Source organism: Maylandia zebra, linkage group LG4, assembly GCF_041146795.1.
Source record: "Maylandia zebra isolate NMK-2024a linkage group LG4, Mzebra_GT3a, whole genome shotgun sequence".
Lineage (NCBI taxonomy): Eukaryota > Metazoa > Chordata > Actinopteri > Cichliformes > Cichlidae > Maylandia > Maylandia zebra.
This window is the reverse complement of record NC_135170.1, coordinates 19,289,903-19,395,032: the sequence shown is the minus strand read 5'-3', so window position 1 is coordinate 19,395,032 and position 105,130 is coordinate 19,289,903. Positions and strand designations below refer to the sequence as shown.

At 41.9% G+C, this 105,130-nt stretch overlaps 4 protein-coding genes and 1 long non-coding RNA gene across 7 annotated transcripts in view; 2 read left to right on the top strand and 3 right to left on the bottom strand.

The window, feature by feature from the left end:
- fbxw9 (F-box and WD repeat domain containing 9) overlaps positions 1-3,159 on the top strand; it is a 4,153-nt gene extending 994 nt beyond the window's left edge. Inside the window, exons 3-7 of the mRNA XM_004558458.4 lie at positions 192-1,170; positions 1,303-1,451; positions 1,544-1,747; positions 1,840-1,905; positions 2,312-3,159. Of these exons, the coding sequence (XP_004558515.3) occupies positions 192-1,170; positions 1,303-1,451; positions 1,544-1,747; positions 1,840-1,905; positions 2,312-2,386 (1,473 nt within the window). The 3' untranslated portion in view covers positions 2,387-3,159. The remainder of the gene's footprint in view (positions 1-191; positions 1,171-1,302; positions 1,452-1,543; positions 1,748-1,839; positions 1,906-2,311) is intronic.
- Positions 3,160-3,257: 98 nt separating this feature from the next.
- On the bottom strand, positions 3,258-6,122 carry LOC101473727 (guanine nucleotide-binding protein G(I)/G(S)/G(O) subunit gamma-7). Of its 2 annotated transcripts, XM_076883107.1 has the most exons (4): positions 6,021-6,122; positions 4,295-4,416; positions 4,106-4,204; positions 3,258-3,401 (listed from the first exon to the last, which is right to left on the bottom strand). In XM_076883107.1, exons 2-4 carry the CDS (start codon positions 4,325-4,327, stop codon positions 3,276-3,278), a joined length of 258 nt encoding a protein of 85 aa, XP_076739222.1. In that variant the 5' UTR covers positions 4,328-4,416; positions 6,021-6,122; the 3' UTR covers positions 3,258-3,275. The 2 variants fall into 2 exon arrangements, with proteins under 2 accessions (XP_076739222.1, XP_076739221.1); XM_076883106.1 differs by lacking the exon at positions 6,021-6,122 and having other exon boundaries at positions 4,295-5,034.
- On the top strand, positions 5,012-14,480 carry dhps (deoxyhypusine synthase). Its single transcript, XM_004558455.4, has 10 exons — positions 5,012-5,198; positions 7,522-7,721; positions 8,316-8,465; positions 8,551-8,672; positions 10,991-11,087; positions 11,216-11,302; positions 11,395-11,500; positions 11,581-11,684; positions 12,045-12,170; positions 13,893-14,480. Exons 2-10 carry the CDS (start codon positions 7,527-7,529, stop codon positions 13,986-13,988), a joined length of 1,083 nt encoding a protein of 360 aa, XP_004558512.1. The 5' UTR covers positions 5,012-5,198; positions 7,522-7,526; the 3' UTR covers positions 13,989-14,480.
- Positions 14,481-20,520: 6,040 nt separating this feature from the next.
- On the bottom strand, positions 20,521-27,342 carry LOC111501048 (uncharacterized). The gene is made up of 2 exons (XR_002721356.3): positions 27,131-27,342; positions 20,521-27,003 (listed from the first exon to the last, which is right to left on the bottom strand). It is a non-coding gene; the product is annotated as an uncharacterized LOC111501048 (long non-coding RNA).
- Positions 27,343-39,177: 11,835 nt separating this feature from the next.
- On the bottom strand, positions 39,178-79,503 carry LOC101474506 (Na(+)/H(+) exchange regulatory cofactor NHE-RF2). 2 transcript variants are annotated; one of them, XM_004558459.5, is made up of 6 exons: positions 78,739-79,503; positions 77,414-77,710; positions 50,514-50,735; positions 44,402-44,555; positions 43,132-43,256; positions 39,178-43,031 (listed from the first exon to the last, which is right to left on the bottom strand). In XM_004558459.5, the coding sequence occupies exons 1-6, from the start codon at positions 78,943-78,945 to the stop codon at positions 42,867-42,869; spliced, it is 1,170 nt and encodes a 389-aa protein (XP_004558516.2). In that variant the 5' UTR covers positions 78,946-79,503; the 3' UTR covers positions 39,178-42,866. The 2 variants fall into 2 exon arrangements, with proteins under 2 accessions (XP_004558516.2, XP_004558517.2); XM_004558460.4 differs by having other exon boundaries at positions 43,138-43,256; positions 78,739-79,501.
- Between the last annotated feature and the right edge of the window lie 25,627 nt (positions 79,504-105,130).

Genomic DNA, 105,130 nt, shown 5'->3' with positions numbered 1-105,130 from the left:
GAAGCAGCCCTGAAATATGACAGAAACTGCTCAGGTCAACAAAGAGAAACAAAAATTACCCATAGCAGGCGTCCAAAAGGGGGGGAAAGGGTTAAAGATGAATCAGGAAAATACAGATGTTTGGCACATGGCCACATTTGTCTCATGCAGATGTTTAAATGTCCTTCAATGCCTTCCCCTTCATGTTTCAGGTCTGCCATGCGCTGAGTAACGTGGGGCAGGACAGAACCTCCTGGCAGCTCCGAGCACAGAGGTTGGTGGGATTGAGAGCTGCTTTTCCAGTGGGGCCAAGAGAGGACTTTGACTGGCCTGGTGCCTGCCTGCAGATGGAACAGCTCATAACCTGCTGGTCAGGTGAAGTTGAGCATGTAGCCAGACAAAACCAGGAGGATGAGGAGAGAAGGGAGCAAGCGATGCCTCAGGATGGGGAGCCTGGTGTGGGAGGCCAGGATGATGGTGGAGAGGGTCAGGTCGGAGTGGCAGTGGCAGTGCAGGAGGTTGCTTATGGTGCGGATGAGGCAATGGAGGTGGCAGTGGAAGGTGAAGAGGGTGAAATGCAGCACGTCTTAGGTGGGGACCAAGTAGCGAGATTGAGAGAAGAGCTTGAAGACAGACTAGAGGGTGATGCTGCAGCACTAATGGAAGAAGAAATGGACCACAGAAGGGTTTTTATTGCCAACGAGGGCCGAGACGCAGTTCTTAATCACCAAGAAGACTTGCCAGACCACAGGAATCTGGGTAATGGGCAACATGTAGAGGCAAGAAGTCCAAGCCCACCACCAGCGCTGGAATGCATTACCCTGCCTACAGGCCACATTGCCCATGTAAACTCGGTCCTCCTTCTTGGGGGAGAGGGGAAGGTCTGTGCCACAGCTTCCAGAGACTGGAACGTAAAGCTCTGGGATCTGGAGCTGGGATCACTGCTGCAAACGATGGGACGGCAGGGTGATTTTAGCAGCCATCGAGGCTGGGTCTGGTGCCTGGCATCTCAAGGACCTCTGCTGGCCTCAGGGGGCTTTGACAGCACTGTGAGGCTGTGGGACCTGCAGGCAGGAGGTGCAGATAGGGCCCTCATCAGGACCGGGGCTGCTGTTCTCTGCTTGTCCTGTCAGCCCGACATGTTGCTGGCTGGTACATTTGACAAGCGGGTCAGCATGTATGACACCAGAGGTGAGAGGGATTTATATGAAGCTTGTTTTGCTGTGTAGAAAGTGCACATGAGAGTCAAGAGTTTAGTAAATACAAAGCAGTTATATAGACAAATGACTTGCTGAGGTGGGTTCTGTCTGTTTTTGTCCACAGCTGCTGCACCACTGGTGAAAAGCATCCGTATGCACAGTAACGCCGTAATGTGCCTCTGTGCAGATGACAAATACATCATCTCAGGGAGCAAAGACTGCACTGTGGCTGTCTATGACCGCAGAGCGGGCAAAGGCTTGAAGAGACTTCGGGTAGATTTCTTGAAGAGCTTGTGTTTTTGTAAACATACTCATATCCATCTTTACACCAAGCCACTAACTCCACCCACCCCACCACTTTACAGCTGAGCTCCTACCTGCTGTCCATGAGCTACAGTGGCTGTGAGGTATGGGCAGGAGACAACGGCGGCATGCTCCACTCCTTTTCCATGCAGGCGGGGACCTTAAAGCCTGTCTCTCAGTTTGATGTGGGGCACACAGCTCTGATCACCGGCATCCACAGATCCCCCGGTAGCCTCTACACCTGTTCATCTGATTGCACCGTCAAGGTGAGAGAATTCTTCGTTACCTTAAGCTGCTGGAACTTTGCTACTGAATGTCTTGAAAGTCTTGAATTGTAATTTTTCCGCCTGCGCTACAGGTTCATATACCATGCGCGCCTCCGAGGACGTTAAGCACCCTGCACTATCAAACTGGAGTCCATGGGGTGAGTGCTGTGCAGTCAGTCAACACTTTGTTTATATAGCAACTTTTTTATACAACTTCGTAGCTCAGAATGGTTTACAGAACAACAACATGTGCAAAAAAAAAAAAAATCAACCCAGCAAACACACACCGTATAAAACTTGTCAGGAAGCCAATGCAGAGACTTTAAAACTGGTTTTATATTTGCTCTCTTTCTGGTTTTGGTTAGGATCTGTCAGTTTTGCAGTAGCTGAAGGGGTTGCTATAGTTTCCTTTAGGGAGGTCATACTCGCAAAAGTACTGACAGTTCTCTCTTTCTGGGCATCAGTGATGATATTTTAACTTTATTAATGTGGGCTTCTTTTCATCGTTCATGTGTCTTCTCTCTCCCTCTTGTTTCTCTCACTGCACTGTGTGAAAACTTTCAGCTGAGCGTGGAGGCCGGAGTCCTCGCTATAGCGTCCGGTGACGTCAGGGTGCAAGTGTGGAGGCCTCGAAAATGAAGTGGAAGCAACTACATGGTAACAATGAAAACAGGAACCCTGGTCTTTGTTGTGTTGTTCTGTGTCTCTATACAAATCAACAAAGGTAAATAAAGAAGCTGCCGTTGCCTGGAAGGCTGGCTACATCAACAGTCATGTAAGTGCTGAGTAAACAGACAAACACAGAAGGGAAGAAATGACGACAGATGATGACCAATCAGGTTATTTTTAATTTTTAAGTGAACTATTTTGAAATGACTGCTTTCAGTTGTTTAATTTAGTTGTAAATATGTGGTGGAGGATATTTCAGGTATTTTAGTCTTGTCACAAACCCTCACATTATATTTTTGTTTTTTTATTTCTATCTTGTTTGATCCACTGAAAAGATTTTTCTATGGAAGGAAAAGCAAATGTTTATTTTCATTGTTTACCCCAAAAATGTTCATTTTGTGCCAAAACTCACTGAATCACTCTTAAGGACACTTTAAGTGTTCAAACAGCACTGAAACCACAGACATGTAAATGTTTGTAATTATAATACCTTTATTGAATCTCATATGTAAACTGGCATTATACAAGAATAATTACTTAAACATTTCATGTACAGTAAACTAATTATTGCTCTGTGACAAACTGATTGTATTTCTATAGCTATTTAATTGAATACAGTCAGGAAAGTGTTATTATTTGTGTCCATATGCTGTGTGTGTTTTTACTATTGACCAAAAATCCATTTACAAACATGCTGAGAGACTGTTTCCACAGAAGACAGCATTAAAAGTTCTAAAAATCAAGTGCGTGGATTCTTTCATGATTTTCCAGATGAGGACATGTAGTATCTTTTACACAGTACATGTTCGTGGTTGCGTTCTCGGACAGAGGTTTTCCTCACAGCGCCGTCTGGGAGCTGTCAAAGAATCAAACAGGTCTTCTTATCTTTGAAGGGATTGGATGAAGCAGCTATGCCGGTAAGCAGAGGGTCACTGCGCCTGTGCTCCTGACAGTACTGGACTAAATCTGCTGCTGTCAGAGAGATCTGCAGGGGCAGAGAGTTGACTGGATTTTAGACACAAGTATGAAAAACTGTTGGACAGTGAGCATGGGAAGTTTTTATAAAAAATACATATATATTCAGTACTTTGGCAATTTAGCAATTAAAGTATAAAATGATAGTCCTGTGTGATACTAAAAATTAATATTGATCCAATACCAGCTAAATACAGATACTGATACCTTTAACTTATGTCAGCAGCTTATGTCGGGAGGCCAGTGTGTCATAAATTCAACCAGATGAATCATACATTTTCAAATTCTGAACACATCTTAATGACCACTGAAATGACCATTTCAGATTTCTATGTATTTCGTAACTGTTTTTGGGAGACCTGGGATGTAAATGTGTATGTGTCTAAAGCACTCTGGATCTGCTTCTGTTGTTTAAATGTGCCGCAGGCTTTAAATAAAACTGATGTGACAATAAACACAAAAAGATTAAGACATCATTCATAGGGCATGTTTAAATTATAGGTTTTTTACACCCCCCCACACACACACACACAAAATTTAATACAATTTAGTGATCTACATACTGAACGTAGAGGATGGAAACAAATATCGACCATATCATGCTTAGTCTCAATCCAATACCGATACCAGCATTGGTATCAATACAATTAATTTTTATATCAATCTGCCCACCTCTATAAAGCAAATTAACAGATGATTTAGATTCTTACCCACCTTGAATCTCTCCATGCTTGCCTCTACCCGAAGTTGATCCACCAGTTTTTGTGCCTGAATAACACTGCTGCTGCTGCTGCACATCTTTCCTGACATTGTCTTGAGAGCAAAAACACAGAAAAACAACAAAAACATACTCCTATGACACCAAAGTTAGCAGCAGAAAAATGAGTTACACCAGTCACTTACCTGATCTAAACAGCTCAGGTTATACAGGAGCATCTGCTCAGAGATGCTCCTGGCTTTCCCTTTTGACCTGTATCCTCCTCTGTTTGTTGTTTTTTAATTCCCTGTTGGGGCCAGTTCAAAGACTGTGATAGAAAAGGTCAGACAACACAGTGGTGGAAATGTCACAAACATCACATCTCTTCACAGGCACTGCTGGAGGCTGTGCTTTAGAGATGTGGTCTGCCCTTAAAACAAGATTATGCGTCTGTACTTTGACATTAGATTTTATGTTATATTATATTTAGGATTTTCTCTAATCCACACAGTGTCAACAGTATACATACAGGCCCAATATGTACATACACTCATTTAAATCTTTTAATAAGTAGCGCTGAGGGTTCTATAATGTCTTATGACTTGAAATAGTCAAGGCCTGTTAATTTCTCATTAGTGATCATGATTGACTGCAACTGGTGGGTGTAGCATACAAAGGATTTGCGATTAGCTCTCACTGGACTGATCGACACTCAAAACAATGGGAAAGTTCACGGAATTCTGTAGAGATCTAAGAAGGGGTGGAAAAAAATCTAAAATTTTACTATTTGTCTATCTGCGGAAGATGTGAAAGAAAAACACCGTGAACACCACAAAGGTAGAGTAGCTAAAAAAAAGGGCAACCTGGCAGTAATGCAACAGTTTTGGATGCAAGCTGCCGTTAAACTTGACTGAAGAAGAAGAAGAAGAAGAAAAGGGCAACCTGGATCACATTTGTCCCTTTTCACTTTCCGTAGAAGTAGCTCGTTTCTCACAGGCGATCCATGCGACGTTTAGGGGAATACAAATCTTCAATATTTGTTTTTTTGCGCGTAGTGACAGCCGTTTATTGCTCAGCCTTCTTCATCACCTGACGCCTCTTCAAGAACAGGTATGTCTTCATTTCTCTTTTAGATGTTAAGTCGCGATTCAAGCTAGTTTGACTCAGAGTTAGCTTCTAGCTAACGTCTATCACATGGATTTTGTATGTTTTCATTGATGTTGTAGCACCTGCTAAACGCCATATGCTCTTTTAATAAAGGCTAGTCCCTGTACAAAGACATTTATTCCAAAAATAAGTGGAATTTTACATCTAAACCATAGGGTTTTTAAAGTTTCGATATTTTGTGCCTGTGAAATCGATGTTATTTTTTGTTTAAAGCTGATCAAAACCCATGTGATGGCCAGAAGTCGCATTTACATTTAAAATATTCATCTGCTTACTCTCACATTAGCATGTGTTGTAACGAAAAGTCACCAGATATGTAATCCTCAAACAAAGTATTAGAATATCCTGATAAATCAATGCCCAGTCACCTCTCACGACAGTGTTGGTACTCATAAAATCAGATAGTTGATTTTATAAGCTTGCAATATGTTTATGTGAAGTCTTAACAAGTAAAGTTACAGCATAGTTGAGTAAACTGTGCCGTATGTCTCTGTGCAGCAGATCTATAGCAATGTAACTGCAGTACAGTGCTGTGGTAATAAATATACATAGTTGTTTTTTTTGTTGCACGCCTCAAAAACGTATTAAAGTAATTTTCCTCCACTTCAACTACGGTATGAAATTAAAGAGATTTTGAGCCACCAGAGACGAGAATATACAACAGACCCGCTATCTGCTCATTTCCAGCTCCATGTTTTTACTTATGGGCTTTACTAGAGTATCTTTATGTAAATAACAGTTAAAATAATAATTTTTATCTTGTACCTGGCCTGCAATGCTTCCCTAAAAACCTGCTTTCTCCTGATTGGCTGCCCTCGGAAACAGAAGGTTTCAATAGCAGATGGGAGGAGCTGTTGTTCACAGAGCCAGAGCTGACCAAATTAATTAATCTTGGGAAGTGCACTGCAGTGGTGAGTTCTCAGAACCTGCTCTTTGAGCAAAAACAATGACAACATCACAGAACGTAAGTTTGGATAACATCATAGAAAGCTCACGGCTCTCCAACGGGAGATTGAGAGACCAGTGTTGGACTGTTAGAACAGCTTTGAAATTCATATGAGTTGTTCGCACTAAAGTAAAAAACACCATCAATTCATGCGGAGACCCTCTTGGCGCCAGCTGCGGTCTCAAGGCTGGAGCTGAACAAAACACCCTGATAACGACTGTGTTTAGACTGTCCCCCCCCCCATCCCATGCAAGGCCACCTGGGTTGGCTGGAAGACTGTTTACTTAGCCTGGCAGGGCGAAGGACACTGTCTCAGCTGAACTCTGGACGCGCGCGCGCACACACACACACACTGATATGTACACACTGATCCCCCCTCCCTTTCCAAACGCCTTCGATGCTTGTGCCCTACCGGGGAAGATGGCAGCCGACTGGACCAGCACAGACATGCTGCAGGACCGGATGCACTGTCTACACCGGCTCTCTCTTACCCTTTAACCGCCCCTGTTGCTTGTCTTGTGTTTCTATGGTGTATTGATAGTCATGTGCTTTTTGTGCTGAGGTGTTTTTTCTGTTATCAAACTGTTCTCCCACTAGGAGCTCAGTCTGAGTGGAGTTTTTTTTTTTTTCTCCTCCTCTTACCTCATGTTATGTATTTCTCATTGTTTTTTTCCTATCAGCCTACCTTTCTGACATGTCTCCCCAATGTGATGTTTGCGTAAAGTTGGTCAGAAGGTTCCTTTGTAAGTGCGCATGCGCCACTAGCGTGCTGCCTGCTGTAACCCTAATTTCCTTCGGGATTAATAAAGTATTCTGATTAAGACATCCTCCCTCACTGGCATCATTCAGAGGCCCAAAAAGAAATAGCAGAAACAAAGCAGTCTATAGTCTCCACTTCTGGTTCACACGGATTACTTTTACATATGTTGACCTTACTATGAGGTTTTTAGCACTGTAATGAATGATGAATAGAAAATCAGGAAAACTTCAGGAGGTGCACTTTAAAGGAATCTGCAGGATGGACATCCACCTTAGAAACATGCTGCTAGCCTTTCCAGGAATTCAGTTACTCAAATTTTTACTAGGAATCCACTAACTTTAGTTTCTTTACATGCAAACACTCCAGTAACCAAATGTTTCAGGAAAATGTTCTTCCCAACATTTGCACATTCAAATGAATCTCATCCTGAATAAGCTGGATCTGCAAGTGTGTGTTATATTTATTTATTTTTTTTTACCTAAAATATGCTGAAAACCTCCAAGAAGGCCCACCTCTGTGGAAATCTCAAAGAGCCTCTGTTTGGTGATTGTCTTTTGCAGAAAAGATGGCAGACCAGGCCCCCTCAGTTGCCATGGAGGCTGTCCTGAAGCCTAGCTGCGATCTCCCCGAGGACATGCCGAAAATCAGAGGTTACGACTTCAACCAGGGAGTCGATCTCCATGCGGTGCTGAAGTCCTACCTCACCACGGGCTTCCAGGCCAGCAGCTTAGCCCTGGCTATCCAGGAGATCAACACCATGGTGAGAGGACAGCCTTTGGGGGGGTTATTAACTTTCAGTAAACGACTACAAGGTGTCTGGACCCACACGTTCTCCTGTCTTATAGTAGTTTTGGTTTTGCTTGCCCAGGTTATGCTATGTGCATCTTTTGGCATTTCTTCTTCCACTGTAGTACAAGAGGAGTCCTATTGATGGGAATCATAGGGATCATATTGATATGAATATGTCACTATTTTAAAAAAACAAAACAAAGAACCCTAAAAGCTTTTAACTTCCTGGAGTCTTGGTCCACTGATACTGAGAGACTTTTACTCGCCCTCCTCATTCAAAAAACTTATCAGTCACTCCAGACTGGGCACATGTGTCACACCCACAATCCAACCTGACTTTTCTCCTGCGTTCTGTTTACCTCAAAACTTGGAGATGGAGTGTAAAATTACAAATTTGTTGACTTTGATGAAGTTGACATTGAGCCAGCGGTGGTTTTGGAGCCAGCTGCTCGACGCTGTTGTGTTTGGCCTCACTTGTAAGGTGTGGTTGTTGCCACAGTGATCCACGTTGTATGTTTGCAATATCTGTTTATCTGTTGTTCAGCAATGATTTTGACCACCACAGATCGAGAAGCGTCTTGAACCAGTGGAGGAAGGGGAAGGAAATGAGTCGGAAACCCCAAAGTCAGGCTGCACCATCTTCCTGGGGTACACCTCCAACCTCATCAGCTCCGGAGTCAGAGAAAGCATCCGCTATTTGGCGCAGCACAAAATGGTACAAAATGACACGTCTTATGTAACGATCCACATAAGCTCTAAATCAGTCACCCGGTTTCTCAGAATCTGTTCCTCTGCGTCAGGTGGATGTTATTGTAACCACAGCAGGAGGCGTGGAGGAGGATTTGATCAAGTGCCTGGCTCACACCTACCTGGGAGACTTCAGCCTCCCTGGCAAGGAGCTCCGCCTGAGAGGCATCAACAGGTTTGTTAGCGCTGCTGTGGTTTATCTGTAAGCTAACATGTAAAATAAAAATATTAATAGTAAAATATAAAACTGTTTGTCGTGGCCACCCTTCAGCTTCTGTTTTAGCTCATCCCCCTGGCTTTCTTCTGTTTGACTTCCCCTTTTGAAACTTTTTTTAAACAGTGTAGATGAACAGCATATAAGGCAAAGCAATAATAGGTCCACTTTAAAGAAAACATGCTTATTCGCCTTAGAATCAATGCCACTGCACAGAGAGGAAGCAGTGCCAGTAAACCAAATGGATTGGACTGGTGTTTATATAACGCATTATATAAGCCCACCTTTCCACAAGCCTCATTCATACATACATACATACATACATACATACATACATACAGTGGGGCAAAAAAGTATTTAGTCAGCCACCGATTGTGCAAGTTCCCCCACTTAAAATGATGACAGAGGTCAGTAATTTGCACCAGAGGTACACTTCAACTGTGAGAGACAGAATGTGGAAAAAAAAAATCCATGAATTCACATGGTAGGATTTGTAAAGAATTTATCCGTAAATCAGGGTGGAAAATAAGTATTTGGTCACCTCAAACATGGAAAATCTCTGGCTCCCACAGACCTGTAACGTCTTCTGTAAGAAGCTTTTCTGTCTGTCCCCACTCGTTACCTGTATGAATGGCACCTGTTTGAACTCATCATCTGTATAAAAGACACCTGTCCACAGCCTCAAACAGTCAGACTCCAAACTCCGCCATGGCCAAGACCAAAGAGCTTTCGAAGGACACCAGGAACAGGATTGTAGACCTGCACCAGACTGGGAAGAGTGAATCTACAATAGGCAAGCAGCTTGGTGTGAAAAAATCAACTGTGGGAGCAATCATCAGAAAATGGAAGACATACAAGACCACTGATAATCTCCCTCGATCTGGGGCTCCACGCAAGATCTCATCCCGTGGGGTCACAATGATCATGAGAACGGTGAGCAAAGATCCCAGAACCACACGGGGGGACCTGGTGAATGACCTGCAGAGAGCTGGGACCAAAGTAACAAAGGTCACCATCAGTAACACACTACAACGGCAGGGAATCAAATCCCGCAGTGCCAGACGTGTTCCGCTGCTGAAGCCAGTGCATGTCCAGGCCTGTCTGAAGTTTGCCAGAGAGCACATGGATGATACAGCAGAGGATTGGGAGAATGTCATGTGGTCAGATGAAACCAAAGTAGAACTTTTTGGTATAAACTCAACTCGTCGTGTTTGGAGGAAGAAGAATACTGAGTTGCATCCCAAGAACACCATACCTACTGTGAAGCATGGGGGTGGAAACATCATGCTATGGGGCTGTTTTTCTGCCAAGGGGACAGGACGACTGATCCGTGTTAAGGACAGAATGAATGGGGCCATGTATCGTGAGATTTTGAGCCAAAACCTCCTTCCATCAGTGAGAACTTTGAAGATGAAACGAGGCTGGGTCTTCCAACATGACAATGATCCAAAACACACCGCCCGGGCAACAAAGGAGTGGCTCCGTAAGAAGCATTTGAAAGTCCTGGAGTGGCCTAGCCAGTCCCCAGACCTCAACCCCATAGAAAATCTGTGGCGGGAGTTGAAAGTCCGTGTTGCTCGGCGACAGCCCCAAAACATCACTGCTCTCGAGAAGATCTGCATGGAGGAATGGGCCAAAATACCAGCTACTGTGTGTGCAAACCTGGTAAGGACCTATAGTAAACGTTTGACCTCTGTTATTGCCAACAAAGGTTATGTTACAAAGTATTGAGTTGTATTTTTGTTATTGACCAAATACTTATTTTCCACCCTGATTTACGAATAAATTCTTTACAAATCCTACCATGTGGATTCATGGATTTTTTTTTTCACATTCTGTCTCTCACAGTTGAAGTGTACCTCTGGTGCAAATTACTGACCTCTGTCATCATTTTAGGTGGGGGAACTTGCACAATCGGTGGCTGACTAAATACTTTTTTGCCCCACTGTACGTACGTACATACATACATACATACATACAGTCCTTTTATCGATGCCTAAGCACTAATATCTACCAATCACACACTCACACTCTGATCACCCCAATGGATGCACTGAAGGCAACTCGGGGTACAGTTTCTTACCCAAGGACACAGTGTTTGACCTCATAGTCGTGGACAAGTTTCTTATTCTCTATGCTTTCATCACAAATGGCACATGTTGTGTTGGTGCAAGGATTTGACAGGCAGGTGCTGATCTGTGACCTTGGTTCACATAGACAAACCTGCTGATGTATTGATTTTGTCCTTGTCCGTCTCCCTCTGTCTTCACTGGCTGTAGAATTGGTAATCTGGTGGTGCCCAACGATAACTACTGTAAATTTGAAGACTGGCTGATGCCCATCCTGGACCAGATGTTGCTGGAGCAGAACACAGAGGTGAGTCACTCCCTGCACCCCAAAGCCTACTGCAACAATAGTTGTTAGTCTTATGCACTTTTAGGTTTAATATGTAATATACAACTTTATAAAGAATTAGGAATAATAAGAAGTTTCTGCGATTCCAGGGCACCCGCTGGACTCCCTCCAAAATGATCCACCGACTTGGAAAGGAGATAAATAATACAGAGTCTGTCTACTACTGGGCATACAAGGTGGTTATGCACCTCGTATTCTCACTTGCTTTGCTTACTTTGAACTGTCTGTGCTGTTTGGTGGCTAAATGTGCTGTTGTGTTGCGTTTCAGAATAACATCCCGGTGTTCAGCCCCGCTCTGACAGACGGCTCTCTGGGCGACATGATCTACTTCCACTCGTATAAGAACCCCGGCTTGATTCTGGACATCGTAGAAGGTTTGTAGCGGCGCCGATGTTGCTGGCTAAAACGCAGGTTTTTAGTCGTTTCTTGTTGCTAATGCGCGCTTTATTTTCAGATATTCGCAGGTTGAACAGCCAGGCAGTTTTCGCCAAGAGGACTGGGATGATCATCCTGGGAGGGGGGCTGGTCAAACATCATATATCCAATGCAAATCTTATGGTAACTAAATTCTTTTATCTTTGGCTTGAACTTTTTTTTTTTTTTTTTTTTTTCTTTTCTTTAGCTTGAACTTTTCTCACTTCTGAAAAAGTTTGATAAATTAGGTTATACCTAAGAGGTTCTACTTGAGTACAAATCTGAGGAACGTGGGCTGTCTGAGTATTTCCACTGTAGCTGCTTTAACAGTTACAGCCTGCAGTTACTTCAGATTCACTGTGATTTTCTACCTGTAAGTTGCTGTGACAATTTCATAAGAAATTGTTCTTATTTCGAGAAATATTAACAAGTTTAAACGAGTAAAGCAAACTTCCTCACAAACCTAATCAGAATCCTGTTTTGACACTCTCTCTTTCCTGCCAGAGAAATGGAGCGGACTACGTGGTGTATGTGAACACGGGGCAGGAGTTTGATGGCTCCGACTCTGGGGCCAGACCGGACGAGGCTGTATCTTGGGGCAAGATCAGAACAGATGCCAAACCTGTTAAGGTGATGATAAATGTCAACTTTACCTCCTGTTTTTACGTCAGATGGTCTTTATTCACATCAGATTTTGAGATGTCTTTGGGGGATTTTTTTTGGTGGGGTTTTTTTTTTTTTTTTTTTTTTAAGCACACAAGTCTAAGGGTGTCAGTTTCAGAGGTGTTTTAAGAACTGAAAACGCCTTTGAAGACTTTTAAGAGTGCGGTACATAACACCCATACGCTTGCTGTACTGGACACATCAGCTCCATGCACTTATGGGATCATTCAGGCATCACGGAGATGTTGGTTGGTTGGGTTAGGGCAGACCTTCCCAAAGTGTGGGGCCCATGGCAGGGGGGGCGCGGTATGAAAGGGGGGGAACAAAGCGGGCGCCTACAGAAACGCAAAGCAGGAGATGAAGCATCGCTGAATATGTTTCCAAACCAACTTCATTCTAAGCCAAAGACTAGAAAATATGGTGAAGCATACGTTTTTCTTGTAAAACAAAGGGGGGCCTAGCAAAAAAAGTTTGGGAACCACTGGGTTAGAGTTGGTTGGTTAGCAGGGTTGAGATCGTATAACTGCGGGCCAGACTGATCCAAACATTTCTGTTTTCATGACTACTGAGTAATGTCTGAGAAGCTAAGCTAGTATATTAAATTACTGGGTTTTTACCTGTAGCTGTCAAAGGTTGATGGGGTATTATCAGGGGGTTTGTGAACACGGGATTTTCAAATTCATACTGTAAGTGCAGTAAGTTTGGATCTCAGTGACCTGAACCTCAAGGTCAGAGCTCGTCTTTTCTGAAAATCACCTTGAACTTTTACATTTACACCATAGGTGCTATTAAGAGGCTGGGGGGAGGTACTGGGAGCCACCAGCATTTTAATTTTTAATTCTTTTTTTTTTGTCATGCTTAATATAGAGTCACGGACACTTTATTAGATAAGCCTTGGTTCTGCTGGTTTGGACCCCTTTTACCTTCAAAACTGTGTTAATTCTCCAAGGTGCTGGAAACTATCCTCACAGATTTTGATCCATATTGACAGGATAGCATCACACATTTCTGCAGATTTGTCGGCTTTCTGACGAGACTTTGCTGTTTCACCACATCCCAAAGCTGTTCCGCTGGTTTGAGATCTGGTGACTGTGGTCTGGTGATTTGAGTACAGTGAACTCATTGTCCTGTTCCGAAAACCAGTTTGAGATCACTCTCTTGTATGTAAATCCCAGTAGTTCAGCAGTGTATGAATAGATGTGCAAATTGAAGTGGCCAGTGAGTTTTTAATAACAAAGAATTTCTCTGTTTGATCTGAGCGACTTGCGTTTTTATTGCTTTCATTGTTCCATGTTTGGAGAGTTCCTTCTTTTCCAGTGAAATGTGTTTTAGGGGCATTCAAAGTGTTTAGATATATTTTCATACTGGACCAGAAATGGCAGCGAGGTAACAAAGCAGAGCAACAGATTCTTCGCACACAACGAAGGAACGAGAACAAGTCAAACAGAACGGGGGGAAATGGTGTCAATGGTGGTGCAACTAGGAGATGTGTTCCTCATTTTGGCCTCAAGGTGGCAGCGTCTGTACAGTGTTTGTACTCAGAGTGCATCCAAGGCACTGAAAAGCATAACTAGGAAAACTGTCTGGTTTCACTTTAGTGAAAAACAATAATACAGCATCATTGTTTAAAAAATATGATTTTTTTATCATAATAGAAAAGTGATCAGCGGCTCTGTTCTTGGTTCTCAGGTGTACGCCGATGCCTCTCTGGTCTTCCCTCTGATTGTGGCCGAGACCTTCGCTCAACACGTCGACAAGCTGGCCGCCGGCAAGAAAACGGATTAATTGGCTGCTCTGTTTAAAAACGACTGTCTTTGCTCCTCTGGTTTACGCCTTTTGTTTGTCAAATTGAACACTTCAGCCTGATCCTGGGTCAGCTTCAAGACCGTGTACTGTCATACATACAGTGCTGTAACTGAACGACTTATTGAATGGGAAACGGTGGTGATGCTTTTCTGTTTTAATGCTTTCCAGTATTTACTTGTTTGAACAAGTACAGCATTTCTATTTCTTACTGTTCAGAAAGCTGAAATGTCATAGATATCATGCTAATGCATGCACCAAAGAGACGATTGTCTATAATGTAACTGGTTTTAGCGTGTGTGTGTGTGTGTGTGTGTGTGTGTGGTTTTAATTTATTTCATTTTAGTTGTGGCGTCACACATACACCGGTCGATAATTCTTATTTTCTATTATATTAAGCAAACCTTTACTTTCTCGTCATGGTTACAGGATGAAAGATGTCCCTGTATGTCTTAATAAACCATGGAATCATCAGTTCTGTCTCTGTTTTAAAATAGGTTTATTGCACTTTTACAGAGACTTTGTGCAGTAGTCCTGTGAGAAAAGGCTGCGGAGGACCTGTCATATGACACTAAATTTCACATGACTCGATCCTTGTTGCATAAAAAGTTTGCAGAAAGAGTTTGAAGTGGCTCAGGAGCATTTCATCCAGGAACACAGAGGTGGCTATTAAGCATTGATTAGAGGTCACTTTATTAGGTACTCAAGCAATAAATGAATAAAGAAGCTCTGATTGTTAAACTTTCACATTTACATCTCTGTAAAGGCACAGATCTGAATTACTTTCCTCGTGTTTACAAGATTGACTTGAAACAATTCAAACTTACATTTGCATACCTCTGAATAGAAGATATTCTGATATCCGAAACCTCTGTGACCTCGGGGCTAAAACGCATAATTAAAACCTCCATTAAAGTGAGGGAAGCGAACATTAACGGTGTCATTAAAGCTGTCTTTATGGCAGCAATACTCCATTTATAGCCTGCGGGGCCAAATCGGGCATGCCATAGTGTGCCAGCTGGCCCGCAGACTATTTTCTAATTTACTTAATATTAATAATTTAAAAGGTTTTTAGCTCTGTTTGATGCACAGACTCTAAAATGTAACTATTCACACCTGAAGAACAGCTGTTTGAATGCAGTAAAATATGCAGTTATAGGCCTGGTGTCAGTGGCCTTTTATGACCTTATAGACCTTTAAATGCTTAACAATTTATTTTCCTGATAAATATGATTGGCCCCTGGCCTGCTGTAATATTCCTTAATAGTTGTGGTGGGTTGTGTGAGACTAGAGCAGTGCTTTTAATCAAATAAACCTTCAACTTTATGACCCTCCCCCCTTTTTTTGTAGTTATGAGATTCAAAAATCCTTCATCAAACTGTTTCCAAACTGAGCAAATAAAACAAATTCTGCGCTCTGTTGCTTCGGGCAGAATTTAAGGTTTCAAGGAGAGGAAAAAAAACAAAAAACAAAGAAAATTGAAATCTGGCTCGACTTGCTCAGCGAGCGGCCAATGGTTGAATAAAGTCTGTTGAGCGAGTCTAATGGCTTTGATGCGGCTTGCGAGATCCTACCTTCAAATCCCTCAAGCGGCACGTGCACGTGGGGTTGTTTTCTCACGCGCATGCAGATGCAGCACAGTTTTCTTCCACCCGTTGGAGGTGGGACTCCCTGGCCCCTTTTCTTTGTGCCGTCAGCCGAATAAGCCGCGTAATCAAGTATCAAGGATAAAGACGTTTCCCTTCGAAATACATCAGTTTACTACTGTGGGAATGGATATTTCCTGCAGCTAATCAGTGCTCTCACATCCTCTGCACAGAGCTGCTTTTACACCAGGATGTGTGTAACATGTTCGCTGAAGCTATTTTAAAATTATTTATTTATATTATGGAGTTGTTAAAGTGTCAGTACTTTTAATGTGTTTGTGACCTTTTAATTTTTGGAGCTGAAGAAGTGGACTTGGACACGGGGTAAGGTCAGCTTTCCCAAAAACCTCAGCTCCATATGCTCTCAGAAACACACGCACACACATTAACTGGGTGTTCCTGTTCTGGTACAAGCTGCTTTTCCATTCAGGCCTTCTATCTTTTCCTATTGGTGGTGGCACTGTGTGTGTAAGTGTGTGTTTACCCAGGGCTTGACAGTTACAATTTCTTTCTTTTTTTTCTTTAAAGGCAGCGGTGTATGGATTTTTATCCCTATAGAAACCCGTGTTTGCTCTGCGCTTAGCTGAAAGATTACAGAGTCTGAGTGGGCTGAAAAAAGAAAAAACTGAGTAGAGACCCTGTCTGTGTGTATCTGTGTGTGTGGATGAGCTGTAGTCACGCTATGATAATATTGTGTGGCGTCTGCACAGAGCAGACAGTGTTTTCCTCCCCCTTTCTCCTCCTGCTCTGAGGAACAATCAGCATACTGTGTGATGTGCAGGGCCGCAGCAGTCATAATGGCAATTATGTCTTCTTCCAGCCAGATTGGCAGCTTTTTTATGGTGAGAACCAAAGAGCCAGACTGGGAGGGAGAGAGAGAGAGGGAGAGGGAGCACTGACCTGCTGCACAGCTGCAGGGTGGGGTGGATCAGTGAGGAGTGAAAGGGGAAAAGAAAAGTAATATGCAGCCATTTACATATTTACATTGGTTTCTGAGTAAAGTCGTGTCCAAGTGTATGCAAGAGCCAATTCCCATTGCTTTGTTTCTTTATTTTCACCGTTTTGGGTCTCTTTAAACTGTGTCCTCCCCCCCTTTTTTTTTTTCAAGTGTCCGGTCACCATATTTCCAGATAAGAGAAGGGAAGTACTGATAAAAATGTCTGTCTGAGTCACCTTCAGTTAGCTCAACTAGCTGCTTTGCAGACTTTTTCCACATTAATTTGCCCCGAGCTTTGCTTCTCAGACCGAATCCAACCTGCAAAAGGTCCAAAAACCATCCCCTCTTTGGAATATAACACTTTTCCCTCGCTGTCTTTTAACCTCCGCCAAGGATGTATGCTTGCAGGATTACTCAAAGAGTTATGGAGTTTGGGCTCGGCCCAGATTAGAAGTAATTACCTTTTGATGTCTATCCGGATCTGTATGCAGGAATTTTTGAAAGGAGAGAGGAAGATTATCATCGTGTCTTCACAAGTAGATGTAAAATACAAAGATATCCTTCTGGATTCAGGGAGTTGAATAACGCATGACGCAGAGTGTGTTTTCACCTTGTTAATGTTTTTTTTTTTTTCTTACGTGTGACTGAATGGGAAAAATATGATATACACAAGACACTTTATACATGGAAAAACATATCATTGGATCATTTATTTAAAAAACAAAACAAAATATAAATAATTCACTTTACCACTTTACCAAATTAAATGGACTAAAATCTGATTTCACTACCAATTAATAATTAAACTAGCCTACTGAAAGTTTAAGCTAGCAGTAAGGTAGCTTTAGCAGAGCAAATAATATATGTATATATTAATATAATGTTTATGTATAACAGGCCTATAGTTCGGTTAACTTTCTAGAAAGATTCCCTCAGTTACTTTAAATCCCCGAACAGAAAAAACTCCTTTAAAAAAAAGCATGAAACCAAACCTGTGGCCTACATACGAGGGAGTATTCTGCACGTTGTTGCAAAGCCGCGGCGTCCTCGCTCCACCCATGTTTACCTGTTTGTTGTTGCCACGGGAACACCATCTCGGCAGCCTATTGGTCCACCCGGAGAGGTATCGGCAGGTGAAGGAGTGCAGCTGCGTGGGCGTGCTGAGGGAGCGAGAAAGGGGCGGCTGATAGCGACGGAAAGATAAACATTGCGATAGGGAGGGCAATAAATGTATGGAAAGGGGGGTGGAGCTGTGATAAATGGACGGACAGAGGTGAAGGTGGAAGTGGTGGAGACGGAGGGGGGGGGCACTGCACACACCTCGCTTGCTTTCTCAGAAACAGGAAGTCGTCAGTTGAACCGCCGTCTCCTCCAGTGACGCAGCTGGCTGAGTTTGATGACGGCCATGTGTCTGCGTTGCTCTGGCAACCGCTTGGACAAGGACAAACATCCGGATGTCATGTGTCTGTTGCTGCACCGTCATCGTTCTTCATCAGATTTGTTGTAGCAAGAAAAACCGCATTATCAACCCAGGTATCAGGACGGGCTTTGGTTTGAGCTTTCTAGTAGTCAGTTCCTTTACATCCAAATACTAATAGTGCACTATACTGCATATATATATATATATATATATATATATATATATATATATATATATATATATATATATATTTATATATATGGGAGTCGTGCACTGTTCCATTTAGTAGTTTCTAAGCTCTTATTTACTGCACTCAAACATAAGGCCTGGGGGCCAGAAATGGCCCAGCAAAGACTCCATTGTGGCCCAAATGACCATTTTGGAAAATGTAAGGGAGGACATGAATTTTGGTCCTTTTGGTCCTTTAACTGTATTTTCTTTTCTTTTCTTTCTTTCTTTCTTTTTTTTTTTACAGCTCCTCAACTGATAAATACCTAACCTTGGGTTATTCATGTTACACAAACATAATTAAAGCTAAACAGCTAAACAATTAAATGATAGAAAAGTTCCAGTTTTCCAGTTATTTGTTTGTTTGTTTTTAGAATGGGTTCGTGGTAAACAAAAAATACATAAATAAAAATGTGTACTTTATAATCACAGGATAGTCTGAGCAATGCCATTTTCAGTAACTCTACACATTTATTTCTTACAGAAAGATCCACGCTCACAGGTTTCTTTTGTTTTCAACAGCAGCATCTTTCTATTATGTACAAAAACCGAGACGTGTTATTGAAATTGCAGATCTTTTCCTCATCTCACAGTTGTGTAGTTTAGTTTCTTTACACTGACAGAAAATAGGAGTTTGACTGATCCGACACGCTTAAGATCAAAGTAGTGAGTTTGTCATGCCTGCTCTAAATGATTACAAATTGTGTTTAATAGTATTGATGTTCTCTAAAGCTGCCGCCGTGAAACATCTTTCATGTCTGCGTGGAAAAATAACCCATAGTAACGCCGTGTTTTGAAAAGTGCCATATAAATAAAGTTAATATTAATAGCTGGTTAACATTTTCATGCACATTTGTTAAGTGTCTCTTTTGTTATTTAAAAAAAAGTATAATTTGTAAAGAAATTTGATAGGAGAGCAATAATAAATTTAACAATGTGGAAGAGTAATTAAAGGGGTACAAATTGAGAGAAACTGATATAGAAGTGAACTGATTTCTATTTAATAAAAATACTCTAGCAATACTTTAGTACTTTATTAAAAGCACCCTTTTGCTCATTTATAGTAAGACCACTTTTTATACCTTGTTTAAGGCAAAGCTCAGGAAAGGTTGAAAGCTAGCTCAAGTTAAAAATGTACAAAAAAAACTTAACCCTGCAATACAGTCATGTTTGTCACACTTCCTGCTGTATTTTTGTGTAGGCTTTCGGTGGGTGTTTTTACAAGTATTTTTATAAAATGTCTATGGGCTGAGGATGTGGTCAAAACGGTGTGAAAGAGCAACAACAAATAAATGCCTAACAGCACCGAAATAAACCTGGACTCTGCATGGAGAAGATGCATGAGGGTTTTTATATCTCTTACAGGCTCTTGTTAAAATTACCGAGGTGTAACTGCATTTAGCTAAATGAATGAATTCTGACATGTCCATGAATGAGGTAAGGGTGATGATTAAACAGTTAAAAAAAAGAGAGATGTGAAACCTTTACACTCATAGCTCTCACTGTACTTTTTTCACTTTCAGGTCGCTGTGGAAACAAAAAGTACATCCTAACTAAAGCACAAATGAAAAAATGGAAAACAGTGTAAGACTTTCCTTTGTCCTCTTCTCATAACCATTGTTTATATATATATATATATATATATTTTTTTATGGTTTTTGTGTAGAAATGTCCATTTCCCCCCCCTTCTCCACATTAGTGCTTGTTTTCTTTATAATGTGGACACGGATTGATGAATTATGAGTGTAGTTTTGAGTTAGAATAGTGATGAATTTTGCACTTTTTCTTTATTTTGAAAGTTGAAACTGCTGCCTGTCAATTTCTTGATTTTGCCCCCCCACACACACAGACACACACAGACACACACACCTCTGTTGTCACAAATCTTTCAGTTGTGTGGTAAGCGTGACAGACTGTGCGAAATCCGTAGGAAGTAAAAGCTTATTGTTGCGTAATGGCACAGAAAGCTCTTTGGATTTAAGCAATATGAATTTCTGTACACAATAGAAACATAGCCTACAAATTAAGTTCACCGCCACACAAAAAAACCAGAGCCGAGTGATTTCATTCGCTCTCTGGTTTCACAGGCGAACGTAAGCAGGCGCGGTGTAACTTTTACCTGCTGATTGGTGGCCATTTGCCGCATATCTGATTTCCTGCTTGCGACCTCAGCGTAGATAAGAAAGACAAAGAAAGTGATGGAGAGCAAGTGAGAGACGCAAAGGTTAAAGAGGTTTATTTGATAGGTGAAGGAATGAGTCACAGAACACAAATGCACAGGTCTTCTTTTTTTTCCAAAACAAGTTTTATTTTTCCAAAAAAGATTCAAATATACTTAAACAGACTTAATTAATTGATATATTTTTTCATTTTCATAGATCACGGTACAAAAAACAAAGAAAGAAACCCTAAAAATACAGTTTAAAAAATTTCTAACATTTATAATACATTATAAGCTTTTATGGTTATATGCTTTTAAAGGTCTGTGTATGTCATGAAAAAGAGCTGCATAACTAAAGAAAACACGCTGGTGTTAATGTTGTTATTAAACTGACATTAAAGTGTGTGTGTGTGTTTGTGTGTGTGTGAGAGAGAAAGAGTGTGGAAATGAGAACAGTCCCCTGTTCCTGCTGAACTGAGCCAGCCGACGTCACACACTGATTATCAGCACAGCAGGCACAGGAGACCGACCCAGCGGGGGGGTGAGGAGGAGGGGACAGAGGTGGTCACACACACATAAACACAGACACACAACAACGAGCCAAACAGACACTGATGCTCATGCAGAAATCAACAGGTAGAAGTGAAACTAAACACACACACACACACACACACACACACACACACACACACACACACACACACACACACACACACACACACACACACACACACCAGAGAGAGCCTGGCAGCCAGCAATACACCCGACGACACAAGATGACATATTGCCCGCCCAACAGGAACGGGAGCAGCCTTCGACACTAATGAGACGCCTGACATTTATCAGGCTCTGACACACTGAGACCGAACAATTTCGGCTAATTCACCAGATTAGCTGTTTTTGCCAGGCACTCGCTCATCACATCACATCAGCCACATCACAGTGCCGACTCGTAACACTACTGAGTCATCCATGGAGTACTCCCGCACGCGCGTGCACACACACAGCCTCCGACACATGTTGTCAATTTAGCAACGATCAGGAAAGCTCGTAAAAATAAAGTCAAAGGATCAATCTGGCTGTTGAGGAGTAGGACGTATTTGCCTCGTTACCGGCAACGTGATGCTTTCTAGTAGCGGGCAGTGGATCGATTCAAATATTGATAGTATCGATACCAATACTGGTGTTGGTATCAGATGGATACTAGCACAATTGGACCGATACTCTTCTATCCTTATGTTCAGTACGTAGCACATTTAAAGGACAGAAGCTGATCCAGAGTGCTTTAGAGACAGCCACATGAAACGCTGATTTGTTGTACTGAGTAATTATTGTGGTAATTCATCTCATAAGTCATGACACACTCCCCTACATAAGCTGCATTTATCAGTTAAAAGTAGCAGCATTGATAATTCTGGCTCTGTATTTTGGTATCGGATCGATACCAAAATTTGCAGTATGGCACAGCATTTGCTGTCATTTAGGTGAAATTGGCTTTTTTGACACTTCCTTTGATGGGTGCCGGGTTTGTGTGGCAGACTTCCTGAAAAGCTTCCTTTAAGGAAAAATAGACTCACTGAGTTTGCTGCTCAAGTTTCTATAAACCGCTTGAGAAAGCAGGGCAGCGATGAGATAACAGAAAAAAATGGGCGATGGTGTGACAGATAAAGATCTTTTTTGCTTTGTTGTTGTTGGGTTCAAGTGCCAAAGAAGGTCACAGGTTCTTAAGTAAATCATCGAACAGGCGGCTAGATCCACATTTTATATAAAAAAGCAGATTTTTGTTGGGAGGATATAGTCACGGGACGAGATCATGCTCATGTGAAGCCTGGTGTTGATGTGGAGAGTGGTGTTTTTGATGCAGTGCGGCCCCTCCCTGACCTTTACTCCTCTCCCTTGTCCCCTGCAGGCTGCAGCCCTGTGGCGGCAGAACTTAACCACTGTGAACATGGCAGACACTCACTGTTCACATGTGGGTTAAGTCCTGCTGCCGCACAGCCAGGCTTCGACGGGCATCTGTTTGTGACACAGAAAGGAGACGTTTCTATGTGTGTATGCAAATGAGTGACTGTGTATGAGTTGGCAAATTGGCGCGCGTGCGACGAAGAGGCTGCTTTCTTCGTGTCAGCCATTGGAAATCCCTGGCAATGTGATTCAGTCCTCTAGTTTAAAAAAAATCACTCTGCCAGGAATTCCCCTGGCCAACAGATAGAGCTGGACGGTCTGTGGTGGAAAGAAGACTTCAAAGCATGCGCAGTAATAAATACCACAATAAGACTCGAGCATCACTGTCACCTTTTTAAGCAGCAGCTCCCTTCTTCTTTAACCCCCCCAATACACATAGAGAGCAGTCTGGCTCTGTCACATGTTTGTCATTCGCAGGTCAGTCACTGCATTTTCTCAACCCTGTGTGCACTGTACGTGGTCCTTGTCAACTCCCAGACTTCCCGTGGCCTCTTATAAAAATAGCTTTTCAATGACAGAATGGAGAATTAGGTTAGAAGGAAGTGGCCACTCGAATGGCACTGCCTTTAACAGACGCTTACCCTGCACCCTTTATCTGTGCCCCTTGTGAACAGGGGAAAACCAAAGACAAAACAAAATGAGAAAAAGAGCACTGGAGCATGTTTCCTCTGCTGCTAAGTTACAGCAAAATCTCTTAAGAAATTGTTAGGGATTTTCATGTTGCATAGAGAACCTTTGCTTTTATACATTGTGAAAACATAAAGTCTGATCCTGCGTATTCCTTAAAAGAAAAAAAAAGGAGAAGAAGAGAAGCACACACAGCCATCCCGCCCCGGAGCACAACATAATGCTGTGAATTTCTTTTGGTTGAATTTCACTTGTCTGGACAGGATAAACTTTATTTAATGAACACCATTCCAGTCTCCAGATCCCGGCTGATCCGCTCATTTTGCCGCCCTCCTTTGAGTTGCTCTTATTTTCAGCAGCTTGAATATTTTGCTGTGTACAAGGTATGAGTCAGTGGGAACTCCAGACTCTAAATAAGCTTTAGCTGGCTGTCTGTTGTCTCTTTGGGGCAGTGGCCGGGAAATGTTATCACTAAAGCGGGCACCTCTGTTTCACAAATCTAGTGTTTAGACAGAGCTTCCATAAATAGAACGCAAACTTTTTCCAGCCCAGTTGTGAGCATCGTTTTGAGCTAAAAGCAGCATCTCATGTGGAAGCTTTCCAGTTTTCACCAGGCCAAAGTGAGGTTCAGTGTTTGGGTGCTACTGGGAAGAAAACAGAATAGCATTGTCTGTTCTCGCTAACTTTCAAAATCAACTTTTTTGACTCTACAGTAAACTAAAGTGTACATTTACATTGCCTTCGGGACAGTTTTTTTAATCGCTCGGTTAACAGAAAACCAAAATGTCAACATAAAAATGTACCCAGTGCGGCCCGTTTTAGATCCCAGTTGTACGTCTTCTTAATTTCCTTTCTGTTTTACGAGTTGCGCTTTTTAAAGCCTAGGCCGGTCTCCACACGGTCACAACAAGATGCTGTCAAGAAAGAAGGTAAATTAAGGTCTTGGCATCCATCAAAGACACGACAACTGCTCCCTTTACCTCCTACCCGCCTTTAACCTTAAACCCTTTATACCGCCATCTCTTTTCATCCTGGTGTGTTATTTTCTCTGCCTTTTCATCGTTTCCATCGGTTTCTCGCTCCCCCCCCCACTCAAACCCGCAGCCCGTTAATGTCCATGAGCTCATTCCTTCCCCTGTAATGACGGCATTCTGGTTGACGCACGCTGTCCAACACCTCACCTCAAACACTCTCTGCGAGGATCTCACATTCGCCTTGTTTTTTTGTTTTTTTGGGGGGGAGGATACAGGCGGCCCTCCTGCTACTGGCTTCTCATACTGGATGTTTATTATCATTAGAAATAACAAGTATGTGGCATATAGGCTGCATCTTACTGGTAGCTCGCAACCGTGGCAACTTGTTGCACCTCGACGGAGGCGTAGGGTTGGAAAATGAGCATCACCGAGTGACGCCTGCCAGCAGATGTATTCTAGTGAAATTAAAGTGTTTTTAGAGAGCATGTCTTCGTGGATTATGGCCTCATGTGTGGGTTCTTTGATGGTTTCGTGGTGTGTATGTGTGTTTATTGTTCATGCACATGACGTATGGCGGCCCAAGTGCAGACGTGGCCACTGGCTGTTTTCTCAGATCGTCGGCTCGAGTTCAGAATTGACATTGCCGTTTACACAAGGGCACACAGTTAAGTGGAAAAGCCTCTGCTGGGACAGCTGGATCTCAAACCCTTGTTGTTTCAACACATATCTTCTCTCTGCCCGTGTCCTTGTGTGCGCATTGCACAGAAATGCACACACGCTCCGCAGGCCAAGCGCAATCTACCAAACTCTCCACACACACACGCAATATGTTCACTATCACAGAGCAAACACAGTGATGTCAGTGGCAAACGTGTGGTTCGCGTAAGCTGGTTTTCACTCTTTCTCATAAACTGTGAATAGTAAAAATACCAAGCTGACATCATTCGCACCTCCAGGCTGTGGACCGCTTAACAGAACAAACAGTGAGCAGTACGATTCCCAGGCTCGTGCATGTCATTAAGAATTGTTTCTCAAAGCCGAGCACAAGTCATTTATGTTTCCACTGATTTTCACAGGGGCCAGATGAAGCTGTTTCCAGCCACAGCTTCATCTTTCTCTGTAAATGCTATAAGTTCAAGACATGAAGTCACAATTGTTACAGTAACATGTTAATTCCCTTCTTACGGTGTAAATTTGCCACGTCTGCTTTCCATAATTGCTATCTTCTCTGTTGCGCCTATTAAACTCACTCCTGGGAAGAAAAGGTGGAAAAGCCTAAAAACGGTTAAATGATGAGGAGCGAGCAGCTGACACATCAAAAGAAAAAAAATTATCCAGATTCAAGGCTGCATTTTTAATCCGCCAGAAAATCAACCACAGGATCAACCAAACTGCAGTCGAAACGGCAAAGCCCGCCAACTAAAACACAACGCAGCACCACACCTTAACTTGCTTTCTACCAGACAGGGTCTGTCTGGGTATGTGTGCGCATGTGATTGTATTTGTTTCATGTTACGTGCGAGGGTGTAATCATTGCTGAGGCTGTGACATTTAGTGACATTCAAACAAGAGCCCAGGCCTCTACTATGGGCCTTCTATGTTGCAGTTTTCCCAAATTAAAGGCGACCGTTCATTGGCTGGCCTGGAATCAATGGAACGCGGCACATGTGGGACATTAGTCTGAGAAGTAAAAAAGAAGTATTTCCAACTCCTTTTTTTTTTAAAGGGAAAAGCTCAAAGTCTCTTTGGGCTGTAAAGCTAGCCTCAGCAGTGAAGAGCCCAGCCCAAGCCCGTGGTCCACTCCCTGTAGCCCAGTGCGTGTAATCCTATCCTCAGCCTGATTCATTGCCAAACACCCTTACCACCACCACCAGCCCTGTACTTAGAGTACAGCTGCCCTGCTGCCACTGAACCACACATGCACAAGTGGATGCTGAAGCTGCACACACACACACACACACTTTTATTCCACTACGCCACGGTTTCCTGAGCCTGGGCCCATTCCTACAGATTGCTGCCGGGCACACCCACCCACTCAAACCACCCCACCAAAGCCAAGGCTTGAGGGTTAGATCCCCACATTCTTCTGCTCCTCCCATCCTTTCTCACCATCCATCCATCACCCCATTTTTCCACCTTCTCAAAGCAGAAGGCAAAATAACAACACATTTGACCCGTGCCTTCTCTTTCCCATGTCATTTGGCATGGAGGTTATCTGAAGTCACAGCCAGACGCATACGGAGCAAAGTGATAGACGCCACTGTCGGGGCTAAATTAATACCACTTTATCTTATCCTTCTTCTTTAGGTCAACCTCACTTTTACCTCCTTCAGTTCCATTTTTGCCTTCCGCTACTCAGTTTGGTCTATACCAACACCCCCGACACACACACACACACACACACACACACCAGACAGGACGGCAAACAGGAAGACAGAGAGCCAGCCCTGAAATGCAGCTCAAAGTGGGTTAGCTACAGTAGCCACTGGATTCCCTTCCTTTCATGGAGGTTTGGGAGCTCGCAGACTTACGGGGCCCCTGAACAATGAGAGGAATGTTTGAGCGGCTCCGGCCTTGCTTCAACACTGCCATTACGCCTCTCAGGCTTTTTATGACCTCACTTAGCGCTCCGTGCTGCCAGCAACACCCCAAGGAGAGGCACACAGACTGACAGACATGACGACAGGCAGATGACACACATGGGCAGACAGATGACAAACATACTGTATAAGCAGAAAGCTGTATGGAAACAGGTGGAGGCGAAACAATTATGCCTGAAATCACTCAAACGGGGGGGTGGTACATAACCTTTAAATTAACAAGCGAGTTAGGCAGCGAGGAATGAAACCATCCCATTCAATGGCACTGTATTCATCTGACCTTTGTAATGGAGCCGGTCCACAGTGGCAGACCTCATAACGGGGCAATATTCCAGTGCCAACAACACAGTACATTTGAACAGCAGGCAGACTTTTACTCCGACTCTGTGTGAACGTCCCGTCCTGATCAACAGGTTGCAGGAACTGCTGAATTGCCCCTCTGTGGAAGACCAGAGGTTTAAAAAAAAAAAAAAAAGTCAGAGGAAGGTACACAGTGTTCATGGATCATAAAGTCATAAAAGTAATAATCATGTCCTGAGAAGAGGCAAACCCACTGCTGTACCTACCTGAGACAACAGTTTTTACTCCTTTTCCTCTCCCTCTTGTTCTTCACGCTCTTCAATGTCACACTCTAAAAGTTGACCTTCACAGTCCCCATCCCATCTCCCGTCTCTCTCGCAATGTCTCCGCGTCTCCCACTCTTTGTCCTTTTTTCCTTGTCAGTCCGTTCCTGCTTTGGCCGTGCAGACAGGAGTGTGTGTGAACGCGAGTGTGTCTGGGAGCCAGACGGGGTGAGAGTAAGCAAGTAGGCGGGCTCAGCCTAGCAGAGGGGATTCCTTTATGACGATGTCAGAGGAGAGGAACACTCCCCTTCTCTCTCCCTACCTCTCCTCCCCTGTGCATGGCCGAAGCTGCTGGTAGAACACAGGAAAGGGGGCAGGGAGATAATTGGCTGCACAGCTGCTAATAAATGAGCAAGGGCTGTTTGTGTCAGTAGCAGACAGGAAGAAGCTAAATGTACACTGAGACGAGTTTGCTACTTTTGCCCATTTATGTCAATTTAGGAGAAAAGAGTGCATGTCTATACTCATCCCCATATAAGCAGATATTAACCATATTAACCGAAAAAAAGAAATTAAATATAAAGAAATAAAAGAAAGTTAAACGTGACATTAATGAGGTTAGACACACTTGTTAAAAAGTCTTTAAACTGAGTGTTTAAAAGTCAGATCAAAGCCGTGCATGTTGTGGATTTCAGATCAGAGACGTCAAAGCTGAAAAAGTGTCTGTTGAGGTCATAAAACTATTAACCCTGAGGCACTAAACAGATTTTATGGAGGATCACAGCAATCTTAGCAAATGGCAAAACATGGCTGATATTTTTCCCTCCCCTACACGCTCCATTTGGTACATAAAGATCAAACTGAGAGAGATCTTTGGATCAATTACGCCACGTCAGATAATCAATAAAGCATTGAAAAACGACTTAAATCACTCATGCTGGCTTACAATCTGTTTAAAATCATTGTCTTTGTAACTTTCGGGTCTTTGGAAGCGTTTGATTTTCATCTCCACCTGTCAAGCGTAGGACCCCCACCCCACCCAACCAACCCTCCAGGCAACACTGGGGCAGTAACATGAGCTTCTGAGAGGGGCTATTAGAAGCTTTACAACTTCCCCTGAAGCCTTTGGGTGTGTGTGCGTGAGAGTAGCAAAGTCCTGTACAGAGAGCCACGCCCCTGTGCGAGATCAGACGTCACACATTCCACACACACATACGCGTCTCTAGGCAACGCATACACTCAAGCTTAGCGAAATGACTGTGCCAGTAAGACACGTGACCGCCTGCGACACATCGTTTATCTTCGGATGGGATAATGTTTTGTTTGCGGACCTCAGTTTCTATGTTGTCTTCGTAAGGGGATTTACAGCTTTGCACAAGAGCCAAAAGGTTTTAATGAGGGCCTTAACTTTTGATTGATAGCTATCAAAGATTACATACGGGTATGTGTAAACTTGTGTTGATGATGATGATGGAGCTCTATCTTTTTCTTGTCCTTTCCTACTCTTCTTATAAAATGATGACCTGCTTGCGTCAAGCAAGCAAAAAAACCCAAAAAAACGACCTCTCTGAGGTGGTGAACTGAGAGATGAATATTGTTAACGTGCTCTTTTAAGCGATGAGTTTCATCTTTATTTTGTGGTCTAAACCACTATGCGTGCCGTGCACACTCCTCTTTTGCTTTGCTTCACAGGCACGGCAATGAGCGCTGCCACACGCAAACCAAATACTGTAATGACTGAGATAACACAGAATTGAAACAGAGATGTGCCACTCTTAAGTTCCGGCTGGTAGCACTTCTTTCAGTCTGTCTAAAATATGAACAGAACAGAGGAAAGATATGAAACCGATGCTCTCTCAAAGCTTTTGCACACATTAATGAGAACACTCTGGTGCGTAACGTTCTCGAGCTTTTCCTGCTGACGGTGAGGATTGTGGTATTTGGAAAACGATGCGTCTTCTCCACTCCAAGGCCATACTCTGTACTTTATGGTTCTGGGAAATGGAATCCAACATTTGTACATGTTTGCATATGTCTATATTTCAACATATATCAGTCCATTTTCGAAAGATAACTGTGGCCGAGGTGGTGTGAATTCCCATTTCTGTTTTTTGTACAGTTGGAGATTACATGTCGCAAAAAAAAACAACCTAACTTCACTGTGGCCTGCAGAAATCCTGTGAGGGTTGTGGGCACTTCTGTGGAGTCATGGTTGAGCTGTGTCATTTTTAGTTATAGTAGTCCCTGAATAGTAGTTCATTGAAAAATATTCTCCACACTTTGGTTTGCTTTGGTGTCCCAGCTCAGGGGACTCAACATGGGACATGTAACATGTAACATGGGACTCAAAACATGTATTTCTGTGTGTGTTCTTGGACGGCTTGTGTGTTTTTCATATTTTTTGGCGCATTCAGTAAGCCTCTATAAAAATCACTTTTTTTTTTATTGTGGATGAACAGTGTGTACTTGTGTTGATGGGTCACAGCGGACGTTCAGCTGAGCGATCATCTTCACCGGTGAGTCAGACGACAGTAAGCGACTCTAATCTGGGCCGCGGGGTCTGGGAAAAAGAAAAAAAATCAACATCCATTTGGTTGTCATGGTGAGTTAGATCCAATTATGCAACAGGCAGCGGAAAATGGTTTTGGAGAGAGACAGATATTCAGGAGACTTGGGAGAAAAAGCCGCTTGCCGTGCCAGCTGATCTGAGAGGTATCAGCGTTACCCTTATTTAACCAGACACATTGGCTAAGGGCACATTCCTGTGAACGGCAGCAGGTTCTGCAGAAAGAGATACGCATTCACAGATTTGTTTAAGTTTTAAAACTATTCTTCTGTTCTTGGAAACTGGGCCCTGCAAATGCTTTCCCCAAGGGCATCACGACCTTGACTTTATTGCCTTTGCATGTCAAGAGCCAGCCCAAGGATTTGAAACAATCCATCCTCCCTTCACTACATGAAATAATACTTTTGTTGAGTCCTTTTTAAATCTGCCTAAACAATGCTGTCATCAAGTATAAGGCAAACGACTTTCTGCCCTCTGAACAGAGATTATAAGAAGATCATATTGATATACTTTACCATAGTGATTAGCCTCTTCCAGATATTGCTTGTTGCAACAAACATTGCAATCTGATGACTGATTTTAATGATTAGCGTACCCAAGCCTAAATGTCATTCAGCCTGCCTTATTGGTGCCAAAGCCCCCCAGGCCTTTTAAATCAGTTGCTCTACCCTTGTTTTTGTTACTGCAGAACAAATAACACTGCAACGTTGCATTAAGATTTTCAAGAAAATTTTACTCCAATAAAAATGAGCGCATCTGTAAAACCTAATTGCCTCAAGTGTTTTCTGTTACGTGATTAGTAATCATAGCTTTGTCCTTTCTCCTGTATGTCCTTCAATCCTCAGTCTACCTCTTCTTCTTCTCTAACTCTGCCCAGCTTGAAGAAAAGTTGTGGCGATAAAGCTGACTGGTAATGCGAGCTAGCTGCTGGCACAGTTTTCCACAGCAGCTTTCTTTAAAACAGTGCCAACATTGCTAGTAGTAGGGCTTGCTAGAAGAGCAATGACGGCAAGCTCTCTCTCTCTCTCATGGAGCTCAGATTTTAGCCTGCTAACATGCTCTCAAACGCCATAAACACAAATATTAGACGTGCCAAACATCTGCAAATTATCACTTGAGAGCATGGTAGTGTGCTACCATTAGCAATTAAGTTAACAAGCAGAAGAAGGAGAAGGAGAAGCGGGTACTGTGAAGTAAGACTAAACCTACTCATTGAAAAAAAAGGTTTCTTTACCTTCCAAAGCTGTACCAAATCACTTGTCTTGATGCTTACATTTGCTATGTTGCTATATTCCCATTGCAAATACGGCTAGCATGAACCCCGCGGTGTATGAATAACTTTCACAAAGCTGAGTGTGGAAAACTGGTGTCTGTAGGTACACCCACCTGTACCTTTCACTACAATAATGAGTAGATGTGCCTCCCACTTTACAGTTAAAGCAATTATTACCTTTACTGTGTGCATGTGTCAGCACAACAACAACACAGCTGGCTGTTGATTGGCTACTTCTGGCTTATGCAGGTAATAAAAATGATAGTTGTTTTGCAGCTCCATGCTGGATTTTTACATCTGCGGTACTGCATGTAAGTGCACAAACATCTGTATCTGAGTTAAACAAGGAGTATGTGATTTTTGGAGTCGAAGAGGAGTACACAGCGGAGCGCTTTCCCCTTGCAGAGGTTAAGGGAGCATGCACTTCAAAGACTGTTTTTAACATTTTTCCTTTCACGTCAATAAAACAGTCTGGTACACTGTGAAATGCGTATAAATAGATATATTGCTTGGATCTGCAGCAGTATTGGCGTAGTTGCTAGAGAACCAGCAACCTGTCAGCTGATAGGTGGCCTCCTTAATCAACCTGTCAACTCTTTTTTTTGCTCTCATCATCATCATCATCATCTCCACCCTGAATTAGCGCCATCATGCATTTTCCTCCCATTCCTGGCCTCTTTTTTTTTTTCCCCCATCCAACCCTGACCCAGTCCTGGGACATTTGAGGTCATAGCTTTTCTACACCTCATCCATGCTGGACCAATTCGCTGGAAACTGGTCCAGTACTCGGTCATAAAGTCCATGAACACACCAGCACATCTAAGCTGAGCTCAAAACAGTCAGTTAAGAGGCTCCGAATGTATCCACTTGACTTTGACTGGTCTGTCCTGATTTTCTCTTTCCTATGCTCTCTCTTTCTCTGTCTCTCTCTCTCCCTACTACCTCTCTGGTATTTATGTATTGGTAGTTGCCCTGGAGACAGGACACACAAACACTGTGGCGGTAGACAGGAAGTGCTGTGGAACCACAATGGCGTCACTGCGGCTCTGCGCTCGCTCTCCTCTCCTCCCCTCCTCTCTCTCCCTCTGTCTGCCTCAGCCAGCATGCATGCTATTATCCTTAGCAGAGCTATACACAGAGACCACACTTCTCTTTCTCTCCCGTCTCTCTCATTTCTCTCATTATTATTAGCATTGCTTTTTCAGCTGTCTCCCGCTCTCCCTTCAACTTTATACCACATTAGCTACCTCAGTATTTGGAAAATTGCTGTCTGATTTGCGGTGTCTGGTATGCCTTGGTGTTAGTTGATGTGCTGAAAAGCTGTTGGGCTGTTTTAAATATCTCGACCTGCCCGACTACAGGCAGGCAGGTCGAGAAACTTACTCCCGTGCTTTAAAAAACTGGGTCAAGAATGCGTGTGTTTACTGTGTGTTTTGGAGCTTGTGAGAGGACTCCAGGACGTGCGGGTTCAAGAGTGAAAAACATAAGTGAACGCCTGAAAGCGACTTACAGAGGCGGTGGCCTGCTTGCGTACTGTAAAGTGTTTCGTATACGGTGAAGAGGCAGATATGAGAAGGGCAGTGGCACAGAGAGTACAAAGGGAATGTGTGTGGTCTTATTGCAGACTCTTACATCAGGCAGGCCTTAGTGTACAGTGCACATCCCTCCTGTTCTCCCTCTGTCTTTTTACACACCCTGCCTCTAAATATACTCCTCTGGAAAAACCCCTTGAGAAGATACCGCCCTCTTCCACTCAGTGTGCTAAAAATACGCTGCCAAGACCACCTTTACAACCCCCTGCCTTCTGTGCTTGCCTTTCTTTTGGCCCTCTCCCTCCCCCCCTCCTTCGACTGCTGCTGTCCCTCTTGCTCATTGTCGTCTCTTTACTCAACACCAGTTCATTAACTTACCTAACTTTCTTGTGTGCTGTGATTTCTTTTTGCCCCTTTCTCCTGTTCTTTCTACTTCCCCATACTTTTCTGTGTGGCCCCCTTTCTGATAGACATCCATCCATCCATGCACCCAGCCAACCCCTCTGGGTTCAGCTTCTGGTGTCAAAACTCAGTCGACAGTTGAATTCTCAGGACACATAAACAGAGAAGAAGAAACAGAGGTGAATTTTATTGAAGTGAGCTCATAGCATGGGAGTGAGCGACAGAGCAAAACAAGTTGAAGGGAGAAGGAAAGATTAAATGCAGATATGGTTGAATGACCTATTTGTCGGTGGGGCCATGAAGATGGAAAACAATATTAGTGCTGGCCACAGCCACAATCATAGCTTTGGTTTCATTTATGATTAAAACACCATAAAGCATAGAAAGAGGAAGAAATTAATAAAAATCCCAAACAAACTGAAACTGCTGTATTAGACGTGTCCTAAAACGATTCAATTCAGCTTAATTTATATTGCACCAAATCCCAACAGATCACCTGAAGGCGTTTTAAAGGCCCTACAATAATACAGAGAAAAACCCAAACTTAAAAAAACCCACCCTATGAGCAAGCACTTGGGAACAGTGGGAGGGAGATAAGGCATAAGACATGCTGTGGAAGAGAGCCAGAGATTAATAATAACTAATGATTAAATGCAGAGTGGTCCATAAACAGACAGAGTTAAAAGAGGTGAGTAGTGAAGAAACACTGAATCATGGGAAGCCCCCAGCAGCCAGGACTATTGCACCGTAACTAAGGGAGGATTCAGTGTCACACGATCCAGCTGTAACTATATGCTTATTCAAAAAGGAAAGTTTTAAGCCCAATCTTAAAAGCAGAGAGGGTTTCTGGCTCCAAACTAGGCGCTGGTTCCACAGAACAAGGCCCTGAAAACTGAAGGCTCTTCCTCCCATACTACTTTAAAATACTAAGGAACCACAAATAAGTCAGCAGAGTGAGAATGAAATGCTATAATCGGGTTATAACATCCTATGAGTCATTTTATATGATTTCATGATTTCTTGTTTGATTAAGTCAGCTCGATCGTGTCAATATTAGCTGACAAAAACATAGACTGATAACCTGTGAAACCAAGAGGTGACCTTTGAGCAGCCTCAGAAGAGAAACCAGGGCCCCAAAAACTCACAGGGGAATTTCTGCGACTCTTACTTTGAGTGTGACTACCAGAACTTTAATCAACCGTTAACAGGACAAGCCGCCACAGAGACTTGATTGAGAAAATCAAGACAGAAATAACGAAAGCCCACTGTGGCTGCAAAAAGGAGGAAGCCGAAACTGCTTCAAGGCAGGAATAATTATAGAGAATAAAGTAAACCTGTGAACCTTCCTCATGGATGTGCTGTTCCTTCTCTGTATGAGGAACTGATGAAATGTGGCGTACTGTATGTGTAACGCATAATTTTTCAGCGCAGGAGAGAGGAAGCCTGTCTGTAGCAACGGGGTTGTTTCTGTTCCTCTGCTCAACCGTTGACATCATCTGGAGTGACACACACGGGCCGACTGGCTTCCTCCGTCTCATTAATCACTTGTGCGTTAACAGGCGTGCACATTCTCCTGCGCCCTTTCACAGCTCCACAACACATTTTACCCTCCCTCGTTAGCTCCCAGATACCCTGCCCACTCAGCAGTGACCTCTGACCCCCACCCTTTCTACAAGTACAGCACTTACATTTTACGTTCTCCACCTGCTGCTCACCTGCAATAGAAGCACAGGAAATTAATTTTAAACATACGTGAGAATATAGTTTAGGCTTTGCTGTTTTTTGACCTTCTTGTACTCACACTATATTTCCCAAAATATTCCCCCACATTAAAATCATTGAAGTCAGGTGTTCCAGTCACTTCCGTGGCTGTCTGAGTGCATTGTGCAAAGTGTAAAGCTTCGTTGAGGGAGGATTATGGTGTGGAGATATTTTTCAGGAGTTGGGCTCAGCCCCTTAGTTCCAGTGAAAAGAACCTCTAATGCTCCAGCATACCAAGACATTTTGGACAATTTCATGCTCACAACTTTGTGGGAACAGTTTGGGGATGGCCCCTTCTTCTTCCAACATGACTGCGCACCAATACACAAAGCTTTGTGTATTGGTGTGAGTCTGGTGTAGAAGAACTTGACTGGCCTGCACGGAGTCCTGACCTCAACCCAAAAGAACACCATTGGGTTGAAGTAGAGCCGAGTCGATGAGCCAGCATCAGTGTCTGAACTCACAAATATGCTTCTGAAAGAATGGTGAAAAATTCCCATAAACACACTCCTTAAATTGTTGAAAGCTTTCCCAGAAGAGTTGAAGCTGTTATAGCTCCAGAGGGCTGAAATCATATTAAGCCCTATGAATTAAGAATGGGATGTCACTCAAGCTCATATGCGTGTGAAGGCAGATGAGTGAATACTTTTGACAATATTGTGTACATTGTGAAAAAATGAACAAACCCATGGCAGTTGGAGGACAGTTGAAATATCTAGTGCCTTATCTCTGCTGTTATAAAGCTGACATGACAGGTTATCAACACGAGCTCTGATAGAGTGCTTCGAGCTGAACTTCAGTCAAAGACTAGAGCAGAGAGAAAGAAGGGAAAAGTTGCATTTTTTTCCCTCCCTTCACCCGGTTTGTTTTAAAGAGTTTAAATGATCACACATGTTCCTTTTAAATACTACTAAATGCAGTCATTCATTCACTATTTACACAAAAGCTCCAGTAGTATATCACACCATTAAAAGTCGGGGAACTGAACTGAGAGGACAAAAAAAGCCCGTGAGTGGAAGATGGTAGTCAGCTTTGTGAAGCAACTAGGTCTTCCAGTGTGTGAACGTTTATGACAGCTTATAAACACGCGCACACATCAGTGCAGAAAGAAGAAAAAAAAAAGAGATCTGTGTGCGTTTGTGTGCGGTCTACTTTCTGTTACTCAGCAGGGGTCAATAGTAGTCAAAACACACATTTTATACGGGGGTGAGCCACGCTCTGCTACTGCCTACACAAACACCTTCTTTGTGTAAATAATTTTTAGTCACGTTTACCACCCAAAGGACCATACGGCTATAAAAAATCGCAACAGGCCGTGGGAACGTCGACTGGTCGCAGAGGACAGAAGATGATGAAACACGGGTTTAATCACTCATTTTCATTACACGACGAGATCTGAAGTCAAAAGCTTTGCTAAACGTGTCGCTTTTTTCAGTTTGTTAGGAAAAAATAATAAAAGTGTACATTGACCTGCAGATTATGCAAAGTTTGTTGTGCATAACCAGGTGGCCTTCCTCGGTGTGTAGCCGTGAGACAATAAATGGGTGGTTTAGCAAGTTAAGCCAAGGTGTGCACAAACTGGGTGTGTCTGTATGTGTGTTTCCGCTGCCTCCACCCATGTGAAGGGTGCTCTGGGGAGAGGTTATGTGCCTGCAGCTCATGCCCTTTGGCTTTTAGTTATTTATTTTTTTGCTTCTCTCCACTTTTGTGCACTCTTCTATCCTCGTTCTCCTCGTATTTTCTTCATTTACCTGGACCCGCTTGTAGCTTTTTATCATTTTTTTTATTTTCTTTCTCTTGATTATTTCTGGATTTGAGCAATTTATTCGTCTCGTTCCCCTCTCTTTTTTCTTTTCTTTTCTTTTTTTTTGCCTTCTCAGTCTCCTCTCTGTGCATGTAGCTGTCCTTATTTGGCTTCTCTCTGAGTGAGTGGGAGCGTATGAATGTGACTGTGTGTGTGTGTGTGTTTCCTCCTGACTGTGACTCACTGCTTGTCTGACTCACGAGCGCTAACAAAAACACAGTTGCCATGGGAACGCACCCTCCACCCCTCCCTTCCATCTCTCTCTCTCTCTGTGCACCTCCCTGTCAGTCTCTGGTTTCTCTCTCTCCTTGCAGGCATCCCGGGCAGCCCTGGCACTGTGAAATGGTTGGCATAGTTGGGTGGGATGATGGTGGCACTAAGGTGCATGCAAACAGGATCAAAGGACACACACACACACACACACACACACACACACACACACACACACACACACACACACACACACACACACACACTGAACAGAATATAAACTAAGGCTGGAAAAGAACAGGCTGCAAATAGGTGAAAATAACTGTTTACACTGAGGTATTACAGTGCAGGAGAACAGAAAACTAGGGTGCAAGACAGGCAATCATCTATCATCAGTAGTAGGTAAAAATGCTTGCATCGGCTAAACAGAAAGTGCCCACCTGTGGCTCTATTCTCTGCTTCTGTTCTCCTGCTTCTTTTTCCTTTCTTTTTTTTTACTGTTCTGAAATTGCAGAGTGCTTTGAACGGCGCCTGTCCTTTGATGTGCTGGCGTCACTGCTCGGCCTTGCCATAACCTCCAGGGAGTTTGATAATGTGCCCACGTGTAGCACTGCCTTTTCACAAAGATCAGGTAGGGCACTGGATGTACTAGCAGACTGAAGCAAGTAAGGTTTGGCCTACTTCCTGGATTCCTAAATCCTGGTTGTGCCCCCTAGTGGACTACCCTTTATTTATTTTTTCTTTTTCATTATAAAGGGAATTTACATACACCCACAATAATATACAGTGACTGGACGCTTTATTACTGTTCAACTGCTTGTTAATGTAAATATCTAATTATATGGCAGCAACTCAATGCATTTATATGTGTATACATAGTCAGGAGGAACTGCTGAGGTTAAAATTGAGCTTCAGAATTAAGAAGATAGGTGATTTAAGTAACTTTGAATATTGGTGCCAGACAGGCTTTCTAAGTAGATCAGAAACTGCCGATCTACTGGGATTCCCCAACACAAGCATCTCTAGGGTTTAAATGGTCTAAATAAAAAAGAGAAAATATCCAGTTCCCTGGATGAAAATGCCTTGCTTATGTCATTGTTCATATCAAGCTGATAGGAAAGCAACAGTAACTCAAATAGCCACTCATCACAACTGATGTACGCAGAAGAGCATCTTTGAACACACAACAGATGGGCTAAAGCAGCAGAAGATCAAACTAGGGGCTGTTTTTGTTGGCCAAGAACAGGAAAGTCTGGAAAGTCTGTAAAAATGTTGGATGGTCAGATGAGCCTCAAATTCTGCTTTGATTATAGAATTTGGCATAAACAGCATCAAAGCATGAATCCATCCTGCCTTGTAAAGTGGTTCAGTCTGCTGCTGGTGATATAATTGTGTGGGGGATATTTTCTTACTAAACTTTGAGTCTCTCAGTACCAATCGATCATCTTTTAAATGCCATGCTGCCATGTCCATCCCTTTAGGACCACAGTTTACATCTTCTGGTGGCTCCTTCCTGTGAGCTAATGCTCCGTGTTATAAAGCTCAAGTCTCTAATTGGTTTCATGAACACGATAATGAGTTCACTGCACTCAAATGGTCTCCACAGTCACCAGATCTCAATTGAGCATCGCTGGGATGTGGTGGAATGGTCGGATCTACATTAGTAGATTAGTAGCTGGGAAATCTGCTGCTACTTTGTGACGCTACCATGTTATTATGAACCAAAATCTCTGAGAAATGTTTCCAGCATCTTGTTGAATCTATGCTAAGAAGAATTAAGAGACTTCTGAAGGCAAAAGGGGATCCAACTCCGTACTACCAAGGTGTACCTAATGCAGTGGCTGTGACTGTTTATGTTGAAGTTTGAGTGTTGCATGTATTACCAAACTTTTTACATATAAAGCCAAGATTAGAGAAAAGCCAAATGTGATTTATATTAGTTTTGTTATTTCATATACAATTAATATTCTCGTGTCCCTCCAGATTTATTTTGGGGGTCCAGACCTCCAGGTTCTGAACTGTTGCAATACCCTAAAAAAGGCTATTTCTCACTAATACAAAAAGTAGCTTATCATGAACCTGTGCTTTGCTTACGTGGCGAAATAGTCATAGAAGAAGACTTTGTGGGGAATGAGTGAAGAAAGAGCGAAAAAAATTACAGCCAAAGGTCGTTCTCTTCAAGGCAGACGATAGCGGTGCACACAAAAGCCTCAAATTCGCCATGCACGCTCACATGTGCACGCAAGCGCACTTTTGACCTCGGTTTCACCTTTGTCAGCCCAAAGAGCTCAAAGCAGCTGGGTGGAGGAGAATTCTGACAACACGCTGAAACTGAAACTGTATGCCCACATAATCCTGGGCCACAGAGGGTCGAGTGGGTTCAGGGGGAAAGAGAGGAATGAGGAGCAAATGAGAGATACTGTGACTATAAAAAAAAACACCAATAGAGAGAAGAAATGTTTCAGTGATACAACGTAGGTCAAAACAAAGCTCAAATCCATCTTAGAGAGAGTGATGGAAACACCATTGTCACACTTTATTGAAAAAAAAATGCAACCTGCCACATATACCGTATTCTTTTACTGTACAAACATGAGCCGCAATAACAAGAGACTGCTTTGCTGATTGTCAGAACATACAGAGCGAGCCCTACAGCGCACACAGACAGACACTGAAGATGAATCACGACACTGTGTGGAAAGACTGTGGTCGTGAATGAGAACAGAAATCCACTTGCTGTCATATATTATATCAATATTGGTTGGATTATGGCATGTATAACTCCTCTCCACACACATTGTGCACCCAACGTGTGTGAGCATGTGTATGACAGCTGTCCCTGTATGTGTAATAATCCTCGGTAAGCTCCATGGCTCCCACAGTCTCTTCCACTAGATCCTCCAGAGCATCTCTGACCTCAATGTGTGCTTCTCTGACACTCCCTACAACCTACAATACACCACACAAACTGCTCAAGCTGTAGGTGAGAGATACCATGACTCCAACTACTGTCTTCTTGCAGTGGTCAAGCAGGGCTGTCACTTACAGAATACATACATACAGATATTTAGCTTCATATGCAATCTCTACGAGTGTACTTGCATGGATCCTCTTATATTGAAAAGCTGAACATTAAATAGTTCAATGTTATGGTAAATACGCATACTTTTAGTTTTTGTATTGTGAGAGGATAGATGCCATTCTGTTGTTTGTAAGTAAAATAGAAAGCTATAGGGAGTAGCTGGCTAACTTAGCTTAGCACAAATACATTAACAGCTAGCCTAGTGATGTGCAGTTAAAGAGATAAAAACAAAAGCGTTTTGGCTCTCATCTTTTGTCCAGTTTGTCTCAAAAGCTCATTAAAAAGAAAACATATCATTAAAATAGACCACACAAGTTAATTAGTGGGCTTTCTAGGTGAATTTGTTCCTTCCGGACACAGTTGCTTTATATCTGGCCGGAAGCAGGAAAATGTACAGAGTTGCGCAACAGACTTGAGCCACCCTTCATTTTTTCACATTTTGTTTTCATAGACCCAATTTTCTTGTAATTTTTCTCTCTTCTTTTGAAATTGGCTGCTTTTTCAATCATTTTCAGTCCAGTCTTTGTACCTTCTTTTTTTTGTTAAGCACTTAAAACTGACCTATGACTCATTCAAGCTTAAAAAAGGCATCTAACTCAAGGGATAAACCAATCTTGTATGTAGACATGACAGACAACTTAGCAAAGAACCAGTTTAAAATGATATCTTTAGACACTTTGTTACTTTCAACCTATCGAGAAAAAAAAGAAACGAAGAAAGAAATGACAAGAAAGCTATCCAGTCGTTAAGTGATGACGTGACGAATCCTACTTCCGGGCCTAAAGTAGTCTGCGTTTAATATGGCTTTTGTGTTGTTAACATGTTTAATGTTTTGTATTTTCTTCTATTTAATCTCAAAAAGCTCCTAAAACAGTCAGTGATCACTGTTGGGATCCCTCGGCTTTTATTACCGCTAATTATTTATCCAAGCTCAGTTTTTAAAACCTTACGATGTAACTACAGCCCAGCCCATGCAGCAGTATATGAATGACTAACTTTGTATTGTGGATAGATTATCTCACTCGTTCTCCTGGCTGAAGTTTGGTCCGTTTACAGCATCCTGCCATGTGATTACATTTGTTCCTGACCACCGAGAACACTCACGTTAACTTTTATCGAGTGGACAAACGTTAGTGTGTGCTCACATAGCTGTGTCGCTAGCGGTCACGTAGCACATCATTATATACCAGCTAGCCCAACTTCAGTAACCCTACAAACGTCACTGCTGTTTAGTTTTCTGTCTTCATTTATGTTGGAAGTGATAACAGAGCCGTACGTTTGAATTTGTTTCCAAAGTCCCGCAGTCAGGACATGTTATATTGTATTTAGATGGAAGCTAGCAAGCTAACTTCCTGCTAATTTCTACTCCGTTAAATTTCATAAATTCCGTTTTCATGGATGCTTGGATGATAAACTCAATGTTACACCTGGTAGAGCAGAACGCTGATCATTTTATTACAGATGAAAGACTTTAGACAGTTTTTCAACTCTCAGTGATGCCATAGTGATCATTTGACTTTGGGACCTGCAGCGAAGTTTGAGCCCAGTGACGTCAGACTTAAAGACCGGATTAAAAGAATTCAGGCTATGTTGAAAAATAAAGGTGGTCATACAAAATACTGACTTACAATCTCATCAGAATTTTTGCCTTACATACTGTATTTACAAGTATATTTGCATGTTTTGTTAAATCACTGCATACATTTCCTATTTTCCTAGCAAAATGTAGAAAAAAATGAAAGGTGGCTCAGGGGTTTCTCCCAGCACTGTCACAAAATATTGACCTTCCTTGAGCACAAATCAACTTGATAAACTTCACGTTTACAAGACAATACTATAGTTAATACTGACTGATTATTAGCACGTGGCCAGCAATTACATTTCCCTTCCAAAGCTACTTATAAAATGATGCTGAGCTTCATACCTTCATATTTAACAACTTACCTTTGAATCAAAGTCCAACAAAACATAACTAGCTCATAAAGTGTAGGCCACTTCACATTAAATCTGAATAATGCTGTCTAATACAAATACATCTTCAAATTATCTAAAGTTTATTTTCTCCACTTCATCTGAATTATTTAATGTTTCTGGGACATTTTAAGATGATGAATGAAGTCTGGATAAACATCTATTCCGTTTAGTGTCAAAAGGGGGTATCTATTCATGGTGTAAGTTCGCCCCCTGCTGTACACATCGAGCCTTCAATAACAACAACAAAACTCATCCCTCACACTATTTCCCCTGAGAAACTCCCTCACTTTTCATGCCTATTATTTCCTTCAATAACACAATTAATAATAGTGGTGCCTCCCTTTGTTATGCATGTGTGCACTGGAGCACTTTGTAAATAGAGGTTAGTGGTGATACACTTATTACGACTAATGGTTAAATAACAAGTAGGGGATTCGTAAATCAAAGTAATCGACTCAAAGTAAAGGTACGAATACACGTAGGATACACTATGCTCAACTATCATTTTCTTTATCAGTGGTTACAATCAAACATGGGATCAATGGGCTGAAGGTGGAGGGTCTCAACTCTTTCACAGTGATCTTCTGTCAAACTTTGGGCTTCTTATGACTTTTGTGGGACAAAATCCCCACATTATCCACAATCATTCATGTCACAGTGTCCTCAAAAATCTCTCAAACGCAGTCCACGATAATGGGATACTGTTTAATCATAGTCGCTTATACTTTTTAAATATAAAAATAGCTGTCAAAAAGAGTCTCTAGGAGTAGGGAGAATGGGATAATCAAGTAAAGACAAAGGCAAATTTGTGAATATTTGACTGCACTTTCCCCAAGGACAGCAGTACATGTAAGGACAAAGTTCCCTTCTGAGCATATTTTTTGCAGTCACAAAGTCATATAGCACTTCCTTTATGCTGGACTTGAACGAAAAGGAACTATTAAGTCACTTAAGAAGTAAAATCCTTCGAACAGTTCTGTCACATTAAATCCCAGGATGAAAATATCTTCTGTTTGAAGGGTTATCTTGGTTCTTTGTCTAAGAAGAAGAGAATCTGTATATCAAGAGGATAAGTCTCCCATTCAGGGATCTGCATAAATCTCTGTCCTTTGTCGTGTCCTTAGAGCAGAATGTCTCAGAAATTGCTGAAGAGCTCATGCTTCTTCGTCCAGTCCATCTGCGGGGCCTTCCTCTTTTCTTTACCACGGACCTTCCTCTTTTCTTCTGCCGCCGTAGCACTGAGACTCAGGCCCATCTCGGCAAAGGGGTCAGACAGCTGGCCACCTTCATCATCTGCCAGCTAGAAATGATGAGACAGACAGATGCAAACAAAGGATTAGGGTAGAGGCTTTTATGTGGAGGTACAAAGCCCAAACATGTCACTGTGCACGAATGCTCACATCCACCTGCGTGCTGTTGCCCTGGCTGCTGAGGTCAGAATGCGTGGACCGGATGGACTGAGTGGTAGAGCTGCCATTGATCTGAGGACTGGGGGAGCCATTGGATATGGATGGACCGTCATAGTCTGCGAAAACATTCACATATGAAGGAAGTGTTTTCCAAGCCCACGGCTTATTTGACATAGTGCTTGTCTTTACTTTTGTCATTATTTGATAATAATTGTTCAAAAAAAATAACTTTACATAGGAAGATACCCCAAATTATTTGTTTGTGTATGCTAGACTTTTTAGTCAGTGCTAAGCAGATGACCTGAACAAATTAAAGCCAAATTAGTCTGGCTGTAAAAAGCAACGCTCCACTGCCACCACTCTTTTAAAGGTGTATAATGATCTTTTTATGGCGTCTTATGGATTTTACTTCAGTGCAGTTTTTAATACCATTAACTGTAACATTTTACTTTATAGGCTTAAGGTTTTAGCTGGTATCGCTGGCTCTGCGTTAGATTGGGTTTCCTCTTACTTATCTGATAGGTCTTTCTCTGTTAGGGTTGGCAAGTGCACCTCTAACATTGCCTCCCTAAACTGTGGGACTCCACAAGGTTTAGTCATGGGGTAATTAGTATTTTTCTTTCTAAATCCTAAATACTTTAGCTGGCATCCTTCAATCTTTTATTGATTTTTCTTATCAAATGTTTTTACATCGATGACATTCAGCTTTATATCCCTTTAAAACCTCACCAGCTGGACAGGTGAGGTTCCCCTAGTCCACTGTTTAACACAGATTAGTCATTAGCTCTCTACCAATTACTTTGTTTTAAATATCACCAAGACCAAGACCAAGATCATAAAATATGCCAGGCTCAACAATTCTTCCCTGGGCTTTAACTTGGATGAAAAATCTTTATCTTTATTGCCTTTTTCATTTAAAGAACATTTCTAAATTGCAACATATGGTCTCCTCAGGTGAACGGGAGAAAAATATTCATCCATCTGTGCCATTGTGTTTAGATTACTGTAATGCCATGTTTACATTCTTGGACAAATCATCTCTTTCACCTCTCCAAGCGATATAAAATACTGTGGCCATCCTGTTAAAAGGTTCTAGTAAGCTCACATTACTCCCATTTTATCCTCTTTACATTGGCTCCCAAGAGATTTTAAAATTCTTATATTTACAAACAGAGCACTAAATGGCCAGGCTCCAGATTATTTATGTCATCTACCTACAAATTGCACTGCTGCTTGATAGCCTGATGTAGCACAATCCCACCTTTTACATGGCTGACTGTGGGGATCAATCCCCTCCTCTTGAAGTGCTCGTCTGTTTCTGGATCCACCACCAACAGCCAGGTTTCATCTCCCCCTTTCTTGATGAAGGCCACCACCTCTGCATGCCGCATGCCCTCGATGTTAACGCCATTAACCTGGAAAACACACACACACACACAAAAGAAAGGTTGCTTTTGTTTAAAAGAATCATGCTTTTACATGTTATTCTTTTTAACTTTTCCATCCAGGCTTATGACAGCTTTAAACTGAATTTCTTAATAGTTAGCTATACAGTGAATAGTACTCTCTATTTTGGACTGAACACCTGCTAACCTTCTGACCCTTGAGTAAGTTACTATTCATGCTATTATGAAGACCTGTTTTGTAAACAGCTAATGCTCAGTCACAGTCCCAGCTACACGAGTAACTGTAACTATAACCAGCAACATGAAGTTATCTACACTCCCATGAAGTGTCTTTTGGGCAATCTGGGCAAATGGGATGGGAACATGGACAGCCCTCATTACAGTGTTGAGGTCCTTATTCAACTTTGTCATCACTGTCCCATAAAAAAAAATACACACAGACATGGCATGTATAGTTTGATGATTCAAGACTCCCTCAAAACATGATTTTCCTTGATTTGACCCAGGGTCATTTTGGGTCACTTTAGGAATAGTCATAAAATTTTAGCCTAAAGGAATGACATTTAGGGTATTTTGACTTCTGCTGAAATGTCAGTTTTTAAGGGACAGTACAGTATAGAAGTCTGTGCTACCTCATTCAAACAGCAGGGGGAGCCATGCAGCCACAAACTAATTGCACAGAGTTTATTTTTCAGGGGGCCTGAAAAATGCAACAATTCTACTACCTCTTGAATTTCTGCAACAGCGATTAAGCAAAGCTTTTTTCTTTACATCTGTACGTACGTGTGGCCATGGATGCAGCGTGACGTAACAGCGTGGAAAGCACACATCCACATCTACTCTTGTGTGACGTCGCCCTTGCTTTCTACACTTCACTTGCATAACACAACAGTCTGTTGTTGCCTCATCTTATCTAGATGCTGTGTTTTGAAAACTTTGAGTAGACCGTGGCTTCTCAAAAGGCAGCAGTCGCGGCATGCCGAGTTAGTGTCGGTACACAATCAATTATTGATGGCTCTCCTTGGCTCTGGCTATAGTGCAAGTTTCAGGTGTCAGTGTACTGAAGGGAAATTTGTGTAAAATTTCACTGCTTATGATAGAGGAGGATGGAAAATTTGAGCTTTAAAAAATAAAACTGTAGACAAAAAGGTACAATATGACAGACCAGGAAACAGAAAATGAAGGGAAGGGCAAAGAGAGTAGATGGAAATGAAATGTAGAGAGAGCAGGATCAACAGATGGAAAAATGTGAACCTCTCTACATCAAAAAATCACAAATGCAGGACTTATGTCAGCCAGAGGGACAGACAGACAGTTTGAATCCGAGAGAACAAACATCTTTGTATTTGGCCAAACAACAGGTGTTGTGTCATGTTTCACAGACTTCATTAAAAGTCCATCCCACACAAGACAATACACTCTGTTCTTTGCCCACTGAGCTCATTAATACAGGCTGTAGAAACGTGCAGAAGCTTATTTCTCATGGGACAAACCCTTGTGGGACCTCTTGATACTCTGACTGTGCGTTTCTGAGGTCCTGCCACCTGCAGTTCACGTTTTTCATGCTATTTGCACATGTGGGTCTAACCTTGGACTGATCGAAACAAACAATTTTAAATGCATCCACACATCTGAGAATATGACGCATGTGATACTGTGAGTGACTTTTAACACTTCTGTCCACGCAGAGTCCCAGGAGGGGATGCCGGACAAACAAACAAAGCATGAAATGTGATTTAGATGAATGTTTGCAAGTATTTTGCCTCAGATTAAGTCATGCTTGTAACAGATGTTAATGTAATTTACATAGAACAACAATTTTTAAAGTTTACCAGCTAAACAATCATTTCAATTGTTCCGTTCAACTCAGTTTTGTTTATATAGCTGCAAACCATAGAAAAACACTTGCCTCAAGGTGTTTTACATCTACAATATTAGAACGAAAAGAAAACCTCCACAATCAGACGACCTCCTTTGAAGAAGCACTTGGTGACAGTGGAAAGAAAAAACTCCCTTTGAACAGGAAGAAACCTCCAGCAGTTCCAGACTCAGAGAGGGAGGATAAGGGGAAAGAGAAGAAACATACGAAGAGTGAAGTCTAAGCCTTAGTGGAACATAACTGAAACTAAGTTTGATCTAAAAGGAAGTTTTTAAGCCTTACTGGTCTGCCTTCTGAAACCAAACTGGGAGCTGCTTCTACAGGAAAGGGCCTGAAAGCTGAAGGATCTGACTAGGAGCAAAGTGCAAAGTGCTCTGTTAGGATAGTAGTGTAAGCGTTCCTTACAGCAACTTGAATCACATTTAAAATACCTTTACTTTTATTTTCAACATAGAAAACTCCAATGCCTTCATCAGGGAATTTAACAGGTTCCATGGACACAAGTTTGTAGTGATGTTACACCAATAGAAATCTTCTACCAGGAATTAGAGTGTAAGATTCCACCAGTGATCTTCACATCAAACTTGCACATGGTGTGGGAGTCAAGAAGGCACACAAAGCTGCATTTCCATTTTAAATGAGTAACTATAGGCAAACTAGGAGGTCCATGAGGCTGCACCGATCTATATGCAGCAAAAAACTGAGTGAGGCAGTTGGCACAGAGACTGATGAGGCGTTCACTGGTGTCAGGGCTTCTGCCAGACATGGGCAGAAAGCTGAGCTCTCATCATAGTCTTAACACGCGTCCTGTGTAATGGGGCGTAGTGAGAGAAAAAGACGCCGGGAGATGGAGAAAGAGAGATCTGTCATGGTTGTTCACCTCTCTAACAAGCTGCTGACAGATAACACAAGCGCATCTTGATGCATGGTCAGAGACGGCTGTAATTATCAGGGTGCTCTCCCACACTAACTCACACAGCAGCCAACTAACTTCACAAAGACTCAGATTTGCTGATCCACAAACAACTCATACACTGAATTTGACAGGAAATTAAAAATAACTTTTTCTCTGCTCTAAATAAGCACACAATACTGGGCGTGTTATTTCTATGCCAATTAACCCTGCTCTTTACTCTGCATATGCATACGTATTCATAATTTCACTCAAGCGCTTTAAATTAGTAAGGTTGAGTACCATTCAACTTCATCTGTATATGAATGTTCATGTCTGTGAGTGTCCCTCGGTTTCTGTCTCCCTGGAGAAGGGAGGTGGAGGACAGTCAGTGCCTTCGTTGACCTGCTACAGGATGTTCCCACACTCTCTCTCCAGCCATCTAATTTTCCAGTGAAGCATCAGCGCACTTTATTTTCTAATGATAAGCACGTTGCCAGCACAAACTCGCCTCTTGCTAACTTTGGTGAACAGCAACTCTGCTCTGCTCGTTTAGGTTTGCATAAAGACTGGAGAAAAAGGGCAAAACTCACTTTAAGCATTCCGGAATATCCATGCATTTCCTTAAACTCCAACTAAGGTTGTGGAAGGGCTCGATTGAGAGAGACATGGGTTGTCAGTCTGTGGTAAGGTTAACGCAGAATAGCAGACCCCCCCATTCACGCTGACGCCTACACCCAATTTAGAATCACTAATGAACCCAACATGGATGTCTTTGGGTTGTGGGAGGAAGTCAGAGCATTTGGAGGAAACCCACGCAGGCACTGGAAGAACATACAAACTCCATAAACAAAGGTCCCAGCTGACCAAGAACTTTCTTACTATGAGGCGACAGTGCTAAAAAACTGCACCACCGAATCTGCTCTAATGGCATATTGTGATTTTTATGCTTAGGATTGCCAGTACATTCAAATTAAATATGTGTCATAACTGCTAACTGGCTGATGGGGCTCTCTTCATCTAACTCTTCTACCCATCGTAATACACCACCTTATTTACTTAGGAGGAAGTATATCTGCGAGCTATCAACTGAAACCAGGAGCTACAAAAGCATCAGTATGTTTCGCTAGATTTTAGCTTCGTTTAACTTTTCTATCAGAGCCTGTTGGAGTCCTGTTTGATGTAATGTGCTGCACTCTAGTCTCAACCCTGATATAGAGCCGGAGAGGTCAAAGGTCATGAGAATCGAGGGTGAATGCTGTGTGAGTGTGTACACTCCGATGAAGAACGACTTATAATGATGATGATGTTTCAGTAGCGTGGATTTTGGTTAATCTAGGGGAAAGTTCACCAAACATCCGTGAACTTTCTAACCAGTTTCCTCACTCCGGTGGAAATCTGAAATAATTATGTTGTTTTTCTTTTTTGCACATGCATCTTCATTTTCTGCTGCATTCTTTCTTTGCTATCCACCTCACTCAGTCTCTTTCTACATGTTATTGAGGGAGCACGTATACGCTCCGTATTGTTTCGTGTCTCAGCTCAAAGTGATTTATAGCAGATCCTCCTCTCCCCTGAGACCACCCTGCTCTGCCTCACCAGTTTGACACAGTAAAGCTCGAGTTCAGGCTGCAGGTCCTGTTATCCTTAGAAACACAAACGTGTAACGCCCGCCGTTTTAATTACAGCCAGGGTCACATCTGTATTTGATCACATGTGTGAGGCTGCTCTCAAATCCTGAAGCCTTTGTTTAAAAATAACAACTAATGAAAAATCTCCATTTTATACCATTTAAAATGGTTTATTGCTGAATTTTGAATGTTTCCAATAAGGTGGCGAATGTCTTGTGTACAAATACTCTAAATCAAATGGATTTTTTCAAATGCAACGAAGAAAGTCATGCGAAGTGTTTTGGTATGATTTTCTTACGAAAGAGGCCTTTTGGGGTTCTTATAATCTTCCGTGACGGGAATGCAGTATGCATCACCAGTAATCAACTCATCAGTGCGCGTCTACGTGCTTTAAAATATCCTCACTTGTTTTTCTGGTCTGCTGTGCCCACGCCAAAAAACCTCTCACACAATAATTACTTAATATGTTGTTCTGGAAATTTTGCACCTTAGATTGCTTAAGGACACTTCTTTGACCTGCTAAACTTTACTAACTTCACTCATTCAGCATGCAAGTCTATCAATGTCCTAAAAGTATCTGTTTGGGGACTGTGCACAACCTTCAACTTAGGCTATATCCAGTTAACCAATTTCAAAATCTCACATGGTCAGGGATGTTGTCATCATACTGTTCATGTCTGAATAACTTAATTTTACATCACAAACACATACACCTGTAAAAACTGGACTTTCCTACCTTTAAAGAGGAAAAATTTACTGGACAATGTGATTTTTCTGGATTGCACTGAATTGTATATAATATTCAGTGCCGTGTGTAGTGCGTTCCCAAGTCACAAATTACTGTAATCACATTACACTTTTCAGTAACACGTTGTTGTAGTAAATTAAGTAATTACATTACAATAATACTTATGTGTTTTTCTTGTGTTACTTGGTTCTTCAGTCATCTGCATGTTGGGCTTGGAGGAGGTAAATGGTGGAGAGGTCTACAGCTTTTGAGGAATGAAGATTAACTTTATTTTTATTGCACGAAAGGACAAGATGTTGAAATGCAAAGTGAGTCCAGGACAGACAAACTGGATGATGCTACTAACACAGATAGAACCCAGAGTGATGTTAAAGCTGAACGTATGGCAACTCCAAACCAGCAAACCAGGCCCTGAACTTCAACGGGCGTCAGTCGGAGCTGCAGCCTCCATTTCTACCTGTACATCTACAGTAGAATCACCATGACGATCGCTTTGAAGTCTAAAGGGAGGGGCGGCAAAACCACCAACACAAAGAAAAGATTTGCTTTGTGTTTCTGGTTTTTATGGTCATGCATTCAAAACTGAAAGAAAGACTGTGTGTGCATCTTGTTTAGAATAGTTACTTGCGTGGTCTGTGGAACTGGTAACTACTAACTATACAACATTGCATTTCAGGTCATTTATAGAGTAATGTAACAGATTACTTCATATAGTGAGTAATTAAGTAACATTACTGCATTGCTTTCAAGAACAGTTACAAGTAATATGTTGCACTTTACATTTCTGAGTAATATTACAGATACAAAGACTCCACACCTCTATGAGTCTGTCTTGAGGCTGGAGCCCGGCACGGTCTGCAGGTGACCCGGGGTCCAGGGAGCGGATGTACTGTCCGGGCCGCGACCGATCACTGTGAAGGTTGAAGCCGTAGCCCATCTCTGACCGCACCAGGTGGCAGAGACGTGGAGCGAGCTCGGATGGGTTGACCTGGGGCCTCGACTGGGACTCGGGCTGGGTTTGAGCTTCAGCCTGGGCCTCCTGCAAGTGAATGGGAAAAAGATGTTTGTTCGCCTGCTTTGCATAACACACAATACAATTAATCTACACTGTCAGTTAAGGGAAACCCTCAACAGAGACTAGAAAAAGAACTGGTGACTTGACACTTGACACATCACTCATTTTAAAAGGCCATGCTTTGACAAGTTGTGTTGCCTGAGGACATGGCTATTGCAGTAGTGCTGGTACAATCAAATAGTGTGCATGAATTCTTATCCCTACTTTTATTTTTTCATGTCTATTTAAGTGCTATTTATGACACTATGTTTGCACTGAAGCACCGCAGCAATTTCCTAATGTTGTAAACCTGCTCAACATTTGGCAATAAACCCCTTTCTGATTCTGAATATTTGTAACTGTACGCCATTCTTTGTGGCCCTTCTATTACAGATGTGTTAGCAACAACTGTAGGAACTTAATACTGTACTCAACCAGCACAATTCACTTGACATAGTCAGCCACACACACACATTTTAAGCTAATGACTCACAGCCATATTCCTAACAGCCAAACCACATCCATAGCTACAGTTAGAGTCATAATCACAGCTACAGTCACGGAGGCAGCAGTTGGTAATAAGCTGGCAAACTAGTTTGTTAACTTTCAAACTTCAATGACACAGCTAAAGGATCAGACAGTGGTTACAACCAGCAACGGTCTGCTGTATCGTAACGCAGCTTTCTTCATGCAGGAAATACAACATCAGCTATGGCTTTCTTTCTGTGAAGCAACTATCGAACCAATTTGAGGTGATTCGAGCTTTGTTACATGGAGTGTTATCCTGCTGGAAGCAGCCGTCAAAAGATGTGTACACTGTGGTCATAAATGGATGGACACGGTCAGCTATAATGCTCATATAGGCTGTGGTGTTTAACAAATGGACAGTTGGTACTAAGGGGTCCCAAAGTGGGCCAAGAAAATATCCACAACGCTATTACACCACCATCACCAGCGTGAGAATAAATCCATGTTTTCATGTTATTCAGGCCAAACTGGCCCTACTGTCAGAGTGTCACAAAGGAAATTGAAACTTATCAGACCAGGTAACATTTTTTCAATCCTCTATTGTCCAGTTTTGGTGAGTCTGTGTGAACTTTCCTGTTCTTAGCTTCTGGTGTGGACTTCTGCTGCTGTACTTAGTTTTACAGAATGACCTGCTATTCATTCAAAGATGCTCTTCTGCAAAGCGTGGTTGTTTCTGTTGCCTTGAAGCAGTCTGGCCATAATCCTCTGACCTCTGACATCAACACGGCATTTTTTCCCAGGGCTCCCTGATGCAACCATTGTCTGTAAATGGTCTGTTTTGTGTGGTAAAATCCCAGTTATCAGCAAGTTACTTACTGCAAATTACCTTTCTTCCCCATTCTTAACTTTAGCAGGCCACTGAATTGCTGCCATGTGATTGGCTAATTATTATGCATTTGTGTTAACACACAGTTGAACAGGTGTACCTGAAAAAATGGCTGGTGAGTGTATATACCATAGGAATAGAAATAAAAGTGAAAAAATATAAATTGCCAACAGCTATCAGTTCATGATGTCAGAAAACAATAAAAAGTGTGAACAATAAAACATGTGAGCATCAGAGAGAGGGATGAGATCAATCGCAGCTGATGTTTGGTATGCAGAGAAGTTACATCACAGCAGTGGTATTTATGTAGGGATATATGTACAGTGGTTCATATGTAAATGTAAAAAAAGATGTAATCCATCAAAGTAACACGCTCCTTTCTGCAGACCATGTGATGATTTTCAGAAGCCGGTAACTAAACACGCTCCACCAACTTCCCTCTCCACTGTGTGAATATTTTATACATAAAAAGTGATGCTTAAATTCAGTGGTAATTTAATCATACTCACCGCGTTACGTTTTGAATAGTTCCGGCTGATTTTTTTGTTGGATAACAATAACCTCCTTTTCATGTACCACCATTCACTCATTTAATAGGATGTCTGATTTTATTATAAGATTTCAATCTGGACTGAAAATGTCCATTTGCAGCATATCTCTGACTAATAGCCTGGGTGAAGACATTTATAGAACCTGTATAATTGTGCCTTGAGTTCTACAGTGTGATCATGCTGATTTACCCTCCTACACACCCAGGAGAGAAATGTGCTGCGAGAGGGATGGCCAGCTCCATAACCCCTGCTGATATTAGCGTTGAGATAACAGACAGGCTGAGCTGGAGTCCACATAATGTACACACGCTGTGTTTACATGATGTAGCTCCAGCCACATTACGCAACTTGAGAAGCCTTTTGCTTTCGCTGCATATGCAAAAACTAAGATCACGGTCCAGCTTGCGCCGGCTATAAATACATATGGAGCATGTGGGCAGGGTGAGAGAGAAAAGAGACAAAGGTAGTATGGTGTGTTAACAGGAGATGATGGTTGATGACAGCTTCTTCTTTTCTTTTTTTTCCCTATTTTCTAACTCGTCACTCATTTCCATTCAACTTCCTGGACATTAACGCAAACGGCTCCCGAGAACATGAATCTCCACAGCAGTTCTCACCAAGAAAGACCTCAAAAATAACAAAGATGGCAACATAGAATTTCAGTTCAGGCGCAGAATTCTTTAGGGCAGCAGTGATCTGGGCAGCTTGCCATTAGATGGAGGGAGAGAGAGAAGAGAAGGGAGTAAGAACTGACAAACAATGGAATAATTCACAGTCCTCTGTTTCCTGGCTGGAGAGGAAGTGCCTGGGTTGGGCAGCTGGGGCGGACTGTCCAAGGGAGAGAAAAAATATTTGCAATATCGAATGCATTACTATCCTGGGATGTAGGCAAAGGGAATTAACAAGAAAATGACAGAACGGAGGAGAGGAGGAAGGCTGAGAGAGAAGTGAATGAGTGAGCGTGCATGTGTGGGAGGGATAGAAAATTAGATGCAGTGAGAGGGCTGGGAAATAAAGTTCAAGAAAAAAGAGAGACAGGCAACTTAAGAATATGCAGAGCTAACACATAAACACAGAGTGCTAAGAGAAATCATGATGACAGAAGTTTCCAGTAAGACACGATGGCGAGGTCTGCAGTGGAACTCCTCTAACATAAACACTGAGAGGAGCACAGCTGGGAGTTATTAGGTCGGGGGAGACGTAAGCGCCTGCCAATCTAACCTCCAACCGCCTCCCAGTGCCTGTCTGCACCCCACTAATCACCCCCTGGGGTCTGTGCCATCTCTTGAACTCCGTGTCCTCAGCATAGTGTGCATTCAGGACACTTTATTTTGGTGCTGTGGGTTTCTTCTGCATAAAACTAAGAGCACAGGTTAGCTGCACGCCTCACTCACGTGTATGTGTGTGTACTCCGCTCCACATCGAGGAAGATTAATTTGGGCAAGAGGAAATTGTAAAGGACGGAGGCGCTGATTTGAAAGATTCGAAGGGTGACAGCCAAAAGGCTCGGAGGGCTTTAAGTTACCACACAACCTTGCCAAAATCGCAGGCAAACAAATGAAATGTAGCCACTGTGTTTGTTTGAACTGTGGGTGCTGAAAACTTGATGGTTTTTGGAGAAAATATTTTGATGAGAGAGAGCAAAATGAGATGTAATGTTCTTATTTTTGTCAGCAAACTAGCTTGTCATCAGGAAAGTTATCAGCATTGGACATTTTGTTTTTCAAAACAGAGGAGGAGAAGCGATAGGAAATGCTGGAAAAAAGCAGAGAGACCATGTAACTACAAGTTCATGGAAAATGACCAGGCTGCTTTTCTATAAGGAATATGGAATATTCCACTCTTACTGCTGTACATTAAACATGACATGCAAACGCATACTGACCCGAGCATCCTGACTGTGACTTCCTGAGACGATTTGCTGTCAAAGGGACGAGTGCCCTCCAAAGGATTGCATTAGTTTCCAGCCACAATGACATTTTGCTGGTCTCAGTAGATGCATGTGTGGGTGAATACCCAAGTCATTTCTTTAACTCTGTAATTGGGATTATTTTGATTGCACTAAAAGTTTGAGGGCTGAACTTTCTTTTGTTTAATGTATGAGATGACATGCCAGAGCTGGTTCACTTTATTTTCTTATGCATATTTTTTCCATTAGCAGCTTTTGCCCAGTTAGTTCCATATTTTGTACAATAGATTTATTTACTGGTGAACAGATTCATTAGCCATCGGTAGCTCAGTTTGTCCTTCGAGACAAATTGTGTCACTTGGGAGCCGTCTTAGTAGCTCAAAATGGATAGTGACATATAAACTGCATATACAAAAACACTTGTCAAGTCTAATTAAAAACACTTTAACCTAAAATCTGGTCATTTTATTGCAGGTTATACTTAATGCATGTGCAAGTTATGTAACATACGATGGTTGTCCATGACTTGGCAGGGCTGAGTTTGATTCATGGCTCTCCCATGACTTCCAGCCCATGTTTCCTCAGGCTAGAAAACTGCCACTTTGTGTCTTTGAGACGCCTGCAGTTTAACTATTTGGTGTGTGTCTTCTGGCTTCCTTGACAGACATAGTTGTGTATCATTTGCATAGCAATAAAAATGTATGCATTGCCTGATACTGATGATACTGCCTGGGGGAAGCATAATAATGTAGAGTGAACTGGTCCTAGCACAGAACCTTGTGGAACTCCATAATTAACCTGTGTGTGTAAGGACTCCTCATTTACATGAACAAATTAGAGCTCGTTAGATAGACATGATTCAAACCATTGCAGTGCAGTTGCTTTAATTCTTATGACATGAATCTCTGTAATAAACTATTGCGGTCGACAGTATTGAACACAGCACTGAGGTCTAGCAGGACAAGTGCAGAGACGAGTCCAACGTCAGAGCACTAAATCAGTGGAAGGTCTGAGAAATCAGAGAGAAACGCTGAGTAACTGTAACTTCCTGGATTCTTGCTGCCTGCCTGGCCTCAGCTCCTTGCAGTTAATTGTAATTTTTACATAAGGAGGATTTGTTTTTTTAAAACCTTGGGTTAGATTGAGGCCCCTATGTTAGCAGTCTTCACAAATAAAGCTCTATTTCTCTACCTGAAAGTAGATATTTTTTTTCTCCCCAGAAAATGACTGAAGTCAAGACAAAATTAGCCAAAAAAAGGCAGCACTAAGCTGTGTTCTGGGGTCTTCTCACCATTTCATATGTATATGTGGAAAGCTGTAGATGGTGAGAACAGCTGCAAGACCCAACACAGAACAGAGGATGCATCAGTGATAACAGACACTGTCACTGATACAGCCGGAAAGGTGAAGCTGGGGTGGAGGTGGGTTGCAAAACAGCTTGCAGGTTCACAAGTAACTGTGCAGCTTAAAGCAGCTTAAATATCACGCAAGATATGCGATTTGCCAGAGGGATGCACGGAAGGATATCAGATGAACTATCAGCTCATGTGGGCTTGCAATGAAAGCAACTAATCTGTCTGGATTGTGCATGAGCTTGACTTTATGGCCAGCCTGAACAATGCTACGATTTTAAGGTTAAACCATTATCACTTATATTGGTCTTCACAACACAGGTTATATCGCAAAACGTTATCACTGATCTCCAAAACAGTGTGCACTTTAATGGGAGCAGTTTGAAGTTTGGCAGACTAAGAAAGAAGACACACCAGTTTACATGTTTAACTGGTTTATGTGCACAGATGCTTCTCCATATTTTCCTCCTTGCAGTGACTACTGAAAGTGGCATTGGCAGGTGATGAAACTAGATCGCAGCTTGTTGAATAATTGAGCAGCGGCCTGCTGCGATGGATGGATCATGACCGGTTGTTAACCCTTTCACAGCCAGGGTGTGTGTTTGGGTCATGCCTACGTGTGTGCACTGCTATACCTGCCCTAGATTTCCTACAAAGAAACTTTAGATCCCCTGTGTGTGTGCATCAAGTGGCTTCCGTAGAGATTATTGTAAACTTAATAGCCTCTTTATGAGTCAGTCAGCCCTTTGAACCGTGAGACAAAAGAATGCAGTCTTTCATGCTGAATTTGTATTTCTAAAACAGATGTGGGAAGCTCTAAAATATGACAAGTGTCATGAAATTAAATAATAACGATATTCAGCTTATCATGTTTGTAAAACAAGCACACCCACTATTGTTGATAAATAGGGTGTCTACTGACCAAAGACATTACAATTGCATTTGGAAAAGAAAATTTCCACATGAATCTGTGCAAACCTGTTAGAAACTAACTGCACTGCCAGATGCTGTTAATCAAATGAACTTGATTAACTGATCATCAGCAAATGCGAGCACCTCTTTTAAAGCACAGGCTTTGCAGTTTGCAGGTCTGGAAGATTCAGGGGTGTGTTAATATGATGGTACAATCTTCTTAGGCGTGGACATCCCAACAAATTCACCCCAAGGTGAAACTGTGCAATGCTGAAGGAAACTGCAAAAAAAGAAGCTGTATCTAAGGCTTGTTCCGGAATTTACGTTTCCCAATTTTGCTTTAAGTTATAAAGTTATTTACATATGGCCTAATTATGATCCTTATTGCTTCTTTTAGAGAGGAGCGGTGCTTCAAAGGATAGTTGCAGATTTCTGTCAGAATCTGCAGATTTTACAGTACAAATAAAATGTTCAAATTTCTCCAACGTTGTCTTCCCAACAGTTTCACGGGATGGCCAGGAAGCATTCGCGATGTCTTCTCTGGCGTCTGTCTTGTGTCAGTGACGTAAAAGACTGATTTAATGCAACATGAACATTCAAACAGCAGTCGCTTTCTACAACATCAGATATGTATCGGTACCACATACGAAAGTGACCCAGATCGGATTTGAAAATATCGGATTTGTGCCATTCACACTGTCATACCATGATCGGATATGGGTCACATAGGGTCAAAAAAGTCGGATTTGATGCGCTTTCGCCTGCAGTGTGAACGTAGCCTAAGACTCTACTGACCTCGACTAGTATGCTACATGTTAAAGTTTATGACAGTTCAAAAAGATAGAAAAAGACTGAACAAGTACAACTTGTTTGGGAAGGCTGGCAGGCAAATGCTTCTTCTTGCTTAAAAAAAACATGGCTGTAATGCACACCGCCATGTTTGGTGAAAACCAAACACAGCATATCAGCACAAACACCTAATGCCAACTGTCAACCTGGTGGTGGAGGTGTGATGATTTGGGCTTGTTTTGCAGCCAGACAACCTGGGAACCTTTGAGTCACTGATTAAACCATGAACTCCTCTGTGTGCCAAAGCACTGTAGAGTGAAATCAGCCAACTAAAACTGGGCCAATCTTTGGACATGCACCAGGACAATGATCCCAAGTACAGCAGCAGATCTACAGCAGAATGGCTGAAAAAGAAAAGAATCAAGGTGTTGCATGGCCTAGTCAAAGATCAGACCTCAACCTGACTGATATTCGGTTGCAGGATCTAAAGAGAACTGTGAATAAACAATACCTGCAAACCTCAGTGAACTGAAGCAACACTGAATTAAAGAGTGGGCCAAAATTCCTCCACAATGATGTGAGAGAATGATAAAAGTAATACACAAAACAATGACTTCAAGTTACGGCTGCTGAAAGTGGTTCTACAAGGTTTTACAGAACTGCACAGAATCCCGTGAAAACGTTTAATTTTGTGCATCTATCAAATGTCAGTAATGGTTCAAATAAAACTTAACTTTAGAACAAGTTTATGGAAAAAATTGACATTCCGACAAAAAATACAATCTGGAACTAAACTAAATGTGCAGCTTATTTTTTCTTTTCCGTGGCCTTGGTGTAATTTATTTTATGACTTTCCATAACCCGACCAGAGTTCTTTCATGACCTAAAAAACTGTATCCCAGTTTGTTGTTGTTACTCCTCAGCTTGGAAACATTTTCACTGGAGTCGACAGTCTGTTTTCCAGCTGGGCATGCAATGCAGAAAATACCATAAGTGTTCAAAACACAAGAAAGCACCTCTGCTGTAATCATGTAGCAGCTGACCACTTAAAAAAAAGAAAAAGTTTGCATGTTTTCATACATAAGTATCTATGAGATTACATCAAAAAATACTCTAGTATAAGCAGCAATGTGCACAGCACAAGGAAGGAGCTGCTGCTCTTGTTTCCATGCATGCTTGTCCTTCGTCATCTGGGGAGGATCCTCACTTTTTTTTTTTTTTTTTAGCATGGAAAGATTTTTATCAGGGGTGTTTTGGAGACATCAATCATGCAATGAATTTGACACCCGTTGGAGCCGTGGAAAGAAATGCCTGCCTTTGTTTGTTCACTTTACTCGATAATAGCCACAATGATCTTTGTGTGCCACTGAGCATTTAACTATTTATTGTTCATCTTGATCCTGTCCTTGTTTTAATAGGCCTGCAGACATATTTACTTGACAAGTAGGAAAAGCCCCAGAGTTCCTGATAACCCTGTTCTGTTTAACTGCAGAAGTAATTAATTGCATTGTTGTACCGTGACATGGCATAATATGCCTGCGGTGAGAAAAAGAGGCCCTTCTGGGGCAGATAAAGTTTTCTTTAATGAATTGCGTTAGCGGGAAAGAGGTTAGTGGACAGCCATTTAGCTCAGGCTTGGCTTTCACTCTGACCTTTGTGGCCGACACCAAAACCTGCCTGTTTTATACCACGTGTTACAGTCTTGTTGACAATACATGTGTTGCTGAGGTCTTCTTCATTAAACCGAATCATGATTTACACACTTAGTTACATGGGTTAATAAATAAATGACATCATCGCTGAGTGAAATCCCCTCGAGTGGACACTGAAGCCAGAGTTGACCCAAATCTAACTTAAAATAATGTTCCACGACATTACATGCAAACACATGGGACTGATGCCATGGTTGACAAACAGGGACATAGAGACGGCAGAGGAACTAGTGGAGGCAATTCCTTCAATCAGGGCGCCTCAGTAACATGTTAAGTAACCTCACAGGACTAGATACAAGACTAACTATTGTGGACACACAGGTATAGAATCGAATATATATATATATATATATATATATATATATATATATATATATATATATATATATATATATATATATATATATATATTAGGGGTGCAACGATATTCGTATCGATATTGAACCGTTCGATACAGTGCTTTCGGTTCGGTACGCATATGTATCGAACAATACAACATTTGTAATTTATTTTATCAACTTTCCTTCTGACGATGCTGTCTGTGTTGAGCGCTCAGTGAATCTGTGTTCGACTACTCCGCCTAGGCTGCACTGTCGAGCGCAGATCCACTGAGCGCTCAACACAGACAGCATAGTCAGAAGGAAGAGCGCAGGGCAAGCTAGCAAGACAGAAGTTAAGCTCTCCTTGCAAGATGGACCTCCCCCACTCTCATTCAGATCTGGCGTTTGGAATTATTTTGGTTTTCATGTGACGTATGACCCTGAAGGTAAGCGAGTCATGGACTAAAGTAAAACAGTATGTTGGATGTGCCACGCAATGCTTAATTACATGGGTGGGAACTAGTGTGTTAGCGCAGTTAGCTCGTTAACGTGTTTGCCGTCTAGCCCCATGCACGGGGCGATCGGCGGTAGCTCGTTAACGGAGATTTGCCGTGTTGTGGCGTTAAGGTCATTTCAACGAGATTAACCTGAAAGCACTAGTGGGAACACAACGAATATGACTGCACATTTACGCCGACATCATCCTAGTGCAAAGACAAAAACAACAAGCATGCTACTAACTTTAGCCGAGTCATTTAGACCGCTGTTAGCACATGATTCTCCTTATGCTGCTGAGAATATAGCCCAGAAGAAGCGGATAGTATAGCTTTTATTTTGGAAAGAGACATTTCTCTGTAATAAACTCTCTTTTCCAAAGATGAGTGATTCCTCAATCAGATACAGGGCTCGCAAAATCGCTAGCCCGACGTCCTGGGGCTAGCGATTTTTTCAGTCGGGCTACCAAAATCTATCTCTTCCCTGCCCGTCGGGCTATTGTAGGAAGGAAAAATATATGTCAATGCTTTTGCATTCTTTCAGAAATGTAGCTGGGTAATTATGTCATTGGCATCGGTGAGCCACTGTCAATATGTGACATATTGAAGTCGCGTTTGAATTTGCGCTTGTTTTTTTGCTTTCACTTTGCAATCGTGCGAACTGTGTATAGAGAGCGACAGCACTGATCTGTGAGTGATGATAATTTGTGCACCAATTCCTCTGACATCGTCTTATTAATCGTTAGCTTACTATGCAAACATGACAAGTGAAATCTCCCGCAGCAAGCTTAAACATGTGAGAGGTTGATCGCGCAGAGAATCGCTGAGCTTATGTGAGTGCGTGTGTAAAAGCATTTCAGTTCTGCTGAGCCAAATAAGACAGGTCAGGGTGAAGAAGTGACAGCCAAAGAAAAGCTTACCACAAAACGGAGAAGTTATGACAAATCAGACTATAAGGCAAAAAGAAAGTGCAGCTTTATGGTTTCATGGACAAAAGAATTTCTGTTGCTGCGATATGACGAGCTAAATAACCAGGGCTGCACATAAGTGGTCCGCAGGTGCGCATTCGCTGTCAAAATAAAAAACACGCACAAGGGTTAGGGTTAAATTTAAAAACTGTACTTTTGAGTTAAAATATATATTTATAATTTTAATAAATGACAAATTAAAAATGCATGAACATTTTTTTGTATCGAAAAAATATCGAACCGTGACACCAAAGTATCGAACCGAACCGAACCGTGAATTTTGTGTATCGTTGCACCCCTAATATATATATATATATATATATATATATATATATATATATATATATATATATATATATGTATATGTGTGTGCCTGTCATGGAAGGACAGGCCCCTGCACGGTATGTACCACCGGCAGATAGAGGAGGTGGCTGATATCCAGAAATCCTACCAGTGGCTGGACAAAGCTGGACTGAAAGACAGCACAGAGGCACTAATCATGGCAGCACAAGAACAAGCTCTGAGCACAAGATCCATAGAGGCTGGGGTCTATCACACCAGGCAAGACCCCAGGTGCAGGCTGTGTAAAGATGCCCCAGAGACAATCCAGCACATAACAGCAGGGTGCAAGATGCTAGCAGGCAAGGCATACATGGAACGCCATAACCAAGTGGCCGGCATAGTAAATGGCCTGTAAATGGCCTGTATTTATATAGCGCTTTACTAGTCCCTAAGGACCCCAAAGCGCTTTACATATCCAGTCATCCACCCATTCACACACACATTCACACACTGGTGATGGCAAGCTACATTGTAGCCACAGCCACCCTGGGGCGCACTGACAGAGGCGAGGCTGCTGGACACTGGCGCCACCGGGCCCTCTGACCACCACCAGTAGGCAACGGGTGAAGTGTCTTGCCCAAGGACACAACGACCGAGACTGTCCAAGCCGGGGCTCGAACCGGCAACCTTCCGATTACAAGGTGAACTCCCAACTCTTGAGCCACGATCGCCCTTCCCTCTCTTTGTTACCATCCGACTACACTTCTCCAGTCCGAACGACATTCCAATGTCATTGCTGTATAGCCTGGTAGTGTGGATCAGTGAATCGATGTCTCGTTCACGCTTGGCATACAGCTTGATGTCATCCATGTACAGGAGGTGGCTGACAACTGCTCCGTTCCGTAGTCGGTATCCGTAGCCAGCCTTGTTAATGATCTCACTGAGGGGGTTCAGGCCTATGCCTGAATATATATATATATATATAAGGGGTGCAACGATACACAAAATTCACGGTTCGGTTCGGTTCGATACTTTGGTGTCACGGTTCGATATTTTTTCGATACAAAAAAAAGTTCATGCATTTTTAATTAGTCATTTATTAAAATTATAAATATATATTTTAACTCAAAAGTACAGTTTTTAAATTTAACCCTAACCCTTGTGCGTGTTTTTTATTTTGACAGCGAATGCGCACCTGCGGACCACTTATGTGCAGCCCTGGTTATTTAGCTCGTCATATTGCAGCCACAGAAATTCTTTTGTCCATGAAACCATAAAGCTGCACTTTCTTTTTGCCTTATAGTCTGATTTGTCATAACTTCTCCGTTTTGTGGTAAGCTTTTCTTTGGCTGTCACTTCTTCACCCCGACCTGTCTTATTTGGCTCAGCAGAACTGAAATGCTTTTACACAAGCACTCACATAAGCTCAGCGATTCTCTGCGCGATCAACCTCTCACATGTTTAAGCTTGCTGCGGGAGATTTCACTTGTCATGTTTGCATAGTAAGCTAACGATTAATAAGACGATGTCAGAGGAATTGGTGCACAAATTATCATCACTCACAGATCAGTGCTGTCGCTCTCTATACACAGTTCGCACGATTGCAAAGTGAAAGCAAAAAAACAAGCGCAAATTCAAACGCGACTTCAATATGTCACATATTGACAGTGGCTCACCGATGCCAATGACATAATTACCCAGCTACATTTCTGAAAGAATGCAAAAGCATTGACATATATTTTTCCTACAATAGCCCGACGGGCAGGGAAGAGATAGATTTTGGTAGCCCGACTGAAAAAAATCGCTAGCTCCGGGACGTCGGGCTAGCGATATTGCAAGCCCTGTATCTGATTGAGGAATCATGCATCTTTGGAAAAGAGAGTTTATTACAGAGAAATGGCTCTTTCCAAAATAAAAGCTATACTATCCGCTTCTTCTGGGCTATATTCTCAGCAGCATAAGGAGAATCATGTGCTAACAGCTGTCTAAATGACTCGGCTAAAGTTAGTAGCATGCTTGCTTTTTTTTGTCTGCTTCCACTTGTCTTTGCACTAGGATGATGTCGGTGTAAATGTGCAGTCATATTCGTTGTGTTCCCGCTAGTGCTTTCAGGTTAATCTCGTTGAAATGACCTTAACGCCACAACACGGCAAATCTCCGTTAATGAGCTACCGCCGATCGCCCCGTGCATGGGGCTAGACGGCCAACACGTTAACGAGCTAACTGCGCTAACACACTAGTTCACACCCATGTAATTGAGCATTGCATGGCACATCCAACATACTGTTTTACTTTAGTCCATGACTCGCTTACCTTCAGGGTCATACGTCACATGAAAACCAAAATAATTCCAAACGCCAGATCTGAATGAGGGTGGGGGAGGTCCATGTTGCAAGGAGAGCTTAACTTCTGTCTCGCTAGCTTGCCCTGCGCTCTTCCTTCTGACTATGCTGTCTGTGTTGAGCGCTCAGTGGATCTGCGCTCGACAGTGCAGCCTAGGCGGATAAGTCGAACGCAGATTCACTGAGCGCTCAACACAGACAGCATCGTCAGAAGGAAAGTTGATAAAATAAATTACAAATGTTGTATTGTTCGATACATATGCGTACCGAACCGAAAGCACTGTATCGAACGGTTCAATATCGATACAAATATCGTTGCACCCCTAATAAATATATATATATATATATATATATATATATATATATATATATATATATATATATATATATATATATATATATATATAAAAAAAATGTGAAAACACGGCTTCACATCTGAGAGTGTAAAGGAAAGACTTGAAATCTTCAGAAACCCATCTGAGGATAGTTTAATGGGACTTTACCAAATTAAGAAAATTGCTGTGTCTCCGACTTGCAGACCACAACGACTCTGCCTTCAAATTGCGTGTGTGTATATATATGTGTGTGTGCGCCCTACGTGCAGCTGCTTCAAGTGTTGCTCAAGCAGAGAGGGAAAGAGCAACTCAGGCCAGTTTACAGTGGGTGAGAAAGACAGGAGTGAGGAGGGGAATGAGAGAAAAGAGAATTGAAGGCCAACTGAAGGGAAGCAGAGGGAGGGTTTGTGGCTTGTAAAAATGAAACTGGAGGAAAGTGGGTTAGAAAAATAAGCAACAGAAGAGAGCACTGGTCAAAGAGATGATGCACAGGACATCAAGGGCAGGGAGAAAGGCAGCGCTAGAGACAGAGAGAAAAGAGAAAGAGTGAAGACTGGCCAGAGATTTAAATAGCTGATGGGTTTTCCTGCTGATTTTGGTGTTGTTATTGTGTAACAGCAGCGGAAGTGTTTGGTTTGTGTGTCCAGTGCTGCTTTACCAGGACAGAGCTGCTTAGATCTGTTTACAAAATCCTTTGCTCAGCTTCACTGCATGTGTGTGTGTGTGTGTGTGTGTGTAGGTGAGTAATACGTGCAGCACCTGCTCTTTAAGTGTTTCCTGAGAACATAACTCCTGACTCCCGAGCAGCGTGATTAGACTGGAAAATTGTAACCTGGAAAAACTGCATCAGTCATAGATGAAGTTTTCCACAGGCTTTATCATCGGTGACTGCTTGGACTCTTTGGAGGAATTTTGGGGAGATGAATACTAACTGTTAAAGGTTCATATTTTTTAACACTAATTGTTTAAACCATCCTGAGAATACAGTGGGAAGATTAATAACACTCTCTTATCAGAACAGCAGATATGAGGAAAGCCAGTAAGTCTGCATACCACCAAATTAAAGCTAGGAAAAGGACACACTTTATATTATTTATTGTCACCGTGTCCAATAATCAGGAAAAAACTTTGTTTGCTATTTCTCTGGAGGTTATGCTCTGCGTTATTTCTTGGCTTTGAGAAATTAATAGTTTCCCCTCGTTGTTTGTCTGCTGGCCAAGAAAGACAAAGAAAAGTTAACATGCTAATTAGTGGTGATGGTAGGCAAGTAGAGATGGGAACCAAGAACCTTGAAGTTCCAGTAGAGAACTGGTTCCCAGCAGTCCAGTTCCTTGAAATTGTCAGTCTGTTTTACTATTGATTTCACCTATTAGTTCTGCTTGCACTTGCACTACATATTCAGTTGATTTCAGCTCCCGTGTTGCAGGAGGACGATAGTGGCCGGTCTGCAGAGTGGATATGGACATAACTTTTATTTTTATTGCACAAAAGGATGACAGAGTGATGCTAAAGTGGAAACTGCATCCAGAACATAAACAACTGCATTATGCCGCTAAAACAACTTCAGCTCTTTGCATTCACCTGCACAGACAGCATGCTAATTTAGATAACATGCTAACTCTAAGCTAGCCGAGAACCCAGAGCGATGCTAAAGCTATTGCTGTTCTAACAATGCTAAGCTATGCTGGCTGGCTGCTGGTTCCACATTTACTAGCATGAGAGTGGTCTCGAGCTCCTCAGCAAGAAAGCAACAACTATTTAAAAAACAGAACTTCATTTCAGGGACAACAACAGCATACATGCTAAACAAAATCACGAGTTATAATTTTAAAAAGCCACAGCTGATGACTCCACATGCCTGCTGTCACATGGCTGCACAGTCAGAATTTCATGTCAAATGTAAGTCATTAGCACAAATGAATTCAGGCTCTAAATGACCATTTGAAATTCATGAACTCGCATCTGACTGAGACTCTGTGATTGTGTCTGGTTTCCACTGGTAACAGCTCCTTCTAAGTATCTGTAGGGCTTGAGAGGTTACAGTAGTGCTTTCATTTAACGATCTTTAAATATGTACTGCAGTGATTTATTACTTTTTCCATAAAAAATGTATTCACTCCCTAGAATTCAAGCTATGAGTACAACAGATGAATAGAAAAGCATTTATTAGCCTGGAATTACACCGCAATGCAGAAAAAAACACTTACATATGAGCTTCCTGTGATTTTTTTTGTCATGCTGACTTAAATAGGTGATTAAGCAAGCATGGATGCTGATATCTGTTGTCATTTAACACCTGCTGAAGATGCCTGCAGTTCAACTGTCAGACTGAAGCTGTAAGTAGGTGCAAAACTCCTGTGAGTGCTAACATATTGTGCAGTAATTTTGTAGCTGGGGGCCTTTGCTGTCACCAAGCCCAGACGAGAGCATGATGGATATGAAGGCACTCAGCTTGACTCTTCTTAATAAGCACAGAAATAGCTTTGATGCAGAGGCAATTAAACAACCCTCTGAAATGTCATTGCAGGCTGGAAAAAAGGCAAACTACCAAAACATTTGACAAGAAATACAGTTCTCTGACAACCTTACAGAGTTTTAGAAAGCTACTGAAATAATAACATTATTATATTATATATTATATCAGACTGTTGCATATTATTCTTTTGTAATGCTGATCTAAATCAGATCAAATTAATGTAAATTTCTCTTTTGACGGGCATAAAATAGCATTTTATTTGCTGCATATCTCCGCACGGCATGCAGTGTGTGCTTAAAGAAACTGGGGAAAAGAACAAGTGGAATGTTTACAGAGCTACCTACAGCAGATGAACAGTATCTGGAAGTCATGTTCTTTAAAAATAGGAAAAAATCTCAGCCGTCAGCTGATCCATCTGCTGTTCACTAAAGCCTCATCAGAAACTGTCTCAGTGGAAGGTTGGCTCTCAAGAAACCATTTTTAAGGAAGGGAAACAGGGAGAGAAAGCTGAAGTATGTCAAATTACACAAGAGCTGGACTGAAAATTAGTGGCAACAGGTCTGATGGAGCCATGAATCCAAATCTAAAATGCACAAAGACTGTGCTGAATAAAGGTATTCACACCATATATTGACTTTCAAGCTTGTTAGAATTGTACAGACTCCATTTTTGCCCTAAATGTTGTATTTCCAAGTACGTTTGCACATGTTTCAATAAATCACTGCACCTTTTTCCCATTTCCTGAGGAAATGATAACAAACTGAGTGGTGGCTCAAGACTTTTGCACAGCACTGTATGTGATGGGCCGGCTGTGTTTCCTGATGTTGTGATTTCATTGGAAACAAATGTGACCTTTGGAGCAAATCATCCATGAGAGCCGCTGCATGTAGCTGATGGGATTCTCACTGCCCGATTTCACTACAGAAGGAAAAACATCAAACACACTGACTGTCCAAAAGGATTTTCCAGAGAGCAGACTCTTTGCCTCAGTGATTTCAGCGTCCTGAATCCTAACAGTGATCTGTCGTTGTTTCATTTTCACAGTCATGCATGAGGTTAGTGAAACTATGCAAAGCCAGAAAGCACAACAGGTGGTTTAAGCCCCCCTTACAGAGTTTCGCTATCTCTCACTATCTTTCTTCACCTCATTCTTCCTTAATCTCCTGTTTGCTTTGCATTTCACCCTCCATGCCATGATAACTTATGCCAGCTTTCTGCTCAAGTATCACATCCAGCATGAAGAAACTGGCAGAAAAACAAAAAGCTTGCTTCTACATACATTTAAATGCCATTTCAAATTATGGGCCAATGTTGACGCATTTGGTGGTAATGTGATGATGTATGTGTTAGAAAGAGGCAGTGATGTTTTAAAGGTTGGGGCAGTTATTTTCTCTACCCTCTGGTTGTTTTCCCACCTTCAAATTCATGTAAAAAATTCTCTCCATTTTGTGTTTTTGCTGTGTGATGGGACGGCCGTGAGTGATGTAACGTTTGGATGAGTGCGTCCACACCCCTGTTATCAGTGCGTGGCAGATATCCCTCAACTCTCAGAGGTGACGGTTGTGGTTTTGCGTGTGTTTTTCACAGTGTCCAAGAAACTGTTTGAATGAGCAGAGCTTAAACAAGTAGTTTATCTATTGATTACAAAATAGAACGTTTATCAGTTTAAGTCATTTTCAAGCAAAAAAGTAACAAAAATTCTTTGAAATTGAATTCGTGATTTAATTTAACATTTTATGTGTATTTTATTTTTAAACAAAACAAGACATTCGACCAGGTTTTGGATAATTATCAGTCATCCAAAAATAGAAAGAAGTTCTACAAGTTACCGACCTATATATGTGCATGTATTACAACAGTCATATCATGGAGATACAAGCATGATCCGTGCTGGATGCCTCAACACAGACTTTGAACATGGCGTGGTTGTTGGTATGGCACGGGCTAATCTGGGTGTTTCAGAAACTGCTGACCTACTGGGATTTTTCTCCACAACCATCTCTAGGGTTTACAGAGAACACACAACAAATTGAAGCAGATGGGGTAGAGTAGCAGAAGACCACACCGGATGCCACTCCTGTCAGCTAAGAACAGGAAACAGAGGATACAGTTCACATGGGCTCACCAAAAGGGGACAATAGACGATTGGAAAAAACATTGCTTGGTCTGATGAATCTCAATTTCTCCTGTGATATTCTGATATTAACATAGGCTTGACCTCACCTCACATGCAGGTGAGGTCAAGCCTCCTCCTCTTGTTTGTCACTACTCAAGCATCCTTAGAATTCCCAGTTGATCCATAAGGAAGCAAAACCTCTCTCCCATTACTTGACTCCCACAGACAGAGCAAAAGATGGCTTCAATTAAACAGGTCTGAGATGTGTAAGCTGAGTAAAACAGAGCAAGGCCAGTGGGACGTCAGATGTGTTTTTCAAAGTGTGTGTGTGTGACCTCTGTGAGGATCGATGTATGGGAATAGATGCTGGCCTGCAGCTGTGAGTGTAGCAGATATAAAGAGGAGTGTTTCAGGGAAGCAGCAGAGATGTGACAGCAAGTCTGCATCAAACAAAAAGCTCTCTTTACTACTTTCAAGGACTTCTCACTCAACAGAATAATTTCTTGCTGCTTGCTTTTTGAGTTCTCTGTATGTTACAATGTTTCTGTCTCTTTCTCTCATATTTTTTGCCAGCACTTTGCGTGGGCAGTGCACTGTTCGATCCTCACCCTGGCTGCGGCCGACCTACTGTACATTCCAACATCCAACAACTGACATTTAAAAGATGACATTAAGAAAACTGAGACAGAGAAGCAGAACAGAGTGTTCATTACCCAAACAGAAAAGATTTATCTGTGAGAGAACTCAAAATCGCAAATTAAATATCAGAGTTAATGGTTTCAGGAAAAGCTTTTGGATGCTAGTCCCCGATGATTCAAAGATGGCATCGGATCACAGGTCTGTTTTTAACATTCAGGCCAGTAAGGGCTACACAAAAGTAGTACAATCTATAAATAAAGCTGAGGATTTGGGTCAAGCATCTTAATTGCCACAGATATGATTTTTAGATAGCAAGAGTTCAGTTCTTTCATAATCCATCCACGTATGGCTTTGGTAATTTGTTAAGTCATTAAAAAGAGCTACAAAGTGCTCCACAGAGAAAAGGCACAATATATTAAAAAACACATGGGAATCAGTTAATGCAGATACTTTATATAAACAATATTTTGTTTTAGTGGAGACTTCAAGGAAGTTGCTGAATAGGAAAAACAGATGTTGGACAGATTTAAGCTTGTAGAAAAGGGACAACAAGCAGAGATTTGCTGCAGGATCTGAAGTTCAGTTAGCCACATACCGCATCAAGAGCTCACCATCAGTGACCTTAATATAGTGCTGAAATCAGGCCATGAAGTGGTTTCAATATTGTTCTAAAATAAACTGAAACCAATGAAAAAAAGAAAAAAAAAACACATAAGATATATATTACTAACTTTATGAGCCATGAAGGCCAGAGACCAAAAGCTCTGCCCCCTTTAGTTTTTAGCCAGACAAAATCCCCCTGCCCAAGGATCTAAAGGTACTGGTATGTGCATATGGTATTAAAAGGTCACAGGGGGACCTAACAAGTAAATGGACAAGTAAAAAGTCTATTTCAGTAATCTAGATGTTATGAAATACTACTCTTTGTTTAGCAATATGGTGCTCAAAATAGTAGGACTTCACTACACCAGCACTGCACCAATAACATCAGATTTAGACATAAAATGCCAAAAAAGAGAAAAGTCCGTAAAATTCAACCTGCATGTCCTGCTGGATTAGTTTATACAGCTGATCTCAGTTCTAGTCAGCCTCAGCTGAACATTATTTATGTATCCAACTGGAAAACCCCATATAAATTTAAGTTACTTCAGCCTCTCTACAGTTGCTGCAAGCCACTATGCAACCCATCTCCAGTCCAGGTCGCCGTTTCCAGGCTTTTCCTGCTTTAAGTTAATCAGTGTCAAGTCTGCTGTCCGCTATGGCCGCGCTGTTCTGTACCAGAGAACCACATGCATATGCTTTCTACTTTTGTGTATGCAGAAGCAGGGAGTGCCCAGAGCAGTCTTACTGCCAAATGTACATAACTGCGATCTTCTTTTGATTCAAAGCGTTCTTAACAATAAAGAGCAGTGTCAAAACACCTTTTAAGGTTTTCTAGGTGACAAATTCAGAAAAGAGCATCTACTATATAAAATGCATAACCAGACATTTTTGTATCTAATTCATTTTAGGTAACTCTACATCGCTTAAACTGTCCATCTGGCGAAGTGTTCAGGTCAACATCCACTGGTTTAACTGGGAAACAATTTGAATACATTATCAGCTCTGCATAGGGAGAGATAATACAAGAAGCACACAGCTGTGCTCACTCTCACATACCCACCCACACACATTTAACACAGTACTCTCAGTTGTTCATGTCTCTCTGGCATTACCCACCTTCAATTTCTGTGTTGCAATTCCCCAAAATACATAGCCTACACATACCATCGTTCCCCACTAGTGACCCTTCCACATCCTACGTGATCCCACTCCAGGAATTAAGTTTACTCTCTCTCTCACACACACAGAATCAGGACCCTTGATGTAACAACATTGGTATTCAAAGCAGGGGGTGGAGGGTCTTGTACACTAGCTCCAGATGTTGGTAAGAGTCACTCACTCTCGCCAACTTACAGTAAAAAGTAAATTAGTTTCAAACTCTTCATAAGCATGAAACATCTGTTTAGAAGACGTCAGTTTAAGGGAGATTAAACAAAAAAACGCCATAAAAGAAAACTCTGCAGAGTACCTCACACAAACTGCTGCCTCTGTGCAGCCCTTTGCAGTAACAGACACCCCCAAATGGCTCGCCTTGTCAGAGCAACAACTTCTCATCTGTTTGCCCCTCACAGTACACCTTAGAGGAGGGCAATCCTGCAGGTTATGACACGGGCTGAAGTGGCGACTGCAGGACCCCCAGACAAATCCTGTGCTCTGTGCTGTTACATTGGAGCTGACAGGAAACATCTTTTTCCTATTATCCCGGGCAAAATGAGAGGCTGAACCAGAGAACAGGACATGTGACTCCCACTGAGTCAGAGCTGAGCCGTGGTCTCATTTTCTGTTGTTAAACTAATGGCCAGAAATAATCATTTTTAGGAGGCAGAGACCAAGAAGCAAAAGGGGCATTTAAAATACAACATGTCAAACAAGGAAAGAGACAAGCCTGCCTTGTCGTGACGGTTTACAACATCTGCAGAGAGACAGAGGAAAAGCAGATGTTTTTCTTGCCTTTGCGGATCTGTTTAAGGTTAAATACACAGAGATGTACATTACTGCTAAAAGCACCTCTACTGTTTTCGTCTGTTTTATCCATACAGAGAACACTGATGGCAGATTTCTTTTACACTCCTCACCCCTCTGACCTCAAGCCCTGACTTTTAAACATCGTGATGTCTGTCCATAATTATCTCACAAAATGGTTTTCACTCAAACGACTACGACAATCTGCATTTTCTAAAACGGTTTAGTGTATTTCTAGCGACCGGTCCCAAGCCTGGATACATGGGTCTGTTTAAGTTCGTTTAAGAGGATTTTTAGTCTAAGTTGTTGTTGTGGTTTTCTCACTATAATATAGAGTCTTTACAATGGTCATAATGGTTTGATGGAAGTCAGAATTTAGGGCGATGCAACTGCCTGTTGAACAAATATGCACATGTGCATGTTTGTCCTTGCACCATCATCATCATCATCATCAAATTGTTAATATGCCAAACTTGATCATGCAAATGTTTCACGATCAGATGCAGAATACCCTCACATACCACGCCCCTCCTCTCTGTAACTGTTTTGACAGATGCATCTCCACAGGGAACAGGTGATCTCTACAAGACGTCTGCAAATCTTTTACATTTTTATTTAAAAACAAGCTTCTCAGTGGGCTAGAAGCAGGATCAGTCATCTGCTGTTGCACTGTTTCATACTGATCAGTATCTGAATGGGACATGTTGTTAAGTATCAAATCACCTGGAAACAGAACTATTAAAGTTACAGCTCAGATGTTGCATCATGTACCGGGAAAGCTGTAAAACTTCTCTCCTCCTTTTCTTTGTTTTCCACATATAGACTTTTTGTGCCAAATTTAGCCGTGTGTATGTTTCCTGCACGCTAAGTGGTGTCACTGTGACCGTCACCATAGCAATGACTTTCTCTGTGTTTCCTAACAAGCCTGGTGTCAAACCACCCCGGAGTCCAGCGGGACTGGAAAGACCAACAAAAGGCTGCAATATATTTATGTGTGTCGGAGGCTTCACCATGAACAAAAGAGGAAAATTCCAGCCAGGGAAAGGTGAACAACAGAAACAATATCCACTCTGAAATGCAGCAGTTTCCACAGATGAGGTAATGCAAGCAGTCCTCTCCCCCCAAACTTTCTATATTACACTTAAAAAACAAACAAACAACTTAGTATGCAATCCCAGTACACCACGGGTTAATTCCTAATCTCAGTGCCAACAAACACCAGCTAGCTCTACTCTATGTATACATGCTGCTTTCTCTGCAAGCTCTTTTGCAACCCACCTCCAACCACAGCTCCTCATTCAAGTCTTGTCTGCTGTCACTTTTCTTTGTAGCAGGGTGCTGCTGCAACCATACAGTCCCTGGCCACTTTATTAGATACATTTATCTAGCTGCTTTTTAATAATGTAATTATCTAAACAGTCAACCACATTTCAGTGCATTTAGGGATGAATAACATGACCAACTCTTTATGATCACAGTGTAGTCATCTTCTGTTAGCTGCTTCCAAAATGCACTATGTTACAAAGCTCAGACCATCTAAACCTGGTTTCTTGAACACGACAATGATTTCACTGTCACCAGATCTCAGTCCAATAGAGCACCTTTGATATGATGGCGCTAGAGATTCCTGTCATGGATGTACAGCCGATGTACAACTCTGCAGCAACTGTGTGACGCTCTCATCTGAATATGGACCAAAATCTCAGAGGAAGGTTTCCAGCACCTTGTTGAATCTGTGCCATGAAGAATTAAAGGCAGCACTGAAGGCAAAAGTCCAACCCAGTACTAGCAAGGTGTAACTAATGAACTGGGAAGTGATATCCTTCACTGGCTGTTCTAGGTAAATGTGTACGTGAGCATGCATGTCTGTGTGTGTGCTTGTTTCAAAACAGGTTCTGGAGAGAAAGTGAAACCCAATGCTTCATCTTTAAGGTTTAGTGTTAATGACACACACATAACACACCTCACCGCATGTGTGTGTCTGCAAAGGAGGGAAAGAGGAGCTCGTGGACGGAGCACAGACACCTCAGGTGTGTGCTGAGGTAAGACGACGCAGCTTAACCTAAACTGCTGATGCTGCTGTCCTTGAAGCCTTTATTCTGCTCTCCCAGGAGCAGGCACAGGCAGTAGGATCACTGTTTCTGCTAGAGGCTTTCTACACAGTCTAGTGGCTGCTATTGTGCCAACAGGCCAAAGATTTTAGGAGAGATGGAAACGAATATTGTTTCAGAGACCAAAAATAAGCTACTTTCTTCTGATCTTCAATCAAAGAGGTAGAAAAACAAAATGCCTTTAATGTGGTTCTGTAATTCAGTTACTCACTTTAAGTGGGCAAAAGTAGCTGAAAGCTGAGAACGGTGCTCAGTGATAGTGACACTTCTCTCTAATGCTGAAAAGGGCAACAAAACAGCCGTTACCAGGCAAAGGTGTCATGATCTACTTATGTTAGGAGAGATTTGATGAACACAAAAAAATTGTCTGCTTCTTCATTTTTTTTTGTTTTTGGTCATATATATATATATATATATATATATATATATATATATATATATATATATAGGATATTGATTTAGAATGCATGCACACACACAGCCAGTCCATCCATCGCTCAGCCGTCGCCCTCTCGACTCCTTCTGCTGTACCACAAATCAAGAGAGAAGTAAACATGAGAGGAATGCAAAGGAAAAAAGCAACCTGGGGGATGAGCGGCCATAAAACAGAGGGAAAATACAGACAGTGTCATGTAACCTGGGGAACACATGCACAAACACACAAATCCCTCTCATGGGGATATTTATTGGGGAAATGTGAAAGTAATTACAGTTGCAGAAAAAAGTTTATGTCATGTTTCTTACGCATGTAGCGATTTTAGGCTATTAGACCTGCATGATCTGTGGCTGTCGAAGCTTCTATTCGTTCAGCAGACAAGGGGATATTAAAAAAAACACAAGCTGTAATAAAAGTTTGGCATTTGACGGACATAGTTTGAAACTGAACTGATCATGGCCCAGATTTTCCCTTTGCAGCTGACACACTGGGACCTCCTACACCTCCCCTCCCATCCCCTAACAATAATTTTGTGATTTTTGTTGCTGTAAATAAAAAGTACAGTGCTCTCACTGAGTTAGTTAGCAGTAGGTTCCAACTTTGAAACCCATTTTGAGCCATACTTGTCTACGTTTAGGAAAACTGGCACCATTGAACAGGCATGAAGTGAATTCCTGTTCTTTTTGGATAATTTTCGTATTGAAGAAAACATAGGATCTTTCTCAAGTCCTTTTATGTTAATATGTTATTTTAAAGGTGTTTTTTTCGTGGATTCAGAGGTAAGTCTATCTATTTTAGGTCACAATGCAGCTCTGACGTCACCTCATCTGCCCTTTCTCCCATCGTACAGCAGGAGGAAACTGTCTGTGGCAGAGTTCTGAAAACTAGAAGGTGTGTTTGTTGGTGAGGGGCAGCGCATGGGTTCAGGAGCCAGGGCACTCTTTTCTTACATGTGCTCATTTGGACATTACACTGAATTTTCATTGGGAAGCTAGCATGGTATTATTCCTGAAATCTGGTACGTACCCAGCTTCACCAGGTAATAGCTCGAAAATGAACAATGTACGTGTGCAAAACCGGCTATAGCTTGAAATTTGTGATTTTCACTGAATATACAAACATAATCTGCACAAAGTGAACTGAAAGTGCAAATTAAAAACAACAGTAACATAAAACAGCTTGGGGGTCAGGTATCCAATTAAAAAAAAACATCCCCAGCAGGAGGCTAGACCCTGGAAACACACTGTGTACATGCACAACCCATCTTTCTCCCTCATTGTGTGACTCCTTTGCACTGCAAAGAGGAGAGAGCACTTCCTGAAACTTCTTCTTCCAAAGCTCAAGGTTAGCACTGGGTGTGGTTCCTTCTATCTGCTCTGTCTCTAGTTCCCTCTCCTACCTTCTCTTAAAAAAGTGAAACCTATGAGGAAATTTGCTTAGCTCAGCGGTCTGGCTCTCCTGCTTTGATGAGCAAAAAGAAACTTTTACAAGAATCAAAAACAAAGAATTGGGAGGAGTATTTTACTATGTATTTTTATAGTTTATTCTTGTCTCGGTTATTCTGTGTTTCTTCGGTGGTCTGTGTGTTTTTCCCCTCCACTTTCATTGTTGTAAACACCAAACAAGGGGACGTGCTGCATCAGCAGGCTGTGCCAATAGTCTGCATATGTCCGAAGAAGTCCGATTCTTTGGAGGCTCACAGGAATCAGTCAGGCCACAGAGGAACTCTTCATTGCGCCAGTAAAAATAGAAAGAAGCTGATTATCTGTCACGGTGCCTGAGCAAATGAAGTCGTTTCAGTGAACTGTTGATACATCAACAGGTTTCCTTCGTTTTTTATTCGGAACCACAGATGCCTTTTTTTGGCTCATCTTGCTGAGCTTTTCTTCAATTCTTTCATTAGACTCATTAAGACAGAAAAGAGAAACGAGAGACCGCTGAGCAATTCCTGAACCGAGTACTAGGATTTCTCCCCACAGGTCAAAGCCAGAGCTGGACAAAAGACACACACACGCAAACACACGCATCCAAGATTTAACTGATTGGGCCTGTCACTGCTCTGGTAGAAGGACTGCCTGAGTGCTGCTCACATATTGGCAAGGCAAGCCTAAGTGAAAACACATGTTGTGTAAATGCAGAGAATAGAAGTTGAGCCTCGGCCTCCCCCCAATAAAGACCATTTGAAACCAAATCCGATCAGATCTCAGAGCGTTCCAGGAGAGACAGAGCGGGCGGAAACGCTTCCTGTTTTTCAGGACAAAGGGGAGTAATAATAAGCAGTGAATCCAAAAAAAAAAGAGAAAATAAAAAGTATCGAATGCTTACTACAGGTTAGGCAACCAACTGTGACAGCGATCCTGTAACTGTCCTGTAAAAACACTCGATCTACAACCTTTCAAAATATAGGCAGGTCATTATTTTTCATGTATTGCAACTTTTTTATTTTCAAGATTTCTGTGGATTTTCTTTTTGCAGAGTTACTACGTTGCCTGGTGCCAGATTCCTAACCTCTGACCTTTCACATCCTCTTTGACCTCTAACACAACATCTGGAATGCTTCACCCGCATTCATTGCATTCACACGTAACAACGCAGACTGTGGAACCTGAATGTTATCTACGTATCTGATCAAAAACTGGCAAAGCGACAAGAAAACAAGTCTAGGGTGAAAGCATGCTGAGGAGAGTCTATTCAAAGTGATGACTCAGTCACTACCTTCCATCTGTTCTAATGCAAAGTGCGTATTTTTAACTCTCGGGTGTGTTCAAGCAGACAAATCTCTAAGAATTTTCTATGATGACTGGCTCGAGAAGCTTGACAGTTATTTGTGGGTTTACTGGGGAGCTGGTTCACACTGAAAAAAAGAAAACACACTCTTTCTGTAAGTTTTAAATTCTTTTGTTGTTAGACAGATATCTCCTTAACAAGCCTGGAAACACACATATTAGTGCTTTAGTAAGCGTGTAGTGTGACCATTGTGATGATCCAGCACGTCCTTACCTTCTTTGCAGCCTTAGACGGTGACCTCCTAGTGGGCTTCTGCACCTGGTCGCTCACTGTGACGGGCTGCTTAGACAGAGAGCCGTTCTCCCGCTTCTTGGAGGGGGAAGATGGTGTTGACGATGGTGCTGGAGAAGGAGACACAGGTGGAGAGGAAGAGGAGGAAGGATTTCCAATTCTAAGGACGGCCATATCCTCTGTTGCTGTGAGGCGCAGGCTGCGTAGGCTTTCATAGGTCTCAGAGTCAACCACCAGCAACCTGGTCTTGTTGTCCATGGCCTTAATCCTCTGTACCACCTGAGGAATGGAACATCGAACGTTTGGTTTGAATACATTAAATTCTCTACAGTTTGGCAGCAGATAATTAAATGCTACTCCTATGAAGGGTTAGTCCCAATCCATCCATCAAGGACTTGTTTAATATATAATTACTGACCATTATATTAGGCTGTATACACCTTTTAACATGCAGGCCTGTGATTTGCATCTTTATTTTAGGAAAAATGCTGTATAAGCAACGTTTTGAAAAAGGCGATGGCTCTAGGTTTTTGGGGTATGTGTGTTCCTTTAACTGAATTTCTTAACATAACTTTGTATTTATTTGGTTCTTACTGTTTGACAAAGCAACTGTATCAACTGATCCATCAGTTTTTCTAACCATTTATTCCCATACATCTGTAGTGGGAATATAGTGGGAAGCGATGTTTTCAAAACTGACAATTATCATTGTCGTTGTTATAGATCATTGTCATATGAGCAGGAATATGAGGCTCCTTAGAAACACCTGGGTGGCAGATTTGTTCCCTGAACTTCAAACACAATAGTCAGAGGGTTTGTTTTCGTCTTTCAAGCTGCAACAAACCTAATATACAGCACACAGAGAGGAGGCTGGTGCTGATCTTCCCCCGTGTGCCTGCAAGCTTGTGAAAATAATTATCTGAGCCTGCTGACTCTATCTGACCACCAGCCAGGCCTTGCAAATAGAGGAGCACACAGTTTGTTAAGATCTTATTTACAGGGACCGGTTTATATTTAAGCTCAGGCCACTGACTAGAGACTTGCTGATTTGTTGAATTTCACTAGGAAAAAAAAACTGCAAGGGAAGGAATACAGCCTGCGTAAAGTTCTTGCTCAGCGCGCCCCTTGTTTCCAAACAAAATGTTTTGTAATTCAATAACCTGCAGACCTCTGGTCTGTGACGCCGAGTGGAGGAGGAGGCTATGCGCCACCGTGTCAGGATGTCTGCATCAGCCAGTGTCACCTGTTGATGTAGCCCCTGCTCAGCCAGCTAAGACACAAGTTAAATAATAAACACATCTACTTGCCTGATGGTGCGTCTCCTTCTCCACGTTTACTCCGTTCACTGCGACCAGCCTGTCACCGGCACGCAGCCCTGACGCTTCTGCGGGGGAGCCAGCCTCCACTTTGCGGATGAACTGGCCGCTCTTTCCTTTCTCGCCATGCAAGTGAAATCCATACCCGTTCTCCCCTTTTGTCATGACACAAAGCCGCGGTTTCCCCACTTTGGCCATTTCCCCCTTTGTCAGTTTAAAGCTTCTGAAGTGTTCAAGTAAAATATAACAACAACAGCAACAACAATAATAATAACAATAAATGGAAATATTGGAGTTTAGGAGAGCGACTGCAGGGCTGCTAAACTTCTTGGAGAAAACATATCTGGCTGACACGCGCGCTCTCCCAGTACAAAAACACAAAGTGGAACAGCCACAGATGCGCTTCAGAACAAGAAGAAAAAGAAAAAAAATAGTGCATGCAAGAAGCAGCAAAGTGTAAAACTTCAGGTAACGAAGCAACAGCAGCAGATCCTGTGTCTTGTATCCAAGCTGAAGCGCACGGCTCAAAGACTCCAACAAAAACCCGACGGGCGCGCACAGACTTCAGAGCCCCCGACAGCGCACCATTACTGTTACTGCAGACGTCGAATAGACTGCCGGGTCCTCTCCTCTCACTGGAAATTTCTCCATAACAACAGTTCGGAGAGCATACGCTGAGTACAGTTTGCTCTGGGTTAGAGCCGCGTGCGCAATAGCACCACCTCTTCCCAGACCGCTTACCTGCTCTCACTGTTTTGGGCAGGGAAGGAGGACTAAAAATGATACAACATTGCCCCTGGGTGGCAGGAAATGGTTTTGAACGGTGTCCTAAAAATAATGAAAACACCCAGCTATTTGGATTCTCACTCTCAATACATCCAACTGGTAGCCTAATTGTAATGGGTCCAGACAACAGTTCATCTAAAGTTTCGGAGCCGTTTCATAACATATTATTATTCAAATAAATGTCATAACTGTGCTACTAAAATACCCACTAAAATCTAACTGATGAGCCCAAAGCTTTTAGTAAGTAGGCCGTTTCAAATACAGTATCCTTATACTATCCTTAATTAAGTATCCTCATTAATGCAGACCAGGGATGTCAAACTCATTGTACATTGAGAGTCTTGTCTAACGACTCTAACTGCACATTCATTAACTTAATATAAAACATAAGAAAGTGGAATTTCAACAGAATGCCTCAGTTTTTCTACATGTTAAAGAGATTATGATGTTATAAATCAAATACATCTGTCAGCACGACTCTTTGGACTTTACAGACAAATTACTGGTGACTCATTGGCCAGACTATCCTGTAGCTGTAAAACAAAACAGCCCTTGTTATTACACAGATAAATTTCTATTTATTTATTTGTTAATTAATTTAACAGTGGAGATGTATAATAGTCACGGAGGAGATCTTTATTGGAAGGAAACGCTATAAAAATTATAAAAAGACAGTTGAAAGTCTACAATTGACCTCGGGCCTTATGTTTGCCACCCCTGATGCAGACCATCAAAAACGCCAATGGTATTGCTGTTTGAGATCTTTGCTAAAAAAATGAACTTAACACATTCATAATTACAGCCGTTGATTGAATTTATGTTGCGTTGGAGGGCGCAACTGTACTTCCTGTTGAAACCTTCACAATAAAGCAACCCAGTGAACGCTGGAACAAAAGCAAAACAAAAAGGATACAAGAAAAGAAGAAAGGTCATTTAAGTAAAAAATAAAAAAAGACAGAGAAAATATCCAGTGAGCAGCAGTTCTCTGAAGAAGGCAAGTAAAACAGTTAAGTAAATAAAATAGCACTTGTTACAACAAAGGTATGCAGAAGACAGCACTTTGTACCTTGATACAGATGGGCTACAGAAGCAGAAGACCACACTGACTGTCAATCCCGTCAGTTAAGAACAGAAAACTTGGGCTACAGTTTGCATGAGCTCAACAATACTGGACAATGAAATTTTGCCAGGTCCAATGAGTGTCAATTTCTGGAGGGCAGTGTCAGAATTTGGAATAAGCAACATGAAAACATCCATCCATCCTACCTTGTAGGCCCTATTGGGCCCCTTAGCACTAACTGAGCATCATTTAAATGCCACAGCCAACCTGAATATTGACGCTAACCATGTCCATCCCTTTACCACAGTGTGCCCATCTTGTGTTGGCTGATTCCAGCAGAATATTACGCTATGTCACGAAGCTCAGGTGATCTCACATGGCCACCAGAGTCGTTGGGTCTCAGTCCAATAGAGCAAGCTCGGGATGTGGTGAAACAGGAGGTTCACATCATGGATGTGCAGCTGACACATCTGCAGCAATGTTACAGTGCTATCATGTGAATATGGATCAAAATCTCTAAAGAATGTTTCCTGCACTGTGTCAGTCTACGCAATGAAGAATTAAAGCAGCTACAAAAGGAAAATTGGCACAACATAGTACTAACAAAGTGTATCTAATAAAGTGATTGGTAAATGTAAATACTGTAATTGAATGGCGACGTGTGTGGGGAACACACCCTGTCATATCAAAAACTCCACTGACTTCATGAACGAGGTCCAGAAACTTACCCTGGATCTACATGAAACCATCGTGTCCTTTGATGTGGTCTCACTCTTCATTTGTATACATGCAACTGAGGCAGTCAGAAAACAACTACAGCATCAGATTTGCACATGGTTAGACCTCTGCCTTATCACCACATATTTTAAATACAACAAGCACTTCTACAGGCAAAAGCTTGTACCATGGGCTCCCCAGTGTCACGTATTGTAGCCAACCTTTGCATGGAGGAAGTGGAAATTAAAGCTCTTGGCTCTTTCACAGAGACAGCGCCTAGCCCCTTAGAGATGGTGGCATGACAAAAAGACTGAAAGCTGATAGAAGTATTAAATAATTTCCCCTAGGGATCAATAAAGTATTCTGATTCTGAAGTAGAAGAAGATCTGTATTTTTAGGATGAATGATTTTAATAAATAATGTATATATACAACCCCAGTTGCAAAATAGTTGGGATGGTGGGAAAATGTAAATAAAAACAGAATGCAGTGACATAAAAATCTCATAACCGTTACTGATACCAACGACCTTCCCACTAACCAGGTGCTGTAGTTCATACTATGACAAAACGAGGGCGCTAAACACTCACATTTCAGTAATCGTTTAGCACTTGTCAAAGTAGAAACAACACCATAGTTACACTTCCGGTCACCCTTTAAAAAATAAATGCATGTTTTCAAAGGCTTAAAAACACAAAAGCAGACAAATATAAAAAAGGCGGTATGTTACTGAAACGAATCACACGGATAAATAAAGCAGTCTGTGATAAATACTGAGCAAACAAAATACTCACTGTGAACCTTTTTAAAAAAAATAATTTTAGCCTATAACAAGTATTTATTTCAGCAGGAAATGTTTCTTTAGTGTGATTTCTAACCTGATGCTGACATGAACACCAGCAGGTTAGACTGATTTCCAGAACTAAAGAGTTTATCCCGTTTATTTACTTTTTTTCTCATCAGAAAGTACGCAGGTGATTAACTTTCACCTTTAATGGACTAATACTCATCCAGCTGGATCCAGTCTGAGCCCGCGGCCTTGAGTAATGAAAAACAGATGGTCAATCTCAGTTTATTACTCTTTGTATTGCCGTGGCACAACTGCTGTTGCTCATCTGCACATCCTTCACTTCACAGCGATGATTCCACTGAGTCGGAGCATCATTTCCTCTCTCAGCTCCTCTGGGAACTCGAGGAAATCACTGTTTGTCAGGCCTGGAGTCCAGGCTGGCTCACTGTTATTTTAGCTGTACGCCTACCCGCTGATGGACTGTCTAATCTTGATGACTGTTCCATTTAATACACTAGTTTCCTGTCAATCAGCCATGGAAGGATCATCCTTTTCACGGTGGGGCACTTTAGGGAATTTAATTTTCAGCGGAGACAACACAGCAGCAGAAAGTGGGTCGTTATCGTTCCTGCTCCGAGGTTCACTTTATTTTTAGATGGGTGTTAACATTTCCCGAGGAACATATAAATCTCTCTCAAAATGTGACAAACCCTGCTGCTGATTTCTCACTTTTAATTTTATTTTGGGGGATAAAATAGTCCTTAGATGAACCATCAGCAGTGGAGCTCCAAGGATTAGCGGACTGAAAAAAATGACTGGGAACAATTTTGATAGCGATTAATCATTTGGAGTGATTAAAAAGTTGTGCGTTAATGGCCAAAACGTGTTGCTGATTTTCATAAAAATAGCCCCCCCCCCAAGGGCTAAAACTCAAACCTTTCACCGCAAAGAACAAAAAAACACATGCGCTCATGAGCTTGCATAATGATGAAGATTTATTCTGCCTGTCAGGCCCTGATTGTGCTGCAAGAGCTGCGTTTCATGTTGCATTCTTCTGCTGACAGGGACCGAGAGGGGAGATATGAAATTGTAATGTAGCGCTCAACACAATCACCCTCCTCCTACATGAACTTTTGCACGTTCTCTAGCTCTCTTTCTGTTCCAGTTTCCATGTCATCATCACATCACCGCTTCTTCTTCTTATACTGGCGGATGGTGGAGGTGAGGTGGAGAGATGATGGTGAGGGTGGGTTGGATTCAGTGACTGACACCTCCCGGAGGAGAAAAGAAGGTTTTAGTGAATGTCTGCGCATAGAAAGAAAAACAGCTGGGGATTGTCAGCATCCACACACACACTGTAAGATGTGTTTTACCAGCACCAGCGAGGTCTTCTGCTGCCTGTTTATATTAAAGAAGACAGCTGGTGCCATCGGGGGGAGAATTCTTGGGGGAAAATGTCCATTTTTAGTCTGTGTCACAGCTGTCACTGCCTCACCTAAATGGCTCCATGAGTCAACAAGCACGCAACACATACACACACACAGTGTCCACAGCAGGACAAGCTTCAGGTATTTTATTCCGATGACGCAATCACAACCGAAGTAGTCTCAAGTGCCTAATTTAGTGCCCAAGTTTTACCCCCTCATCTCCTCAAATCATGCTTTTTCTAATTGATATAAACAACTTAGAAAACACAGGCGCGACCTGGATCTCCGTCACACCCGTGTGACCTGGTTTAATTGCTACTGACACACTGGAGCCCTTCCTGCTGCGAGGCTCCTTCCGCTGTCGGTTTTGCAGAGAGTCTCTGAAATATCAAATGGGGTTTTTTGAGACATAAACCGGTGTGAAGAAAGTGGCACTGCTCCAGGAAATGCTGCATTAATAAGTATGACATATGCCATTTTCTAATCTTAAAGTCATCATCATCTCGGTCCCAGTCCTCTGGGTCATCTGTGACACTCCACCGACTGCTCTTTTGTTCAGGAGGCCTCTTATATATGACTTTAAACTTGAAATTGAGGCGGCGAGAGGTGCGGATAGACAGCAATCACATCTGGGTTTCAGTGTATTATGGCACACTCAATAATCTGCATCCATGCATCTTGAGTTTATTTTCTCGGATCCATCTGTCATACATTATTGAAATGGACAGAGACATCCTACCTTCCCCCTCCTGGCAGAGGGAGGAAAAGAAAACACTGTGGGGTGGAGAAGGGCACAGCTCTCAGCTTTAATTAACCACACAGGGCAGCTCACTCCTCCTCCTCCTCCTCTTCTTCTTGCTGATCCCCTCTGTGCTCCTCTCTCCGCTATGTGTGCAAATCACATGGAAAGAATGTTAAGTTTCCTGACTTTCAATTCAAATTCCAAAAACAATACACTGATTTCTTTTAGGTGTGGTTAAGACTGACTTGACAGACAGTGCTGCAAATGATGTGTGAGAGATTTTGGGTGTTTTTCAGCCAAAATGCATGCCTTTGTTAAAGCATTCATTTAAATGCATCAAAGTCTGAAATCATATTTCATGCTGTATTATTATTATTTTTACCCCTAAGCTGTTAAAAGGCTGACAGGTTAATGACGTCACCCCGCCAGGCAGGCGATGTAGGATTTTGAAATGGATACCATATGTGTGTCTACTAGGACCCCTAGGGGTACTGGGGATCGCGCAGTATTTATATATATATATAAATACTTCAGATTTTGCACTCCCTTTATATATCTTTGTATGATAGATATTGTAAGTTTCAGCCAGATCCAAAAGTGTTTGCATGATGACATAGTTGTTGTAAAATTGCCTCTGCAGACCAACAAGGGGATCTTAAATCAAAGATGGGACTAAAGTGCAGGGTTTAGTAAACTATTGCATTAACTGTTCAGGAATTACATTTTTATACACAGTGAAAAGTAATTGGACAGCCGACCGAGCTGGTAGCCATTGGCATGTTGAATTTTGTGGTTAGCAGCTGTGTGTTTTGTCTTTTGTCTCCATTGCACAAAAATTACCGTTAGATAAAACACAACTGAAACACCTTTACTTGTTATTTAACACACTTGCTAAATATCAACATGTTAGCATTAAGGTAAGTAAAGGAAGTAAGCTTTGATTTAAATAGCATCGCTTAACATAAATGTCATGTGTTGCACTGCTAAAGCGCACAGGGAAAAACTTTGTAATATGCTCCGTGTTAGCATTTATCTCAAATTTTCCAAGTAAAACCTGAGTTAACATAGCTGCAGATTTTCTGTAGTTTGCCAAAAACACTCAAAATCATGAAGCAATAATTTAGAGTAAAATGAAACATATTCATATAAATCAAATGTTTATTTAATATTATTATTAATCCTTACAGAAAGCATGCTTGCTATAAACTGAAATTATACCAATCAAGTTCATTTCATTCAACCAGATTCTATTAAATTTAATGTTCTACATTGTACTTATGCAACAAAACATGGAAAATTTACATGTAATAAACCTGCTTGAAGTCAGCATCTTTTATTTACTTATGTATTTTGGGCTGTTTTTGGCCTCAAATAAAATGGTGTTGCTAATATTGTCTCACGAGGCATGGTTCTTTTCAACAACAAAACACTTGCAACTTGGACCTCTGTTCATAACTTCTGCAAACATGTTAAAAACTTTATGCACTTGCTAAATGTTCATATTTAGGAGCAATAATTGCGCATGTATTTTGATCTGTGATATGTCCTGCGTCAGTTAATTGCAAACAGGTTCTCGGAAGGGCCCCTGCAGTACCTTTACAGCTTTGCCCTCCAGCCATCAATAATTTTAACGACCTTCACAATAATTAACTTGCAGCTTGTTCGCTGGTACAGTGCTGAGTGCGTGACGTGAAGAGGGCTGCAGGGAGACGAGCTTACCTATCAGCTTTTTAAAAAATATATATTAATAATTCATATTTTGAATCAAAAGTTAGATTGAAAAAGTTATACTGAGTGCTGTGGTTTGTTCACACTGTTATAGTGACAAACCTCGTATCACAGTCTGCTCGCTTTCCTGACAAAAATGTCTGCTGTAACTTGAAATGTGGGAAAATCTCAGTGTTGTTCCCATGAGCTGTTTCACTCTCAGGTATCATCCTTAAGCCTCAGGGGCAACAGTTTCCTCAACTTTATCACTGGATTTCCAGTTTGCTGGTCTCATGTGCTTCTCAGAATTTGCTAAATGACCGCAATAGCTGCGAGTTCCACAAAGCTGCTTTTTGAGTTTTTCTTTTTAATCTATGTGCGTTCAGATGTTACGGTGTTAATCTTTAGCTTTTATTTCATGACTGCTTTTTATGCACATACTTTGCATTGTTAAAACCCAACATTGTAAAAAAGGCACTAAATGTCATGAAAAGAAAGTAGACATGCGTCATGCTGGTTAACAAACTATCCTGGGTTTTTTGCTTTACACGGAAGGATGTGCTTTCTCGCAAGGCCAGAGTCTTCCCCAGAATCGTGCTGTTAATGGAAATTAATGGTGCACCTCACTCGGTTCTGACTGGGCGAAATGAAATACCCCCACAAAAACCCGACCAGTGGACCTGCAGGTGTGTTCACTTAGTGAGAACCCCATGTGATTTCTGCTGTATTGCAGTGTCTTTTAGCGGTGCAAAATAATAGCGGAACAAACCATTCCTGTAATTCCTGTCAAAGTTTGGAAGGACCTCTGGGATTTGTCTGTTTCTGAGTATAGTTGAAGTTATGTGTGTATGAAAGATCACATTTACTTGTGCTTAGTCGTTCGTGGCTGATTTTTCTTAGAATCAGCAGAGAGCAAAAAACACTTCTAGTGTACTGTGCACTGTTTTCTGTTTAATAACAATACTGTTTAGCATATGACATTGAAGGAGCTAGAACAAAAGCTGCATGACTGCAAAACTTTTTGTGTGTGTTCACCCTCACAAGTTACCACAAAGCAAGTTGTCAGTAAAAACACAGCAGAATAAGGGCTAAGCAGTGAGGTAAAAAGTTTCTTAAAGAAGTGTCAAGTGTGGAGGCTGTGGAGCAGAAAAGAGTTAGACACTCATATGTATATCTTAGAGGAGGTTATGAAGTGGTCAAGCAATTTTTTTTATTAGATGTGTTACTTTAAAATCCTTAGATCATTGCCATAATGAGTTCATATTTTAAATGTAAAACAGACTATGGATAACAAAGGTGTTCTGTGGTGCAGTGGTTTGCAAGATCATGAAATTTGCATGATCTCTCTTTGCATGTGTGGGGGAAAAAAGTCTGAAGGCATGGCTTTTAGATTAATTGGTGACTGGCTGCTGATTTGAGTATGTTATCCCTGTGATGAACTGTTAACCTGTCCACGGGTGTACCCCGTCTCTCAATCTGTGAAAGCTGGGATAGGCTGAAGCTACCCAGTCCATTTAGAGCCCATCACTAAAATGCTGATTTTCTCCTTGAGGTACCTCGTTGGGCTTTATAACAACCTCATTCACTTTTGCATTTATAATTACTGAAATGTTTTTGGGTTGAGATCAGGTCACTGACTTGGCTGCTGAAGAATATCTGATTTATTAGCCCCGAGAAACTCTTTTGCAGTATATTTTGGGCCATTAACCGTTTGCATTGTTAAGCCCTGTCTGATCAGTTTTGCAGCTTTTGGCAGAATGTGACAGAGTATAGACGAGTAAACACGACTGTTCATCCTACTACTTCTGTCTGCAGTCACATCATCAATAAACACAAATGACACTAATGACCCAGTTCCAAAGGCAGTCATACATGTCCATGCAATAACATTACGAAGACCCAACTCATCCGCTGGATGGGCAGGTGGGGGGACGGGCGGGCAGCATGGACACCCAAGTTTGTGAATGTGAAAACCCGAGAACAAGGTGACGTAAGATTTTGAAATCCATATCATAGGTATATCTGCTAAAACCCCACATGTGTTTGAATCTCAGTGATATCTAACTCAAGGTCAGAGGTCAAATTTTCTGAAAATCTTTTGAATGCAATAACTCAAGCAGGAAGTCACCTAGGATTTGAAATTGATATACAATGGTGTATATCAATGCCAATAACAAATCTGATATATAATATAAATGAACTGTGGTGTATTCAATTTTGAATACACGTAGACATTGAGGGCTAGCAGGAGGGACTATGCGCTTACCTGCTGCTCTCTGGCAGGTAGCTCCATGCCCTCCTGGGTTTTAATTGCACCTTAGAACACACATGCATCAACACTACAATGAGCGGGTGGAGGGAGGTTTGGAGTCTTCTCTCACCCCCGTTCTCTGCGGCCTGCTGGAGCGGGGGGGCTAGGAGGAGTTGGTCGTCCGACTGCGGTCTGGAGTGTGGGGCCTCCCTGCTGCTGCGGAGTCGGGGCGGTCTGCCTCTCCCCACCACAGGGAAAAGGGTAACACCACCTGGGTCTGGGTGCAGTTCCCCCCTCCAGGGGCAAGGGTACCTAGACCCGGTTCGTAGAGTACGCTTGGGGAGTGTGATCGTGTGTACAGCGTCTCTTTATGTCTGTCTCCACGTTGGTTGAGTGTGGAGTAAGTGCATATGAGAGCATGAGGGTGGGAATGGATGTTTGTGTCTGTGTGTGCCTGTATGTCTGTGTCTATATGTCAGGTTGGGTATCAGACGCCACCTCTCTGGGGACATCTCAGGCCCTCCAAGGTTTGGAGGCCTATCTCCACCCACCACCACTTCCCCTGCCAGTGGCGGACTCCCTCAGGTGTCGGTGTGTTGGTGGTTCTTTGTGTGTGGGGGTGGGCGTCCGGGTACACACCGGCTCACTCCTTGGCGGCCGCTTATCGGGGCCTGGAGCCTGGGGCTCGCTCGGGCCACTTATTGTGATGGTGCCATTTTTTTTATTATGTTGCTCTTTGTTGTTTGCTTTCTCTTCTGTTTTTTTTCTCCATACAGGTGACCCAGGTGTTTTGTTTGTTTGTCTGTTTTTCTTTCTTTCTTCCCCCCCTTCTCACCGTCTCTTCTCCCCTTTGGTTTTCTTTCTCTCCCTCTCTTTCTTTCATTCTTTCTCCCTGTCCTATCCCCCAGTCATGTCTGTCCCGTTTGTAGCAACTGAAAATAAAATAAATTCATAATTATAATAAAGGTCAATCAAATGGACCAATATGGCAAGGCCATGATGATCCACTTGGTAAAATAAATCCGCTTGGCATCTTTCTTGGCCTTAAGACAACAATTCTGATGGCTAAAGATCCAAACGGGACACAAAAAATAAAAAAATAAAAAAATAAAATAAAAAAATAAAAAAATAAATGAACTGTGGTGTATCACATCTTTGTTGGTAAGTTCAGTTTCTCTAGCCACACCCAGGTCTAATTACTGCCACACCTGTTCTCTATAACAAATTACTTAACTACGACCTGCCTGACAAAGTGGAGAAGACTAAAAGATCGTCAAAAGCCAGATGTCATGCAGTGATTCAAGGAAATTGAGGAACAAATAAGAAACAAATTAAATGAGCTCTCTCAGTATGGAAAAGGTTATAAAGCCATTTCTTAAGCTGTGGGACTCCAGTGAACCACAGTGAGAACCATTATCCACAAATGACAAAAACATGGAACAGTGGTGAACCTTCCCAGGAGTGGCAGGCCGACCAAAATTACCCCAAGAGTGCAGTGATGACTCATCCAGGAGGTCACAACAGAGCCCAGAACAACATCCAAAGAACTGCAGGCCTCACTTCCCTCAGTTAAGGTCAGAGTTCATGACGCTAACAAAAGAAAGACACTGGGGAAAAATGGCCTGTGTGACAGATTTCCAAGACGAAAACCGCTGCTGAGCAAAAGGAACATAACTTTTGGTAAAACAGTCTGTAGGCTGACAAGAGAAGAACTGAACTTTTGGAAGGTGTATGTCTCGTTATATCTGGCGTAAAAGTAAAACAGCATTTCAGAAAAGGAACAGCAAATATGGTGGTGGCAGTGGGATGGTCTGAGGCTGTTTAGCTGCCTCAGGACCTGGAAAATCATGAATTCTGCTGTCTACCAAAACATCCTGAAGGAGAATGGATCCGTTAGTGACCTCAAGCTGAAGCGCACTTGGGTTCTGCAATACAACAATGATCCAAAAAACACCAACAAGTCCAAGAAAAACTAAATGAAGAGTTTGGAGTGGCCTAGTCAAAGTCCTGACTTGAGTCTGATCGCGATGCTGTGGCACGGCCTTAAAAAGGTGGTTCATGTTGGAAACCCTCTAATGTGGCTGAATTACAACAATTCTACAAAGATGAGTGGACCAAAATTCCTCCACAGAGTTAGCTGCTTGATTGCAGTTTTTGCTGCTAACGATGGCCCAACTAGTTATTAGGTTTCTTATTGAGAACAGGTGCCCCCTTTCCGACAGGAGATCAGAAAGGGGGCAAACACTTCTTCGCACGACAGTATGTGCATCTACTAGGGGGCTTAGGGGCAGCACTTGTGGCCGTCAGTGATTTTATTCTTTATTTTATTTTAATTATTCTCAGTAATTCAGGTCCCTGATCAGTTGGGAGCAGAGATGGGCAGTAAGTAACGCGTTACTTGTAATGTGTTACTGTAATCCGATTACTTTCTTCAGGTAACGAGTAAAGTAAGGGATTACTATTGCAAAAACGGTAATTAGATTACCGTTACTTCACCGTAGGAACGCTGCGTTACTGCGTTACTAAAACCGTGATTTTTTGTGAGAATGTCTCACGACAGTGACGTAAGCGAGTGGGACGTTCGTGGCAACAGCTGTGTGCAGATCAACAATGGATCATATACAGTGGGGCAAAAAAGTATTTAGTCAGCCACCGATTGTGCAAGTTCCCCCACCTAAAATGATGACAGAGGTCAGTAATTTGCACCAGAGGTACACTTCAACTGTGAGAGACAGAATGTGAAAAAAAAAAAACCATGAATCCACATGGTAGGATTTGTAAAGAATTTATTCGTAAATCAGGGTGGAAAATAAGTATTTGGTCAATAACAAAAATACAACTCAATACTTTGTAACATAACCTTTGTTGGCAATAACAGAGGTCAAACGTTTACTATAGGTCTTTACCAGGTTTGCACACACAGTAGCTGGTATTTTGGCCCATTCCTCCATGCAGATCTTCTCGAGAGCAGTGATGTTTTGGGGCTGTCGCCGAGCAACACGGACTTTCAACTCCCGCCACAGATTTTCTATGGGGTTGAGGTCTGGAGACTGGCTAGGCCACTCCAGGACTTTCAAATGCTTCTTACGGAGCCACTCCTTTGTTGCCCGGGCGGTGTGTTTTGGATCATTGTCATGTTGGGAGACCCAGCCTCGTTTCATCTTCAAAGTTCTCACTGATGGAAGGAGGTTTTGGCTCAAAATCTCACGATACATGGCTCCATTCATTCTGTCCTTAACACGGATCAGTCGTCCTGTCCCCTTGGCAGAAAAACAGCCCCATAGCATGATGTTTCCACCCCCATGCTTCACAGTAGGTATGGTGTTCTTGGGATGCAACTCAGTATTCTTCTTCCTCCAAACACGACGAGTTGAGTTTATACCAAAAAGTTCTACTTTGGTTCCATCTGACCACATGACATTCTCCCAATCCTCTGCTGTATCATCCATGTGCTCTCTGGCAAACTTCAGACGGGCCTGGACATGCACTGGCTTCAGCAGCGGAACACGTCTGGCACTGCGGGATTTGATTCCCTGCCGTTGTAGTGTGTTACTGATGGTGACCTTTGTTACTTTGGTCCCAGCTCTCTGCAGGTCATTCACCAGGTCCCCCCGTGTGGTTCTGGGATCTTTGCTCACCGTTCTCATGATCATTTTGACCCCACGGGATGAGATCTTGCGTGGAGCCCCAGATCGAGGGAGATTATCAGTGGTCTTGTATGTCTTCCATTTTCTGATGATTGCTCCCACAGTTGATTTTTTCACACCAAGCTGCTTGCCTATTGTAGATTCACTCTTCCCAGTCTGGTGCAGGTCTACAATACTTTTCCTGGTGTCCTTCGAAAGCTCTTTGGTCTTGGCCATGGCGGAGTTTGGAGTCTGACTGTTTGAGGCTGTGGACAGGTGTCTTTTATACAGATGATGAGTTCAAACAGGTGCCATTCATACAGGTAACGAGTGGGGGACAGAAAAGCTTCTTACAGAAGACGTTACAGGTCTGTGAGAGCCAGAGATTTTCCTTGTTTGAGGTGACCAAATACTTATTTTCCACCCTAATTTACGAATAAATTCTTTACAAATCCTGCCATGTGAATTCATGGATTTTTTTTTTCACATTCTGTCTCTCACAGTTGAAGTGTACCTCTGGTGCAAATTACTGACCTCTGTCATCATTTTAAGTGGGGGAACTTGCACAATCGGTGGCTGACTAAATACTTTTTTGCCCCACTGTATCGAGTGCAGGAGAGAGTATGAGCGTGCAGCGTTTAAAGCGTGGAAGTACTGACCTTACTTTGACTTTGATTCCATAAAAAGTGACAAAAACATTAGTGTCCGTTGTGCGTGGGAAGAAACCCCCTAAACTTCCAAGCAAGCTACCACGTAATGGGAAATTCACAGAGAAACTCGCGGATTCTTCCACTGACCGCTGCGGCACACCTGCACCAGAGCACACCTCCGCCTACCCCACTCCTGCTTTACAGGTGAAAATAGAGCAACAGGACCGCTGAGTCTTTGATTTTATTTATTTTCTGCTGTTTTTTACTTGCATCTATTTGAAAGAGTGAGTGTAAACACAAAAGAATATTTTATTTTATGTGCTGGAATGTGCAGAAAATAGTTTTAAATGTTAAACTAATTTCTTCAGAGAGAGTTGCATATAATTAAATTTTTGCTTGATGCATAAAGTTAAAAGATTTTAAACAAGTTTAAAAAAAAGAGACTTTTCCATTTGATTACATTTTATATGATGGATTATGCAGAAAAAGTAGAATTGGGCTGAAAGATCTATCACTTTATCACCTATTCAGGTTGTAAATCATGTTTTAAAAAAGTAACTAAGTAACTAAGTAATTAATTACTTTTGAAAATAAGTAATCATTAAAGTAACGGAATTACTTTTTTGGGGAAGTAATCAGTAATTAGTTACTGATTACTTTTTTCAAGTAACTTGACCAACACTGGTCTGGAGGGAGGTCACTCACTAAGATTGTGCACCCTCTCTTGAAAAACAAGAGTGAACTGAGAGTGCAAATAGGTCACCCAAGTCATCCAGGTCTGCCAAACTCTGTGGGAGCTTTTTCTGTTTAACATAACGACACATCTTTTGGGAAAGATTTACACCGTGGACTTGGACTACATCAGTTTGGGACTGCGGCTGTTCAAACACCAACATGCGTCTAAAGAATATCTAAAACCTTATGATTACTAAGAAATTTTAATGATTCCAGGTATATTAAAATTTGTTTATGGATTTATACCTCCTCTTTCCGTGAAATGAAACTACCTGAACAGATAGCTGTAACAGATCCCTTTTATAGAGGCGATATGTAAACAGTGTAACGATGAAAACGTAGTCATTTATAGTTTCGAACCTATGAGGAATATCTTTCACATCTCTTTTATTGAGTTTCGGCTCACTTCTGGCCACCTTCATCTTTAATATTTTGGTCTATGTTCACTCTTACCACATTGTTTTTGACTACAAAATGCTACGATTGTAATAATAATAATAAAAAACCCCTCAAAGAACAGCTGGAAGCTTAGCAATCATTGACCATTCAACCCCATGTTTTGTGTTGAAAGGCTCACTGTCAGCGGTGCTGAGATCCTTCAGCTGGAAACAAAAGCAGACACAATAACAGATTAGAAATTTAATTAATAAGGCAACACAAAACCCTGGTTTGTAAATGTTCTGGCCTCAGGACTGGCTTTGGGCTAGAGAACTGCGTAAAATATGTATTGATTATAATTTTAAGGTTTATCGACAATGCCAGAAACTGAAAGAGAGCACAAAACTGATATTTGCAATTCATGGACTGGAAAACATTTAACTGTGCTGCCAAAAGCACATGCCGTACTGAGCATTTGTATGCTGAGATTAAACTACTACTAAATGCTTGGACGTGTCCTTGTTTTGAACCATCTGTACACCTGTCAACATGGGCACATTTTCAGCAACCATGACTGCTGAATTCCACTGATAATTTGTGTTATGTATGCAGATGTTTGCTGGTATTCTCTGTTATTTTACTGTTATTTTAACTGCTGGTCTGTCTGGTAGCAGCTTTTGGGCTTTAGTAGACATACATACTTAGATTGGCATACCTTTTTTGACCCACATTTGAAAATTTTAGTATTCTTTACCTGATTGTGACACACAAACACCGACTGTGTTACTATACACCAAATTTTCTCCTGTGTGAAACTGGAAAATGACTCTAAGCTTAATTTTCTTTGGGAAAGTCTGCAAAATCTGCAAAGTGATAGATATTTTTATATCTTGTATTCTATGTGCACCATGCTTCTCTTTTGAATTCTTCTGCACACCTTTCTTTGTTGTCTTCCATCAAGGTCAAGGAAAGGTGTTTAGGAAAAGGAGATGGGAGGTGATTTTTTAGATACTGGCCTTTTTAACACATTTGCCAAGAAAAAAGCTGGACCAATAAAAGGAAAAGATTAAAATGAGCAAATAAACGCAAAGAAGGGAGAGAATGGAGACAATAAAAGTTCTTATGGCGGATAAATCTTTGTTTGATGTTGGGTTAAAAAAAAAAAGGTAAGCGATAGAACAAATGAAGTGCTTGATGGTAACTTCCAAGCATGGCGAAGGAAGCGTGATGAGATTTCTTGGTGTTGAAGTTTTGATCCATTTTGCAAGCCACACCATACCCTGTAAACTCCACCGAATTTGACCCAGTGTGTTTCTATAACATCACAATGACTCAAGTGTAGCTCTAATGTGTTTAGAGAAGAAGCAGTCTATAACAGCGTTTCCATTTGATTTTGACCGAGCAGCTGCAGAAACATCTTGAAGTAGTGCCAAACAAATCCTACTTGTGGCAGGTCAGAGGTCTGCCAGACTGTTATTGCTGCAAACGGAATATTTAATGACAGGCGTAAGAATGTTGATGTGCATGGATCACATTACATCTGTGTGCAGTTTCTAAGTGAGGAAACATGACTGTGCTTTACTTTGGTAGTATTCTTTTTTACTTTGCAGCACCCCTGCAGCTCTGGCAACATTTGCTTTTGGAAAGGATCTTCTGGAAGCTCTCCTTGAAGTTTTTACTGAGGAAAGCATAAAGACCTGGTTTTGACAGGAGCTGACATACAGTGGAGCAAAAAAGTATTTGGCAGCCACCGACTGTGCAAGTTGTCCCACTATCCTCCACTCATTACCTGTATTAATGGATTCTGTTTGAACTTGATATCTGTATAAAGGAGACCTGTCCACAACCTCAAACAGTCAGACTTTATCCTCCATCATGGCCAAGACAGAGAGCTGTCTAAGGACACCAGGGACAAGATTGTACACCTGCACAAGACTCGGATGAGCCAGTCCACAACAGGCAAGCAGCTTGGTGAGAAGAGATCGACTGTTGGAGCAGTTATTAGAAAATGGAACAAACTCACAATCTCCCTCAACTTGGAGCTCCATGCAAGATGTCACCTCGTGGGGTACAAATGATCTTGAGAACGGTGAGGAAACAGCCCAAAATTACACAGGTGGGACTGGTCAATGACCTGAAGAGAGCTGGGAACACAGTAACAAAGTTTTCTATTAGTAACACACTATATCGTCATGGCATAAAATCCTGCAGCACTTGAAACGTTCCCGTGCTTAAGACACCACACGTCCAGGCCCATCTAAAGTTTACCAGAGACCATCTGGATGATTCAGAGGAGGACTGGGAGTATGTCACGTGGTCAGATAAAACTAAAATAAAAGTCTTTGGTATAAATGCCACTCGCTGTGTTTGGGAAGAATGCTGAGTTGCATCCCAAGAACACCATACCCACTGTGAAGCATAGGGGTGGAAACATGCTTTGGGGCTGCTTTTCTGCAAAGGCAGGAACACTGATCTGCAATAAGGAAAGGATGAATGAGGCCATGTATTGTAAGATTTTTGGTAAAATCCTCCTTCCATCAGTGAGAGCACTGAAGGTGAAAAGTGGCTGGATCTTCCAGTATGAGAATGATCCCAAACACACCACCCAGGCAACACAGGAGTGGCTACGTAAAAAGCATTTCTAGATTTTGGAGTGGCCTAGCTAGTATCCAGACGTCAACCCAATAGAGAATCTGTGGAGGGAGTTGAAAGTCCCTGTTGCCCAGCGACAGCCCACATCATGGCTCTTGAGCAGATCTGCATGACAGAATGGGCCAAAATACCAGCTGCAGTGTGTGCAAACCTGGTGAAGACCTACAGGAAATTTCTGACTGCCAACCAAGGTTATATTACAAAGTACTGAGGTCAACTTTTGTTATTGACCAAATACTTATTTTCTACACCATTATGCAAATAAATTCTTTAAAAATCATTCAATGTGATATCCTGGATTTCTTTTTAACATTCTGTCTCTCACTGTTGAACTGAACCTATGCTGAAAATCGCAAACCTCTCTCATATTTTTAAGTGGGACAACTTGCACGATTGGCGGCTGTCAAATATTTTTTGTCCCACTGTAGGTGAGGATGGCCATGGAAAAGTTGATATCTATTCTTTTTTCAGGGATGATATGAATCATGTTGACAATGCTGAAAGTAAAAAAAAATACAAATCAAAAAAGTACAAACACCTGCACAAAAGTCACCACCAGGAGTGTCACCTTACACTTAGATCTAATCTGCCTAGTCAAGCCTGTATGTGCACATGCTGAGCTCACCTGAAAGTAAAATTTTAACACGAAAGTTTAATGAGGGCAGAATTTCAGTGGAAAAATCATTTTTGAACAACTCAGTCTATGCCACTTGTTATCTTCACCAACTTTGGTTTTAACACTGCGAAGAGGATAAATGATGAATAGGACGTGATCGATGCTCATCAGTGTCAGGGAAAAGGTGGAGGTGAACTGGCTCATAGCAGTCATGCTGATCTTGCAGATGCGACTCGAAATGGCCAATAGGAAAGCACGCTATTGGTCCTTATGAAGAGAATCCCCAGAATGTAGAGTTCAGGATGTAAATGTTGGTTGCTGTGTTCATTTTTGCATATCGGGCCATCACGTAGATGGCCAGTGTGTTACCCAGAAAACCCAGGATGAAGACGATGGTGTGGATGATGATGATGACCTAAACGGTAGCAGCATACAGCAGGTGTTTGAGAAACTGTCAGGAGTAAAGCTGTAAGTGGAAGAGATGCTGACGTTCTCAGATATCCCACTGTAGTCCTCGATTTCACCTCCGCTGAGGTCATGCCAGAAAAAGTCTCAAAAGAGAAAATGACAGAGTTGTACAATTACTATACCACAAACGCAAATCATCCCATAAAATGTTTTCACAGCAGGAATTTATCTGCTGCAGATGCATTTGCAGTGCTGTTAACAGTCTGTGTGTCACGGCTGGGGCAGCAGTCGTGTGGTGGAATGAAGGAGGACCCAAGATGCAGATGGCAGTGGAGATGCGAGTGGAGATTTATTTACAGTGAAAATAACAAAGGTGGGGGCAGAACTGAACATAACCCTAAACTGGGAAAAACTAACAAACAAACCTGAAAAACATAAGGACAGCGGGAGATGTACAGAGGTGGCAGATGAAGAATGCTGGGCAGAGAGAGATGTGGAAAAATACAGAGTAAATGTTGAATAGCACAGAAGACTCACAGAGAAACACAGACGACACAACGAGGTGCACAGGCAGACACGCAGTATAAATACACACACCAGGTAATTAGGAAATGGCACACAGGAGGGGACACAGCTGGAACTAATGGGCATAACGAGACACAGACCTACAAAGTAAAACAGGAAACTCACAAACTGTTTCACGAAGAGAACACGGAGGAAGGACACAGGTAGGGATAATAGAACACTAAACACACAACTCAAACCCTAAGAACAAAAACAAAACAGCAGAAACTGGAAAATAATAACAATAAACTCAAAGCACTGGGTCAACGACCCGGGATCATGACACTGTGTGCTTTCTATGAGGGCATACATGAAGTCTGCATACATGACAGTCGCTCTCTAGCTGTAAATGTACCAGAATATTATTAATACTACTTGCACACTGGTGCACATGATAGAGAGTAAAGTTCTGTTTGTGCACCTCTGCTGCTGCAGTGCATATATGAAAAGAGCTATAGTTTATTATATTGTGGAGGATTTACTATTCTGTAAGTTTCTGCTTTAGGAACTCCATTTTTGCTGCCCTTTGGATCACAGAGAATTACCATATGTAGAGAGCGCCGATTTCCTCATATTTACCAGGAGAAACTCTCCTGTGAATTGTTTGGGCATGTGGCCAACATGCTATTTCTTTTAATGGGAGGCTGCGCTTTGGAAGAGGATGACATTAGTTGAGCAGGCTTTGTGTGCTGCTACTGTCACTGGATTAGATTTCCATAATGGAATAACAGAGAGAATAAGACAACTAAGTGGCAAGTAACCCCTGTTGAAAGATGAACCATCTGGCATCTCATTCTGCAATATTGAACACTGAACAAGAGGAAATGCACATGAAGAATCCTGAATGCGCTCAGGATCACTGCTGTTCACATCTTTTCCCTGCTGCTATCAAAAAAATGACCACTTTATCATGTCCCGTGTAACTGAACAGGCAGCATTCACCGTATTCAGCACAAGTGTTAAGTCTTTTAACACAACTGTTCTGCATGCAAAAGGATGACAAAATAATCAAAACATTTTATTAAGAAGAGTTTATCATTTGCATTCTTTACTTCAGCTTATAAAAAACACTAGATGGAAAGTTCGTTTGAAGTCAAAGTAAGCGAGGGAACATAGATCTCTGCAGGAATATTCCGTCCAAGCATGTTTGAGGTGCAATACCCAAATCAAATAATTCAGACTCGGAGTACCAAATGTTAAAAATGAGCACATATTCTAGTCACAGACAAAGCAAAACAGATAAATAATTTAACCAATCTTTAAGATATATTTAGATTTGGAGTATTCTCTGGACAGAAGACGGGAACGTATTCAAAGAAGGTCAGGAGAGGTTGACAAAGAAAAGTCAGGGAGACGAAGAAAGTAGACAGGAGTAATGGGAGACTAGGTGGCAAATGGAAAGGAAAAGACTTGTAGTCATTTGTCTGTGAAGCTGGACACTAAGGCAGGACAGAAGGACTTGTACTGACTGGGTAGGCATAGAATGAGCTATGAAGGATGTGCAGCAGGTCAGGGTGATTAAGCACAGCGATGGAAATGTACTAATGAGTTAAGAGAGGCTGTTGAGAAGGTGGAAAGAGTGCTTTGATGAGCCTATGAATAAAGAAAATGTCAGAGAAAGGAAGATAGATGTAGGAAAGTTAGTGAATTAGGAAATGCAGAGCATTAGTGAGGAGGAAGTGAGGGCAGCTATGAAGAAGATGGAGAGTGGAAAGGTAGTTAGTCCAGATAACATACCAGGGGAAGTGTGGAAATGTTTAGGAGAGAAGAAAGTGGGACGTCAAACTACTTGTCAAACCAAATAGTTTGATTCCTGGAGAATCAGAGAGAATGCCTGAGGAATGGAGAAGAATTGCACCGGCACAGATTTTCAAGAATAAGAGTGGTGTGCAGAGCTGCTGACAAGACAGAAGGAAAGGTGATGAGCATGATGCTATGGGAAAGAGCTGCCAAGATATGTTTGAGGAGAACGGCTACAATTAGCAAGCAGCATGGCTTTATGCAGAGAAAGAGCACTGTAGATGTGATGTTTGCTTTGAGAGTGTTGATGGAGAGTTATAGAGAAGGTTAGAAGGAGCAGCACCGAGTCTGTGTGGATCTGGAGAAAGCTTAGGGTGCTAAGAGCTGTGGCACGGCATGATGTTGGAAAGGTGGCATGAGTTGTTCAAGGTGGGGGTGCGACTACATCACAGATTGGCTCCTTCCTGTTTGTTGTGGTGATGAAGAGGTTGACAGATGAGGTCAAGTAGGAGTCTGTCGATTAAGATGACATTGTGATTGGTAATGAGAGCAGATGGAAAAAGGCCTGGAGAGGTGCGGGCTTGTTCTTTAGAGAAGAGGAATATTTATGGACAGTGATTTCTGCACGTGTTCCTGAGCCTGTGCATTGATTTCCACAACAGAATTGTTGGGTCGAAAATTTTGAATCTAACATGATAATCTTATCCAGCCAATGATATAGAGATCCACCCTTTTAGATCCAATTAAAATCAAATCATTTAAAAAGATTCTCTGGAAAAGAGTAGAATCTTGAAACAGAGCTTATTAAACAGTCATATAAACAGCAAAACACCGAACAACAAGACGACACATAGCAAAGCAAGCAAAGACAGAGACAGAGACAGGAAAAAGCTGGTGGGGGTATATCTGAGCTGTCTTTTATAGGGCCTGTACCCTCTTTTTATCGTTCTTCATCACCTTTTAGTACTTTTGACAGTTTCAGGGCCAAAGTGAGTTCAAAAGTTTAAACAGTAGAAGCGTCTCCCTTACCACTCATAAGAGATTTTTTTTTCTCCCCATAGATCCTAAATCTTGCTAACGAGGTTTTTTTTTTTTTACAACTTTGGGCTGTTTGGACTGTTATACCATGTGCATCGTCTGAGGGGCCAATGTCGACTATCTGTATGTCATAACCTGCCACCACGCTCCATAAAACTGTCAGAAGTTACATAGTAGCTTTACTTGTTAAATTCCAGAGCAAACAGTGTGCATCAACAGGCTCTCATGCAACATGTGGCACAGCCTCATGACTCATTCCACTAGTGGGCACACCTATGATACAAATGTGGATAATACTTTACCTAAATTAATGGGTCTTATGCACTTTGATAATACAAGTTAGATGCTTAGCATGGTAATCCTGTTATATAACACACTCCAGCATGGATATCCAGTGTGTACAAGCCTCATCAAAAACAGACATGATTTTATAATATGTATCCTGAAAAAAAAATCCACAACGAAATCATGGCTGTTTTTAATAAAATGCTGTCTGAGTGCCCAAAGATCACAGAAATCTATACTGATTTTTGACCTTGTCTTGAATCTTTTCACGATATTATCCAATTCAACTCAATTGTATTTATACAGCATCAAATCACAACAGCAGTCACCTCAAGTGCTTTATATTGTAAATAATAATACACAGTGTTGGGAAGGTTACTTTTAAAATGTATCATACATCAGGTTACAGAACACACGGCCCAAAATGTAGCTTGTAACGTATTCCGTTAAGTTACTTAACAGTAACTTAAAGGTAACTATTAGCTGAGGTTAATTCATAGACCCCAGACTGTTAGACTTGTGGGGGCAAAAAAGTATTTAGTCAGCCACCGATTGTGCAAGTTCCCCCACCTAAAATGATGACAGAGGTCAGTAATTTGCACCAGAGGTACACTTCAACTGTGAGAGACAGAATGTGAAAAAAAAAATCCATGAACTCACATGGTAGGATTTGTAAAGAATTTATTCGTAAATCAGGGTGGAAAATAAGTATTTGGTCACCTCAAACAAGGAAAATCTCTGGCTCTCACAGACCTGTAACGTCTTCTGTAAGAAGCTTTTCTGTCCCCCACTCGTTACCTGTATGAATGGCACCTGTTTGAACTCATCATCTGTATAAAAGACACCTGTCCACAGCCTCAAACAGTCAGACTCCAAACTCCGCCATGGCCAAGACCAAAGAGCTTTCGAAGGACACCAGGAAAAGTATTGTAGACCTGCACCAGACTGGGAAGAGTGAATCTGCAATAGGCAAGCAGCTTGGTGTGAAAGAATCAACTGTGGGAGCAATCCTCAGAAAATGGAAGACATACAAGACCACTGATAATCTCCCTCGATCTGGGGCTCCACGCAAGATCTCATCCCGTGGGGTCAAAATGATCATGAGAACGGTGAGCAAAGATCCCAGAACCACACGGGGGGACCTGGTGAATGACCTGCAGAGAGCTGGGACCAAAGTAACAAAGGTCACCATCAGTAACACACTACAACGGCAGGGAATCAAATCCCGCAGTGCCAGACGTGTTCCGCTGCTGAAGCCAGTGCATGTCCAGGCCCGTCTGAAGTTTGCCAGAGAGCACATGGATGATACAGCAGAGGATTGGGAGAATGTCATGTGGTCAGATGAAACCAAAGTAGAACTTTTTGGTATAAACTCAACTCGTCGTGTTTGGAGGAAGAAGAATACTGAGTTGCATCCCAAGAACACCATACCTACTGTGAAGCATGGGGGTGGAAACATCATGCTATGGGGCTGTTTTTCTGCCAAGGGGACAGGACGACTGATCCGTGTTAAGGACAGAATGAATGGGGCCATGTATCGTGAGATTTTGAGCCAAAACCTCCTTCCATCAGTGAGAACTTTGAAGATGAAACGAGGCTGGGTCTTCCAACATGACAATGATCCAAAACACACCGCCCGGGCAACAAAGGAGTGGCTCCGTAAGAAGCATTTGAAAGTCCTGGAGTGGCCTAGCCAGTCTCCAGACCTCAACCCCATAGAAAATCTGTGGCGGGAGTTGAAAGTCCGTGTTGCTCGGCGACAGCCCCAAAACATCACTGCTCTCGAGAAGATCTGCATGGAGGAATGGGCCAAAATACCAGCTACTGTGTGTGCAAACCTGGTAAAGACCTATAGTAAACGTTTGACCTCTGTTATTGCCAACAAAGGTTATGTTACAGAGTATTGAGTTGTATTTTTGTTATTGACCAAATACTTATTTTCCACCCTGATTTACGAATAAATTCTTTACAAATCCTACCATGTGGATTCATGGATTTTTTTTTTTCACATTCTGTCTCTCACAGTTGAAGTGTACCTCTGGTGCAAATTACTGACCTCTGTCATCATTTTAGGTGGGGGAACTTGCACAATCGGTGGCTGACTAAATACTTTTTTGCCCCACTGTATGTGTCATTCTGAAAGGTATTGCTTTCAGAACTGCAAATGATTATTTGCAGCTAGGAGGTTGTAATGCAGTCTTCAGTAATAGTAATAAATTGCACAGCAATAGTACATTGAAGAAACAAGGTAGTTGCAGTAGGTCAATGCTAGTTTCTTTTTTTTTTTTTTTTAAAGAACTGGCATCCAGATGTTTCTTTAGGTTGGAGTCTTTTGACACCGAGAGCAGCTTGATTGCTGGCAAACAGAGTTTGCATTGCACAGTCAGATTTCTTGACAGCGCCTCTTATTGCTTGTTTTGTTTGGGTTTCCAGCAATGCGTGGAATTACCAAAATTAGAGCGGGGATAGCCCAACACATGAAGCAGGAAAAGACCGCTGTGTAATCCATTTATTTCAACAAAGTAACTGGATTCTAATTATCACCTATTTAAACAGTAACTGTAACAGAATACAGTTACCCATATTTTGTATTTTGAATACATAATGCCGGTACATGTATTCCGTTACTCCCTAACACTGATAATACATACAGAGAAAAACATAACAATCATATGACCCTCTATGAGCAAGCTCAGGGAGGGGCGGGGCCATCTGCCACAACCGGTTGGGTTTGGGTGAGGAGAGGAATACAGTGTTGTCAATTTTATGTTCAGGGACATTATTCTGAAATTTATTACGCAATTTAGAAATGAATTATTATTATTATTATTATTATTATTATTATTATTATTAATAATAATAATAATAATAATAATAATAATAGTAATAATAATAGTAATAATAATTCATTTTTTCAGATTGGTGACTGTTAATTTTTACATTTTCTCTGCCTCTCAAAGAAGCGCTTTTTATACCCCATCATATTCCTAAGTTGACATGTTATCAATTAACCCAACAACCTCCAGCTGTTTCTTTTTAGTACCTCTTAGAGGTCCAGTGTTTTTCAAAATGAGCTAATATTTCCACAAAATATGATAATGTCTCAAACTAAACATCTGATACATTTTCTATGCAAATCAATCCTCTCTGTTTGTATTTACACTTTAGTCAGAGTCTTAATTTTTTTTGGAACTGGGGTTTGATGCAAAGCTTCACTGAAACATGGTCCAAAACACAGAAGTGACATGCAGCCCGCAGTATGCTGTTGAGAAAACAAACACTTCCATCACCCATTCCCTTGCACTGGGACTGACATTTTTCCAAGTCTTAAAAACCACTTTAAATGTTCATATTAATGGCTGAATAATTAGAATTTAGAATATCAACCTTTCTGACATTATTTTTGCTTTTGCATGATTTTCTTACACTTCTTAGATTGACAGAGAATAAAATCCTTTCCTGAAATGATGAGACGGTTTTTTAGCACCTTTGACACCCTGTCAGTGTTAATGTGGGGATATTATGTGGTTGTTAATGTCATTGCGTCTTTGTATGTGAAAACCCTGCCCAACATTTGTATAATCCTCCTTCCTGTTAAACATAAAATACACTTTCAACAGGTTTAAGGTGCTGAAAACATTCTTAGGAGATTTTGGTCCATATTGACATGACATCCAAAGGTGCTTATTGTCAACTTCAAGACACTGGTTTGAGGTGGTTTGATCTTTATGACACGGTGTGTCATCCTGCTGGAAGCAGCCATCAAAAGACTGGTACATTGCAGTCATGAAGTGGTCAGCATTAATACTCATGTAGGCTTCGGTGTTTAAAATTTCTCAGTGAGCTAATATCCCCTCTACTATTACACCACGACCACCACCAGCCTGAACTGTAAAAACAAGGTAGGATGGAACCATGTTTATTGTTTATGCCAAAAGTCGCAGTAGAAACTCATCAGACCAGACAACGTTCTTAAAATCTTCTGTTATCCAGTTTTGATGAGCCTGTTTCAACCTGTAGACTCAGTTTGCTGTTCTTAGCTGAAAAGACCTGGCACCTAGCATGGTCTTCTGCTGCTGTGGACCATCTGTTGATGCTGTTTTGCATACCTTTGGTGCAATGAGTTATTTGAGTTACCATTACCTCTCACAACAACAAGCCTGCTTTCTCTTTCTCTGACCATTCTCTGTTAAGCTTGGAGATGGTTATGTG

Excerpts from the sequence above, each read along its gene's own strand:
- LOC101473727 (XM_076883107.1), bottom strand. The coding sequence starts at position 4,327 with ATGCTCCTGTATAACCTGAGCTGTTTAGATCAG. Across the intron at positions 4,205-4,294 it reads ACCTGAGCTGTTTAGATCAG|ACAATGTCAGGAAAGATGTG; the intron begins GTAAGTGACTGG and ends TTTGCTCTCAAG. Across the intron at positions 3,402-4,105 it reads CAAGCATGGAGAGATTCAAG|ATCTCTCTGACAGCAGCAGA; the intron begins GTGGGTAAGAAT and ends CTGCCCCTGCAG.
- dhps (XM_004558455.4), top strand. The coding sequence starts at position 7,527 with ATGGCAGACCAGGCCCCCTCAGTTGCCATGGAGGCTGTCCTGAAGCCT. Across the intron at positions 8,466-8,550 it reads ATTTGGCGCAGCACAAAATG|GTGGATGTTATTGTAACCAC; the intron begins GTACAAAATGAC and ends CCTCTGCGTCAG. Across the intron at positions 11,685-12,044 it reads TATCCAATGCAAATCTTATG|AGAAATGGAGCGGACTACGT; the intron begins GTAACTAAATTC and ends CTTTCCTGCCAG.
- LOC101474506 (XM_004558459.5), bottom strand. The coding sequence starts at position 78,945 with ATGGCCAAAGTGGGGAAACCGCGGCTTTGTGTCATGACAAAAGGGGAG. Across the intron at positions 50,736-77,413 it reads CGTCTAAGGCTGCAAAGAAG|GAGGCCCAGGCTGAAGCTCA; the intron begins GTAAGGACGTGC and ends ATTCACTTGCAG. Across the intron at positions 43,032-43,131 it reads GCAACAGCACGCAGGTGGAT|CTGGCAGATGATGAAGGTGG; the intron begins GTGAGCATTCGT and ends CATCATTTCTAG.